This window comes from Moschus berezovskii, chromosome 7 (assembly GCF_049115385.1).
Source record: "Moschus berezovskii isolate FMDL1 chromosome 7, NW_MosBer_1.0, whole genome shotgun sequence".
In the NCBI taxonomy this organism is placed as follows: domain Eukaryota; kingdom Metazoa; phylum Chordata; class Mammalia; order Artiodactyla; family Moschidae; genus Moschus; species Moschus berezovskii.
Window position 1 is genome coordinate 91,839,975 of NC_142466.1, and position 118,815 is coordinate 91,958,789.

A 118,815-nucleotide genomic window follows, 5' to 3' on the forward strand; every position below is an offset into this window, starting at 1 on the left:
TTTGCCAGTCTGACTGGGAGAAAAGTTATCTCAGTGTAGCTGTAATCTGTCGTTCCCTCATTACGTGTGAGGTGGAGCCACTTCTCCTTTTCTGTGATTATCTGTTCCTGACCTTTGCCCAGAGCTGTTGGGTTCTGGATCATTTCACAGTTCCACTCAGCAGCATCCTCATCTGGCCCAAATGATAGTGGCTCATCTGATGGCTGATCAGATCAGCCATCTGAATCTTTAAAAAAATTAAAAAACTAAACCATTTTGCAATAAAACCAAATTTAGGTTGAGTCAAATTAACAGTAAATAAATTGCTTTACATTTGGTAGCTGTTTTTATCATCCTTTTTCTTTCATGCTGCCTCATTGACACATGAACCAGACAGTTATTTAGAATGTGAAAAGTCATAAGACACAAGATTTTGAGAGAAAGCTAACTTGCTCATGGCCTTACAACAGGATTGTTCCATCTCATTAAAATATTCAGTACTGAATTTATAATCCCTAGATTATGGAGTAGTTTTAGATGTACAGACAAGCTGCAAAAATAATATAAGTTCCTATACCCTTCACCCAGCTTGCCACAACATGGGCATCTACAAAACTGGTTCCGTTTGTCAAGAAATTGGCATTGGTAGAATACCATAAACTACTGTTTGTAGTCAGGTTTCACCAGCATCCAATCTGGGGTAACATATTTTATTTACTATATTGGATTTTTAAATTAAAAAAAAATTTAGAGTGGTTTTACTTTCACAGCAATGTTAAGAGGGAAAAGGGATATTCCAATATATTCCAGGCCCCTGAACATATATAGCTTTCTCACTAACAACGTCTCCCACCAGAGTGGTACGTTTGTTACAATAGAGCAATTGTAACAGATTGGCAATTGAAGAGAGAATTCGTTTCTCTTTGTATAAGTTTTTTTTTTTTTTAACAATGTAAGTTTTTATGAAGAAATAAAGCACCTTAATTCTTAATGTTATTAATGTCTTGTCACAAAGGTCCCTCTAGTCAAGGCTATGGTTTTTCCAGTGGTCATGTATGGATGTAAGAGTTGGACTGTGAAGAAAGCTGATCGCCGAAGAATTGATGCTTTTGAACTGTGGTGTTGGAGAAGACTCTTGAGAGTCCCTTGGACTGCAAGGAGATCCAACCAGTCCATTCTAAGGGAGATCAATCCTGGGTGTTCATTGGAAGGACTGATGCTAAAGCTGAAAACTCCAATACTTTGACCACCTCATGCGACGAGTTGACTCACTGGAAAAGACTCTGATGCTGGGAAGGATTGGGGGCTGGAGGAGAAGGGGACGACAGAGCATGAGATGGCTGGATGGCATCACCGACTCGATGGACATGAGTTTGAGTGAACTCCAGGGGTTGGTGATGGACAGGGAGGCCTGGCATGCTGTGATTCATGGGGTCACAAAGAGTCGGACATGACTGAGCGACTGAACTGACTGACTAACAACATAATGAATGAATGTTGGTTTTACTATTTTTCATCTTTCTATATTTATAACAACAGTGAGAGATTTTCAGTGTTCTGACAAAATTTCTAAAGGTGCTGGAACAATGGTACTTTCCCCTGTTGGTCAGAACTACTTTGCAGGTCCTTTTCTTGGTTTTGCACTGCTGTGCAGTAGGAGCTGCCTGCTTCCTGAGTGGTTAGAAAGGATTTCCTGATGCCCGCTCTGGGTCACTGTGATGGCAGGGGATACCCCATCAGGGACGTGGCATTGACTGTGTGCTTCTGATCCCCAAGGACACAGGGGGACTGTGGGGCAGAGGTGAGGGGCACATACAGGGGCCAGTAGCAATGCTGAGAGTAGGGTCTCTGATGGGAGAACAGTGGAGCTGACAGCTCTTGGACCATCCAGAAGAGTGGCTGCCCCGGGTGTATTCCAAGTTGTCTGGTACCAAAGCAGTGATTGCTCAATGCCCATGGTCCAGAATGGACATCTGAGAGCTCACAAGAGTGTCCCAGGAGAGGTTGCTTACACCTACAGTACTGCAGGACAGCAAGAGCTAGTTCAGCTCTGATTAGTAGGCGAGAGGATGGAGCTACTCCCAGCCCTGCCACTTCCTGGTGACAAGGAAACTGGAGCCTCTGTTCTCTACCCTGCTATGGTCAGAGGATTTGAGATCTTTGAGTGCCCACTCAGAATGTGTGTGGGTGGGCTGTGCCTTCCCTTTTCTAGGAGTTGCTTTTCCATTGCTGGCAACCGTGAGTAAAATCTGAATTTGTTCCCGTGGGAAAGTGTCTTAAACATCTTCAGAATCCCATATGGGCTTAGTTATGATCTCAGAGCTCAATGCCACATATAGTTCAGGTGAGAGGTGATTTTTGCCCAGAGCTAGTGTTTTTATTGTCCCCTGTCTGCAGGAAAACTTCAGTGAAGCTTGACCACATGTTTGATTCTGCATGTTCTGGGGCCATCAGATGTCCACAGCCAGTGAAACTTCTGCATGATCAAAGGACCCTGGCAGTTGATCTGATTCTGAGTAGCATTTGGGGTGGGCCAATGGGTGCCAAGTTACCTCACAAATCCAGTCCAGGCGGAGTCGGGCTCAGGTATGTGCTTAGTAAATACCAGCTAGGAAAGAAGGGCCTGCTGGCAGGTGTACCAGCAGACAAGAACCATGAAGGGGCACTGGAGATTGTTTGGGAGATGTGGAGCTGGACAGATAACAGAGAGAAATAGGATGAACTGGAATCTTCTAGGGCTCTTGTTTGGGTCTCTCTCATCTAATCACAGTGACCTTCAGAAAGGGAGGCATTGCTTCACTTTCATCTCCCAGATACTATGCAAATTTCCCCTGTGACCATCCTTCCCACAGAGAAGGAATGATAGGGGACACAGCCCAGCTTAGCTCGTCGACAGTCTGGAGTCCAGTCCCCTCATCTGATGGCTACTGGCCCGACTTCTATGCATTTGCCTGGCAGATGGGGAAGAGCAAACTGGAAGATTTTGAGAACATTTTTTGAGAGGCCAAGCCTGAAGGGAGCATGTCATTCCCATTGCCCAGGGCTGGCAACATGGCCCACCATCCACAGGGGAGGTTGGGAGTAATAAGGTGTGGTCACTTCACTCTCAGTACTGTTCCATCTTCCTCACGCTCAAATAAGTGCAGATAAGACACAACTATATGTGGCCATTTTATGTTCAATAAAAATACTCGTTTTGGATGACCTCTGTGTCCCTTGAGCTGGGACACAACAGGTGTTGTATACACTCCTGTAGTAAACAGTGAATCAGGGAGTTCAGGTTTGAGCAGGAAACTAATGTACAGAGAGACAACAAATATATAGAGAGACTCCATAAACCCTGGATTTTACCACCCAAGGTCTCTTTCTTCACTCTTTCCACTGTTCTTTGTGCAGACCTGTTTGTTGAGGGCACAGCAGTAAGACCAGGAAACAATCACAGGATTGGAGGCACACAAAATGCAACCAACACTCACCTCACAAGTCACTCAGCTTATTGCACACCATCAGGTCACACAACACAGTTTAGTCAAAGTAGGGAGAAAATAGGAAAGGGGGTAACAAACCACTCCAGAAGAAAGTCCCAGAAGGAGGTATCTTAGCATGAGCATCAGTCTCTGGTCCAGCGGTGGATCCCTTGACCATGTGTGAGTGGGAAGTGGCTTTGCTTCTGCAGAGCCTCTGGCAGGGCCATCTGTAACAGCGCTCAGCAGTGTGGAGTTGGGTCCTCCAGCAAAGAGGCATTAAGTCATTTGGATCAGTGGTCTGAGCTTTTAAGAAGTCAGTCAGTAGGTGTAACAGTTACTCCGGGGGTCTTGTCTCTATCAGTCACCCCTTCTGTTCCCAGTCTTTCCTAGCATGCTGCCAAACAAGTGCCTTATCTCTGTTGACACTCTCAATGTATTACACTTAGACGCTCAGAGTCCTATGTTGTATATTTCAAAACAACTAATACGGAAATTCACATTTGCCACTGTGACTGCATCTTGAATTATTTAACGTAGCTTAAATCCTATGAGTTTCACACAAGATGAGTAGGAATCATAATATAGAAGAAGTCAAATAATGAGATCTTCAGGGTCCTCTCTGACCAGTCCCTTATTCCAAGAGACTGTCATATCCTCCTCTGTGTGGGCTTGGGCGCTAAGCAGCAGCCCCACGTCAGGATATGGGCTGGGCTCCATTCACCGTCCCCCAGACCAGTTTCTCTTGGCTGGCTTGGGACTCTCTCCCTTTGGCTCACCTCTTGAGTGAAATGAATGTATATTCCCCTGGTAGAAAGGTCACTGTTTGCCTATTCTCTCCGGGCTTTGATGCCACAAGTTCCCTTTATTTATTTATTTTTTTCACAAGTTCCCTTTAGTGACAGCTTTCAGGGTTCCTCTGCCTTCCTCAGATGGGCTGTCCCTCAGTCTTTGCCAGCTGTCCTGCTAGGTGGGGCTGGGAGTTTCTGGGGCAAAGCAGAGACCATACGGGAGAGCCCTCATGATCAGTGCTGCTTCCTGTGTGGTGAGCAGCTTGGGGAAGGAGTGAGCATCCCCTTTGGAGGATGGATGGGCAGAGGGATGCAGTTTGGGGAACCTGGCCTTCCGCTGAAGAGCCTCTGACTCATGAAGCTATTCAGGGTCATGAAGAGTGAATGGCAGACCCTTCACCATTGTTACCAGGGAACCCTTCAGGGATGAGGACACAGTTTGAACCACGGGGTCATTAATGGAATAATTGGATAGAGAAATAGGACTGTGTGCTGTTAATACCCTGTAGCCATCTCTTCACTTTGGGCTGATGCGCCCTGACCGTAAGTCACCCTTCGTGCATTTCCTGATGACCATTTTATGTCATCGCATAATGGATCTATCTATTGTATAACGAAATGTCCAAAACTGAGTGACGTAAGACAACTCTTACCAACTCAGTTTTGGTGAGTCAGGAATTTTGGTACAGTTTGTCTCTTGCTTGGAGACTTTAGTGAGGTTGTAGTCTTACCCAAAGACTTGACTGGGGCCAGGGGTGCCCTTCTGTGTGATTCCCTACCTCATGGCAAGTTGGTGCTGGCTATTGGCTGAGGGCCCAGCTCCTCCCCACATGGGGCTCTTCTCAGAGCAGCTTGAACACCATCATGACATGGTGGCTGGCTCCCCCAGAGTAAGTACCCCAAGAGAGAAAGGCAGAAGCTGCAATGCGGTGACTGACCTAGCCTCAGAAGTTACCCTTGATATTTCTGCGGTGCCCTATTGACTGCATTTCTGCATCAGCCCTAATCAAAGTGGGCATAGCTGCAGCAGAGTAGGGTCACCAAGATCCCTCTTGGGGCATGGCTGCCGCAAACATGCTTCTTGTTGGAGGGTGTCACCTCCCAGTGGAGAATCTCCCCCCGCCCAACCCAGGATGAGAGGGCACTTTACTCCAGTTGTTCTTTTCAGCATACTCTGCCACCACATGACTCGTGGATCATTACACCTGCTGCTCTGCTGCCAGAGTTCATCTCTGCCTTCTTGGGCCATTTCTGTACAGCAGAGATCTGGGCTTGGGTCTCCAGGTCCTGATGAGGTCCCCTTGCCAGTCTTCTGGCTTAGGGATGTCAACAAGGGGGAGGGCTATGCTGGGCGATGGTGGCAGGCACTGTCCTTGCCAGCCTGGACTGGAAGCACTCAGATGGTTGATCTACCCCAGGCCAGGTTCTCTTTCCTCACAAAACTCCAACCACGCATCCTGTATTATCTCCATTTTATGAGAAGAATTGGGGCTCCAAGGGGCTCAGTGATGTATGGAGGTGACACACCCCATCAGCCAGGATGCGAAACCAGGTACCCCTGAGACTTAGGCCACCCTCTCTTCCATCACCTGCTGACTGAGCTGCTCTGAGTCCACAGTAATGGCTGGGGCCAGGTGGAACTCATCTTAACGTTGGTCTTCAGATTCCTGGAGAAGATGCACTCATGTATTCTGGAGCTGGACCTGGGTCCAAGGTGGTCCTATCCATAGGGCCTGGCACGTGATGGATTTCACTGTAGTGAGTCATGGAGGTGAGCAAGAGCTTATCAGTGTCTTAGTCATAGAATTCTTCAAGTCTTTGGTTGAAAGGAAGAATATCTGGAAGTGACAGTGGGTAGCATCTCTCAGACTACCCCCTCCCAAACAACTGGTAAATATTTAGAAGAATGGAGGGTGGAACAAATCCCCTCTCTAGCTGGTGTGGGCATCCCTTGGGAACCCATGGAGAAACATGGCTGTGTGATCTGCCAAGGGAGGTCAGTATGGACTGGAGAAATTATCTCATTAACTGACCCCTTCAATGATTTCATTCATTATACTCACATGATCCCTGCATGTGAGGTACTGCCTCTGAGGGGGCTCTATGCTGACCCCCATACAACAAGGAAACCAAGGTCCAGAGAAATCTCTTTGCTTTTTAAAAAAAACATATAAGGCTGGATGAAGAATCCATCATTTAAACTGGACCAGAATTTGTGGTCTAAGCCTTGTAGCAATATTGTATCTTCATATATTTACTTTTCACTGTAAAAGTCATGGACCCCTCTCTGTGGGTTCTAGGAAGGGCTGGATCTGGCTGGAGCAGCCAGATCATCAAATATGGGACAGGTTTCCTCAGGAAATTGGGGTGTGTGTGGGGGCGACTGGCTTCACCCCTGGGAGCACCTTGAAACAATCCATTTTCAATTTTCCAACAGTCTATGGCCATTCTCACTGTTCCCACCCAAGAAAATTCAAGAAAGCCTCTGGTGGCACATTGGGCCATTTCTTTGATCTAGGAGCCACAGCCTATATGGTCTGGAGCCAGCCCCACTGCTCAAGCTGAACCCACTGAAGGTCTGAGAGACGGGCCCCTGGAAGTCTGCTTAGAAAAACTGATAGAGGCAGAGGCAGGACGGCTGCAGCCTCCACACCCAGAACCACTTGGGGCACCCAGAGCAGTCTGTTAAACTTTAAACCACCACAGGCCACCTTGCGGCCAGCATCGCCTGGTCCTCGGACAGCATTCCAGCCGGTTGGGGCTGTATTTTTGCATGTAAGGCAGGGGGAGAACCAGTGAGCTTGAGTGTGTGATAGTGCGGAAATGCAAATGCACTGTCGTTTAGTGACCCATATTGCGAAAACCAGCAAAAGGAAGTTGTGTTTTGCTGCTGCCTGAAGTCAGTCCTGGAGAGAAGTGCATGCGCCACAGAAGACAGGTGAGTGGTGCTGGCTCTGGGGTCTTTGCCAGCCCAGAGAGCCTCTGCTAGTCCCGTAAGGGCCACTTTTGGGGTCAGGGAAAGTTCAGAGCTGTAGTCATTTGGGGTCAGATGTCTCTAAGGCAGGAAGCTGCCGTGGTGGCGCTGAGTGGTGTCTTGTGTCCCTTTTGTCTTCCTGTGGTGCCTCTGGCATGATTTGGAACAAGTCGTTGAGCAGTGAGTGAGCGCACTTACCAGCACACTGTTGAGTGTTTTGGGGCAGTTTAGACTCTAGCAAAGATGAACCTGAGAGCAGGGGTCCCTGAATAGACTGAACCTATGGAGGAGGGATAAGTGGTCCCAAACACAGTCCCTAGAGACTGTGGGGTTTCAGAAGATTCCTCTGTAATCTGCATTTTAGGTCCTGACCGGGACTGTCTATGAAGGGCTGCTAGCAGGGAAGGCTGAGCCTGTCAGGGCCTCTTCAGAACCCCACACAGTGCCCAGAGAGTACAGGGTGGTGGCCAGGCTACCCTGGCCTCAGGGAGGGTGATGTGCAGCCATGGGGTACCAGAGGCAGCTGTGTTTGTGCCCGTTGTACTGAGGGGGCATGTTCTAGGGCACAACTGTACCCAGAGCACTTAGCTCCCAGGACCCTCTGGCGTTTGCAGTGTGGCAGTCCCTGTGATTGCAGACCATCAGCCCATTTACAGTTTCTTAGGGTCAGTGACGTGCTGTGGATTCCCCTTGGGAGGTATAAGATGGGTCTGGGGTTTTCATTGGAGGAGGAAAATTGAGTATGTGGCAGCAGGTGGCTGGTATCCTGGTGATGTTCATGGCCCACTGGGAGATTTGGCTTGCAGTCCCTCCAGCAGCTCTGTGACTATGGGCCACTGACTCTACCACCCAACTTTCCCATGTGTGAAGTGGGATCTGAGTGGTGCCAGGCTCCAGAGGTGAGCACAGCCCTGGGAGGCTGGGTGCTCTCAGGGAAGCTCTGCTGTTACTCACATTAGTCCTCAGACAAATCCCACAGTGACTTTGCTCCACCATTCTTTTAGGAGAGGAAACTGAGGGCCACAGGGAAACTGAGGCCCATCACTTGCCCCAGACCATGGACTGTAAGCTGACAAGCTGGGCCCAAACTCAAACCTTTGGAGCCTGAAAACTTGATTGGCAAGTGGCCCTGGGGTTGGGTAGGGCTGGGTGCTGAGGGGAGGAAGTGGTTTATCTTCGGCTGGGTAGTTGCAGGAGGCCAGAGGCCCTGGTTCCGCAACTTGCACTGACGTCTGTTTCCACACAAAACCAGTACCTCCGAATATGCAATGGCCCCTAAAGCTGGACAGGATTGTATGCTCTACACACCCAGAAGCCTAGACTGCAGTAGGTCTGTTGAGGTTAGAGCTGAGATGAGGTGCTGAGCAAGGCCCCAGAGGAAGGGTGAGGCCTTGCTGCCCTGAGCCCCTTGAGAGCCTAGGGTGGGGGTTGTTGCTGCACTCAAACAGTGATCACAAAAGAGTCTCCAGGAGCACGCCAGGATCACGGTCAAGTGCCAGGAGCATTTGCCTTGCTGCATCCTTATCACTTGCTCCAGATGGGCTCTGATGACCCCACTGACAGATGAGGAAACTGGTCCATGGAAAACTGGATGAGCCTGGGAGTAAAAATGTAAACTTGGAGCACTACTGACCATAGCACAGATGCGAAACCCAAACCTGAATGGGGTGTCACTCACCTGCATGACCCTCTGGCTGCCTACAGCTATGAGATCCCTCCTGGCTCCAACCCCCAAATCCTGTCCCCTCCCCCTCTGGGCTCACACCTAGGCACACTGCCAGCTCTTCAGATGGCATGACTCACTCTTGTTTGCTCTGTGCCCTTCCCTCCGTCTGATGCTGTTCCCTCTGTCTGGGACACTGGTTCCTCTGCCTGCGATACTGTTCTCTCTGTTTGAGATTGTTCCCTCTATCTGAGATGCTGTTTCCTCTGTTGGGACACTGTTCCCTCTGTCTGGGTTGCTGTCCCCTGTCTGAACCCCTATGTGTGGTGGTGATGACTGGTTGCCTAGGTTCCCAGTGAAGTGAATGGTAACCAGCTTTGTACATCAGTTCTGGGGGAGGGGTTGGTGGGGGCTACTTGGAGCCCCTTGGTGCCCAGGACACAGAGCTCTTACTGGTGCAGCCATGTGGCTTTGGGGGGTGAATCCACCATCTAGGCCTCCATTTCACTGTAATTACCTGACAGGGTCACTGTGCAGTTAGATGAGATGATGTGTGCTGACAAGTGATGGAAGGTAGGAGATGGGGTTTGACCTTCTGTAATCTTGTTTTACATTTTGCATTTTCAAAAATTTGGACTTGACCAGAGCATAATTTTGTTGGGCTATGTAAAAGTACATATTAGAAGGAAATAAAACTGAGATGCTGATTCAAATTCATCTATTCACTTACTCACTGAGCATGCTTACTGAGACCTGATGTTTGCCAGGTGGCAGACCACGTGAAGGAGGTAAGAGTTCCACCTGGCGGTCTGCAGCCAGTGGGGAGTGGAGTGGGGAGGTGTGCATGAGCCTGGTGGGTAGGAGCTATGGAGGAGGGGGTTCTCTTCTGAGGAAGGCCTATCACAGGGCAGGGAATGAGCGTGGGGAACTGGGCTAGGCTGTTCCTCCAGAGGGAGGGCCTTGCAAAGGCTCCTGAAGTGGTTCAGTGTGGAGGGAGAGGCAGAGTCATATCTGTGTTAGGGTTTTCAGTATCAACTGGAAGCTATTGGAAAGTTCTTATTTTTTTTGATTGTTTGCTTTTTTAAATAAAAATTTTAAACACAATCAAAAGTAGAGAGCAATATTTAGTGAGCCCAGGGTGCCCCATGAGAGAGGTCAGAATGGAACAAGGATCCCCTGTTGCCTCACCCTGAGTGTGGGCCTAGGGATCTTGGGTACTGTGGGGATAAACTCTTTTCCCAAAAAACTGTGTTGCAAAACATTTTAAAAATACAGCAAAGCTCCAATAATTTTGCAGTGCTCACTCCTGAGATTCTACTTGCTTTATCATACATCTAGCTGCCTATGCAAGAAAGGATTTTACTTTTTATTTCCAAGGTTGTGATTTTATTTCTGTAGTTGATTTTGATGTATGGCAACACACAGTGTCTGTAGTATTTATACTTATTCTCCTTCTAGATGAAAGTAAAATAAAAACAGAAACAGAATATGAATCAGAAATAAGCATAAAAAATTTAAAAATAGAAAAAATAGGAAATAAAGAAAAATAGTATATATATATACATAAGCAAAAAGATTAAGTTGAAGCAGTACAGGGACTTCCCTGGCAGTCCAGTGGTTAAGAGTCCACACTTCCACTGCAGGGTGCATGGTTTGGAGCCCGGGTCAGTGAACTAAAAGCCCACATGCCATGCAGCACGGGCCAAGAAGAGAGAAAGAGAAGCATCACAGTGATCTGTTTCCCAGACACACCTGCCTGCATACAGTGCCGCTCTGCACGTGGGCCTTCTAGTCACAGCTCCTTACACTGTACCCAGTGCATTCTTGGACTTGCTTTCCCTGAACTTCTGTCAACCCTGCTCTGGGCACATGTCATCACTACTGGGCTCACTGTGTGATTTCAGCAACTCCTACTGTAGCTGAGCAGGCCCTGTGATGGGGAACCAGGAGCTTCAGGTGATGCTAATGACTGAAGGTCATCAGCCTGGTGAGGCGTCCTGCCCATCTTTGTCTGTTAGGACCACTACAAAGGGATGATACGGCCAGTTGGAGGTAGAGTGTTGTGTGCTGCCTCGGGCTTTAAAAACCTTTGTGGGACTGTTGTTGGGTCCAGTGCTGTTGACCAGTCTCCTTTCCTCCTCGCTCTGCTCGCCCCATCCTGCCTTGAAGTCCCATTGACCCCCACTGAATTTTGAAGCACATGGCACCCCAGTGTCTGTGTCCATCTCTGGGTTCTCAGCACACAGGATGGAGACCACAGACTGTACCAGCCAGAGCCCTTCCTAGGCTGAGGCCCGAAGACAAGTATTGCGCTTCTGGATCCTAACAATGGAGTGCAGGCACCTCTGGGTCATGGAGCAGCTTTGCAGACATGCCGTCGATTGTTGCATCTGGCAGGGCCTGCACAACCAGACCTTTGTCACCGCTGATAGAGCCTTGTAGGTTTCTGCAGCCTTTTCCACCAGCCTGCAACCTGCATGTAGGTGTGTGCAGCATAGCAGTTTCTGGTATTGCCCCATGGTGCTTTCAATACTGTTTGGATTACCTCTTTCATGTAAGCAACCAACCCACTGATCACTGTCGTCTCTCATGATTCTGGGACTGGTGGGGTGCATTCCAGTGGCTCTCATTCAGGGTTTCTCTGGGACTGTAGCCAGTCAGGGCTAGAACTGTTTCAAAGGCTTCCTCTCGGGCTCACACCTCTGATGGCTGCTGATAGCTGTCAGCTGGGGCCCCATGTTCCGGGGCCACTAAGCCATGTCAGTGACAAAGCTGTGGAGATCCCTGCCCACTTGGGGCCTCCAAGGTACCAGGTGACAGGCAGCAAGTGAGTTGATTTTAGTGGGAGCTCCGGCACTGCATCCATAGTGGGAACAACCGGCGTCAGGTGGAACAGAATTGTGGCCCATCTGCAGGACTATCCCTGCCTGTCTCAGGCAGCTGCCAAGCAGTCTGGGGACTCCAGGGCAGGGACCACAGCACTCCTGCTACCCTATCCACTGGCTGCACAATGTACTCGGTAGTGGGGCACATTTAATTTCTCTGTACTTCTCCAGTCTCCACACCTCCCCTGGTCTCAGGTTTGGGGCCTTTGATACTGGCTGGTGGCAGCCTTAGGTGTCAGGGGCCCTGGGCCCTGGCTGAGTTCAGTAGCAGACTCAACTCACCTAGGGTGGGCTCTCTCAGCTCAGAGAGCTCAGGGCTTTGAAGAGAGAGATGAGTGGCTGGAAGAAATGACAAATGCTCCTTGGCTCCTGCATGGTTTTACACCTTTGGTCTTGGGCATGTCAGAATGAGCCTGGAACCCAGTCCAGGGGGTTCAGAGCAGCATGTCTGGTAGACTCAGCTCCTGGGTGCTGATTCCCCTAGGCCACATGGCCAGGATCAGCTTTGGCATCCTTGTCTGAGACATGGAATGTCGCCCACCTTGGTGACTACAACTGAGCAAGCATACAAAAGCACTCAGCACGTCCCCAGGCACATGGAGTGTGTGTGTGTGTAATTGGATGTATGTTTATGTGTATCTGTGTGTGTGCATATATGTGTGCATGTGTGAAGGCATGTGTGTGTTTACATGTGTGTACATGGTTGGCACCCTTGCACATGTATGTCCTCTGCTCTAATCCTCCCTTAGTCCTCCGCTCCTCTGAGCTGTGAGGAGGGGAGGCTGTAATTGGACTGGCCTGCCCTGCACTCACCTTGGCCTTGGAAAGGCAGAAGGGAGACAAGTTGTGGCTGTGGGCTGTATCCTGCAGCTTTCTAAGTCAGATTAGAAGGTGGTCTCAGCTGTTCTGCAACCAGAACCACCCTCCACCAGGTACTCTGCTCCCTGGAGGATATCGTTATTCTGAGCCTTGGGTTTCCCAGTCTGGCCCAGCCTTGATCAGCTGCCCTTGCACTAAAACCCTTGGAAGATAAGATGGTCATGCCTGAAGACCTCCAGAGGAAGGGTACAATTCCTCTCCTTGACGGGGATCCAGGCAAGCCAGGCTGCTGCAGCCTCCCCAGGCTCTGGGCCTGCCACACCCTTTACCACTGTCCTCTGCATAGTTTATTGTCCCTTCTGTAACAAGGAAAATGACACTTTGGTGAATGTTAGCAGCTCACCAAGTCTATGCAACTCAGAGGTATCACCTTCCTTGAAGTACAGTCAGCGTACAATTAACTGCATATATTTAAGATGTACAATTGGATGTTTCAACATACACACACATACACACACACATGTGATGAGCACATCTGTCAACTCTGGAAGGCTTCCTTGGGTTCCATTGTAACCCCCACACCACACCTACCCCTCCTTCCTGGCAACATCCTGGTCTGCTTTCTGGCATCACATGTTAGGGTACCTTTCCTAGATTTCTATGTAAATGGAAAAACAAGTAGGCACCTTTTCCTTTGCTTCTCAGTTGAAATAATTTTTTCTAGATTCATCCTGATTATTGAGAAGTATTCCCTTTTCCCCTCAGTGATCAAAAGGTTTGTGTAGAATTGATACCAACTTTGGTCATTTTTTTCTCAAGTACTTTTCAAGCTCACTCCTTTTTTAACGCTCCACATATGTATTCTGGTTACACACATATTATGCTGCTTATAGTTTTTTCTGCATCTCACAATTCCTTCTCTCTCCTTCATTTTAGATAGCTTCTATAGTCTCTCCAAACTCAGTAATTTTTCTTCTTTAATGTCTAATCTGCCATCAGTCCCTTTCAGTGGGTTTTGATCTCACACCTTGTGGTTTCCATCTTTAGAAACTGGATATGCATCTTTTTTTATTTTCCATGTCTCTGCTGGCCTTTTGAATATAAAGCAGGTACTGCTGCTGCCTTAAAGACCTTGTCTGCCAATTCTAGCATCTATATCAGATATGAGTCAATTTCACTTCATTGACTTTTCCTCCTCACTGTGGGTTGTGTATTCCTGCACTCTAAGTCTGGTAATTTTTGGTTGGATGCCAGACATTGTAAATTTCACCTTACTGGATTCTGAATATGTCTGTGCTTCTATAATTGTCCTGGAGCATTGTTTAGTGATGCTATTAAGTTGCTTGTAATCAGAGGGACTTTCCTGTTAAAATTCGTCAATATCCATTAGATGGGACCTGAGTAGAGCTCACTGTGGGGCTAATGATGCCCCCACACTGAGGCAAGACCCTTCCAGGTTATCTCAGTCCCTGTGGGTACTGGGGTTTTCAATCTGGCTGGTGGAAACAGGCTTATTCCCTGCCTTGAGTGAGCCTGAGTTGATGTTCCCTTTGATCCTCTCAGGTGGTTCTCAAGTCTTGCAGTTTCCCTGCACATGCACTGAGCTACCCTGAGGGCCCTCGTCAGTTCTCTGCTCCCTCTGTGCAGCTCTCTCTAGCGCTCTACCCTGTGACGTCCAGCTGCTTTGGTGTTCCTGGACGCCCAGCTCTGTCTCCTCACTCAGGTGTCGACCTGGGATCCCCTTCTCCAGGCAGGAAGCTGGGGTGACAGAGGGCTCACTGCACATCACGTTTCTATCTTCAGAAGCGCTGCGCTTTGCTGCCTGGTGTAAGGTGTCTCTCAAACTGCTGTTTCGTGTGCTTTATCCATGATTTAGTTGTTTCAGGTGAGAGAGTAGCTCCAATTTATTCAGTCTTGACCAGAAGCAGGAGGCCCTGAGGTGTGATTGCAGCAGGCTCAACCTGGCACCGGATGGCTGCACTAGACATGCCAAAGCTGAGTGTGTGGCCTGAATTCCATCTGGCATATTTTTACTGCTGTGTCATGTCTGATTTCTGGAAACTGGAGATTATCTTCCGTGCTGTGAGAAGAATGCGGCAAAGCATGCATTTTCTGTTTAGAAATATTGATATTCCTCTCCACTAAGTTCTTGAAGAATGTGGCAGTAGCAATACTAAATGTCCACCTTGCACTGGTTTTGGTGTCACTTGACTCGGAAGAAATCTGATTGCGCTGGGAGACAAGAGACTCACAGGGGCTGGATCTTTGCTTGGCTCCCGGGGCCTCACCAGCCCTCAAGGCCATGTGCGTGCAGAGGTGGGTCACACTTCTCTTCTGAGCACCCTCTGCCAGGAGGCCCTTCTGCTGCATGGGTGGCCAAGGGTCAGGCTTCAGGACACCTTTCTGATTGTGTGTCTTGAGGGGAGGGGGACCTGTGCCTCCACTGATGGTTCTTTATTTTGTTTAGTGAGGGAGGAAGGGAATGTGTGAAGAAGCCACTGACAGCAGCAGTGATTGTGACTGTGAGCCCAGGGAGTGCATGTGTCTGGGAGGGCTTGTGGGGACGCCTGCTGGGTCCCCTCAGTCATGATGGGCACTGCCCACTCGAAGGGACCCTTTCTCCCTGAGTCATGGCATGACTGGGGACAAGCTCAATTCTGGCCCCAGTTTTAAGCCGGCCCTAGAAGCTGCTACCTGCCACGGCCATTGCCATACATGCTCCCCTGGGCTGGAGGCCAGGGAATCAGCCGTGCTCCATCTACCCATAGACCTCTACGACCTGCTCAGTGGTCCCCTGCACTGAGTGTTGGCCTGAAGCTGCCCTTCTACCTTCTCCCTGGAGAACTAGGTCTGTCACCCAGGTTGCTCTAACTGCCAGCGGAGGAGGTGGTTGACGTTCTCTTTTCACCTCTTTATTTTTTAGGACCTCCTGAACTGCTCCACTTCAAAACTGCTGGGCAAGAAAAAGACTTTCAGCAAATCCCAGTCTCGTGCACCCCAGTCTCGTGCAGGGCCTGGGCTGGCCAACCCAAAGGACCCAGAAAGCAGCCAGCAGGGAGCCTGGCACCCGCCCTTCACCTCAGTGCCCTTGTGGAGTCTGCCAGCCTCAGGTAACCCACCTGTTGCCCAGGAGTAAGCGACTGCTGTTCCTGGTTCCTGTCCTCCTCTGCAGCTCCACTGTGCGTTCAAGTACAAGATTTGAGGGAATGTCAGTCTCCTGCAGTTTAGTCTCAACTTTCACCCTCTCTGTGCAGGTCTGACACTTGACTGACTGACACTTGAAGGGGCGTTTCCTCCACCAGGTTTTCCAGAAGAGGCACCATGTGAAAGCATGAAACAGCCTCAGTGCGTAAACGTAGCAACAGAAGGAATTTGGGACCAAGATCCAGGCTCCTCAGCTCCTGGGTCTCTGAAAAGTGTCAGGTCACCTGTCAGACAGAATATCTACAGTGATATCGAGGGAGGGTCTTGATGGGGATCCTGCCTCACCTCAGAGCTACCTTGTAGGATACAGTGTCATGGATGCCAAAGCAGGGTGCAGACCAGATCCACTGTGCTCAAGATGGTTATTGCTATTATTTTATGCGTTTATTCTAATTCATTGAGGAGTAGGTAGCTTCATGCTTCAGGATTCATTCCCCCCTCTCCTGTCTTTTTCTTTCACCCTCTCTTTTTTCTTTCCTTTCTTCCTCCTTCCTTCTTTTCTTTCTCTTTTTCTCTCTTTCTTTCTCCCTCTCTCCCTCCCTCCCTCCCTCTCTCTCTTCCTTCTTTCTTTATGAAGAAATTAACTTTTAAAATAAAATGCTTTGTATTTGCCATTGCCCAAAAACCAGCTGAGGCTGACAGGGGTGCTCAAGCGCAGCCCCATGTTGACTTTCTTCAGAGGGCCCTACCTGGGGGCTGGTCCACAGCCCAGCTGGCATTGACTGCGCTCATTTCTCCCTGACAGGAAACCCCCAGCCAGCCCCTCACAGAGATCAGAAAACTTAGCTTTGAGGATGGAGCCAGGAGGGGGGTCCTCAACACCCCCAACCCCCATTGCCACCATGGAGGAGCCAGATGCTGGGCCTAATAACTTCTCCCTGGAGCAACCAAGCACAGACCCAGGGAAGCTCCCAGCGCTCCCTGTTGGGCCTGGAACTCACTACAGGGAGCCTGCCTCTGGGAGCCCTGGCAGCCAGGCCTCTGCTGGGGACATAAGCTCAGTGGGTGAGGCCAGCAGCTCTAAGATCCCTAACCGGGACAGCGGGATAGACAGCCCATCCTGCAGCGTGGTCGGCGAGCACTTCTGTGAGGACAGCAGCGAGGCGGGCCCAGGTACCATCATCAAAGGGCCACATCCGGGGACCACCGTGGGCGGCAAGTCTCCACAGGAGGACGCTGATAGCGATGCAGGCGAGGGCAGCAGTGAGGAGCCAGACCCCGAGAACAGCCCTTCTAAGGTTGACACGGATCCAGCCAAGGTAGGTCACCTTCCTGTACCAGGTGTCAGGGGCTGCAGGGCCCTCCTCTGAGGGTATCTACAGGGCCATCACTTAGCCTGGTGCCAGTAGCAGGGTGCACACTCAAACACCACTCTCAAAGAAGCCCCCGCAATGGGTTGGTGGGCAGGCCCGAGGGCAGGACCACGCAAGCAGGGGTCTCCCCGACACATCAGGCAATGATCTCACTCCTAAGCCTCAGTTCCATGGCCACACAGTGGCCCAGTCTTAATGGAAACAGCACTGCCACCAACTCTGTTCACCAATGCTTGCTGCCGGCCTTGCAGAACCCCCATGAAGAAGGCAGCATGATTACCATGTTGTTTTATGAATGGGAAAACACTAGGGTTGTGCATGGGGTGTACAGAGGCAGGAAGGGAGCCCAGGCATGGGAGTAGAGCCCCATGCAGATGGCCCAGGGAAGCAGGTAGGTTCATGCATTGTGGCTCAGTGTTAGAGAAAGCTCATCTGTGTCCATTTAGGATTTTGGGCTCTGGGCTCTGCACTGGGACTCCTGGGGACATGGGAGTAAAGCTGATAGCCCTGGTTTAGAGGGACCGCATGTGCATGGGAGGAGAACAGAATAAGTAAGCTGTAGGTGACAAGGTCTCAAGAGAAGCACAGGTGGCCTTTGGTTGGAGATGCTATTGACAAACATGGCTGCGTCAAAAGGCAGGTTGGTGGGCCAGTGGCAGCCACAGGCCTATGCTGCTGTAAGCCAAAGTCTCAGCAAGTGGGCTGGGGGCATATTTTAATCTAGGTTTTATTATTATTCAGGAACGGCGAAGCCAACAAATCAAGGAGATGACTTCCGTGTAAAGACAGTTTATTACTCATAGCTCATGAAAAGAGGGGGCACATCATACCAAGGAGAATCAGAGAGAAACTCTCCAGGGTGGGTCAGGAGACAGAGGGGATGGAAACTGTGAGCAAGAATCTTTTTTTAATCACTTAATGATTTTTTTAAAAAAATTGAAGTATAGTTGATATACAAGTACTGTTTAAGTTACGGTAGAGTCTTTATTGTGATTTCTGAAGAGATGGATGGGTGAGACAGAGTAAGCAGGCTTAAGATTGGCCAGTCTGAATAATTTCAGTGGGCTCTGCGTCCAGGGACTGTCCCTGGATACCTCACACCTGGTGGCCAGTCTGAATAATTTCAGTAGGCTCTGCGTCCAGGGACTGTCCCTGGATACCTCACACCTGGTCCGGTGTGATTCAGGAAAGAAGATGGTTGGCTGTGGGCTCTGGATGGGTTGGTTTGCATTTGAAAGACACTTTTTGTCTTGCTGGTGAATCCTTTATATCTCTAGGAATCAGTGTACCCTGGGAGGGACAGTATCTCCAGGGTTAGGAAGGCCCCAAAGCTTTGGTATTAAGATAATATTGGTCTCGTAGAATGAGTTAGACAGTGTTCCTCATTCTTTGAATTTTTTGGAAAAATTTGAGAACAATTGGTGTTAATTTCCCAGTGAAACCATCTGGTCCTGGGCTTTTCTTTGTTGGGAAGTTTCTTTATTGTTTAGTTAACCTCCTTATTTTTTATTGGTCTGTGCATATTTTCTATTTCTTCATGATTCAGTCTTGGTAGGTTGTGTTTCTAAGAATTTATCTATGTCTTCTAGCCTATTCAACTGTTGGCATTTAATTGTCCATCTCTATGATTCCTTGTATTCTGTGGTATCGGTTGTAACATTTCCTCTTTCATTTATTTGATTTCTCTCTTATTTTTTTTGGCTTGTCAATTTTGTTCATCTTTTCAAAAAACAACTCTTAGTTTTGTTGCTTTTTTTTAAAAATGCATTTCTACTCTCTGTTCCATTTATCTCTGTTCTAATCTGTTAGTTCCTTCCTCCTGACTCCTTTGGGTTTAGTGTGTTATTTTTCTAACCTTGAGATACAAAGTTAGGTTGTTGATTTGAACTCTTTCCTCCTTATACATGTATGCATTTACAGTATAAATGCCCCTCTTGGCACTGCTTTTACCACATTCCATAAGTTTTGATATGCTGTGTTTTCATTTTCATTTGTCTCAAGCTATTTTCTAATTTCCTTTATGACTTCTTTGACTGTTGTTTGAGAGTGTACTAATTTCCAGAAATCTGTGGATTTTCCAGGTTTTCCAGTGCTCTTGATTTCTAGTTTCATTCTGGTGTGATTGGAAATGATATTTCATATGATTTCAGTCTTCTTCAATTTGTTAATATTCGTTTTGTGGCCTAACACATGGTCTGATCTTGAGGGTTTCCATGTGCACTGGAGAAGAATGTATGTTCTGCCATTATTAGATAGAGTGCTCTACACATGTCTGTCTGTTCAGTTCAGTTCAGTTCAGTCGCTCAGTCGTGTCCGACTCTTTGTGACCCCATGAATCACAGCACGCCAGGCCCCCCTGTCCATCATTCAGACACTGTTCAAATCCCTTGCTTCTTTATTGACAGTTTGCAAGGCCTATCCAGTATTGAAAGTAGAGTACTGAGGTCTCCTACTGTTGCTGCTGCTGCTAAGTCACTTCAGTCGTGTCCGACTCTGTGTGACCCCATAGACGGAAGCCCACCAGGCTCCCCCGTCCCTGGGATTCTCCAGGCAAGAACACTGGAGTGGGTTGCCATTTCCTTCTCCAATGTGTGAAAGTGAAAAGTGAAAGTGAAGTCGCTCAGTCGTGTCCGACCCTTTGCGACCCCACGGACTGCAGCCTACCAGGCTCCTCCATCCATGGGATTTTCTAGGCAAGAGTACTGGAGTGGCTTGCCATTGCCTTCTCCGGCTCCTACTGTTACTTTGTTATAATCAGCGTCTTTCTTCTAATCTGTTGAAGTTTGCTTCATATATTTAGGTGTTATGAGGTAAAGAACCTGCCTACAATGCAGGAGACCCAGGTTCGATTCCTGGTCTGGGACGATCCCCTGGAGGAGGAAATGGCACCCCCCTCCAGTATTCTTGCCTGGAGAATCCCATGGACAGAGGAGCCTCGTGGGCTACAGTCCATGACATAGCAAGTAAACCACCACCACTGTGAGGTTTGATCCATATTTATAATTTTTATATCTTCTTGGTGAATTGATCCTTTTATCATGAGCAACTGAACTGAACTGAATGTCTTTGTACTGTGTAAGGTTTTTTATTTACAGTCCATTTTGTCTGATGTAAGTAGGCCACTCCGGATCTATTTGTTGACCGTTTCCATGAAACATCTTTTTACACCTTTCACTTACCGCCCATGTAAGCCTTAAGTCTAAAGTGAGTTTCTTCTGTGTGGTCAGTCACTCAGTCATGTTTGACTCTTTGTGACCCCATGGACTGTAGCCTGCCAGGTTCCTCTGTCCATGGAATTTTCCAGGCAAGAATATTGCAGTGGGTTGCCATTTCCTCCTCCGGATCTTCCCAACCCAGGGATCAAACTCTCATCTCCTGCATCTGCTGCTTTGGCAGGTTGACTCTTTATCATTGAGCCACCTTGGAAGCCCGAGTTTCTTGTGGGTAGCATATAACTGAATGCTTTTTTTAAAAAATCTGTTCAACCAATCCATGTCTTTTGATTGGGGAGTTTAAATCATTTACATTTAAAGAAATTATTGATATGGAAGAACTCACTATTGCCTTTTTCATTGTTTTCTATATGTTTTGTACCTTTTTTGTCCCTCTCTTACTGCTTTCCTCTTTTAAGTTTAACTGATTTTTTGTAATAATATGCCTTGATTCCCTTCTCATTGCCCCTTGTATATATTCTATATATTTTTTCTATTGCAATTACATAAAATATCTAAAGTTGTAGCATTGCATTTTAAGCTGGTAAAAACTTACTTCAATGGTAAACAAAAACTCTGCTTTACAGCTGTCCCTACCAGATGATCTATGTGATATCACAAATTATATGCTTATATGTGCAGTATGCCCTTTCACATAGATTTATAATTTTTAAATGTTTGTGTCCTTTTTGTATTATTTTGTACCAAAAATTATGATAGTATAGGTTACTATAGTTGTTCATGCATTTATTTTTATTGAAGAACTTTATATTCTTGTATAACTTCATGTTGCTATCTACCATCTCTTCACAACTTAAAGGACTTCCTTCAGCATTTCTTGTATAGCAAGTCTAGTGATAATGAACTCTTTATCTTTTGCTTATTTGGGAAAGTCTTTATTCTCCATTTTTGAAGAACCACTTTGTTGAATAAGGTATTCTTGGTTGACAGCTGTTTTTTTTCTTCTTCAGCACGTTAAATATAGTATCCCACTGCCCCCCTCGCCACCTTTTTTAATAATAGGCCCCAGTGTGGTTCTTTGGATTTGTTCTAGTTGGAGTTCCATGAGATTCTTGAATTTGTATGTCCATTTCATTTGGGAGACATTTTCAGCCAATAATTCATCAGGTAAACTCTCGGCTCCTTTCACTCTCTTCTGGGACTCCCATAATACATATATGGTCAATCTGATAGTATTCCATAAATTTCTTAGGCTCTCTTTGCTTTTCTTCATTGTTTTTCTTTGTGTTTCTCTGACTTTCAAATGACCTAGATTGCATTTTTTAGTCTAGTTATTGAAATTTTCAGCTCTAGAATTTCTGTTTGGCTCTTTTTTTTATAGTTTCTGTATCTTTAATAATATTTTCATTTAGTTCATGCATCACTTGCCCGATTTCACTTAGTTGTCTATTTGTGTTCCTTTTTTTTTTTTTAGTTCATTGAGCATCTATATGACAGGTATTTAATATTTTTTTATAGGCAGCTCATAGATCTATGCTTCTTTAGGGTTGGTTTCTGGAATTTTATTTTGTTCCTTTAATCACACCATGTTCCCCTATTTCTTTGTAATATTTTGCTGGAATTTGGGCATCTGAAAAACAACCACCTCTCCAGTCTTCACATGCTGGCTTTATGCAGGGAAAAATCTTAGCCAGTCAGGCTAGAAGTTCTAAAACTTAGTAAACTTTGTCTGATCTCTTGCTCCTCTGGCATCTGCCTGCAGGTCATCAGCTCTAACATGCTTCTTGCCTCTCTTTTCAGTGTCTTTCGAACTCTGGCACTGGTCATGATAGCATTCCAAGTCTGGCAAGACAGAAACCATCCCTCAGGCAACTTCCAGATGAGACAGAACACTGGATGTACAGTTCACTCCTTTGTTTTCATCCTGAGGGAGGAGTATCATGGGGAGGGGGAGTTCCTCCCAGTTGTACCATGCTATTTTGCTTGGGGGAGGAACGTAAAAGGGTGTTCCAAACACACCGGTTTTCATTCTCTGCTTGATAGAATCTCTTCTTAGTTTTAAAATGACTTGGAAGCCATAGTTTCTCAGATGTCTTGTGATTTCACAGAGATAGTCTTGTTTCTATATTGTTAACTCCATGTCTATGTAGGAGAAAGAGGGCCTGGAGCTTTCTTCTTTGTAAATTTATTTTCTTGAAGCATAGTTGATTTCCAATGTTACGTTAATCTTTACTGTATAGTAAAATGATTCAGTTATGCATTTATATATATGTATATATATACATTCTTTTTAATATGTTTTCCATTATGGTTTATCACAGGATATTGGATATAGTTCTCTATGCTATACATTAGAACCTTGTTGTTTATCCATTCTATATATAGTAGTTTGCATTTGCTAATCCCAAACTCCCAGTTCATCCCTCCTACACCTCACCCTTCTCCTTGGCAATCACGTCTGTTCACTATATCTGTGAGTCTGTTTTTGTTTCATAGATAAGTTCATTTGCATCATATTTTATATTCCACATATAAGCAATATCCCTGGAGGAGGGCATGGCAACCCACTCCAGTATTCTTGCCTGGAGAATCCTCATGGACAGAGGAGCCTGGTGGGCTACAGTCCATAAGGCTGCAAAGAGTCGGACAAAACTGAGCAACTAAGCATATAAGTGATATCACATGGTCTTTCTCTGTCCAATTTACTTCACTTAGTATGATAATATCTAGTCCATGTTGCTGCAAATGGCTTTATTTCATTCTTTTTAATGGCTGAGTAATATTCCCTTGTATATATGTACCACATCTTCTTTATCCATTTATCTGTTGATGAACATTTAGGTTGTTTCTATGTCTTGGCTATTATAAATAATGCTGCAATAAATACTGCGGTACATGTACCTTTTTTAATTATAGTTTTCTCTGGACATATGCCCAGGAGTGGGATTATAAGATCATATGGCAACTCTATTTTTAGTTTTTTGAGGAATCTCCATATTGGCTGCATCAATTTATATCCCCACCAATAGCGTGGGAGAGTTCCCTTTTCTCCACACTCTCTCTAATATTCTTATCTGTAGACTTTTTAATGACTGATGACCACTCTGACCAGTGTGAGGTGATACCCTCATTATAGATTTGCTTTTCTGTAACAATGAATGATGTTGAGCATCTTTCCATGTGTCTATTGAGAGGGCTTGTAGCTTTCTAATTTGCAATCTTGATGATGTCATTCCACAGTATATTTTGATGTGGCTATTGTAGCTGCTCTGCAGTCAAAGCCCTGGGAGGATAGAGTTTTCTCTTGGCTGCAGAAGATTTGAGGGGATTGGTAAAAGCTATTCTGTCTCCCCCAGAAACCTCCCTGGAAATTCCATCTGTGAGAACTGAGCCTCACATCCCAGTTCCAGCAGCTTCCTCTGATCTTTGGGGGCCTGTGGTCATCCCTGGTATGCAGTGTCAGATGCTGCCTCCCCTAAACTCACCTTCCCTAGGTGAGTTATGACTCTTCTCTTCACAGTGCTCTGAGCCTCAGAAGTTGCTCCACATTGCCCAGGAGTTCCTGCACACGGAGGAGACCTATGTGAAGCGGCTGCACCTATTAGACCAGGTAACCCTCCTGGCTTGGAGCCTGCCTTTGTCTACTTCCAGAGTTTCAATGGGCAGTTTCAGAGGCAAGCTTTCTATCTTAGCATTGGCTAGGCCTTGCAATTGGAATATGACTGACATGAATACTAAAACTTGGACATATTTAAATCTCCTCCAGAAATTTTTGGTTTTTGCTTTCACAACTTGTGGCTCTGGGGCAAAGGTCTTGTCTAGTCACCTTGGGGGGTTTTCTTCATGACAGTTAAATTATCTGAGCATGTAAATGCCCTATGACAGTGGGTGGCACTCTCCCTCTTCATCTGGCAATATGGGGTTTATGAGCACAGGAAGTAAAACTCCAATAGAAACCAGGTTTTGACAGGTGCTGCTACTGTTTGTAGCTCATAAGGCAGAGAAAGGAAATCAGGTCCATCCATTTCCCATGAAAGGCAGATGAAAGAAAGATGGTCTGTCTCAGTCTAGAGGGGACTGTCACTGCCTCACTCCCAATTCTTGGCCATCAGTAAGCTTGCTTTAAGACCATAAGGTTCTTTAAGGCAGTTTGATGAAGCAGAGATTTCATTAAGAAAACATAAGGCAATGGCAGCCTCTCCTGAGCTCCCATGTCTGTCGCAGAAGCATGATTGTAACCATTTGCAGTGACCCACATTTAGTGACCACTGCAAGGGCTTCTCCATGCCTAGGTTTTCTGCACCCGGCTGACAGAAGCAGGGATCCCTTCAGAAGTCACCACAGGCATCTTCTCTAACATCTCCTCCATCTATCGCTTCCATGGGCAGTTCCTCCTGCCTGAGCTTCAGGCGCGGATCACGAATGAGTGGTAAGTGCAACTCAGGGTGCCTGGGAAAGTAGAGGGGCCGACATTTCCCCGGGAGTTTGGTTCCTATGCCTTTGGAGACTGAAGATCATGGTGATCCTGTTGCAGTGTTTTGTTGTATATTTCCTGCCAAGCAGCCTTTAAATCTGGGGTTTGCATGCTCCCAAACCAGGAGCTACCTGGGAAACCTGTCTCCTAGGGTCCTAGGCTCTCTTTTGCAGGGTTCTGGGCCAACCCTGACTGCAGGGTTCTGGGCCAACCCTGACCCCATGGCCTCTCAGTGTCTTAGCTTGTTCATCTGCAAACTGGTGGTGGTGGTTTAGTCGCTAAGTCATGTCCGACTCTTGCGACCCCATGGACTGTAGCCCACCAGGCTCCTCTGTTCATGAGATTTTCCAGGCAAGAATATTGGAGTGGATTGCCATTTCCTTCTCTAGGGGATCTTCCCAACCCAGGAATCGAACCCAGGTCTCTTGCATTGCAGGCAGATTTTTTACCGACTGAGCTATGAAAGAGACTTTAATACCTGCTCAGGGCTTTGTTAGTTGCTCAGTTGTGTCCAACTGTTTGCAAACCCATGATCTGTAGCTGACCAGGCTTCTCCATCCATGGAATTCCCCAGGCAAGAATACTGGAGTGGGTTGCCATTCCCTTCAGGACTTCCCTGATTGCTCAGCTGTAAAGAATTTGCCTGCAATGCAGGAGGCCCGGGATCAATCCCTGGGTTGGGGAAGATCCCCCGGAGAAGGGATTGGCTACCCACTCCAGTATTCTTGCCTCGAGAAATCCATGGACAGAGGAGCCTGGCAGGTTAGAGTCCATAGGGTTGCAAAAGAGTCAGATGTGACTGAGCACACTGAGCAGGTGCTAGTAAATAGAATTATTTGGGCTTCCCTGGTGGCTCAGTCGGTGAAAAATCTACCTGCAATTCAGGAGACTGCAATGCATGAGATGTGGATTTGATTGATAGGTCAGAAAGAGCCCCTGGAGAAGGAACTGGCCAAACACTCCAGTATTCTTATCTGGGAAATCCCATGGACAGAGAAGCCTGGTGGGCTACAGTCCACGGGGTTGCAAGAGTCAGACATGACTTAACAACTAAAACCACCAAACCAGGGCTTTGTGGAATTTAAATGAGATTTGACATCTGCAAACACCAGTGAATAGACCATGCTTACGGGTTTATTTTCCCTCCTAGTACATACTGCACCTCTGCTTTAAAAAATGAGATGTTTTTCTCTCTCATGAGTGTCCCCAGAGGACTGTCCCTCTGCTGCTTCCACTTATTTGTAGCAGAGGGACAGCTCAGCTGCAAGGCCTGTGGTGTCCCCAAGAGTCCATTCTCTAAGCTAGAACCAGGCCAGAGAGAACACAGAGGCCAGGGGCCAGGGGCTTGATTGGAGGGTGTCCCTGTACCTGCAAGGCTCAGCAAGCATCCAGGTCAATTTGTAAATATTTAGAAGGACATGCTCCACTTGCAGAGCAGGTTATACTGTGTACAAGGCCATGAGGTTAAGGCTCAGGGCTGGATTGCCTTTCTGGCTAATGCAGAGCACACCTGCTAGGGGCTTCCCTGGTGGCTCCGAACCCAAAGCATCTTCCTCCAATGCAGGAGACCCGGGTTTGATCCCTGGGTCAGGAAGATCCCCTGGAGAAGGAAATGGTAACCCACTCCAGTATTCTTGCCTGGAGAATCCCATGGATAGAGGAGCCTGGTAGGCTACAGTCCACGGGGTAGCAAAGAGTTGGACATGACTGAGTGACTTCACTTCTTCAAGGCCCTGAAGAGACTGTCAGGACACAGACACTCCTTGTGTGATAATGGTGCAAGAGTCCAGGGGCTTCCCCTCTGCTTTAGAAGGCCCGCTCCTAGTAATGCTGCAGAGGATGACTTTTTGCCTGTGCCTTGTTTTCTTCTTTTGCATTATTTCTTTAGGATAAATCCCCCACAGTTCTAAAGTCTAATATATTTTAGGTTCTTTTAAATTTATTTTTAAATCCCTGTCCAAACCATTCATTATTACACAGTGCTGCTTTCCCATGATATTGCCAGGATTAGACCAGCCTATTGTTCCTAATCATTGCTCACATAGAAGTATAATGGGGTTTTCTTGGTTCTCTTCGATAACTGTGGCTTATCAAGTGGTTCCATCATTACTAACAGCTCCTGGTTTTGAGAAATGGTTCTGTGACTGCACTGTTGAAGTACTTCACATGATCCTCTAGGCAACACACTCTTTTCCATCCCATGTGATATAGGAGAGGAAAGTAAGGCTTAGAGAGGGTGACCAGTTTGCCCATCATCACACAGACTTGGGAGTCAGGCCATTGTCCCTGTGAAGTCCCTGTCCCACCCTGGCCCTTGACTGGAACTATGTGTGTGATGATCTCATTCCCTGGTGAAGGGATGTCAACCCCCGACTTGGAGACATCCTGCAGAAGTTGGCCCCGTTTCTCAAGATGTATGGTGAATATGTTAAGAACTTCGACCGGGCTATGGAGCTGGTGAGCACCTGGACCCAGCGCTCACTGGTATTTAAAGACATTGTCCAAAGCATCCAGGTAAGTGGCTCCATCTCTGCTTCATGGGCACAGTGATGGGTTTGTGTTTCAATATGGAGGAAATCAGTAAAATTGTGGGATGTGCCCAGATGCTCTATTAATGCTTTGATCTTTAAAATAACTCCAAGAGACAAATCATCATTTTCATTTCATGGAAGAGGAAACTGTGGCTCAAAAAGTTTGTGTGATCATGTCATCACAAACTATTATTCAATAGGACCAGGATCCAAATGTCAGTCTCCCTCCAGAGCATCCCTCAGTGGCTGGTGCAAACACTTAGGAAAATGTTGCATCAATCTTTTCTTTCTCTTTTGCTGCAAACAGACTGTTCACAGCTCTGATTGCTGTGGTCTACTGCCCTGTTGGTCTTTTTCTTACTAATTCATGCAGATTTTACACATTAAGAATGTCTGCTGTTAACTGTCAAATGTGTTGCAAATTATTTTTCCCCACTGATGTTTTATTTTTTAACTTTATTTATGATTTTGTTTTCCATACAAAATTTGAGGGTCTTAATTGGCCACATTCACCAATTTTAAATAAAGTAATTCTTTTAAAAATATTTTAAGCATGAGCCACCTGCACCCACATGCATATATGCACTTATGTAACACATGTGCACACACACATGTTCACATAAGCATATGTGCACCTACATTTCTCACTGTACCCTGGAGAGTTAATGGGCACTGAGCCCTCTGTGCTAAGGCTTTGAAGGACAGGTTCAGATTTGGGGTGGCCCCTTAATAACTTTCTGGGTTTTCCTCAGATCCCACTGTAATCAGATCACTCATGATTTCTTAGTATACTCCTGGATCTGCCTGCATCTCTCAGCATCCCCATCCCTCCCCAGAGAGGATATCTCTGCTTCTGAGTGCTTCTTTCTTCCGTTTTACCTGCAACCCCTCCACCCTCACCCGCTCACTAACAGCTGGACCCTCCCAGCTGTCGGCACAGAACAGTCTCCAACGAGGATGTATACAAAAGTGCCAGCACTGGGTCTAGAGCAGGCCTGCCTGGGGTGCAGCTCTTCACTCCATTGTTCAACCTCTCCAAGCCTCAGTTTCCTCTGTGTAAGATGTGGCCTGCTGTCAGTCGATTGTGTGTACTCCAGGCAGCCTTCTGGGGGCTGAGAAAGCTGGAAGTGTGGCGTGTGCCTGGGAGCCACATGCCTGCCCATGGGTGCCCCATACCTCCTCTATCTACCCCACAGAAGCAGGAGATGTGCGGAAACCTGACACTGCAGCACCACATGCTGGAGCCCGTGCAGAGGGTCCCCCGCTATGAGCTGCTGCTCAAGGACTATCTGAAGAGGCTCCCAGAGGACGCCCCAGACTGGAAGGATGCAGAGAGTGAGCTGGCCTGGGTGGTGGGAGTTGGGGCTCCTGCTGAAAACCCACATTGAGAGAGACAAACAAGCAGAAAGATAGAGACAGAGAGGCAGAGACAGAGAGAAGGAAAGAGTTCCAACTGACCCTGAAACGGGAAGCGACTGAGTGTCAGGGGAAAGCTCCCCTGATCCCATTGCAGTGTGAGGAGAGGACGATATTCCTGTGGAGGGAACTGCTAAGTGCTGGCAGAGCTTAGGGCTCATGGAGGACTTTGTGGAGCTCGCGAGGCTGCGCCTGGTGCATGGGCAGCAGCTAGTGGGCAGCATGGGGCAGGATCTGCACAGGGGAATGAGACGCCAGCCTTGGCAGACCCCCAGCAAATGGGACACGTCTACAAGCTTGCACTGCCCCACCCTGGGCCAGTCCTCATGAGCACCCGGTACAGCCATGGGAAAGGACAGGAGCAGGGCAGAGTCTGGCACTCAGCCTCATGGGGTAAAGACCTGTGCAGAGCTACCAGGTGCCCTGTAGCTAGATTCTGTTGTCTTTCTGCAGGGTCCTTGGAGCTCATCTCCACAGCTGCCAACCACTCCAACGCTGCCATTCGGAAAATGGTGAGTGTGGGCATTCCCAGAAGATGCCTGAGGAACCAGCAGTTTAGGGCAGGGCAAGCACAGGGTGGGCCAAGCATCATCAGTAAGCACACTCACCCACCTGCCCCCAGGAAGACAGGGGCTCTGCTGAGAGCTATGCAGGCCTGCCCCTTACTAGCTTGATGAGTGCTAGTTATATAGTACCCTGTGCCTCAGTTTCCCCATCTGTAAAATGAGGTCACTGACAAAACTTGTCTTCTTGGGGATTGTGGGGATAAAATCACTCTACATAAGTGCTCAGAACAAGACCTGGTACATTTCCATGTTAGCTCTCGGTGTTAGCATCACTCATTTGATGGTTCATTCATTCATTCAAGCTCTGTCAGCTGGGGCTGCTATAACAAAGTATTGTAGACTAGACAGCTTAAACAGCAGACATTTACTCTAACCATTCTGGAGGCTGGAAGTCCAAGATCAAGGTGCTGATGGATTTGATCCCTGGCTTGTAGACAGCCACCTTCTCACTGGCAAAAAGAAAGAGCAAGTTCTCTGATGTCTCTCTCATTAGGGCTCTAATCTCATCATGATCCCCTCTCCCACCCCACGACCATGACCTCATCTAAACTTAAACATCTACCAATGGCCCCATCTCCAAATACAGCCTGAAGGTGTCCTCTTGTTGATCTAACACCTCTGAGCAATGGGGTCTACAGATGGGGCAGCCTCCCGGTTCATACCAACACCTTTTGACCCAGCTGGCATTGTTTCATCACAGCCCTTGTTTGGCCTGCACACTGCCTGGACATGGTGTAAGAATTTCTAAGTCCTTACCCAGAATTTTAGATCAGGGCATTTCATAGGAGAATCCAAATTCTTGGCTTTACTGGAAAACTCTGAAAGCCCCAGGGCCATAATTCAACCTGGGATGAGGTGAGGTATCTTCTCAGTGAGCCGGCTCTCCAGGCTGCCACAGTCTCTACCCAGCCCTGGTTCCCTCAGTCCTGGGACCTATTTACTTTCACCTGGGCACTGCTGTTTTTTGAGATGAGAAAGAAAGGGAAATATTTCTCTGACCCCACATCTCTCAACAGGGAGAAACAAGAGATGGGCAGCCTGTTTGGGGGCAGCTCTTGTTATGTGTGATCCATGTCCTATATCCTCCTACCTGACTTTCCCCAGGATTGGGTCTGCTTTGGGGGTACCCACAGCAACCAAAACAGGCAACATTTCACTCTAGATCCTTTTTAATCTAATTTCTCATCTTTTTCTCCTTAATACTAAATCTAATGGAGGAGAAAGAGCTGCTTCATGGGACTCCATGGTCATGAGGTCACATAGAGTCCATGGACCTTTGGAGGGGCCACTGTGGGCCTACATCTCTGAGGGGCATGGGATGGACTCCCGTGACACTAGAACATATTCACCATGTGGCAGTTCTCACTCCAAGTCTGGTGAGGCCTCTGTGACAGTCTGGGGGCTCTTCTCAGGTGCAGGGGACACAGTGTGTGCTCACAGGAGCCTCTTCATGCTTCCACCTGTCTATCTGTAATCTCATCTTGGACTACCACTGCAGCCTCCCCACCTCCAGTCTCCCTGGACTCTGATCCACGTTTCTCTGCTCAGAGCCTTCTATGGGTTGCTTATTTTGTCACTCACTATTCAGAACCCTCCTGACCTGCCATTGCCTCCCAGGCACACACACAAGCTCTCCAACAATGCCATCTGCATGCCTAGCCTCCAGTACACACAAGGCCCTTTGGCCCTGCCTCGTCTGCTCCTCCTTAATCTCTATGCTTGGGTCCCCTTTCTTCTCCCATGCCCATATCTACCACCTGTTTCCATACCAGAGACAGAAGGGCCAACTAAACCAGCCTGCTTCCAGGGCATGCAGGCTTAGACTGGTCAGATCCAAGGGCAGTGGCTGCTGTAGCACGGTGGACCCACTCTTCTTGTTGCTGGGTTAAGGTTCCTGAGGCTCAGCTCTGCCTTTTGCTGCGTTCATTCCTTCATTCCTGGCTTAGGCGCTTCTCAGCCCAGAGCTGGAACAATGAACTGCCTATCCTCTCCCCTCATACTCCAGGGGAGGTGGTTGATCATATGACCACACAACCAGTCTTGAGGCCAGAGGGAGATGACCTGAGGATCGGCAGAGGTCTGGTCTTATCATGGCCCTGGGCCATCTGAGGGTGGAGCAGGAAACTTGGTAAGGCTAAAACACAAGAGGGGCCCAACATATCTCCTCTGACCCAAAGGCCTTCACTGTCTCCCCACAGAAGGCACTGGCATGCAGTGTGGAGGCCGAGAGAGCCAGTCCCAGTTCTCCAGCTGAAGCACCTCCTGCAACTCACTTAATTTCTCTGTGTCTCAGTTTCTCCGTCTATAGGTCGAGGATACTAATGGGATCTGCCTCATAGAATCCGTGCTAGAATTAGGTTAAATACACCATGTGTATTAAATACACTATGTGTAGAACAGGGCAGGGCACATAGCGATGGTGCTAGCTGCTGTTATCATTGAATAGTTATTATTAATATGCGAGGTGAACTTCTATTGTGCCCAACTTGAGTGTCACGCGTGTTTCCCCTCACATCTGGTTGTACACAGGCTCATGGTCCCATTTTGGTTCTGGTCCACACTTGCAGGGCAGGGTTCCACTCATCTCTGGGTCCCCAGCCCTGGCAGGCCTCCAGTCCCTGTGGTTGTGCAGCTGCCTGAGCCCCGTGTCTCTCTTAGGAGAAAATGCACAAGCTTTTGGAGGTGTACGAGAGACTGGGTGGGGAGGAAGACATCGTCAACCCCGCGAACGAGCTGATCAAGGAGGGCCACATCCAGAAGCTGTCGGCCAAGAATGGCACCACCCAGGACCGCCACCTCTTCCTGGTGAGCCCCCATCCAATCACACCAGCCCTACCCACTCCTGCCCAACCCAGCTGCGGAGCCACATCCCTGCCGCGCCTCACCCAGCCTGGATGGAGAGTCCTGACCCACCGGGTCACTCAGCCACACCCTCACCCAGCCCAGACCACTAAGCCACGCCCAGCCGCTAAGCCACACCCTCAGCCCACCCCCTAGCATGCCCTCGCCACGCCCACATTCAGCCCAGCCCCACCCAGCCCTGTCCACCACCGCCAGGGCCACGCCCCACCTCCTCCCTAGGGTGCTCCTCTCTGGGGTCAGACACCCCTCATCGCGTGCCTGCCCGTCCCTATCGCAGTTCAACAGCATGATCCTTTACTGTGTGCCCAAACTGCGGCTTATGGGCCAGAAGTTCAGTGTCCGGGAGAAGATGGACATTTCCGGCCTCCAGGTGGGTGAGCCCCTCCCACGCAATCTGTTCCCCTGGGAAAGCAGAGAGCAAGTGTAGGGACACAGGGCTCTAGCCACTCACTGCTGTGCAACTGGTCATCAGCCTGCTTCTCTGAGCCTTGCTTCTGTCCTGATCTAGGCGTGCAGGAACATCTCTAAGTCCTGGCATCCTGGACTGAGTGGGCAAGATCCTGGCCCCTCCGCTTGGTCTACCTGCCAGCCAGTGTAGGCTTCGTGTTGGCAGGCTGAAGGGCCATGGCAGGACCAGGCTGTCTCCTGTCCCCAGCACTCAGGGCCCCCTTCACAGACTCTAAGGGAAGCTTGAGGTGAATACAGAGGGGGTGCCCATCCTGTCTGTTCTTTGGTCCTTGGTCCTATGCTCCCTCCACTCCTGCACCAGTCTGGAACCCGGATGAGGTCCTGCTGACATCTGTACCCCAAATCCAGACAGCCTGTTGTTCTTGCTGTCCCTCTTCCTTGAGTCCATCTGTGTCTTATGCTGTGGGGCTACTGGAGCTGGAATCAGTGCCCCTTCTGTGGGGGAGTACTTTGAATTAATAGGCACTCCAAAAATGCTAGCTAAATCAAAGTACTTAGTTATTCTGAAAACTAAAGATTTGCTTGTGATACCAAAAAAAAAAAAAAATCCCTTCTGATAGTGGCTTGCCTGTGGGCCACATCCAGCCAAGGGCTGAGGGAAAGAGGGGTCTAGGGCATGAAGAATGGCTCCTTGTTGCGGATGCCCCTGGATCCAAGGTACCTGCCCATGGGGCCTCAGAAACCCCTGCAGAGAAGTGGGGATCCTCCTGGCTCTTCCAAGATTTCCATCCTGTGTGTCAGGAGTGTCTGGGGGTACCTTGGAGGGAAAGGCACTGGCACTGACTTCCTGGGAAACCCCGAGAACAGACACGTTTGGCCAACACCGTTCCAAGAACAGTGGATGAGTGGTCCTAGCCTTGCCTGGGCAGGTCAGTGGTCCACCCTCCCCCATGGACTGACTCATACAGTCGACCGCAGCTACCATGACCCTAAGCTGGACACCTCCTTGCAGACCCTCTGGGTCCCCTCTGCCCCCTTCTCAGGGAAAACCCTCCAAGTCTGAGTGACAGTGTGAGTCCACAGTCCAGGACCTGCTAAGTGACACACTGTTTTTGTTTTGTCCTTGGTTGTGTATCTTTAGGTGCAGGATATTGTCAAGTCAAGTGCAGCCCACACATTCATCATAACTGGAAAGAAAAGGTCCCTGGAGCTACAAACTCGGTAGGATCAGCTGCCTCGGTGTCTGCTGCTGTGTGAATGTGTTTGACCTGAAATTTTAGCAGATGGCTTCCTTTTCTAAACTGGATAACCTTTTGATGTGTTTTTATTTATTCATTTAACTGGCTTATTTGTGGTTTAAAATGTTAACAGTACTAAAGGGAAGTCAGTGAAAATTAGGCCTCTGCCCACCTCCTGTTTCCCACCCCCAGCAGACATTTTTAACCATCTCTGAAGTATCTGGAATTTTTGTCCCCATACATACATACATGTATCTATGTTTTTTAATCACAGATGACCATTTTTTGTCTAGTCTGTTCTGCATCTTGCTTTTTCACTTAATTTATCAGAAATCATCCCATATATGATTATCATTTTCTAAAGCAGGATAATTTTCCAATATGGTCATTGGCTGGTTCCCACTGATGGGCATCTAGGCTCCTCTGGGGTCTTGTTGTTGCAAATGGTGCTGCAAGTAGTGTCCATGAACCAAGCTTTGTACAGATGTGTTGTTATATACATCTGACAGATTCTTGAAGTGGAATTGCTGGCCAAAGGGTAGCACATCCACTTTAAATTTTGGTGGCTATTGTCACACTACCTTGTAAGATGGTGCCAGGCTCTCTCTGACTTGCAGCAGTACATGGGAGAGCCCATCTATGACCCACCCAGGGAGGTGTTGATTTACATCCACTGCAGAGGGCTCTGCATACCAAGCTTAACCACATATAGTCACACCTGACTTCGTCTGGGCACACCTGAACCATCCTGAACCCACATGGCCGTACCTAACTCCACTTGGCCACACTCAACCTGACTGCACTTGGTGATACTAGCCTCATTGTCCCAGAGCCTGTGGGGCCACTCTTCCAAGCCTTGAACTCTACTTCCAGGCAGTTAGCAGCTCAGGCATTTGCTGCAGAGCTGAGAGGAGTCGATGGTTTATAGTCAGTATCTAAGACAAAATTAGGACTTCCCTGGTGGCTCAGATGGTAAAGTGTCTGCCTACACTGTGGGAGACCCGGGTTCGATCCCTGGGTCAGGAAGCTCCCCTGGAGAAGTCAATGGTAACCCACTCCAGTATTCTTGCATGGAAAATCCCATGGATGGAGGAGACTGGCATAGGCTACAGCCCATGGTGTTGCAAAGAGTTCAACAAGACTGAGTGACTTCACTTTCACTTTTAAGACAAAATTAATAAAATACTGTTTTGGCTTTTATAGGACGGAAGAGGAGAAGAAAGAATGGATTCAGGTAAAGCTCCTAAAGTTTTAAAATGACCAAATTCTTGAGCAGCCTAGTCATTTCATTCTGGAGCAAGGGATGGGATGGCCCTGTGGCTCTTCGGGTGGTGCCCACCCATCTGTCCACCTTGAAGTGATGGATTGACCAAGCTTCTAAGTACCTTCAGACTCCACAAAACTTTGAATCCATTCTCTTATCTGGGGCTCCTCCTCAGTAAACAAATAAATGTAAAGGCCTGGAAGTGGGAATGCAGGGAGGTGCCTTCACCCTGGTGAGAATCTCTACTGGCTTGCAGTTTGAAGGCGGGTCCATGTCACCTTTCTCTCCCTGGCTGGCTGGAGCGATGCATTGTGTGGAAAGAGCAGTTTGACTTCCAGGATGGAGTCTGCACTTCCAGCGACAGGCCAGGCAGCATCATGGGGCAGCCAGAGCAGGCTCAGCTCAGAGCTGGCCATGGTGGGGGCATAGGTCAGGAGGGCCAAGGCAGTATGAAGACAAGGCAGTGAGCGGGGTGGGCAGGCCACCACTAGGCCAAATGCTAACCATTAGTGAATTGTGGCTCACAAAATTCATAGAAGAGAAATCTGAGTGAGAAGAAAAAAAGGAAATTCAAACAGATACTAGATGGTAATGCAGTTGCAGGAAATGGAAACACAGCCTCAAATCCATATAAAATGTTCCCAGACAGTGTCTGCTTTTGGCTTTGAGCACTGCATGTGGGGTGGCATTGGAATCCATGGGAATTGGAGTGGGAACCTGGTCAGTCATTGGTCACATCCCTGAGCCTTGTTTCCTCACCTTATAGTGGGGGCTATTGCCGAAATGTGAGGCTGTTGGTCAGGGGAAAAGGCAATGACCATAGGACCCTGTCCTGACCTTCCTGCATTGCTCTCTGAGGGTCCTTGTTCTTTGTGGTTTTGTTTCAGGTCATTCAAGCCACCATTGAGAAGCACAAGCAGAACAGCCAGACTTTCAAGGCCTTCAGTGGCTCCTTCAGCCAGGATGAGAATTCCCCCCTCACTCCAGAACCCCCTGTGAGAGCCAGCACCTATAGGGTGACCTAGTCCCTTTCCACAAGGACTGGTATCTGGGAAGGAAGTTGGTCCCCACACTCTCCTCATGCCCACCTTTGCTGAGCATCCATGTGGGGACCCCTGCAGGTGTGGTCAGCACTCAAAATGGAGGGAGAGAAAGACAGGGCTACATGATCCGCTGTCCTCTCACGGGCTTTAGGGGCTGTGATCGTATCAGCAGGGGTGGCTTCCTCCCAATGGGGAGTTGTTCCCAGGCCTGGGGATCCCCGCCCACGGCCAGATAGGTGGCCCTAGGCCTTGGCCATCCCCTCTGTGTGGGTACAACCAAACATGACTTCATGGTGACAGTCTTCAGAGACATCCCTGATGCCCAGCCCAGACTGGTTCAACAGCTTTGAGTCCCAGACACCAGGCCTGGTTGGTTCTCCCTGTGGCCCATAGGCCACCTCGTTATCCACTTAATATTTGCATTAAATCTCCATTTTGTCTGCTTTCCAGACTATTTTGGAAGAAAACTTTGTGTCATCCCCAGGCAGGATAAGCCCTGTCTCCTAGCTTGAACAGAGGTGACCTGAAAACAGGATCCCCCTGCCCCACCCCATACCCACTATTAAAGTCGATGCGGAGGCAGAGCCTGACCATAGAAGGCAGGGCACTGAGCTCTCCATGGATGCCGGAGGAAGGAGCTAGAACCCAGGGCCACCTCACGTGGTGTGATGTAGCCATCCAAGCCCAATGGGCCTTGAGAAGCTTCATACCTGCCCACCTTCCCCCACCCCCAGCTGGGAAATGATAACTCTCCTGGGACACCTTCAGTCCTCAGTCAGGCCAGGGAGAAACTGATTGTCAAAATCACAGCAAATGCTAGGCCCCGACAGTCTTTCTCCTGACCCTGTGATCAGATGGAAGAAATGGTGGCGTTCCAGCGTTACGTTGGATATCAGCATGTGGTCATGGAACCTCTGCTCATGCCAGCTGTCTCTGTCCCTTCCAGATGATGAGCCCCAGCTCCGAGGTGCCCGCAGTGCCAGCCAACAGTGGAGGGGGAGCTTCAGGGGTAAGTGACCCCCTCAGCTGTTGGCATGGGTGGGAGGTGGAAGTTGGGGTCAGACCTGGGTGACCTGAGGGGTAAGCCTTCCTCCAACTCCATGAGACCTGGGTCCTTACAGTAATGGCCTCTGGGGCCTGTCGGGAGAGGGCTGGGGTAAGCATGCTGGGACTCAAATGTCCATTTTTGGGGTGGGTGGAAGTTACACAGCTAAGATCTTCTGAAGACTTGTGCTCTTTACCATGAATAGAATAGCCCTAGATGAATGTGTATCAAGGTGGTGCCTGGCCCTCAGGATGCTCAATCAGTGTAGGCAAAGATGGTGTGTCCAGGGACAGCCTGTGTCCTTGTTCCCACTGACAGGGCCAGGCCATGGGACTATGCCTGAGTCCCACCCACTCTGTTGGTTGGGAGATTAAGCAGGAGGGCAAATGTCTGTGCCTTGCATGCAGTGAGTATGCAGTACAGGGGAGTGTCATTATTAACCACTGGGCCTAATCGTCATGAAGTCTGATGACAGGTATAACCCTAGACTACCAGGGAGGTGCTGTACCCTGCACCCCGAGAGGGGATCCTCCTGGGCACCCTCGCTCTGCCCTTGTGTGTGCATGCTCAGTCGTGTCCAGCTCTTTGTGACCCTATGGACTGTAGCCCGCCAGGCTTCTCTGTCCCTGGGATTTTCCAGGCAAGAATACTTGAGTGAGTGGCCGTTTCTTTCTCCAGGGGATCTTCCCAACCCAGGGATCGAACTAGCATCTCCAGGCAGATTCTTTACCACTAGCCCTACCTGGCCCTATTCCTCAGTTTTCCAGGCTCAAAAGAATGAGTGGGGGCCTGAGGCCCAGCCTGACACCTAACAGGGTGTTTGCTCCTGGAAAGGAACATGTCCTGTAGGTGGGTCAGTACTGTACCCACATTCTCTCCACCATGCCTGCCTCTGCTTCCCTCCCCCGCTTCTCTTTCTCACACCCTTATCAGGACCATTCCCTTGGGGGCTGGTGCACCCCAGCCAGACAGCAAAGTCTGCCTGAATTTAGCACCAACTTCTACAACTCCTTCTTTTCTGGCTACAAGGGCCACCCTGCTGGTCATTTCCGCCATCCTGGGTTGGTGGTTGTGAAGGACAACTCATTTTAGGAAGCAGAAATGGGCTTGACAGGTGAGAAGACCTAGCCTTTGATTCCAAACTTTGTGGCATGACTGGACTTTTCTGGGACAGCAGCAGAGGGAGGGACAGCTGCCTAACTTGTCATGAGGAGGAAGTGTTCCTGTCTTGACTTAGATTTTTAGTAAGAAAACTAGTGTCCTCCTCCCACAACATCCATGCATTGATAGCATTGAGCCCCTGCTGAGGCCCCAGAACAGATGCACCAGTGTCCCCCCGGCTCTGTTACAAGAGCAGAGGCTTTGCCAGGTCACACATGACCCCTGACCTGACATGTCTTGGATTGCAGGCACTGGGAAAACCTTGAGAAGTTCTTGGGCTTTGAGGGCAAGATGTAGCTTTTCTAGAGCATGATGGGGTTCAGGGACCAATTGAGAGGAAGGAACCCCTTTATTGGAGTGATACTGCTGCCATACAGTATGCTGTGGGGGTCAAAAGCAGCCTGTGCTAATTTGTTTGAACTCAACGTCAGAAAATCTAAAAGCCGCATGGTCAGTCGGGGAGAGATGGTCTTATCACAGCCCTTCAGACTCCCTGAGGGGCTTCCTGCATCATGACCCTGTCTCGCCTGGCCTTCTTTCCGCCCACCCTCCCCGACCATACCCTGGTCCCCTTCACTCAGCCATGTCCCAGGGCCTGTGCACCTGCTGCCCCCTCTGTGCAGAATGCCTCAATTATGTCTGCTCTGCCCCAAGATCTCATCTGTGAGGCCTTCACGGCTGGCCCCAGGATCACTGACAAGTGTTTCCCTCATGAAGCAGCCCATTATCAGCTTTATGAATCACAAAACTATACATGTAAGGCTTGCACTGCGCTACTGGGCTCCTTTCAGGAACGTCTAGGAATGTCATGAAAAGCAATCCGCACATTCAGGCTTTCTCTGTGTAACTGACCAGAGAGAAATGACAGATAGGGCCTCTGCAGTTTTCCAGTTAGCCCCTGGGTTCCTTGGCCAGGGGTCTCTGACAACCTCCGTGCTGGCCCTTTGCATAAAGCATTGCCTCTCCCTGCCTTCACAGGGGAGCTGAGCTGGACCCCATGCAGGGGCCTCTGCTATCTGACCCTTGGCCTGGGGTGGGTTACAAGGCATCAAGAGCCATAAGCAACCCCCATTCTTTGTTGGGCGAGTCCATAGCAGGCCTCAGCCCTGGGATGCAAGGAGAAGTGGAATGGCTGCAGGCTGCATGATTGGGGGTTGGGGGGTGCTGAGGAGGATCCAGTGCCAAGGCAGGGACAGAGAAGCAGGAGGTGTGGCTAGCACACAGAGCATGCAGTGCCCACTGGAGAATCTTCTAGCTGGAAGGACCTGAAGGTCACATGTTTAATGTTTTAACCTGTGAGTGGGTCCTGACATGAGGCCTTGGGCAATTCCTCACCCTCCTCCCTTACCTTCTCCTGGACAGGATGAAGAGAGAGAGAAACTATGTCAGGTGCCTGTTGGCCACTTGGGTGCCCCTCCAGTTGGTCGCCCAACTCCTTTTATAGGTGAAAAGGTAACGGAGAGCCCCTGAGGGTCAGGGCCTCAGCGCAGTCCAGGGGTTTGTCTAGGCCAGGCTGCAGACCTGCTGGGCAGTAACAGCGACACTCAGCCAGTGGATGAGCAGGCCGCTCCTCTTTCTCCCACCTGGGGGCTCAGCCTTCTCAGGGCTCTGCGGCATCTCTGACTCGTAGATGCTTGAGATCACAGTTCAAGTTCAGGCCTCCTTGTCCTAGTCCCTTTACCCACTCCAAGCCAGGCCGGGGCCCCACAATATTCAGACATCCATTAGCCACAGACTCGTAGCTCTGGCCCCGGCACACGTGGCCTGGCCATGGTTTTTCTCATTTGTGTCTCCGGTGAGCACAGATTTTAGTGGACCGAGGGCAACTCAGTGAAGCTCCTGGTATATAAGTCGAGTCCAAGACGTACTCAGTGGATATTTGTGGAAAGCACCCACAAGTGGGTTTTAATTCTGACACTAGAAAGAGTAATCTGTGCTACAACATGCCAGATGTAAGCTTTTGGAGAGGAAATGTAACCTCACTCTTGGTGTGCTGGTTTGATTTCCTGGTGGTGTCCTCAGACACACAGTTTCCACAAGCTGTCTTTCCTAAGAGAAGCTAAACCAGGAAGTTTTGCAAGGGGGCCTTGCAGAATCCAAAGACTTCCCTATTTTGTAAAAGTTACGTCTCTCTTCACAGAAGCACAGAAATGTCAGGGTCCCCGACCCACTGTGACCACATGTGGACCCTTCCACGATGCTGAGGACGGCCCCACCCCTGCCACCCTCTCCTCAGCATGCACAAATTTAGTACAGCCCACCTTCCAGGGCCCTGGGACAGAGCTGCCCACGAGAGGAAGAGGGGTTGGGCCTTACCGGGCAGGGCCTAAGACGTAGGCCAATGTCCACACTCTTCAGGATGGATGATAACTGTGTGGCTCTATCTTCCGGGGCTGGTTGTCAGGACCACTGTTTGGGACCCACTTCTTAACCTGAATTTTCCTCCTGCTTCCCTGCTTTGTACATGAATCTGTTGAAGAGAAAACACTTAGTGAAATAGGCCCTGGCACATACCTCCTCCCAGGCCCACGTTTGCATGTTTGGAGTGCTGCGGGTGGAGTCACTTGGCTGTTACTGGAGACAGCCACGGTTCCACACCTCCCTGGTTAGACTTGGCCCAGCCTTTCCAATGTCTCCACACCCAGAGAGAAAATCTAAGCCTCTCCCTTTTGTTGGCCTATTCTGTATTCTCATCCAAACAGGAAGTATGATTGGCCAAGAAGACCTGTCCCCAACAACACAGGTGGGCTCACCCCAGCCACCTGGTCACCAGCTTTCGGTGTCGGGAGCTGCGTGGGGTAGTGCATAAGTGCCGGGCCACAGTGGCTCATAGTCCTCAGCATGGAGGGAGCTGCTACCCAGCCTGCACCCTGTCTGAGCACTGAGCTGCTGCCTGACACAGGAAGCCAGGAGGGTTGCTCTGCCAAGCCCCAGCCCCACGATGCCCTGCTCTGGGAACTGCCCTCTGTCCCTCTGGCCAGGACAGGGTCCCTGCTGTCCTGGTGACCTTCATAGGCCGAGCTCTTGGCCACACACCCCTGGCCCACTACAGCCTCTCCTCCATCTTGTGGGCCAGCCCTGCCCCTCCAGCCCCCTGCCTACCCCCTGGCCCTCAGGGATACCCCAGAAACCCCTTTGGTCCCCTGGTGTTCTCTGCAATTGTGCAGCGCTATCTTCAGGGTCTGGAGAGCTGAGGTTCTGTGGCACACGTCAGGGCTTGAAGGCAAGCCAGTGGATCCAGCCACCCTACCTCTGACCACTCCTATCCCAAGTGCCCTTGGTGTCCTCACCTGGAAAATGGGAATGACAGGGTCACCATGAAGGTTGGTGCAGGGCTGGGGCTGCTGGGGCTGCTGCAGACCCGTGGATCGCCCCTCCCTTCTCTCCTCTTGGCTGAGCCCCAGCAGTTCTGGAGATGGTCTCCAAGGAAGGAACCCTGAGTGGGGTAGACAAATGTGTCTCAGGGCTACAGTGTGGCTTCAGCCCGTGTCAGATGGCAGGGTGGCCTTGGGTGAGACGCGTGGCTGTGGGGAGCGTCAGTGTTGCTTGTTGGGTCTGTGCCACCCGTTCTCCACCCACAGAGCTCTGAAGTCCTGAGCTGCGTGGAATAAACTCAGAGGGGGACATCTTAAACCTAGTCAGTGTCCATGGGGCCAGGAGTCATGAGATGGAGGAGAAGGGGGGAGGTCTTGGGCAGAATAAGTGTTCCTGTCACCCTCAGAGGCACCAGCTGTCTCAGGGCTCCTAGTACCAGGTGGCCGGAGCTGGCCTCAAAGTGGTGGGGCCCTCAGTGGGGACTATGAGCAGAGGCAGCAGAGCTGGGGAGTATAGGCCTGTATTCAGGCTGCTTAACAAAGTACCACAGACAGTTATTCTCTCACAGTTCTGACGGCTGCAAATCCAGGATCAAGGTGTTGGCAGGGCTGGTTTCTCCTGAGGCCTGTTGACTTAAAGAAAAACATACAACTTAAGAGTTGAATTTAAGTTTTATTCAGGGTCTTACTGAGGACTGTAGCCCAGCAGACAGCTCTGAGAAACTGATTCTAAGTAGGGGGGGTGGGGCCGGGGCAGGGAGGAGCCAGGATATAAATGGATTTTTTTTTGACTAGGACATACATGTAGTCAGGTATCCATCTTAGTAAAAGATGACTGCTAATCATAAAGAACACATATCTCAAGTTAACAGTTTTGGTGTTTTTCTGTGCATGGGAAAATACAAGAATCTGGGGTCTTTGAAATTCTTTCTGAGATGTGCATCTATCTTGGGGCCTGTTTCTCCAACACACAGAATGTCTCCTCTTGTATTTTCATTCTGGCCACACTGTCATTCTGGTGGTTGTGTCTAAACCTTATATAACTGGATGATGAGTGACACTCTGTTCTTTTCTTGTTTACAGGCATCTCTCTTTGGCATATACGTAGCCATCTTTTCCCTGTGTCTTCATGTAGTCTTGCCTCTGAGCGTGTCCATGTCCTAATCTCCTCTTCTTATAAGGACACCAGTTATGTTGGATTAAGGCCCACCCAAGTGACCTCATTTTACTTTAATCACCTCTTTAAAGGCCCTCTCTCCAATTACAGTCACATTGCAAGGTGCTGGGGGTTAGAACTGCAAGCTATGATTTTGAGGGACACAATTCAACACAAGCCCCTCATTTCTGTCTCTTCACCCCCAAATCAGTGCATCTCTTTCTCCTTAAACTTGCAGAGTTTATATTAAACATATTTCTAACTTATTTTGTTCAGATTTTTATTATAGAAGTTTTAGACACACTGAAGTAGAAATAACAGCCAGCAAGCCCCACTGCACGAGTCTGGAGAAACTTCAGCTTTGTGCTTTGTTCCCTACTCCACTTTACAGATGAGGAAACCAGGCTTGGGGAGGAAAAGTGACTCATGCAGGGTCTCACGGCTGATGAAGGGCAGGGCAGGGACCTGGGAGTTATCTCCTAACTTGCACTACTGCTAATCAGATGGGGAAACCTAATCAGACAACAATTCTGAGCCCCCATGCCAGCCTCACTGCATGGTCAGTGCCCACTCCCACCCTCACTCCTGCCTGCCTCCCACTCACCTCCCAAGCCATTGCATCAGATGGGGTTGGGGTCCTAGACACAATTGATGTCACTGTGGCCAGGAGGTAGGTGGCCAGAGCAAACCACACCAGCTCTCAAACTTCTGTTCATAGTGCAGAGGGGACACAGTCTTCGATGGGAGTGTGAGGTCGGGGGGAGGGTGTTGGGGGTGCTGGTCAGTGAGTGACTGATTTGCTTTCTATATGTTTTTTGGTTTTCTTCTTCTTTCACAAGCTGTTCTGGTGAACAATTGAGACAATCCAGATAAGAGAGTCAGATAAGAGTAACTCTACCCCAAACAGCCAATAGGATCATCAGGGTGTGCTTCCTTCCAGTCTTTTTTCATGCATGTACCCTTTTTGGTATAAACATCATATGCTACTGTATGTTATTTTGCTATTTGCTTGTTTCCCTTAGCTATAGAACTCAACGCCTTTAATCTTCCAATATGTCACCTTGACATCTACCTCCCATGCATGATTTATGTACCTGTTCCTTAGTTTTAAACTGCATCAGATTTTTAAAAATTTGTAAATATATGCTTACCATAAAAGGAATAAATACTTTTAAGAAAAAAGCAAAGTGACAGAAGAAAATGAAAACCTCTCTCCCACTGCTGCCTGCCACTCCCAATTCCTCTTGGCTCCAAGGACTTTGATGTGGTTCTTATAAATCTTTTTGAGAAACCTTACACAAACCAGCTTGTTTAGATGTAAAAGAAAACAAAACAAAAGTATTTTATAGTGTGTTCTTTGAGTTGTTCTTTTAACCTCTCTGAACACACACCACATTACGCTTCGTGACTTCCTGTTGTTTCTCTTCTCTTGCTGAAAAGACTTATCAGTGCCCCTCCTTTGCGGGAAATTCAGGCAGCATCCGAGGAGACAGAGGGGAGTCCAGCCCCCTGACCCTACTCCTCCACCCGAGGAGAGCGCCCTCACACGTGTTGGGTGGGCAACTGCAGGCACCGTGCTCTGGGGCCCAATGAAGGATAAAAGCATGGAAGCAAGGGCTGCCTGGCCGGATGCTGGGTGCAGACACCCAGGTCCTTGGCGTCTGGACTTTGGTGCAGAGCAGCCACCATTTCCCCCGGTGTGGGTTCCGGTTGTTATCTCTGCAGACACGGCAGGTTACGTCACTGACCTTTGTGGAGGGCCAAATCATTCCAAGCATAGAGTTCCTAATCTCGTTGGAATTTCACTGTGTGATAGCAGGGCAGCTTGTGGGGAGTGAGGCTGAACAGTGGGCCATGGCCAATGTGGCTCCGGCTTAATTCCCTTCTGCACGTCCAGCTTTCTTGCCCTGCATGTGCGTTGCCTGTGTGTCACACAGCTGCCACTCCACACATGCTGGGAAGCTGACTGCAGCGGTTTGCCTCCAACAGTCTGAGCCCAGGAGAGGGTCCTCTAAGACCAGACGTGACAAGGAGAAGCAGGGCTGCAGCAGCTGTGGTGAGACCTTCAACTCCATCACCAAAAGGAAACACCACTGCAAGCTGTGTGGGGCGGTGAGTACAGATGGGAGGAGGCCAACTGTTGGGACCTCCACGTGCTTCGTTCCTCCCAATCTTATTTCCATGCACACAGATCCCCCGGACTCTCTGAGCAAGAAGGCAGGGCCTGGAGGCCCAACGGGGTCCAGCCTCGGGGTCTCTGCCTGCTGGACGAGGCTCCTGATCCCCCTGGCTCATGGGCAAGCCCGTCCCCTCCACATGATGTCACATCTCTCTTGGTCATTGTGGCCCTTCCAGCCTCCTTCTGGACAGTCTTCTGTCCCTGGGTTGTAGGGTCACAGGTGCCCTTGTCTTTCAGGTCATCTGTGGAAAGTGCTCTGAGTTCAAGGCTGAGAGCGGCAGGCAGAGCCGTGTCTGCAGAGAGTGTTTCCTGACCCAGCCAGTGGCCCACTTGAGCCCCAGCCTTGAGGAGCCCCTGGAGCCCAAGCAGAGCACAGAGGTGGGTGGGCTGAGTTTGGTGAACCTTCCAGACACAAGGCCCCAGAAGCCTTGACAGATGGTGCTCCTAGAGCTGTTGGCTTCCCTGGGACCAGGACTGATGCTCAGTTGGATCCATAGGCCACTGCAGGCAGCTAGCAACTGAATGCCAAATATCTCCTGTGTGCATGTTGGCTTCATAGGATCTAGTCATTGTTGAGAGCTTGGGAATCATTTGCACCCTAGAGTTAGATAGTACATTAGTCAGCTCAGGCTGAATAACGAATACCACAGGCTGGGCAGCTTAAACAACAGAAACTTATTTCATCGTAGTCCTTAAGGCTGGAATTCTGAAATCAAGTGATCAGCAAGCTGGTTTCAATTGAGGTCTCTCCTTGGTTTGTCGATGGACTTATTCTCCTTGTGTCTTCACATGGTCTTCTCTCTATGGGTATCCTAATCTCTACTTATGAGGACACTGGTCATATTGGATTGGAGCCCATACATATAACCTCGTTTTAACTTAATTACCTCCACAGAGGCCTCATCTCCAAACACAGTCTCACTGTGTATGTGTGTGGGTGGGGGGTGGCACTTAGGGCTTCAACATATGGGTTTAAGGGCAAAAAGTTCAGCCCACAGCAGATGGGGACAAATTTCATCTTCACTCATGGTCACTCTCCTTGAAGGCCTGGAGGCCCTGCTGAAGTGAGATGCTGCTCCCACCTTGACCAAGCCATCAGGGCAGCGGGGGCAGTGAGGACACCTGTTCCCTTCTCACCTCTTGTTCTCTGGAGATGGCTGCTGCCCTCCAGGCCCTCCTTGAAGGGCACTGTCCCTATTTGATGAGGTAACAGGAAAGCTGGAAAACAAGAGAATATGGTTTTCCAAAAAAGTGCATTTTTCCACTCTTTCCACATGACATAATCCATGATTCTCAAGGCCAGCTGCATATTGGGGTCTTCTGGGAAGCTATTTATAATGTTCATTTCCCTTCCCAATTTCTAGGGAAGGTTATCCAGGTGGGCCAGGCCTCTGATTGGAGCCCCAGTTAGGGTCTCTGTATGTCTTAGAGGTTAAGTGCGTCGGCGTATTATCTTGACAGAGGAGAGAGGGGTCTCTTGCACAGCTCCCTTGGCCTTCTCATCCATGCATTTTAAATGCTGGGAGACCCGTGTCCCAGGTCCAAGCAGGAACCAGTTTTATCAGGTGTGTCTGAGGGATTTTCCGATGACCTAGGGGTTGTGTCCATGACTGCTCTAAACATGTCAGGAGAGAGAGAAGGGTGTGTGTGATGCATATGTGAATGAATGTGTGTGTGTGTGGTGTGTGAGGTGTGTGTGGGTGTTGGGGGTGGTATGGGTGTGTGTGTGTGAATGTGAGTGTGTGTGTGTGGTGTTGTGTGTGAGGGGTGTGTACAGATAAATCACCAAAAGCCACCACATTCTGGTTTCCTGCTGTTCCAATGTCTCCTGCTATCTTTATTTCGGTCTTTGACCTTTCTTGCGGTCTCACTCCCTAGAGGGTCCACCCCAACCCCAAGTGGCCTTGCAGTGACCCTGGGCAAAGTCAGGTGAGCCTAGGCCTTTGTCCAGTCTGTCTTCCCCTCCTGCCTCTCTCCCCCTAGAGCCTTGGCCCTGATGCTTCCGCAGGACAGTAGCTTTTACAAGTGAGACTCACCTGACTTGTCTCCTGCGTTCCCAGAAGCCAGTCGCTGCAGAGCTCCCACCCAGCCTGCTCTGCGGCCCCCTGCAAGTGTCAGATGGCGGCACAGCATGGAGCAAGGTGTGGGCTGCCATCTCTGAGTTGGACTCCCTGGAGCTGGTGCTGCACCTCCATGGAGGCAGCCAGGTGTGTGCTCTGTCCACTGGGCCGTGCTGGGGGTAGGGGTTCACCCTGCTTCGGCAACTAGAACCTCAGGCCTGTGGCCTCAGGCCCATGCCCGTATAGGCCTGGGCCATGCTGCCTGGGACCAACTTCACTTGGAGGGTGGCTCATGTGACCCTAGGACCTGTTTCCCCGACTGTCCAGAATCACCCTTCTGCTGCCCACTTGTGGGAGGTGGTATTTAGTGACACCAGGACTCCAGAGGCTAGGGTGATGACGCTCCTCTACTTTTCAGCAGGATGGCCAGCTGCTCCATGCCATCCCCCTCTCCGGCTGCCGGGTGAATGTGCTGGACCCTACAGAGAGACTGGATGCCAGGCACGTGTGGGAGCTGCAGCAGGCCCAGCAGTGTTTGTACCTGAGCGCCCCGTCTGCCGAGGTGCAGCAGCAGTGGCTGGAGGCTCTCAGCTCAGCAGCCGATGGGCGTTCATCCCAGGCCAGCCTGGGGACCCAGCAGCCCCAGGCCCCAGCTGCCCCATGAGCTGAGTCTCTGCCATGTCTCCTAACTGTACAGCCGCCACAGCTGGGCCTATGCTCTTCTGAAAGGTGGTGTCAAGGCCACATATAGGCATGAAGAGAACCTGGACCTCTGAGGGGCCAACAGGTCACACAGCACTTGGCTCTGGAGGGTTCCTCCCCGTCAGAGAAGAGAAACATGAGGCCCAGAGAAGGGCAGCCAACTGCCCGGTCATCCAGCATGTCTCTCAAAGACCTGGGCTTCTGCCTGTAGGCCCAGTCATGTGGCCCAGAGTAGGGCGTGGGGTGACTGTCAAGTAAACTCTGAGTGGGCCACGAGCAGTCACTTGTGCCAGAAGACAGAATGAACTCATGGGCGGTGCCCAGGGACACCTGGTGGATGTCTGCAGTCATGCCATCCCTCCCAGTGATTGCCCGCCATCTACACCATCTACATCCATGCGAGCTGAACCATAACTGGCCCCTGGACTCCACCTCTCTTCTCTTTCCTCTCCCAGGGACTGGGCGCAGCATTGTGCTGCCTTGTAGTTTGCCTCTCCATTTGGAGATGCCCAAGGGGACGAGTGGTAGGTTCCTAAATAACCGTGCTGCAAAACTACAGGGGGACCACACAGGCATTGTGTGGGGCCCCGAGATTTGCGCCTGCCTCCCCTGGTGGGTGGTGGACAGTGCTTATCTGCATAAATAAATAAATGCTGGCAGCCAACAGGTGGACACAGCCTTGGGGCAGGGTCTCCGCACAGTGGGCCTGCTGGTGACTGGATGGAGAATGAGGATAACAGGGGCACTGCCAGTAATCGGGGCCTGGACCCCCATAGAGGCCTGCAGGGTGCAAGTCACACTCCTGTGGGTGCCCCAGGATGCAGCGGCATCAGATGGCGAGGCCTCAGACAAGGGGCCATGCCTGGACAATTGTTGTGTCCCTGCTCATGCTAGTGGGGAAGATAGGACTATTTGCCCTTGTAGCAAGTGGAGCCAGACTTAGCTATGGGATCATGGGGTGCTGGGCACTCACAAAGTCGACAGGAACGTCTATTTGGACCAGAGCCCTGAGGGCCTTGGGAGAGAGCTGAGGGACTTAGGGAGTGATGACTTGAGGGGTATCCAGTCCCCTTGGGACCATCTCTCTAACATCCACAAGGTACCGTGCAGGGATGTCTGTCACTGCCTAGTTGTGGGCAGACTTGCAGGGCACCTACCTGGAGGCTGAGAGGGCCATTGTGAGAGCCAGAAATGGATGACTGGTCGTGGGTGAGGTGGGGGTTGGGCTCCGGTGAGGAATGACAGGGCCCAGGTGAGGTGAGTAGAGTCCAGGTGAGGTGGTGGGGCATAGGTAAGGTAGGCAGGGTCGGTGAGGTACAGGGGAGGTAAGAGAGAACACAGGTAGAGACACAGGTGAGGTGGGCAGGGCACAGGTGAGCTTATGCATGAGTCAGCGCCATCCCCTGCATGCCTACCCTGTGATGCCTGGATGCTGCAGCAGCTGTATACCTGGGCCTCAGTCCTGCATCTGTGACAGCCCACCCACCCTGCAGTGGGTGTTCTGACGCTGCTTGATACCAGCAACCTGCCCACTGGGAAGGGGAGGCCAGGCCCTTCCAACTGTGCTCTTATTCAAGGAAACACAGCAAAGTCCTACCCAGGGAGCCAAGGCAGGTGTCAGAGGCAGTGAAGGGACCAGCCAGCCCCTCCCCACTGGTCCTGCCCTTTCTCCCTCGGAGCTCTGCCCTCTCCGTCTCATGCATTGACTGAGGGGGCCTAATGGGGCCCCTTCTCAGGGTCAACTCTGTAATACTACTGTCTTACCTGAACTCCAGGATGTTCCCTCTTGACAGCTGAGGGAACTGAGTCACAGAAAGAATGCCTCCAAGAGTCCCACAGCTCCAGACCAAGTGGACAGCCAGAACTGACCCACTGGACATGGTGCCACTCTGCCAGTCTGAGGGGTCAAGACTGGGCCCCCTACTCAGGGTCCTCACCAAGGGCTGCCACTGTGGGTTCTGCCACTGTGGCCAGTTCCCCAGTGAGCTCTTGGGCACCAGGGCAGGCCTGAGCCCTATCCTCTCCCACCCAACAACTTAGGGGCCCTGGTATGCAGGTATCCACGGTAATTTCAAGAGGGTCCTGTCCTCCTTCAGCACATCGAAAGGCTGGTGAGGTGGCCATTCTGTCCCTAGCAGCTCGGGGTCCACCAGGACATTACATTCCATCACAGTCCATCGGAGAGTGTCCTGGGGCCAACTGCAAGGGTGAAAGCAGGAGGTGTTCCATCGGCTGTGGCTGCAGCAGGACTGGGAAAAATGTCCTTGCTGTCCAGTCTGGACAGTACTGGGCCCTGAGGATGCAGAGGAAAGGAAATTCCTGTTTGGAGTGGCTATTCCCATTGAGACACCAAGAAGAAAACAAGCAGCCATGGAAGAGAGAAGCAGGGTGTGTGGGGGGCAGGAGGTACCTGGAAGCCTCACTCCGGACCAGGACATGCTGGGGGAGGGGTTACAGAGAGGGTGCCTAAGTTGAGGGCAGGGCCGCTAAGGTCTGGAGGAGCCAGGGACACACAGTGAGGAGAAGGAGCCTGGGGGAGACAAGGCCTGGTCATGGGGTCTCCACAGGGCCTTTTTTGGTGATGCTCCAGGAGGCCAGAGCCATGGGGCAGGCTTGGGGGGTCTTAATAGATCCAGTTGGCTGCAATAGGGATGACCAGGGCAAAGATGGTGACAGGGCCAGGTATCTCAACACAGACCCCCATGATGGGCACACCAGCAGTCATGGTGATATAGGGGCGCTTCTGCCAACTGTGTCCACGCAGGCATGAACCTATGTGGCCAGAGCTTCCAGCTTTTCAGGAGATGAAAAAAACTTGAATGTTCTTATGAAACATCCGATAAATGTTAATAACTATTGTAGAGTTTGAAGTCATGGTGTGGGTGGCCAGTGGATGGCTCCAGAAGGCAAGGCTCCAGGGACCCCTCTGGCTAGGGGCATCTGGCCTGCCCTGAGCCCTCTGGATGCCCCAGTAAGGACTGTGAAAAGCAGGCTGCCTGGCTGGAGTCTCCACACCATATGTCCGGGTGACTTTGAGCCTGGGCTTCTTCCCACGCACACATTGCCAACATCTGTCCACCCTCATCTTGTCCCCATAGCCCAGGGCCTGCCCACACCACACTGCCCACCCACAGAGCAGGGAGGTGGATGCACACTGGCTTTCAGCTTGTCCACTGTCCTTCCTTTTCAATCATCTCCTCCTCCGCAAGTCCAGCTCCCAACCCTGCAGGACAGGAGGCCATCCCCCTGTCCTAAAGAGTGCCAGTTAGGGCAGGAAAGGGTCACAGGAGTCAAAGGCCTGAGCTAAGAGTCTTCTGTGCCTCCAGGGGCTGCTGCCTGCTCAGTGTGGGGAACACACATCCCCACTCAGGCCATGGGGTATGTTGGCTGTGTCCCTCATAGTTGTGGGAAGGAGAAAGGAGCCACCATACACAAGGGCCTGCTGCAGCCAGGCACCCAGCCCAGCCATTTGCTGAAAAGAATTATAACTCAGGGAGTGTCTTAGTAGTAATGAAACCAAAGACCCAGAGAGGGAAATACACTTGCCCAAGGTCACACAGTGAATCAGGGACCCAGCTGGGTCACTCAGTCACTCTCTGTCCATTTCTTCATGCAGCAAGCAGGGACGGCATACCTGTGTGCTGGGCACTAGGGTGCCAGCCACTCAGATTTCTGGGACTCAGGGGTTGAATAATGCCCTGTAGCCTCTGACCCTGCCACATTTCCAGCCTCATTTTCTCCTGCCCTCTCTTGCTCCCCTGCTGCTTCATCCTGAGCTCAGATTACCAGGCTCCAGTCACTGGGTCTTCAGAACATACTAGTCTCCCTCTCATCTCAGGAAATTTGCACATGCTGTTCATCTGCCTGGGGGTTCTTCCTTCATGACTTTGCAAGAGTCTGCTCCATGAACCTCAGCAGAGCCCTTGCCCTAATATCTCTACTTTTTGTTTGGGTATTTGCCTTCTTGTTTAATCTCTGCCTCCTCATCTAGAACAGAAGCCCCGAGGGCAGAATGGAGCACCTACGATAGCACCTGGCACAGAGTAAGTTCTCAGTTAATATCTGCCAACAGCATTAGTGAAAGTTCAGGGATTTTGCTCTTGCCACACAGCCCCAGAGCACTTTGGGTCTGGAATCCTCTTTTAACAGATCTTCCCTAGTGACTCAGATGGTAAAGCGTCTGCCTACAATACAGGAGACCTGGGTTTGATCCCTGGGTCGGGAAGATCCCCTGGAGAAGGAAATGGCAACCCACTCCAGTACTCTTGACTGGAAAATCCCATGGACAGAGGAGCCTGGTAGGTTACAGTCCATGGGGTCACAAAGAGTCAGACACGACTGAGCGGCTTCACTTCACTCACTTTAACAGATCAGGAAACAGAGCCAATGGCTGCCTGGGATCATAAAGGCCCAGTGGCTCTCCTGCCTGCTCTGAGGTCCCCAGGTATCCGGGACATAGCCAGTTTCTCCTCAGACATCTGGTCCCACTGCAGAGAATAGCACATGAGACCCAGAGAGCTGCCACGCCCCCAGAAAATCAGCAGAGGGGCATTGGGACCCAAATGGGTCTGACTCACACCTATGCCCATCCCTCACTACCCTCCCAGGGGACAGAGAACCCCTATACAAATGGAGATGGGAGGATAAGCCCCTGAATCCCTTGCTGACACTCCCAGGCCTTGGGGGGTTCTAATCCTCATCCCCTAGATGCTCACAGGGCCTTCCCACCTCCTGGGGTCTGACAGGGCCCTGGAATCCAAGCCCTTCTGAGCACCTGGTCCAGGTGCTGGGCATCCAGGAAGGAGGGTGGGCTCACCTCCTCAAGAGCTGCTGCAATGTGTCTGTAGACGAGATCTCTCTGAACAATCTTTCTGGGAGCCCAGCTGGCAACTGAGAGTGGCTGTTCTGTGGATCCCCATTGCCCATTCCTATTAGTCACCTCCCCTTCCTTGTGGGGTTCCCAGGGGGCCACGGATGGTCCCAGAGGACTTCAGGTGGTCACAGGGGTTTCAGGTGGTCCTGAGGGGCTCCAGCTGTTTCTGAGGGCCCAAGATGGGTCTCTAGTTTGTCTCAGGGGACCCCAGGTGGTCCTCAGGGACTCCAGATGGTCCCTGTGAGCCTAGAAAGGGAAGGTGTGCAGGAGAAGGCCTCCATCTGGGCCCCCTATACCACAGGCTCACTGACCAGCTCTCCAGCTCCCTCTGCCGGAGTTGGTCCAAGCTGGCCATGTGACCCAAGACAGTCTCCCTTTGAGGGTGGAGGGGGACCATCCTGGAATGAGATGGGAGGGCCTCCCAGGGAGCCCAGACTAGGATAGGAGAAAAGAGGGGAAGAAACCCATTTCTGACTTCACCTGAAGCAGGAGCAAGAGAATAAATTTCATTTAGCGTCCTATTTCTTCTACGGCCCAGCCCCACCCAACAGCAGCCACAGACAGGGACTAGCCTGCATCCTCCAAAATGTCCTGCCTTGACTCTCTATTCCCAACAGAATCCAGGCTGGCAGTATCCCTGAGAGGGACAAAACCCTCCCTTTCCTGCCAGGGCCAGGCCTGCCCCTGGGGGCCTGGTCATCAGCACTCTAGTTCTGCCTGCTGAAAATACACATGCCACATCTCATGACTCTATCTTCATCTTGGAGTGCCACTTCCCTGTGCTCGATCCAAACTCAGAGAGCAAATTATAGCCCCCAAGGGGCACAGGAAAACTGACACCAGAGCAGCCCATCTCCAAAGAAAAATACTGGAGTAATTCCCAAAGCATCCCCACTTCCCAGAGGCAGGGCGTGGCCATTCTCTGTGTGTGGTCCTAAGCCCAGAGCCCTCCAGCATTCCCTCCTTCCTCCCAAAACCTCAGAGGAAGGGGCCATTATCTTCACTCCATTCACAGAGGGGACACTGCAGCTCAGCACTGACAGTCATGTCCTAAGTGGGTTCTCAGTAGCTCACAGAAGAGGGGGACATGTCTTAGGTGGGTCCCCACTGGCTCCCAGCCAGGGGCCTGTGTCTTACGTAACTTTCTCTCAGTTTCTCTCCTGCTACACAGATCGAATGCAAGTTTATTTGGGAGGCAACCCAGGAAGAATAGTAAGGGAATGGAGAGTGAGGCAGGAAAGGGAAGAAAGCCAACACAAGTTGCCTTCCTGGGTTGAAGAGTGTCCTCCATCCTAAATACATGTTCACCTGAAGCCTCAGAATATGATTTTACCTGCAAGTATATTTTTCACAGACGAAGTCAGTTAAAATGAGGATCGAGTGGATCCTAAACCCACTGGCTGGTGTCCTTATAAGAAGAGGATAGGACATACAAGGAAGGTCTTGTGATGATGGAGGCAGAGACTGGCATGTCACAACTATGAGCCAAGGAACAGCAAAGTTCACCCGGAGTAACCAGCAGTTCACTCTGGTGTGTGTGGCAGAGAAGGATCCTTTCCTGGAGCTTCCAGAGTGTACATGCCCCTGACAATATCTTGATTTCAGACTGCTGGCCTCCAGAACTTTGAAAGGATAAATTTCTGTTGTTTTAAGCTACTAAATTTGTATAACAACTCTAGCAAACTAATACAGATTTTGTACCAGGAAGGGGGATGCTGCTATAACAGATACCTAAAACTGCAGCTGCGGAATTGGGTAATGTGCAGATGCTGGAAGAGTTTTGAGGCACATGATAGAAAATGCCTAGATTTCCTTGAAGAGATTGTTGGTAGAGATATGGACAACAAAGGTGATTCTGGTGAGACCGAGGTCAGAAAGAAGTGAGGACTCTTGGGCATATACCTGAAGAAAATCATAATTCAAAAAGATACACACACCTCAATGTTTATTACAGCACTGTCTACAAGAGCAAAAACATGGAAGCACTCGAAATGTCCATTGACAGATACATGGATAGAGGAGACACGACAGCAGCAACATGGACAGACCTAGAGATCTTACACTAAGTGAAATAAGCCAGACAGAAAAAGACAAGCATCATGATGTTGCTTATATGTGGAATCAAAAAGCAAACAAAAAACACACGAACCCATATACAAAACAGAAATAGATCTGTTTATTTATAGAAAACAAATTTATGGTTACCAAAGGGGAAAATGGGAGCGAGGAATACATTAGGAGTTTGGGATTAACATATACACACTATATATAAAACACATAACTGACAAGGACCTACTGTATAGAACAGAGAGCTATACTCAATATTTTGCAGTAACCTATAAGGGCACATGATCTGAAAAATATATCTATGTATGTATAACTGGACCACTTTTCTGTACAGGTATACAACATTGTAAATTTTTACTTTAATTAAAAAAAAAACACCTCCAAAAAGGAAAAGAAAAGAAAGAAGTGAGGAGAATGTAGAGAAAGTTTCTACTGTCTCAGAGAATACATGTATGGTCATGAACATAATTTTGATATAAGTATGAACCTGAGAGGTGCTTCCAGTGAGATACCAGATGGAAATGAAGAACTGGTTATTGAAAACTGGAGGAAAGGCCATAAAGTAGCAGAAAATTGTCTGACTTATGTTCTAATGTTGAGTAGAAAGTAGAAATTGCAAAGAATGAACTTGATTATTTAGCTGAGGAAACTTACAAGTAAAATGTGGATGATATGGGCTGGTTTCTCCTTGCTATTTATAGTAAAATCTGAGAAGAAAGAAAGAAATTGGGGAAGGAATTGATAAGCAAAAAGGAATCAGCACTTGATGATTTGGGAAGTCCTCAGACAGTAAAGAATCTACCTGTAATATGAGAGACCCAGTTTGATCCCTGGGTTGAGAAGATCCCCTGGAGAAGGAAATGGCTACCCACTCCAGTATTCTTGCCTGGAGAATCCCATGGACAGAGGAGCCTCGCGGGATACAGTCCATGGGGTTGCAGAAAGTCAGACACAACTGAGCGACTTTCAATTCAATTCACTTCAGATTGTTAAATTTAGGAAATTCACTGTTCAGAAAGTGTGGTTTAAAGAGAGCACCAAAGGTGTGGGAAAACCTTCTGCTGAAGAGATTAGGTACATGACTTGCAGGTCTACTCCACCATCTCAGTGGAATGAAGAAACAGAGATGGGGTTATTCAGGAAAGATCTGTGGAGCCTCTTATTTGATGGTGTGGCTCCCTGTGAATTACACAGAAGACCAACAAGGTTTTCGAGACTGTTACATCAGTTACATCTGACAGTCTAGATTGAGAGGCCCAGGGATGGAATGGAATGAAGAATGGCTTGGAGGGCAGAGCCATGAAGGCAGAGGCAGAGAAAAGAGAAGGTGGGGCTACAGCTGCTGCCAAAGCCACAGAAAGCAGGGTCACCATCATGCACCCAGAGCATCAAGCCACAGTGGGTTATTTACAGGCCTTGAAATCTACTGGAACTTGCACATCTAGGCTTCCAACTTGCACTGGACCAGTGGCTCCTTTGTTCCTTTCTTTTTCTCCCTCTAGGACTGATTTAAGACTTTGGGAGATGTTGGGATGGGGTGCATGTATTTTGTACATGGGGGACCAAAGTGACTTTTGAGGGGGTCAGAAGGCAGATGATGATGGGTTAAATAGTGTCCTCCACTAAAATTCATGTCCACTTGGAATGTCAGAATGTGACATTATTTGGAAGTAAGGTCTTTGCAGATGTTAAGATGAGGTCTATCCAATCACTGGTGTCCTTATAAAAAGAGAGAAAGAACACACAGAGACGTGATGGTGGGGGCAGAGACTGCAGTGGTCCACCTACAAGTCAAGGCACACCAAGGATTCATCTGTTGTTTGAAGCTTCCTGATTTGTGGTACTTCCTTGTAGTGGCCCCAGGACATTGATACACAGAGATTATTAGCAAGCAACTGAGGTCTGGAGCAACTGAAGCTTGGCTGCAGGGGAAGCCGGTGTGCCAGTCACCCCATTCCTCCCAGCAGAGACGCCAGGACAACGCTGGGGTTTTTAGATCTCCCACAGTGAGATGATATGAAGTGCTTGCAATGGGAATGTGTGAGCCATCTCAGTACAATGGTGTTAGGGAGGACCTGAGTAGGGTTTAGGCTCACGTGAGGCAATTTTGAGGAGGGTTCAAGGAAGCAGAGCTGGATTGGATGCTGTTAGGAAGTGGGACTTGTTCTATGCTTGAGTATCAATAAATTTAATTGAAAAGTGTGAGGAAAGAAAAAAAAAAAGAAAAGTGTAAGGAATGAAGGGAAGCAAAAGTTGCGGCTGGTAACAAAGCTGCGGTCACTTAAATCACCAGGATGGGGACGGTTAGTTATGTCTCTATCCTGGTGATATATGGTGTTGTCTGTCTCACAGAGTGACCTGGTCTGATATTGATGTTCTGTGACAGTTTCTGTTCATCAGGACAGCCCCAGCCTTCTCATAGTGCAGAACCATCACCTCAGAGCTAACTGCCTATGGGGCTGGGGGCTGGGAGCACACTGCACCATGCAGGGCCACAAGGAAGCACCATTGTAGCTCAGGAAGCAGAGGGAGAGGGGGACCTGTGGTGAGAACCTTTACCATGGTTTCCACAGGAAGGAATGAGTGAGCAGGCTTTACTTCTGGGCCCTGGGAACCCAAGAGATCACAGAGGCTGGCAGCCTGGGGCACAGAGTCAGGTAGGAGCAGGTATTTAACGACTGGATTGAATAAAATAGGGAGTAAAGGAAGAGCTGGGTAGGGACCTTTTAACTAATCACACTGTGAGTCCGGTTTTGAGAGGTGGTGGCCACCAGCAAGGCAAGGCAGGACCTGTGCACCCCCCAGTCCTCTGAAGGCTGAAGGAGCACGTTCCCCACCGAGGATCACTGTGTTCTGTCCACACGTTGTCTCTGCACAGGGGACAGAGATACAAAGTGAGCACAGAGATACAAAGACGTTTAGCCCGTGCACTACCCTCGGGGATCTTGGCCTTCACCAGATGGGCTGGCCTCAGCCTCCCCTGGCCCTAATTAAGCCTCTCAGAGGAGCTGAAAACAAGGTGGTTTCCAGGAGGATTGGGACCACGGGGGTACACAGGACAGGGGAGAAACGTGTATAGCAATATGCATGAGCTTGGACCCACCTGGGCTGAGCTGGGCCTCGACGGGAAGGAAAACTCGAGGGCACCATCACTGGGACTCCACAAGTGGGTATGTGAGAGATGGCCTTGTCTCTGGTTATGGTCTCTGCCCGCCTGCCCTCAGATAGCATCTTTACAGCCCAAGGCCAGATGAATAAAGTGTCCATTCCCCTGAACAGTTCAGAAAATGTGGACAAATCAAAAACATAGACATTACTCATATTTCCTATCAGCACTTAACACCATGTCCTCCAGCCCTCCTGTGTTTGCATCTGCTTGTGTATGTTTTATCAGAACTCAGATTATACCTACACTTAGGGTCTGAATTTGATCCTAGTTCTCTAATATGGAGTGGCCTGCTAGTGTGCAGGTGCCCATCAGATACTCAAGAGAAGTCTGGCCTAGTGCTTGTGCTCCCATGGTGGCCCTCAGATTTGCTGAAGGTGAGGTCTGTCCCCTCTCCTTGAACCTGAGTTCCAAGGCTGCTTGATAAACAGAATACAATGGAAGTGACGTTCCAGGCTAAGGCCTGGATAAACAGGCAGTTTCCACTCCCTGTCCTCAGGAATGCTTGCTCCTAGAAGACAGCACCATGTCCTAAGGAAGCTCAAGCAGCCCTGTGGAGAGGTGATGATGCCCTGGGATGAGCCCTCTCTAGTGGAGTCTCACTGTGGAGCAGAGCCAAGGTGCTGAGCCCTGCCTGGACTGCAGATTTATGAGCAGAAATGACTGTTGCTGTTATAAACAGTATCTGTGGTTATGCAGTCACAGGTTCCCAGAACCCTGGTCCATCGAGTGACTCCACCTGACACAGCTCTTTGTCTCATGGTCCAGCCCACCTCTGGGATGAGGTGTTGGGATGCTGAAAGAGTTGCTCCGTTGCTCCAGGATCCTTAGCCTCAAGGGCTTCCCTCAGAACTTTGAAACTGAGGGAAGAGAGCAGCTGTCTCTTCTGGGTTGATATCGGGTTTCTATTCCTTGAAGATGACTAATGCGCCTACTCAGCAAATGTGTGACTCACAGGCCTGAGCCTCAGCTTCTCACTTGTAAAATGGGGACAGCAAAGCGCTCATGATGGTTACTGGAAAAGCGCAGCTGTCAGCACAGGGAGTCAGGAGGTGAGTAGGTACGCAGCCTGCAGGGCTCAGACAGCCCCTCCCTGCTCTCTGCTGTCCCAACCTTCCTACTGGCCCTGACTATGGGGCTCGCATGCCGAGCACACTTGGACTTGCAATGTACATCTCGTCCTTCCTTTGGCCCTGGACTGAGGAGTCTTAACATGCCCATCTCAGGGAAACTGAGAGGCAGAGAGAGCCAGAATGTCAGGCCCCAGAGGCTGGGCCTTGGGGGTGAGTGGTGTTGCTATGGACAGATCCTTCCCCCAGGCCTCAGATTTCCCATCTGTGAAATGGGAGCCCTCCAAGCACCTGTTCCATGCAGGTCTCTCCAATCTGTTCATTTGGATGGCCTTGGCCAGCCTTCCAAACCTTGTGAAAGACCACTCACTAGGAGGCCCAGGAAGTGCCTTCCCACAAGGTGTGTGCCAGGCCACAAGCCTGGACCTCAGTGCCCCTGAGCCACAGCTTCAGCAGATGTGGCTTGGGAGAGGTGGGGAGGGGACAGGAGCCCAGAGACAGGGCAGAGCTTACCCAAAGTCTACCAGCAGGGTGCAGAAGGAGTCAAAATGCCCTGTGAGGGGCTGGTGAGGGCCAAAGGGTCACAGGGTCTGTGTTAGGCTGGGGGGGGGGGCGGGGGCGGGGGCAGGCAGGGAGCATGGGGAGGAAGGCTCTCATACCTCTCCCGTGACTGGGGACTCAGGCTCCCGCCATGCTGGCTGTGCAGGTATATGACCTCAAAGAAGCTTAACTGGCTCAAAACCACCAACCCTCTGGATTACCCTGGACTCACCAACGCACATTTTACCCCAGGCTTACCTAGGAAAAACTTCTGTCTGTGAAAACATACCCCTTCCCCCTGGCAGAGCACATCCAAACCCTATGAGTGAGCCCTCAGACCACAGTAATGAGGCATCATTCGAGCGGGCCGCAGGTGGTCAGCTTCCCCATCTGTAAATGAGGGGCCAGTCCATATCTTTTCTGACAGGTAGAATTCAGAACTGTCCAATGAATGTGTGTAATCATTTACATGTATTCCACCTTTAAAATCTTTATTAGTTTCCTGTTTTCTGAAGAGAGAATAGATTCATGCCTATTGCAAAAAATTCAGACAACACAGAGAAGCCTCAAGAGGCAGGAGAAAATGAACCACAGTCTGGCCACCCAGACATGAAGGAGGAGCCCCGGAAGCAGCCCATCAGGCTTTGTCCCTGCTGGGCACTCTGGTCCTGGCTCCCAAGCAGGCCTGGCATTCAGGAGGGGCTTGTCCTCTCTGTTCTGTGACTCCATCATCTGCTTTTGCCCCGCTGGGAAAGCACACAGCCCACAGGCCTGCTTCCTCCCAGCTGCCTTGCTACATGTCTCCAAGCCATTACTGTGAACCTGTGGATGGTGGCTCAGATGTCACTGGGGGTGACTCACCTTTCTTCTGAAAGTCAAGGAATGTCTCACTTGTGCAGACTCAGGGCCAGGGAAGACAACCCAGTAGTCAGAGCCTGGACCCTGGTAGGGAGTGGGCTCTGGGCAGGCGTTCCCTAGAGAAGAGGACCAGCTCTGGCCTGCCTTTGGAGCAACTAGAGGACTAGTGTGTGTGGAAGATGACAAACAGCCTGGCAGAAAATATTTTGGGGAGAATTCTTCTCTCCCCAGATACCCAGCTCCTTGGAGCTACAAGTTTAGATTACTTTTTAAAATAATTGCTCTTAATTTAAAAACATAATTTTTTACAAAAGAGGCAAAGCCCATGAGTACTTAGTCACTTTGCTCATTCGGGTCTGACTCTCTGTGGCGCCATGGACTGTACCCCGCCAGGCTCCTCTGTTCATGGGATTTTCCAGGCAAGAATACTGGAGTGGGTTGCCAATTCCTACTTCAGGGGATCTTCCTGACCCAGGGATAGAACCTGCATCTCTCATGTCTCCTGCATTGGCAGGCGGGTTCTTTACCATGAGTGCCACCTGGGTAGCCCTTAAGCCCATGAGACCACCCAAGGCAGCTGGGAGGAAGCAGGCCCTGACCCTTACTTTGGGATGGAATTTTCTAGCCTTGGTCCGTTATGAGAAGTTTTTAAGATAAAAATTTTATTTTTAAACTGAGAGAAAAAATGAAGAATATTTAAAGAAAAACAAAAAGCATTTTACATTTCCAAAGTTATACAATTTGTGGGAAACAAACGCACACAAAATGACCACCCCCTGGGGTACTGTGGTCTATGGATGCTGTGTCAGGAGAATCAGGTTAAGGTAGGCTCTCTGGGACAGGCAATACTCCAGCTGTCTTGAGGGAAGAGGAGATGCCCAGATGAGATCTTCAGCATCCCCTCAAAATCTCTGGTAGCATGTGTGTATGCCCATTTTACAGAGCAGAATATTCCAGAACCCTCCCCTTTCACCAGTCTCCCTGGTTCCTTCCTGCCAGTTCATTTATTCAACAAATGTTTGTCTGGGCATACTCTGTGCTCCCAGATGCCAGTGAAGATGGGGAAGAGGTAATGGGGTGGGGGCTGGATCCCCAAACGCAGAGAGGCCAAGGCTTGGGTCAGCTTCTTAAGAGCCTCTGCTGGCTTCTTCTTGCCTCTTTGCCAGCTGCCCACATGCTGCCTTCAGCAGGGGAGCCATATGTCTTATCTGCTTCATAGAACTTGGGGTCATGAAGCACGGAACAGCTTTGTCTGGGAAGGGCATCAGGGAGGGCTCCCTTAAGGAGGTGGCCAAGGCCTGAGGACACCAGCCTGGCATAGTACAGGCATTGCTCCCCGTCTGGGTCAGGTCTTGGAGAGGTGGGGGGAAGGTAGGGTTGGCCCAGCTTTCAGACGATGGTCCATCCCTGATCATGTCACAGTCTCCCTTCCCTTGGGAGGGTGGCAGGATCTTTTCCATCCCTTAGATGAGACTTTTAAGGCTCAGGCATTGGGTGCCTGTCAGAACCATATCCCTGAAATGAGTGGGGCAGGAGACGAGGTGGCAGCCCAAGCTGTCTGAGTCTGTGCTGAGCTACTGCCTCAGTTTCCTTCCCTACCCATGGTAGGTATTGCTGATGTTCCAGGAGCATGCCATCCCAAGAAGCCCCAGAACAGGTGGATGGGGTCTAGACTGAGTTCATATTGGCCGAGAACCCACTGTCTCCCACTGCTCCTGAAGATGTCTTTGACACAAGTGGGTATTCTGAGGCATAACACAATGTACGATTTCTTGTACAGAAGTCTCAGGCCATTCCCAGTTCCCTAACAGGACAAATGGAGGTCAGCACCACATGCTTGAATACCCAGAACATGTAAGTGTGCCACAGATGGCCAAGAAAACATGTTGTCTCACTCCTGACATGTTATAGGCTGTTATGGGCTGCACTATGTCCTCGTCAAAATTCAAGTGATTGAGACTTAACCCTGAGTACCTCAGAACATGACCTTATTTTGAAATACGGTCTTTATAGAAGCAATCAAGTTAAAACAAGATCATTAGGGTGGCCCTATTCCAATAGAACTGGCACCCCTATATAAAGGGGAAATTTGGACACAGAGACAGGCATGCACAAAGGGACAGAACAGCTGTGTAAAAACTGGAATGATGCTGCCACAGCCAAGGAATTATCTGAAGAGAAGTGTGGGAGAGGCGTGGAAAAGACCACTTCTAGTGCCTTCACGGGGAGCACAGCCCTGCCAGCACCTTCAACTCAGACTTCTGGCTTCCAGAACCCTGAGATTACACTCTTCTGGAGTCCTAAGGTACCCAGTCACTGGTACCTTGTTATAGCAGCCCCAGGAAGCATATACATTCTAAATAACTGGGCCAGTGTGTGGTAGTGTAGGCAGCCCGCAGGCAGCTCCTACCAGCTCTATCCTGTGATTTCAAGGGCCACACCAGACCTCCCCTCTCAACCCTGCTAATGCATCTTCAGACAGCTGTCCTGGGTACAGTGTTGTGCACAAATGATCAGAGCCAATGAGAAGGCCACAAGACCCCAGAGGTGGGCATGGGGCCATCTGTAGGGAATTCTAGGGTCCCATGCCCCTGAGGGCTTCCCTTTGGGGCTCAAGGGAAGACATGACTTGTGATTCAGCTGGTAAAGAATCTGCCTGCAATGTGGGAGACCTGGGGTTGATCCCTGGGGTGGGAAGGTCCCCTGGAGAAGGGAAAGGTTATGCACTCCAATATTCTGGCCTGGAGAATACCACAGACTGTATAGTCCATGGGCTTGCAAAGAGTCGGACATGACTGAGCCACTGTCATGTCCCTGAGTGTGGTCAGGAGAGGGCAGATCAGAGTGGGCCCTGAGGACGCCCCTGGATTCTCAAAGTGGCAGATGGGATGTACATGCTTGGTTCATATCAAGGCAAATGAAGAAAGTCATTATGTGTGACCCACAAGTCTGAAGTGGGAATTAGATATTATGGGGAGAAACAACTCTGACTGAGGAAAGAGGAGGGCCCTTATGTATTACACTGAACATGAGTCTCTACCAGACTGAGAAAGCAAAGGCGGGGAGGGGCTGGCCTGCTGGGACCCTGCCCTACTGTTCCACAAGACACCAACCTCTTTGCTGCTGCCTGCCAGGCACTCCAGAGCCAGTTCTGTCCACCTGGGCCGTCTCAGAGACTTCCAGCAGTGACCACACTGAACTTCTGGTTGTACCTCAAGCTTCCAAAGAATTAAGATCGTAAGGCCTTTGCATCAACTGTTCTATCACTGACTGTCTTATGGTGGTTCTCTGGATTTATCTTGGTATTTACTCCTAGTCTAATGGTGGATCCCTGGGTCTGTCTTGGTTTGCACTCCTGGTCTAGCGGTGGATCCTGGGTCTGTTTTGTTCTCCATTGCTTAGTTCAGTGTTGGGTCCTGGATCTATCTGGGTCTAATGGAGGTCCCTGTGTCTACCTGGGTCTCCATTCCTAGTCAAACAGAGCATTCCTGGATATGTCTTCGCCTGCACTCCTAATCTAATGGTGGATCCCTGTATTTGTGGGTCCCTGTATTTGCCTGGTGTCTGTATTTGTCACTACTTAGTAATGGAGGATTCCGAGGTCTAAAGGTAGACCCTGGGATCTACCATGGTCTCCACTACCTAGCCTAATGGAAGATTCCTGTGTCTATCATCATCTGTACTACTACCCTAATGTCGGATCCATGTGTCTATCTCCTTCTCCACTACCTATTTAAGGGTGTGCTTAGTCACTCCAGTCACGTCCAACTCTTTGTGAGCCCACGGACTGCAGGCACTAGACTCCTCTGTCCATGGGGATTCTCCATGGAAGAATACTGTAGTGTGTTGCCATGCCCTCCTACGGGGGATCTTTCCAACCCAGGGATCGAACCCAGGTCTTCCGCATTGCAGGCAGATTCTATACCAGAGCCACCTGGGAAGCCCAAGAATACTGGCGTAGGTAACTTATCTCTTCTCCAGGGGATCTTTCCGACCCAGGAATCGAACCGGGGTCTTCGGCACTGCAGGTGGATTCTTTACCAGCTGAGCAACCAGGGAAGCCCTATTTTAAGGGCAGATCCCTGGATTTACCTTGGTCTGCACTCCTAGTCTAAAGGATGGATCTATATGTCTATCTTGGTCACCACTACGTAGTCCAATGTTGGATAAACTTAGTGATCCACCATTAAACTAGGAGTGCGGACCAAGACAGACCCAGAATCTTCCACACACCTTCCCCCAGCCCTACAGGACTGGTCACCAGGGAAGACCCCGCTGTGGACTCGATAATCTTAGAGCTTCCTCAGCATTTCCTGGGCCTGGGCGGGGTACTGCGCCTGGGCTGGGCGGGGTCCTAGAGAGAGGAAGGGGCGGGCCGCCGCGCTGAACCTAGCCAGGGGCCCCCTCTAAGGGGGCTGGGTAGGAGGAGTCAGGAGAGGGCAGGACCCCCCCCCCCACCAGTGTGGCGTGTGAGCCTAGGGCCAGACCCTGGAGGTCTGACTCCTGCCCCCACGACAACATCGACACCCACCACAGAGGGCCTGAGCCAGTGACACAGATGGGGTCCACGTGTGCTACTCACCGAGAACACCTGGTCTGGGGAGGACCCTGGTGGTCGGAGCGGCAGGGCCTGAGAGCAACGCCCGCGCCGGGCCCTGGAGCGAGACTTTCCGCTCAGCTACGTCCGCCCCCTCGGGGCCGAGGCTCCTGCGGGGCCGGCCCCGCCCTCTGCCCCGCGAGGGCGCGTCCCGGCCGCCCCGCCCACGCCGGCCCCTGCGCGGCAGTCCGGCCGAGCGCCGCCGAGGGCGCGGGAATGCGCGGGGCGGCGGCGACCCTCCGCCGCAGGGCGAGGCCCGGGGGGCGCAAGCGGGACGTCATGCCCACCCCCGGGAACGGCACAGGTAAGGGCAGAGGCTGCGGGCCTCGGGTAGGGTTCTGCGCCCAATCCACAGACGGGGAATGTGAGGGGCTGCGTGCACAGCCCTGGGCGGGAGCGGGAGGCGGTGGGCTGCACTCTGCCGCTGGGAGGTGCACAGCCGGCGGTTAACGCCGCCCGGCCCTCTCCGCCGCCCAGCGGGCGCCCCAGCGGAGCTGACGCCCGGCAGCGAGTGCCCAGAAGCTAGGCGGCTGCGTTTAGCCGCGCGCCAGCACAGGTGCGCGCCCTTTCCCAATGGGGGCGCCTCGGGGTGATGAGGCGGATGGCTGCGCGACGGTCCTGGGGAAACCGAAACCGGCCTTACCTCGGGGAGATGCTCGGGTTCCTCGGCCAGCTCCTCAGCCCCACTTTACAGATGGGGAAACTGAGCTTGAGAGAGGAGAACGACAGTCGGGCCTGGTGCGTGGCTCCGGGGTCTCCGGAAGGCTGACTGTTATCTTAAATGTTTGATTTCTGGATTGTTCTGTAGGAGATTCGTCTGTCTGCCCGCCTTCGGTGTGGGGAAAGCGTCCGAAGCCCCGGGTTCGAATGTCCGCTTTACGCCATGAATGCGTCTGAAATTTAATCCTTTTAGAAACACAGATAAACCGAGACGTTGAGGCCCAGATGTTCCTGGAGGCTCACTTGAGGGCACACTGTTCGCTCCCCCTTAAGCCTGAGGGTCTCAGCACACCTGTGCCCCAGGCCAGGAGCTGAATTGTACGGGTGGAAGCTGGGCCTGGAGGAGCAGCCTGGCACAGGACACACCCCATTGGGCATGCAGCCAGTCAAGCTTAAAACAGTGACACCTGCCACCTTGGGAGGAATGACGGCTCTGTCTCAGATGGGAAAACAGGCCCAGGGAAGTCAGTCTCAGAGCAGAGGCGTGCGGCTTGGTGGTGTGAAAGCTAAGACCTGAGACCTGCCCCTGGCCTGGTGGGGTGGGTTTTTCTTTAACTCCCTCTGGCAGCCTGATGCCCCGTCCCGAATTTAGTGTTTCAGTGTGTGTTAAGAGAGGATAATGTGTGTGCGGGTTGTGCAGCACTGCCTGGGGAGGTGAGTGTCCACGGTGAGGCAGAGGGACTTGCCCAAGATCAGCCAAGGAGAGCGAGGGGGAGACTCTGGCTACATACAAAAGACTGTTCTCAGAGAACTGTTATGGGAGAAAGGGGTTCTCAGAGTCCAGTTCTTGCCCTCTATCTAGCCTGCCAGGCCTGGCCCCAGCCCTGCTACCCTGGGAGTCCCAGCCTGTGAATCTTTCCCAGGAATTTAGGGTTGGAGCCCCCCAGCTTGGGGTACACCTGGTCTTACTATCTGTGTGCCTCAGTTTCTCCATATGCCAAGTGGTGGGCCTTGTATACCTGCCCAGGCTTGTGAAAACCAGGGAGGGCCCAATGCACCCACCCTCACCATGGTTCCGCCCCAGGGTATCACTGTTGTCTAGACTCCTCCACTGCTCCACAGCCCCAATATCTTGGGCTGTGAAATGGGCACCCACCTCTCCTTGTGGGGCAGTAAACGATGGATATGGGGGTCTTTAGAGACAGTTTGGCACTGTCTAAAACACAGGAATGGGATGGGTGTTTTTCCTGCAATCTGTAAAATGGGTACATTATTCTGCTCTTCCTAGAGGAGGTATGCAAATCCAACCAGACAGACACAGAGTCCTAGGATTCTCCTCATCTCCCAGGCACAGCAGGGAGAGGCAGACAGGGGGAGGCTGAATCGGAACAAGGCCTTAAATCTTTGTTGAATGGCTGACTGGGAGGCTACCCTCCCACTGCCCTTAGGCCCCTGGCCCTGTTCCCAGGGCAGCTCCAGCACTCCTTGGTGGAAGAGATTGTCCAGGAACATGGCCCTGCAAGAGGAATAACTCGGGGTTTCAGTGGCCAGAGATGATCCCATACCCCTGAGAGGGGGCAGCTGAAAGACTGCAGGGGTGGATGAGGACGGGCTCTGTGGGTGTCCTCTTGGCTTCACTCCTGCAGGCCAGCCCCACAGCCAGCCTGGGCCCATTTCACCAAATGACCAAAACCTGGAGGGAGTGGGTGGGTGTTGGTCTCTAAACAGGGCCTATGTGCCCCTGAGGCCTGGCTCTGGTCTCCCACCAGGGTACAGACAGAGCTGCTGGATGAAAGAGGCTCTCTGGAGCCTCAGTGTTCTCCCCTGAGAGATTCAGAGTGGAGGGGATGAGGGCACAGGTGTTACGCTCTTACTGGGTTGGAATTAACCTGGTCATGTTTCTGGAGGAGGGTGTACATTTCTCATGTGTGAGCTGACCTGTTGTCAGCGGACTGTCTGGGAGACCCAGGTCTGGACTGTAGCCAAGGACCAGAACTGCAGTAGTTCTGAACCCTGTGCTTGCCTCAGGACACACAGCCAGGGCGTGGGCCTCCTGCACGTGGCTGTCCCCACTGCTGGGGTCTTGTGGGTGGGAGTGAGGGGTGGTTGACTCTCCATAGAGTACCTGTGCACCTGTACCCCTCACCCATTTTGATTTCTCTTTGAGAAATCCCTCCTGTGGGTTCCTCTTTCCACTTGAGGATACTGAGACTCAGAACAAGGAAGTGATTTTCCAGGCCCACAGTGACCCAGACCCACAGTTGGCTAGTCCAGGAGCCTGCTTCCCTCATCTCCCCATTGTTCCTGTTGTCCGCAGCCATGGCCAGCATAAAAGGTTAACTTATTTACCTCCCAGAGGATGAGGTCAGGGTTTGAGGGCTGTGTTGGCTCTAGGAAGGAGAATGGGAGGGATGGTCCTGTGGTCCAAGGTTCCAGATAAAAGATTAACAAGCAAGGATTGTTCTTACCCCCACTGACCAGGCAGGCTGGGGCAGGCATGGCCTGTAAGGACAGGGTGTTCAGGCCAGGCCATACACCCACTGTGTGTTAGAGGGTGGGAGAGAGCAGTGCCTGGCACTGGGAAGTGAGTTGGGGGAGTTGGATGCACACCTGATGGACGGATCTGCTTCTCCACTGTCCAGTGAGTTTATAAGGTTTGCTTTTGTTTTGTGTTTTGCCTGCATCAAATCCATTCCTTTTTTTTTTTTCTGTTGTTTTTCCTCTCCTTTGAGATTTATTTGTACATATTGAAAAAAAGATGAGTTCATAAAGGGTGCAGAGAAAAAAACTGCACCAAAGATTGAGGGGTGCAGGGGTCCAGCCAGAGGATGATTGGGGGAATGCAGCATCCAGTGTGTGAGTCAGGCTTCAAGTGGGCAGGGCCAGGCCCCAGGGCTGAGTGGGGCTGGAAGGGAAGGACAGCTGGGAGTTGGGTGGGGTGGAGACCAGGCCTAGGAAGGGTATACAGGGCCAGCTGGGTGTCGGTGAGGATTTTCAGCAGGGGATGGAGGAAGTGGGATTTGCCTCTTAAACACCATGTGTAGGGAGGGACTGTTGGGGGCCCAGCTAGAGCGTCTGGGGGTCTCCAGGCTCTGGAGGGTGTAGTGAGGAATGTGAGAAGAGGCTGGGTTTGCAGTGGTTAGGGGATGTCTCTGGAATGTCTCTGGAGCCAGCTGGTGGTTTCTTGGAATATCCTTAGAAGATGGGTAGACTGAAGCCCTTATTGTCCCCTGATGCTTTGCCACCTTCCTGCCCCATCTGGCCTATGTGTCACAAGTTGGGTAGAAAGGTCTGGTGGGGGGGCACTGCCAGTGTGTACATGGGGTCTTCACCAGGTCTGTGGACCTCAGTTTCCTCATCTGGAAAATGGGCCCAGCCCAAAGTGTTTGTCAACCTTCCAGGCCCAGAGAAGGGATGCAGGACATCCTGTTGGAGTAAGGGGATGGCAGATAAAGGTGTCTTGGCAGAGTGTTGTGGTCTTGGGGAAGACTTGGGTCTGGTCTGGGGGTAGCAGGTGCAGGTATCCTGGATACTGTGGACTTAGGAGGGGGAGAGGAGCGAAGTATTAAACCTCCTCCTAGGGGCATTCCTGAGCTCCCAGGCACAGGTTTAAAGTCTCCACCAGGTGGTCCCACTCTCTTCCTATCACTGAAGACCAGGTCACCCTATTTTGCAGGTTGGGAAACTGAATCTGACCAAGTCTAGGACCTAAGCCTAGAGGTGGTGGAGCAGGGTCAGACCTGGTGGAGAAGGGCTGGGGCTGAGAGGGTGGTCCTAGCAGACCAGGCCCACTTGGCTTCTCTGCCTTCACCTCTCTGCATGATTGGGCTCTCAGATTATTGGAGTTGAGCTTCTTGCCTCCCAGGTAGGGAAAGGTTCCATGATGTACTCACTGCAGGGAGGGGCCTTGGGCAAGGCTCATCTTCGCCCTGCTCTTTCTTATCAGTTATTTCCTCAGACCTTTCATTTTCATTTTTAAAAGAGAACCTGTTCGAACAATACACTTGTGCTTGGAGCCCCCTGCCTCTGATGGGCGTGAGACACCTGTATTGGCTGGCCAGAACTGCAGAGTGTGAAGCCACAGCTCTGGGGAGAGAGGCCATGTCTCCTTTTAAAGCCCCCATTCTGAGTCTCTCAGTGACCCTCCTGCCCCCAGCCGCACATGGTAATGGGCAGTGGCATTTTCACTGGGCCTGGGATCCAAATTCTCTTGGACCTTTCCCTTGAGTCTTCAGTTTGATGCACACCCTGGAGGCATCCACACATCAGGCCTGTTCCCTTTCTGTGGCATCACCCCTCACCCTCCCACCTTGGTGTGATTCCAGGAGGCAGGACAGGCTCTGGGCCTCTTGTGGGGAGGGCTTATTTCTGTCACTGAAGCTATGTGAGCTCCTTGGGTGATGAAACAGCGGCAGTGCTTGTCTCAGGATTGGCATGTCACCATAGCGGAACCCAGCAGCTGTACAGGATGTGGCTGTTGACAGCCGGGCCCTTTCCCCACGACAGTAGTGGTTTCCTTGCTGGGTTGGGGCTGCATGTCATCTCAGTCAGCCCTGGCCCCGGCCCACTGCAGCATTTACGGGTAAGTTGAGGACCGAATTGGTAACCTGGTCACCCCGCAGGTTAAGTGTGGTTTATACCCAAATGTGTGTGTCTGTAGAACTAGCTTCCTGCCTCAGTGTCTGAAACTTTTTCTTCTGTCTGTGACTCCCCATGCCAGGGCCATCTAAGCTGGTAGTGCAGGATGTGGACTGGGCTCTGGGTAGGGATATGGGCAGCCACCCCCTGGGGGATAGGAGGCAGTCAGATAAATTCAACAGGGATGCCTAAGGCTTTCTCCCCACATTAAAATTTTTTTAAACATACCACAGAGGAAATAATTTATATCCACACATCCCCCAGCTCTATCCTACCCTTAACTTTTCACCAGGCCTACTTCATCTCATCTCTTGCCATCTCTTTGTCCCTCCCTCAAAGCATCTAATTTTTTTGATAAAGTTCTAGTTGCATCTTTAAAGGATAAACACAGGTTTATCCCTTCCTCCTTTTATTCACCAGGTGCTGGGAAGACAAGTGTGCACAAAGCTCCTACCCCTGCTGATCGCTTCCAAAGGGTCCTCCCTTCTCCGAGGGCCTCATGGGGCTGGGGAGAAAGAGGGTGCTTAGCCACAGAAGAATGGAGAAGTGGCAGCTCTAAATTGGGGACTGGGAAGTGTTGGTTTCCGGTGACCCTGGGGAAGGGGCCATGTGGCTGGCCTGTGGCTGCCCTGCTATGTCTGCCCAGTTCCAAAACCCCAGTCCACTTCCCTGGCTGGAAGGACAACACATGTCCAAGTCCACAGATCCTGAAAAAGAAAAGAGATTTCTCCTGGAGGAGTGCTGATCACAACTTTCAGATGTTAGGTTGTGTGTTCACTCATTTGTACATTCCTTTGTTCATTCATTTCTACTTTGGCACCTGTGGAAACACAGTGTGATGATTAACTAAGGGCCTGTACTCTGGAATCAAGAGTACTGCTGTACTACTCTGTGCAATACTGAGTACTCTGTAGTACTGAATCTCTGTACTACTGAGTACTGGGTGACCCATGGCCAGTGAGATGGCCTGACTGCTCGAAGTCAGTGCTATGTCCTCCTTGCCCTGCCTGCCTGGGATCCCAGCTCAGGCTCCTTACCCCTTCCTGCCTTCAAGCTCCTGCCTGTCCCCTGCTGCAGGGGAGGACTGCGTCTTAGGTCTTCCGTGCTGTGTCCTCTGCCCCACCCCTTTTCCCACACCCTCACTAACCTGGTGGGCTGGGTTTTTTGAACTAGACCAAGCCAAAAGTAATAACTTAGGTTTCAAATTCACACTTCTTTAATTGAGATAAATATTTCCCCTGAATTTTTCTAACAGGCTTTATTGAGGTATTATTCAGTTCAGTTCAGTTCAGTTGCTCAGTCGTGTCCAACTCTTTGCAACCCCATGAATCACAGCACACCAGGCCTCCCTGTCCATCACCAACTCCCGGAGTTCACTCAAACTCACCTCCATCGAGTCGGTGGTGCCATCCAGCCATCTCATTCTCTGTCGTCCCCTTCTCCTCCTGCCCCCAACCTTTCCCAGCATCAGAGTCTTTTCCAGTGAGTCAACTCTTCGCATGAGGTGGCCAAAGTATTGGAGTTTCAACTTTATCATCAGTCCTTCCAGTGAACACCCAGGACTGATCTCTTTTAGAATGGACTGGTTGGATGTCCTTGCAGTCCAAGGGACTCTCAAGAGTCTTCTCCAACACCACAGTTCAAAAGCATCAATTCTTTGGCGATCAGCTTTCTTCACAGTCCAATTCTCACATCCATACATGACCACTGGATAGACCATAGCCTTGACTAGATGGACCTTTGTTGGCAAAGTAATGTCTCTGTTTTTTAATATGCTGTCTAGGTTGGTCATAACTTTCCTTCCAAGGAGTAAGCGTCTTTTAATTTCATGGCTGCAATCAGCATCCGCAGTGATTTTGCAGCCCCAAAAAATGAAGTCTGACACTGTCTCCACTGTTTCCCCATCTGTTTCCCATGAAGTGATGGGATCAGATGCCATGATCTTAGTTTTCTGAATGTTTAGCTTCAAGCCAACTTTTTCACTCTCCTCTTTCACTTTCATCAAGAGGCTTTTTAGTTCCTCTTCACTTTCTGCCATAAGGGTGGTGTCATCTGCATATCTGAGGTTATTGAAATTTCTCCCGGCAATCTTGATTCCAGCTTGTGCTTCTGCTTTGTGATAAAATTTGAACTAAGGAAGTATGAATCCTCCAGCTTTGTTCTCCTTTTTCAAGAGTGTCTGTTTGTGCTATTCTAGGTCTTTTTGCCTTTCCTTGTGAATTGTAGGATCAGTTTGTCAGTTTCTGTGAAGGTAGCAGCTAGGACTCTGATAAGGGTTAAGCTGTAAAGTGAGCAGAGGAGCATTGCCATCTTAAACCATACTGTCTTCTGACCCCCTAGTTTGTCATGTATTTCTATTTTTTTAGATCTTCTTTAATTTCTCTAAACATGTTTTGTAATTTTTAGTTTCAGTTTTACCCTTCTTTTGTTAAGTTTTGTTCCTGAGTAGTTTATTCTTTTTGATGCTCTTGTAAATGGAATTGTTTTCTTAATTGCGTTTTTAGTTTGCTCATTGCCACTGTACTGAAATACAATGGATTTTTGTGTGTTGATCTTGTATACTGTAATCTTGATTTATTAGTTCCTGTAGATTTTTTTAGTAGATTCCTAGGGATTTTCTAGATATAGGATCATGCCATCTAATAGAGAAGCTTTGCTTCTTCCTTCCTAATGTGGATGCTGTTTAATTTTCTTAATTGCTCTGCTCACTAGTTTGGGACCATTTCCATTTTTTTTTTCTAACGTAACCATTTTTTCTGTTGTGACTTTTGTCTTGTATAAGTGCTGTTTATGTAAGAAATATCCTCTGTTACATGTATATTGCAAATACCTGTACTCCTTCGTTCTGCTGTTGATTAGGAATCTTAAGCTGTGTGTCAATCCTGTCTGTGGGTTCTCTATCTGTGGGTGTTGGGCGGGTCAGCCACCTCTCCAAGCTTGGTTGCTCGTGTTAAAATGATATAATGACTGTTGTCCTCTGCAGATAGTTGAGTGCCATATGAGGGCAGGAATTGGGGTCCTTCTTGACCAGATGTCTCTATCAGACCTGAATTGCTATTGTTAGTGTGACACCATTGGTGGACATCTCAGACAGGGAAGCCCAAATCCTCCCAGACATGTGGTTTACATGACAGCCATGGCCTAGCACACTTCCGCCCTAGCACCCCAGCATGTCATCCAGCCTTGCTGTGCTCCAGTTTCCCCATCTGTGAGGTGGAGATGGGTGGTCTTCTCGTATGGCTGAAATACAGTGAACCATCCTTAGGTGCCCAGTGTTGTTTGTGCTGTTCCAATGGTCAGTCCCCACTCCCACAAGGACCCCCCAGGCACAGACTCCTCCCTCCAGCCTTTTAGCCTGATGAGCCACCCGCCAGGTTCTTGGTAGGGTGGGACTAGGGGCTGGACTCAGTGCAGCTTGGCCAACCTCACCCAAATGATGTCTTTCAGGCTGCCCCACACCAAGGATCTTGGGTAGCCTTGGCCTCCTTGAGGGCAGAATGCAGGACTGAGGCTGAAGCCTAGCTCTGTCATTGCCCTGTTAACACCCTCACCCTAAATGGGGCAGGGCCAGCAGGTTCATGCAAGGGGCGGCCTGACCTTCTTGAACCTCAGTTTCCCCTCTGGACAGGGCTGGTTGTGTGCAGACATGTGAGCTGCTATCACGAGGTATATGAGTGCCTTTGTATGACCCTCCTGAGTGACAGCCATGGCCCTTTGGGCAGTCGCAGGCATGCTCTGTCCCCACAACCTGTATGACACAGTGTCCCATGTGTTACACAGTGGGCCCCCTGTGGGGCTGCTTGCAGGTGGGTGTGGATTTTGGAGGACTCTCCAGCCTACTACATATGTCCTGGGTATGTATTTTGAAACCAGAACTTACAGAGTTTGCTGGTGAATTGGTTGTGGACTGAGGAAAGGAAGTCCAGGTAGGTTCTAAATGTGAGGGCTAGAGCAAGTAAAGGATAGAGGAACTGGCGGCTAACATCATAGTAAGAATGGGGGGCCAAGTGATGAGCAGGTTGGCCAGGGCAGGAGCTTGGCTGGGCGTGGCAGGCTGAGTGGGCTTTAGGACATCTATGCCTGGTGCCCAGGGCACGATCCTAGCTGGAGACAACCCATGGGGGTCAGGTGCAGGGTTGCCTTAGGTTGGTGTGGAATAACGGGGTCCTCAGCCTGGGCAGTGCTAACCCCTGTCCCAGTCCCCACCCTTGCCCCCACCTAGCAAGAGAGTTGAACATGGATGCTGCCTCTGGTCAGTGTTGCCACAGACACACAGGCCGGACAACCAGCTCAACCAGTCTCCCTTTTGTCTGAGGCTAATCACTTTATACACCAGAAGTACAATCAGAAAGTTCCAGAAAAGCAGAAGGAAGAGCCTCTTGCACTCGGGCATGAGGAGGCATGCTCCAGAACATCGGTAGCTGCTTCATTCCATATTCTTGAAGGCTAGAAAGAACGCACACATCCATCTGTCAGCCGGAAAAGGGAAGCACACAGGGCATCCATACAGTGGGGCTCTGCTCCACCATAAATATGGACAGCTTGCCAACACACGCAGCACGACACCTCTCGTGCTGAGCAAGGGAAGCCAGACGCAGAGGACACCTGATGTGTCTATCACACGTGTATCTTGAGAGGGTAGGCCCAGAGCCTCCTTGTGTGGTTCAGAATCTCTGCCCTACAGCATAGGAGCTGTGTTACTTCAGGAAATGGTTAAAGCACTCTGTGCCTCAGTTTGCTCCCCTGTCAAATGGGAGGTGTTTTGTGGATTGATGAGTTCATACATGTAAAGCATTTAGAACCGCACACAGTAAATTCTGTATATGTCCTTATATAAGGACATCATTGTTACACTTTAGAATATCATTGCTGGCATTCATGTCAGATATACTCTGATTAACTGCACTGATGCCCACAGCTGGAGATGTGGGTGTAGACAAATATCTTGTTATAGAAATCCTGGCAGCGGATCATAAATACTTACTTTGGCTAAATTCTCAGATTTATATACAACCATAAAGCTCTTAATACACTTTGCCAAACTCTGTCCAGAAAGATTTGGGTCTGCACCCCCATCAGCAAGTCAGAGAGGAGTTGTTCCCAGGCCCTTGCTAAGTTCACATGTGGTTTTTTTTGTTTGTTTGTTTTTACGTTTTGCAAGTGGAGGAATGAAAGATTAGCTCTCATTTGAAGTAGTGTTTCTTCAGTTACTAAGGGCTTCCCAGGTGGTGCTAGTGTTAAAGAACCAGCCAGTGCAGGAGATACAAGAGACTTGGGTTCGATCCCTGGGTCAGGAAGCTGCCCTGGAGAAGGGCATGGCAACCCACTCCAGTATTCTTGCCTGGAGGATCCCGTGGACAAAGAAGCCTAGCGGGCTACAGTCCATAGGGTCACAAAGAGTCGGACGCGACTGAAGCGACTTAGCATTCAGTTACTATGAAGGCAAGCATTTTCTCATCTGTTGGCTGCTTGTTTCTTATAAGTAGCTGTTCACACATCAGTTCATTCTGTTTTACTTGGACGTTCAGCTTTTACTGATGTGTTAAGATCTCTTTATAAATTACGGGTGTTGAACTTTTGTGCTGCGTTTTCCAAATATCTTTCCCTAATTTTTTCATCTGAGTTTGCTTTTCAGTTATTGTTGCTGTTCAGTTGCTAAGTCACGTCCAATGCTTTGTGACCCCGTGGACTGCAGCACGTTAGGTTCCCCTGTCCTTCCCCGAGAGTTTGCTCAAATTCTTGTCTATTGAATCAGTGATGGTATCTAACCATTTGCTCCTCTGCCACCTCCTTCTCCGTTTGCCTTCAATATTTCCCAGCATCAGAGTCTTTGCCAACGAGTTGACTCTTTGCATCAGGTGGCCAAAGTATTGGAGCTTCAGCAGTAGTCCTTCTGATGAATATTCAGGGTTGATTTCCTTTAGGACTGAAGGTTTGATCTCCTTGCAATCCAAAGGACTCTCAAGAGTCTTCTCCAGCACCACAATGGAAGCATCAATTCTTCAGTGATCAGCTATGCAATATGGTTCTTTACAGCATTGGACTTTACTTTCACCACCAGACGCATCCACAGTTGAGCGTCATTTCTGCTTTGGCCCAGCCTCTTCATTCTTTCTGGAGTTTTTAGTAATTGCCTTCCGCTTTTCCCCAGTAGCATATTGGATGCCTTCTAGCCTTGGGGGCTCATCTTCTGGTGTCATACCTTTTTGCCTTTTCATACTGTTCTTGGGGTTCTTGCAGCAAGAATACTGGAGTGGTTTGCCATTTCCTCCTCCAGTGAACCACTTTTGTCAGAACTCTTCACTATGACCTGTCTGTCTTAGGTAGCCCTGCACAGTCTAGCTCACAGCTTCATTGAGTTATGCAAGCCCCTTCTCCATGACAGGGTTGTGATCCATGAAGGGGTTTTCAGTTATTCAGTTCAATTCAGTTCAGTTGCTCAGTTGTGTCCAACTCTCTGCGACTTCATGAATCACAGCACGCCAGGCTTCCCTGTCCATCACCAACTCCCGGAGTTCACTCAAATTCATGTCCATCGAGTTGGTGATGCCATCCAGCCATCTCATTCTCTGTTGTCCCCTTCTCCTCCCGCCCCCAATCCTTCCCAGCATCAGAGTCTTTTCCAGTGGCCAAAGTATTGGAGTTTCAGCTTTAGCATCAGTCCAGGATTGATCTCCTTTAGAATGGACTGGTTGGATCTCCTTGCAGTCCAAGGGACTCTCAAGAGTCTTCTCCAACACCACAGTTCAAAAGCAGAAATAGATGTTTTTCTGGAACTCTCTTGCTTTCTCCATGATCCAGCAGATATTGGCAATTTGATCTCTGGTGCCTCTGCCTTTTCTAAAACCGGCTTGAACATCTGGGAGTTCACGGTTCACCTATTGCTGAAGCCTGGCTTGGAGAATTTTGAGCATGACTTTACTAGCGTGTGAGATGAGCGCAATTGTGCAGTAGTTTTAGCATTCTTTGGCATTCCCTTTCTTTGGGATTGGAATGAAGACTGACCTTTTCCGGTCCTGTAGGGAATAACAAAAGTTTGTGTTTTTACTTTTCATGAAATCGTATCTGTCAATCTCTCTCCTTCCTTTTTTTCCCCCTTGATTCTGCCTTTTGAGCTGCACTTGGATAATAGTTGTCCTTTTGCTTTTATTGTCTTGTAGATGTGTGTTTCTTTTATCAACACCATGGTCTTCAGCACCCCTAGATTTGACTTAATGTAGGGATTACACTTTGATCACGTGGCTGCCACTGTCCCTTGTCTGGGTGACTGTGTGAGCTTCTCCAGAGCACACATGGTCGTTGGGTCATGTGAGGTCTCCTGCCAAGCCCCTGCCCCCAAGGGGGGGGTCTCACGTTGTCTCCCTTCTCTTCTCTCCTAGGCATGTGTGTGCAAGTGCAGCAGCCCCTGCAGGGCACCTACCAAGTACTTCGTGGGGACGGCACTTCTGTGGGGACTGTCATCGTGTTCCACTGCCCCTCAGGCCACCAGATGGTGGGGTCTGGCCTCCTCACCTGTGCCTGGAAGGGGAACATCGCTGAGTGGTCTTCAGGGACCCCCATGTGCAAGAGTGAGGCCCATTCTGCCTGAGCTGCCCCCAACTCAGCAGTGCCCCCTGGGAGGAGTGCTGATTTTGTCACATGGGTGGCATGGGTGTCCACAGAGAAGGTTCCATGGGTGTCTGTGTAAGGTCCTGTTCCCAGGGCTGGTGGTCCTTTGGGGCTCCATGTCTGCAGTGTAGACTCAAGTTCTAGTAGCTGCTTCAGATTCTAGCACTGCCACTGACTTGGCCTGTCATCTCCAAGAGGTGACTCATGCATCTGAGCTAGCACTTTATCTGTTAAGCAGAAAACTGCATTCATTCATGTTTTATTTCATGCACAGATGCAGCAAACCTTAGTAGGATATTCCATGTGCCAAGAATTATAGGACTGGGGAATGGGATTGCCTGGCCGTGGGGCTCAGTCTGGAGGAGGAGACGGTTTTTTGTATTTGCTATACAGGGTGTTGAAGGATAAGACCTAGCACAGCATTTTCCAAAGTGAGGCTACATATTTTTGTTAATGTGTATTGTGCATTTCCTGGTAGCTCAGACGGTAAAGCGTCTGCCTACAATGCGGGAGACCTGGGTTCGATCCCTGGGTCAGAAAGATCCCCTGGAGAAGGAAATGTCAACCCACTCCAGTATTCTTGCCTGGAAAATCCCATGGACTGAGGAGCCTGGTAGGCTACAGTCCATGGGGTCGCAAAGAGTCGGACACGACTAAGCGACTTCACTTTCACTATAGTCAATATAATTCAGAAAAGACTGGGTTAACAGGCAGCCGGACTTCTCAGAGCCTTTGAAATACTCATCTGGTGGTTGAATTGCTGAGAAAGAGAGTGTCTCTTAGAATTAGACTCCAACAAGAGATAGAAACCCAAGATAATGAGGGTTACCAAAGTAATGGGAGGTTATGAGAGGTTTTTCGTGCCTCTGGTCCTCAGGATGGGCAGTCCTAGGCTTGTATAGTGCCCCATGGTGGGTATCCAGGCCCTTTCCATGCTGTGGCTCCGTTGGGCATGACCTCAACTGCATGATCCATGTAGTTGTTACAGGATTAGTTGCAGGGCAAGAAAGGCTCTTAGGAATTGTCCCACACCCCTGCCCCACTGTTTGCCACTGGCCGGAATGTGGTCATGTGAAGGGAAGCTATGAAATGTAGTCTTCAGTTGGGACGGCCAGTGTCCAGTTAGGGCAGAGGGACTAGGAAACGGAGAGTGTGATCTATATCTACTCCATGGGAAAATATGCAGTGTTGTTCAAATTAGGATTCTGGGCTTCAATTTTGAGAGCATCCTTTAGAACCTGATAGAACTAGTACTTGGCACATGGCTAGTTCTTTGGCACATAGCTGATAATGTGCCAAAGGCCCTTTGACCCCAAACACTGAAAGTGAAGTCGCTCAGTCGTGTCCGACTCTTTGTGACCCCATGGACTGTAGCTTACCAGGCTCCTCGGTCCATGGGATTTTCCAGGCAAGAATACTGGAGTGGGTTGCCATTTCCTTCTCCAGAGGATCTTCCCAACCCAGGGATCGAACCTGGGTCTCCCACGTTGTAGGTAGATGCTTTACCATCTGAGCCACCACTGGTATTTTCCTTTTTTCCACACCTTCCTAGAAAGTGACCTAAGAAGGCACATAGGCGCCCAGAGGGTTTTGCCAGCTTGAGGCATTGTGAAAATAGATCATGTATTGTCTGCTGTTCTCTGGTCTCAGGAATCCAGTCTACAGGGGATGGAGCCAAAGAGACCATCACTGAACTCCCTGTCAGAGCTTCCCCCAGTAGGCCACCAAAAACTCCTACACACTCACCAAAACCATGCTCAAATACCCGCTTCATGGGGGCAGTCTTACCTGGTAGCCCAACCCCTACAACAGTTTTCACAGACCTTCACCTCATCTGTCAGTACCTCCCTGGCTTCCCCATGGAACAGGGCTCCCTGAGGGCAGGCCGGGCCCAAGAGCTGGTCTTGTCTCCCTCACAGCTGTGCCCCTCTACGAAACCTTTGGCTTCAAGGTGGCCGTGATCGCCTCAGTCATCAGCTGCGCCATCATCATGCTCATGTCCATGGCCTTCCTCACCTGCTGCTTCGTGAAGTGTGTGAAGAGGAGTGAGCAGCGGCGATCTGACAGGTAGAGTGACCTGACACTGCTGCGGGACACCTGCTAGTCACTTCGGGACCCCTAGGGGTGTCAGGGAGTGGGGCTGCTGGGATCTTGGCATCTTGCTGTTCACAGAGCATCTAGGCTGTGGAGGGCACATGGCTCACTTGTTTGGTCTTTTGTAAGGTGACAGGTACACGTGGGATTTTCTCATTCTGCAGACTGCACAGCCCCAGTGTATGCTCTGCTGTGTGTGGACATGCAGGGCTGACCACACGATGGTTAACTAGGGCCTGCAGGTGGAGTCTGGCTCACCTCTACTCTTCTTCACAGAAATTTATCCTGTTTTTTTAGTGTGTGGGGGGGGTATTTTTTTTTTAAACAGTGGTAAAATATTTACAACATAATAAAAGTTACCATGTGAACTGTCTTTCAGTGCACAATTTGGGGGCATTAGTTATATTCACAGTGTTGTGCCAACATTGGCTTGATTCATCACAAGAACTTTCCACCACCTGTCTTTGTAAGTCGTTTTTCTGGCACTTACTCATCATCTATGACTGCCTTCTCCCTACAGCAGCAGAACTGTACAACCCTAAAATACTCACTCTTGGCCTTGCCGAGGCTTACAGGTAGTGTCCTGGACACACTCGCACCTGAATGTCTTTCCCCCATCTCTCCCCAGGGCAAACCAACTGTGGCTCCAGCTGAGAAGTGAGGATTTGGAGACGGTACAGGCTCCCTACCTCGGCCTTAAGGGCCTCAACAGTGACAGCAGCATCAGTGGCGTGTCCAGGATCCAACCTGTCCAAGTGCACGACAATCACAGCTTCACCACGTGGGCATGGGCAGGGCAAGGAGGGTGGTGGGGCAGTGATAAGGGCAGGGGGGTGCCTGGCGTGGCCAGAGAAGCTGGACACCAAGGGCACTCACAGGCCACACATGCTGTGAGTCCAGGCCCACCAAGGCTCCAACTCCCATCTGTAAGACAGGCTGATGGTCCTTCTGCAACCTGTGCCTGACCCTGTACCCTAGTACCTGGAGCTGCCCTCCACTCCATGTCTTTATCTTGTCACCCCTTACCCAGAGAAGGAAGCTTCTGGCAATGAGTACTACCCTTACCAGGACCCACAGTGCCCTGTCAGTTTGCTCCGTCCTCCCGTCTCTCTCCCTGCTCCTGTCTCTCCGTTCCTGTCTCTCCTTGTCCCTCTTTCAAAACACACACACACACTTTTTATGAACCAGTACAAGGACATTTTTTACATACTTTTTTTGACTCAGGGAGTCTAATCATGGCTGAACGTGGACTGCAGATCGAACATCTCCCAGTGTTGTTGCCAGCGTTGAGTGAGCACCCGCTGTGCCAGGGCTTCCCGGTCTCCGGGCTGCTTGAATCGGGCAGGATATTTGTCTTCGGTGGTGTTCCCCTCGGCCCACTCAAGGCCAGTGGTCTCCTGCAGACTCTCTATTCTGGACTGCCTTGGCGTTCCTGCATGACTCACTTGGGCAGCCTTTCTGGTGCAGGTGCCCCATGGGTAGTGCTGGTGTGAATCATGGATGTAGGCTGGGCTATCGCCCTGCAGGCATGAGGTCTGGGCCCTCTTGGCTGAGATGAGCCCGTTGTCAAGTGACAAAGACAGGATTCTGCTAAGGGTCACTCTGCTGCCCCCGTGACCCCTGACCTGTAGCCTTAGCATCCAGGGATGATCCAGCCAGAATCAGTTTTGGCCCTGGGGGTTACAGAATAATGATTTTAATTCCACTGTGATTCTGTTACTCCCTCTATGACAGTCACATGAAGATGGATTTTGTCTTATCCTTCCTTTCCTTTTCATTTTGTTTTGTTGTTTTTGTATCACTCTGAACTCATAGGTATTCTTTTCTTAAACTTTAAAAAAAATTTTTTATTTATGGCTGTGCTGGGTCTTCGTTGCTGCGTGGGACCTTTCTCTAGTTGTCGCAAGTGGGGGCTACTCTTTGCTGCAGTATGCAGGCTTCTCTTTGTGATGGCTTCTCTTATGGTGGAGCGTGGGCTCTCGGCTTGCTGGCTTCAGTAGTTGCAGCACCTCCTCTCTCGCACAGGATGTTCCGGCCCATCGAGTGCTTTCTCTGCCCCGCCCTGGCATCACAAGGTCAGTTTCTGCTCATTTCCTCAGTCCGTCCCCACAGGAAGCGCCCAGGGAGCCAGTTGCTTGTGCCCAGCCTGATGCCTGTCTGTGTGACAACTGCTCATGCCTTGTTTTCCAGCCTTGTACAGTGAGGATTATGGTGGGCCTCACTTCTTGGCCCTGTTGAGGTGATACGAGTGAGTGGGCTCAGCTGGACCCAGAGTACAGTTTCAGTGAGTGCCAGCCGTTGTTGTTAATTCTGCTCTTGTCCCTGGTACGCACGTGAGGAACCTGAGGTGCTGGAGGTGGTGGCCTGTGCAGGAGTAGCAAGGGCCTGTCTGATCCCACGTCCACACTCAAAGTGCTGGGGCTGGCTGACTCCTGGAGTGGTAAGGCCTCTGGGAAGGAATTGACTTCTTACCGCCTTCTCTTGAACTTCGGACACACGTTAGGCCTACATCGTGGTGGCTATGGCAGGAATGCCACCTTGCACCCTTTCCACCTGACCTGACACATTGTGTTGCCAGGATGGTCTGAGGCCCCTAGAGCTTCACTCCAAATACTTCAAGTGCTGTGCTCAGGTTTAGGTAAATACCTGTACTTAGAGCTGTTTTTCTGAGATGACATTTTGGGACGATCCTAGGAACAGATTGTTTAGGTCAAATAAGTCTGAATATTTTTATTACCAAATTCTTTCTCCAAGAACCGAGCACCAGTTGAGCGATTTTTACAGCTAACCATTGCCAAATGTTAACGATTTGTTTTCCATCACTTCCTTAGCAAGTGTGAGTTACATCGGTGGTTTTCATCAGCATTTATTTGATAAACATTGAGAAAGAGCATTTTCTCCTGCCTTTGCTTACCAGTCGGATTGCAGGTTTTAGTCATTTTTGGTTTGCTCTGCTGAATTGCCTGATGTTTTTCTCATCAATACTGGAAGCTCCATGTACATTGTAGAAGAGATCCTTACCCATCAGCCAGCTTCAAGTACTTTCCTTTTTATTTTAGTTATTTTCAGATTATGTATAGGATATATTGGTAGTGCGTATCCTTTTCATATAGTCATATTTCCTTGGCAGGTTTTGGAGCTTCTCCATTGCCCCCTGCCCTGTGACACCCTCTCCCCATTATAGACCTGTGACACACTGTCTGGTATCTCAGTTGGGAAGAGCCCCAATGGAATAGGGTAAGGAATTGCTCCTTTTCAGGATGTACCATCCTAGGCAAGGCCCAGATGCCCCAGTTCTCCCACTGATTGGTGGTGAAATCGTCTTTAGTAAGGTGAGGTATGCCCCTTGACCTTACTTTTCTTTCATAAATGCCTCCCAGCACTCACATTGTGCCAGGCACTGTTCTAAGCTTTTCCAAATGTTACTTGTTCTAACCATAGGAGTAGGAACTATTTTTTTTATCCCATTTTGAGAAACTTGTCCAGAATAACACAACTGCTAAGCATGAAGCTAGGTTTAAAGTCATCTCCAAAGCCTAGCTCCAAAGTCAGTGGACTTGCTTACTAAGCTGATATTCCTTTCTGCTAATTAATTAATTTATTCACTCACATATTCATTGAACCAAGAGATAACATAATTCCTACTACTTCCTAGAACTTTCTTGAGGACTAGATGTGGGTGGGAACAGTAATCTGGGAAAGCTTCCTGGGAGAAATGTTGCCTGAGGTGAATAGATTGGGAGAGCCTGAGTGGGAGAGAAGGAAAGAGAGAGCATCTTAAGGGGAAGAAGTAGCCAGGCAGCCTCAGGAAGCAGAATCCAGTATAAGTGGGTAGGAGCAGGACCAGGTGGACAAAGGTGGGGGCCAGGGTTAGCTCAGCTTGGAAAATGGGTGGGTTTGTGGCTGGGGGGCCAGAGGAGGCCACAAGGGAACTGAAGATACAGAAGGTAGGAGATCTGGCCACAGAGTGCCAGAGGAGAGCCTGGCAGGAGCAAGGGTGTCCTCCAGAATGTTCCTGGGGCCCCAGTGTCCCTGCTTTGCCTATGGCATGCTGTTTCCACTAGTTTGCACTCGCTCTGAATAAGCTTCCTTCCTCTAGAAAGCCCCAGGAAGGTGGGTGTGCTGCTCCTTGAGTCATCCCTCTTGTATGAAGAAGGGACTTGAGGCTCAGGGAGAGGCACCTATGGAGGGGCCTCCTTGGGTGCAAGGCAAGAGAAAACAGGGGCCCTCACCGTGGGGCAGCAATCTATCCCAGACCCATTGCAGACCAGGGCCCGGGTGCCCAGCATGGGGGCAAAGTTGGAGTTAAATGAAGTCCTCACTCTTCCCCTAAGCTCACACTTCCTCTTTCTGCAGAGACCTTGGCGAGGGTACCAGAGAGCTGGCCAGCATGGCTCGAGGCATGGACAAGGACTTCTGGACCGCTAGTGGCCCCACCAACTCACCCCACGCCCAGGTGATGGTGCATACAGCAAACCCAGGGCAGATCCTGCCTCCCTCCAGGCCAACTGTGATGCTCAGACAGCCTGCAGCCTATGTCCCAGGGTGACCAGAGCGGAGGCCAGAGCCTGCCCTCCACAGTGGGAAGGCCAGGACGACCCTACCAGCTGACACCTGCATCTCAGCATGCGTCCAGCTCAAGATTGGTCAGTGAAATCAGCTTCCGGGCTTAGAGATCCCTCAGGGCATTGAGTTGGGGACCCTTTCGGGGGTGACCTGTCCCAGGGGAGCCCAGCCACAGTTGTTTTTATAGAGAGGGCTCCTTGAAACCACCACTGAGGTTCACAAAACCAGCTGCAGCCTCCCTCTAGTGAGGCCCCTTTGAAGAGACTGGAGGACATTTTAGGCACGTCTAGTTTTGCATAGCAGAGTGGAGGAGATGGCAGCAGACTCCTCAACAGTTACAGCTGGCTGCCTTGTACCTACAAGCAGAGACCCAGCTGGGATGCTGCATCTATTATCTGTAAAGTTGTAGTAAGGGGTATGAAATAAACAATTATTTGAAAAACAATAAAGGTAAGAATTACTGTCTCAGTTTTCAGTCCCTGTGTAACAGAGCCCCAAGTGTAGCAGCATAAAACTGTAGTTTCTCGTTATTACAGCTTGGGATTCCAGGACTGCTGGGCTCTGCTGGCCAGTGCTCACAGTGGCTCCTCCCATGTGCTTGTGGTCAGCTGGGTTGCTGCCAGGTGTCAGCAGAGACCCATGAAGTGGTGCCCACCTCGAGTGGCCAGGCCTCCTCACATCATGGCAGCTGGTTTCCACAGTGAGAGTCCCAAGTGCAAACCTCACCTTTCAGGGCCTCCGAAATCATCCTTGGTCACTACTTCTGTGTTTCCTTCAATGAGGGGAGGTACTTGGACTCCACTTCTGTCCTGGACCAGTTGAAATCTGACTTCCAGCCTTCTGAGATTTGGGGTGTGATCTGTCTGGCCATTGAGGAACCTCACTGGTGTTTGCTCTCTGAACTTTCCTGCTTCCTGGAGGCCCTGCATCACGCTTAGGCTGTAAGGAGAAGAGCCTGACGAAGAAGAGCTGGTGGTCCTGACAGAGCCTGTGCTACCCTGAAGCCACGTTTGTCATGGTTTCCGTCACTAACAAATACATCTTGACACAAGTTACACGGGGCAGTCCATCTGTCCTGATTCATGTGGAAAGCCTCCAGCAGGGGGTACTTGGGTGGTTCCACATTTTCAGCTGCTGCATTGGTGCCAACATCCTTTATGGTCTGGGATGCTATTCCATCAAGTGGGTTCCAATGAGGAATTCTGAGGCCAGAAGGTGTGTGTGGTTCTCCAGTGAGGGGAAGGTCATACCGGGGGCACTGGGGGGCAAGCCCAAACCCAGCCCTCAACCAGATAGTGCAGCATTCATGCTGTGGGGCCCCTGGTAGACTCAAGCCCTCTCCAGCTTTTCTGGGAGGGGCAAATAGTCACCCTCGGCTGTATGCCTCCAAGAGTCCTGTGGGCTTAACTTTGTGGGGCCAGGCAGGGGTGGAAGGTCTACCTTGATCTTGCAGAGTGTGATGTCAGGGAACATGGATGCTGTCTGAAACCACAGGCCCCTCATGGGGTGCTTCAGCAGCTCTGTGCAAGGCTCCTAGTTTGGTCACAAATGCTAACTCCACCAGGCCCTCTCCATGTCCTTATCAGAGTGAGGTGGTGAGAAGCTGCCATGAGGGTTTGAGGAAGTGCCTTCAACAGGAAGTGAGTGCTTTGTCCCCGGTGACTGGACCCTGGGCTACTGGAGCAGAGGACAGGAGGGATGGGGTGAAGTGGAGCCAGGAAGATGGCGCCACCCTGCTCCAGCTCCCAACAGCTGAGAGTTACAGGAATAGGTGTCCAGGTGGCCTCAGGGTACTGCAGGGGTGGGAAGGAAGCTTCACGGTGCCCAGCTGGAGAGATGCTGGCTGGACATCAGAGTCATTGCTCAGGAGAGCTAGAGGGGCATGAGGCCTTTGTGGTGCAGCACGCTGGGCCCTGACCCGTCTACACCATGGCCAGGAGTCTCAGGTGGATTGGGAGACAAGCTTGCCAAGGAGCATGAAGAGAGCAACATTGTTTCACAGGCGTTTTAGAGCAGAGGGCTTCACTCAGCACCAGAGGAGAAGCGGAAGGGGGAGCCAGCCCCAAATCTCCCCTAAAACCAATTCCAACTTTTACTGGGAAGAAAGAGGAATGAACACCTTTTCTTGCTTACCAGGCTTACCCCCCATGGACAGGCCTTAGTACCTGCTGTCCCCTCTGCCTGCAACATTGCCCTTACAGGCCACATGGCCCACTGCCACACTTACCTTCTTGGCTCAAGAAACATTAGCCACTTTTTATATCAGGATGTGCCTAGAAAATCCCATGGATGGAGGAGCCTGGTGGGCTGCAGTCCGTGGGGTCGCTAAGGGTCAGACACGACTGAGCGACTTCACTTTCACTTTTCACTTTCACTTTTCACTTTCACGCATTGGAGAAGGAGATGGCAACCCACTCCAGTGTTCTTGCCTGGAGAATCCCAGGGATGGGGGACCCTGGTGGGCTTCTGTCTATGGGGTCACACAGAGTCGGACACGACTGAAGTGACGCAGCAGCAGCAGCATATCAGGATGGGTGAGACTATGCAGCTGAAACGGACAGCCCCTGATTCAGTCAGCTGGGGCAGCTCTAAGGAATACCACAGAATGGGCAGTTTAAACAGTAGAGATTTATATCACATGGTCGGGGGCGAGAACTAAGTGCTGGCTGATTTGTTTTCTGTTGAGGGCTCTTAGTGGCTTACAGCTGGCCCCCTTCTTGCTATGTCCTCACGTAGCCTTGGAGTGTGTCCAGAGAGAGGGAGAGAGTACTTTCTGATGTCTCTTCTTAGGACACTCGGCCTACGGGGTCAGAACCACACCGTTAAGTCCCTGTTTTACCCTAAGTGCCTCCTTAAAGGCCCACCTCTGATACATAGCCACAGTGGGAATTAGGGCTTCAGTATATAGATTGAAGGGAAAAAACACTTAGTTCATAACAACCCCCTAAGTCTCAGGGGCTCAAACAACATCATTTACTCCTTGTTCAGATTGTGTGCCCAGTTCAATCAGCAGGGGCTGTGCTCAGTGGAGTTGTAGGGCCCTCACCTAGTGGAGCAGCCCCTTTCCGACTTTCACCTCTACAATCTCCAGAAACGAGAAGGGATGCTAGAGCCTCTTTCCCCAGCAGTGGAGGGGACACACCTCACTTCTGTGTAGGACACGTCAACCAGACTGGCCTCAGGGGCCAGCAGGGTGACTCTCCTGCGTGTGCAGAAGGAGAGGGAACAGGTACAGACAAAAGTCCCACCAGGGCTACCATGTCATCCTGCATCAGCTCTTTAACATTTGGTGCCAACAAGATCCATGGTTTTCAGTTGCTGTGACAGGTACTTTATCAGAGAAACACCAGCCAGCCCTAAATACTGGAGCAGTACCGTTCTTGTCATCAGAACTAGCTGTGAAGAATCAGGCTATGATGACCCAAGGGAGACTTCATTTCCCATCAGTTGGGGCAAAGCAGTTTGGGAAAAAAAACCAAACTGTGCCTCATGTTGATTCCTCAACAATTTGGTTAGCTGTGTGTCACGTTTATGCACTGCTGGATAGTGAGTCATCCCCAAGCTCAGTGGCTGTAAACCGCAGCCACCAAGTTGTCATCTCTCTTAGTGCTGTGGGTTCTTGCAGGCGTGCCTCCCCGACGGCTGCAGTTAGCAGAGTCCAGGGCTGAGATCTCCTAAAGGTGTTTCAGTCACACAGTTTAGTTGACACTAGTTGTTTGGGACCTCAGCTGGGACTCGGTAGAAACACCACACATGGCCTGAGTATTATTTAGGGGTGGGGGCTGGGATTCAAGGGTAGGTGTCCCAGAAGTGGGAAGTGGGGGCTGTTGGTTTCCTCCAGCCTGGGCCCAGACTATTGCCAAGCAGTCCTGAGGCAGGAGATTGGTGGGCTCCAGGATAGGTATTTATAACTGGCCTCCTATTCACACCTCCTGGGGTGAGAAGATGAGTTCCGGGTAGGATATTCATAACCAGCCCCCTGTTTACATTTGCTAAAGCAGGAGACAAATGGGCTCCAGGACGACATATTTATGACTAGATTCCTGCCTATAATTTGAGATCTATACTTCGATATAAAAACCAGCACAGGAATAGAGTAAATAGCCAGACACTGGGCATTTTTATGGCAGGGACAGTGGGACTAAACCCTCTTAAAAGATCAGGACATCATATATTTCCCATCCTTGGGGCACGGGAGACATTTCACATGCAGAAAGTCTCCTTGGGGTCAAAAGGAAGGGCATCACCCCATAATATGTGATGCTAATACGTGGATCACGTAGACTGCTGGGTGGAACCCATCTTGGAAAGAAAGTTGCACATACATCTTGGGGAGGGTCCTAGGATTGGTCAGGTGTGGAAAAAGAAGCCAGATAACTGGTTAAAGGTAAACAAAACCCTGGAAGAACTGTCCTATATAAATGACTTAACCATCTCTTTTCTGTGCTCCTCCTCACTAGGAGGAATGCCCACACACTTTCTCTCTGGGTGTGTGTCTCTGCCTTGCTTCTGTTTTAACTAAACAGTTTCTCTACGTGCTCTCCAACTTGTTGTGCTATGTCTCTAAATAAACTTTTTATCTGCATTTACAATTCTTGCTTCAGTGAGAAACGCAGTTTTCACTGGGGGCAAAGATCCAGGGGAAAATAGTTTCTAGCCTCTAGCCCTTGCTGGTCTGGTGGCTAGGATTCCTGATTTCCATCCGGACTCAGTTCAGTTCAGTCACTCAGTCGTGTTCGACTCTTTGTCACCCCATGAACCACAGCATGCCAGGCCTCCCTGTCCATCACCAACTCCCGGAGTCCATCCAAACCCATGTCCATTGTGTCGGTGATCCCATCAACCATCTCATCCTCTGCCATCCCCTTCTCCTGTCCTCAATCTTTCCCAGCGTCAGGGTCTTTTCAAATGAGTCAGCTCTTTGCATCAGGTCCCAAAGTATTGGAGTTTCAGCTTCAACGTCAGTTCCATCAATGAACACCCAGGACTGATCTCCTTTAGGATGGACTGGTTGGATGTCCTTGCAGTCCAAGGGACTCTCAAGAGTCTTCACCAACACCACAGTTCAAAAGCATCACTTCATCTCAAATCAATGGGGGGAGAATGAAAACAGTAGCAAATTTTATTTTCTTGGTCTCCAAAATTACTGTGGATGGTGACTGCAGTCATGAAATTAAAAGATGCTTGCTCCCTGGAAGAAGAGCTATGACAAACCTAGACAGCACATTAAAAAGCAGAGATATCACTTTGCTGACAAAGGTCCATATTGGTGGTTTAGTTGCTAAGTCATGTCCAACTCTTGCAACCCCATGGACTGTACCCTGCCAGGCTCCTCTGTCCATGGGATTTTCCAGGCAAGAATATTGGAGTGGCTTACTATTTTGTTCTCCAGGGATCTTCCCTACCCAGGGATTGAACTCGGGTCTCCTGCACTGCAGGCAGATTCTTTATCCACTGAGCTACCAAAGCTATAGTTTTTCTAGTAGTCCTGTTAGAGTTGGACCATAAACAAGGTTGAGTGTTGAAGAATCGATGCTTTTGAACTGTGGTGCTGGAGATGTCTTTTGAGAGTCCCTAGGACAGCAAGGCGGAGAAGGCAATGGCAAGCCACTCCAGTACTCTTGCCTAGAAAATCCCATGGATGGAGGAGCCTGGTAGGCTGCAGTCCGTGGGGTCGCTAAGGGTCGGACACGACTGAGCGACTTCACTTTCACTTTTCACTTTCACACATTGGAGAAGGAAATGGCAACCCACTCCAGTGTTCTTGCCTGGAGAATCCCAGGGACAGGGGAGCCTGGTGGGCTTCCGTCTATGGGGTCACACAGTCGGACACGACTGAAGTGACTTAGCAGCAGCAGCAGGACAGCAAGGAGATCAAATCAGTCAATCTGAAAGGAAATCAACCCTGAATATTCATTGTAAGGACTGATGCTGAAGCTTCAATACTTTGGCCACCCGATGTGACAAGCTGACTCATTGGAAAAGACCCCGATGTTGGGAAAGATTGAAGGCAGGAGGAGAAGGGGACAGCAGAGGATGAGAGGATTGGGTGGCATCACTGACTCAATGGACATGAATTTGAACAAATTCTGGGAGACGGTGAAGGACAGAGAAGCCTGGCGTGCTGCAGTCCATAGGGTCTCCAAGAGTTGGATAGTACTTAGCGACTCAACAACAACAGTTACAGTGTTGGTTCCCTTGGCAACCAACCTCCATCCTTCAGTGACCTAGGAGCTTTCCAGAAGTTACCTAAATATAACAACATAAAATATAAAAATATAATAAAAAGGTTTCTCTTACTGAAACCAAGCAGGACCCTGCGGGGCTCCTGGCCATATAAGTCTTTCTGTATCCCTCATTTCTTGTTTATGAGAAAACAGGCTTCTTCATCCTCCATGACCTTCCATACTTTCCAAAGGGCAGATTCAAAGAATTGCTAATCAGGGAAGGGAGGGATTGTGGAGACAAGGGAGGACCAGTCAAGAACCAATGATCCTGGTTCCCCTCAATGGATATACACAATATGCTTGAGCTGCTTTGCAGATACTGAAACCCCCACCAAGCAGGAGAAGTTAACTCTATACTGCCCACAAGCACATAGACTTGTGGTTAAACTGGTTAGAATCAGGTTAATAATGCTGACTTCCAATTGCGTCACTACCAACCAATCAGAAGAATGTCCGTGAACTGATCCTGCCCTCCTCTTTGAACCATTACTGTAAGACTCTCTGTCCCCTCCAGGTTGAGGCACAGTTTTGAGGGCATTAGCTTGCTGTGGCCCGTTTTGCCTGGCAAAGTAATAAAGCTATTCTTTTCTACTTCACCCAAAACTCTGTTTCTGATATTCAATTCAGTACCAGGATATAGAAGCTGAATTTTGGCTACCTAACCACTTGGGAAATTTCAAAGGTTTTTAGAAACTCTGTGCGGGGAACCAGGATGGAAATCAAATATATATTTCTCATTATAAATTGCAATATCACTCTTAGCATAATGTCTTTAAGGTTCATCTATGCTGTAGCATGTGTTAGAATCTCCTTTTTAAGGCTGGATAGTACTCCCATCTTAGGTGTATGCCATATTTGCTTATCTATTTATCCCTCAAAGGACACTTGGGTTGCTTTCACCTTTTGGCTACAGTGAATGATGCTGCTTTGAACAGCGTTCAAAGTGTGCAAACATCTCTTTGAGACTTCTTTCAATACTTTTTTGTGTTGTTAAGTCACTAAGGCATGTCCGACTCTTTGGAACCCCATGAACTGCAGTGTGCCAGTCTTCCCTGTCCTTCGCCATCTCCCAGAGTTTTCTCAAACTCGTGTCTATTGAGTCAGTAGCCATCTCATCCACTATCACCCCCTTCTCCTCCTTCAATCTTTCCGATCATCAGGGTCTTTTCCAATGAGTTGGCTTTTGTTTGTGCAGGGGGTTATTTTTAAAACTTATAAATCAGAGCAGATCTCCATTCTCCCCAACCTAGCTCATAACTCTCATACTGTCAGCTCTCAGCTACCTGGCTGCCTGACCCTATGTGATTTGCCTGTCACCACCTGACCTTCCCCTTCTGCTCAGGTGAGGCTTGGCAGGGTGGCTCTGTCTCTGGATCTCTCTCTCTTTTTCTTTCTTTTTTTAAAAAAATATTTATTTCACTGGGCTAGGTCTTAGTTACAGCACATGGGGTCTTCCGTCTTTGTTGTGGCATTCAAACTTTTAGTTGTGGCACGTGGGATCTAGTTCCCTGACCAGGGATCAAACCTGGGTCCCCAGCATTGGGAGCATGGAGTCAAGACATTGAACCACCAGGGAAGTCCTTCTGGATCTCTCTTGAGGCTGCAGTCAGATGTCAGCCAGGCCTTCACCTAAAGTCTTAACCGGAGCCAGGGAGTTCTTCATGGTGAGGCAGGAGATAGATGGGCTCCAGGTTAGACATTTACAACTGGCCTCCTGTTTGCATTTCATGGGGCACGACGAGGTGGGCTTCAGGCTGTGTATGTGAAACTGTTAGCATTTCCTGAGATAAGAGATAGATGGGCTCCGGTTAAGACATTAACAATCAGCCTCCTGTTGCCCCTCCAAAATGGAAGTAACAACATAAACAGGGTAAATAGCCAGTCTTTATCTCTTGTATAAACCCTTTAAGGTAATAGCCATAGCAAGGACAAAGAGGGCAAAATCCTGTTTGAGATCTCTGCTCCCCCTTTCTGGGACAAGGGAGACACTACACATGCACAGAAAGGCTCCTTGGGGGTCAAAAGTCAGGGGATAAGGCCAGACCATAATGAGTCTTGCTCCTTCCAGAAGCCTTCACTTCGAGATCCATCTTGGCTTAGAGGTGTGTGCTCACCCAGGGAGGGTCCCAGCGTAGGTCAGGTAATTGACCTGAAGGAAGATAAAAACCTGGAAGAACTGACCTATATAAATGACAGCTGCCTCTTTACTGTGCTCCTCCTCACTAGGGAGGAGACCCGCACCCTTTCTCTCTGGGTGTGCATCTCTGCTTTGCTTCTATCTTAACTAAACAAACTGTTTCTCTGTGTGCTCTCCCACTTGTTTTGCTATGTTTCAAATAATTAACTTTGTACCTACACTTACAGTTTTTGCCTCTGTGATAAAAGTATTTTTTTTCACCAGGCTCAAAGATCCTGGGAAAAATATCTTCTAGCTTATAGCCCTTGCTGGTCTGATGGCTAGGATTCCGGGTTTTCATTCAGGCTGCTGCTGCTAAGTCGCTTCAGTCGTGTCCAACTCTGTGCGACCCCATAGATGACAGCCCACCAGGCTCCTCTGTCCATGGGATTTTCCAGGCAAGAGTACTGGAGTGGGTTGCCATTGCCTTCTCCTTCATTCAGGCTACCTGGGTTCAATTCCCAGGCAGGGAATTAAGATCTTGCTTCACACGACCACTCACTGCTGCCTTGCTGAGATCAATGGCAAGCTGATGATGGCTGTTGTCTGGTGGCCCAACTCCTCAGCACACTCCTCAGCACCGCTTGCTCATCCTCATGACATGGCAGCTGTCTCCCCCAGAGAGAGTGATCCAAGAGAGAAACGCAGAAACCACAATCCCCTTTATGATCCAAGCCCCAGAAGTCATCATCACTTCTGCCATGTTTCACCAGTCATAAATTTTGGCCTGATTTGCTGTGGAGGAGACAGCACAGGAATGTGACCTGGGATGGTGCAAGCAGCTCTTTCGCCCCATTTCCATTTGTTCATCCCTGTTTTCCTCAGACCTTAACCATAAACATGAGATCGCTAGACATTTAAGCTAGTTCCTGATTTTTGCTTTACTGGATGTACACAATGTTTTGCCTAACTTGTTGATTCCTTTCCTTAATTAAAAGGAGTAAGAGTGAAGAATTAAATATTAATACTTAAAGAATGACTGACTCTCTACCTTATCTTGCCCTTGGTACATTTGCAGGCAGACCACGGGCAAGAAAATATCCAATAGCAGGGGGACCATGTGAGCAAGACAGCGTCCAAATGAAGACCAGAAATCAACAGATCTGCACTCAGTGGAAATATGACAAAGAATCTGATTTCCGACATTAATGATTAACTGAGATCGTTTCCCCTTTTTCCCTTTTGTCACGGCTCAGATTGTCACGGCTAAGCAGAATCTTTGGAGTTGGTCTCCAGACAAGAGTTCCCTTCCTCCCCAGATTGTCAGTTTTTCTGAATAAAATATCTTTCCTTTCTACTGATTCTTGCTCCTCAATTATTGACTTTTGAGCAGTAAGCAGGTGATCTTGAGTTCAGCAGCAATATGAGGGGCCAATTTGGAGGCTGACAAGCTCCCCAGGCAGCCTCTGTCTAGCCTCTTGCTCTTCACAACACTCAGCACCCGCACTCAGATGTGTTTTGTTGCTATTGGTGGAAGCTCCATGTGAGCAAGGCTCCTCTGCTCTCCCAAAAATAGTATACCTCTTTCTTAGACTTATCACAGGTGTTTGCTGCTGCTGCTGCTGCTGCTAAGTCACTTCAGTCGTGTCCGACTCTGTGTGACCCCATAGACGGAAGCCCACCAGGCTCCCCCGTCCCTGGGATTCTCCAGGCAAGAACACTGGAGTGGGTTGCCATTTCCTTCTCCAATGTGTGAAAGTGGAAAGTGAAAAGGGAAAGTGAAGTCGCTCAGTCGTGTCCGACCCTTAGCAACCCCACGGACTGCAGCCTACCAGGCTCCTCCATCCATGGGATTTTCTAAGCAATAGTACTGGAGTGGCTTGCCATTGCCTTCTCCGATCACAGGTGTTTAGGAGACATTTATTAATAAATTGGAGAAGGCAATGGCACCCCACTCCAGCACTCTTGCCTGGAAAATCCCATGGATCGAGGAGCCTGGTGGGCTGCAATCCATGGGGTCGCTAAGAGCTGAACACAACTGAGCGACTTTCACTTTTCCCTTTCATGCATTGGAGAAGGAAATGGCAACCCATTCCAGTGTTCTTGCCTGGAGAATCCCAGGGACGGGGGAGCCTGGTGAGCTTCCGTCTGTGGGGTCGCACAGAGTTGGACACGACTGAAGCAACTTAGCAGCAGCAGCATTAATAAAGAAATGAGTAAATGAATGAATTGTGGCCTTTGGCCATATGTGAATGTGGAGGAGAGTGTCCTTGCTCCTCCACAGTGGTCAGGCCCTTCATCACCCACCGTACTCCTTCGCATGGTCAGCTCTAGCCAGGCAGGCTGCCCCTCAGTCCATGGCACACTTCATTCCTCTTGCCTCAACCTGTGCTTGACTCTTTTTTCAACTCATCTTTTTAGGCTCTAAGTGCATTTACAGAGCACCTGCTGTATGTCTGGCACTGTGACCAAGGTAGATGTGGCCCTGTCCTTGGGAACTGACATTCTAGTTGGGAGATGGGTAGCAGAAAGTGCCTGGGAGGCAGAATGGGGAGCCTATGGTGGTGCGCTGTGGTGAAGTGTTCCATGACCTGGCCCACAGAAGGTCTGATCAGGAACTTGAATTTGTGCCAGTTGTATGCGTGGAACACAGTGTTATTATGAATGAAATTGAGCAGCTCCTTAGGTGTTTCCTGTTTCTCTGATGATAGGAGTATTGACCTCTAGGGTTGATTTCTAGGAGTTCTTTATTAATTAGGGAGATGAGCCTTCTGTGAGGCGAGCGGCCAATATTTCCCCATTTCTAGTCTGTTTTTTTTTTGACTTTGTAGACATGTTGGAGGGAAAGGCAGCCCTGAGGAGATCAGGGGAGTGGCAAGTGCAGACACCATGTGGGGTGAACTCTTCCTGCCTGATTTAAACTTGTATTTACTTTCTGATCAGATAAAGCATACCAGGATTACAAAATTCTAAGACAGAAGAAGTCAGAAGTGAAAGCCATGGGGACTGGGGTTGAGGGGCAGGGTCAGTGCATCCTGGACATTTAGGGACAGCTGGGGAGCAATGTCAGTTTGCACCAGTAAGTCCACACAGGGTGATCTGTTTCCGTCTGCATATAAGACCCCCCAGTGTTCAGCAGATGGAGGAAGGTCCCCAGGAATCCTGCCCTCCCACCTTCGATGGCCCAACCTCCTACCCAAGTGCTCACTTTTTCTTGGCTTGTTTCTACATTCTCTTTATTACTCTGACAGTTCACACTACATACAGCTATAATTTGTCATTATTCTATATCATACTGTTCTTCATCAATTTACCTTTTTTAGGAGAGGGTCATCAGAGGTTCTACTATATATATCACAGTAACATCTAGCAAAACTTACATATTAAGCAATGGAAGTTAACATTGGTTGAATGCCTTAACAATGACCAAATCTGTTTTTTTCCCATGGAAATGCTATCTTGTTTATTTGATTAAACAAAAATAAAATAAGCTCCAAGTGCTCACTTTTGATTTATATCATGCAGCCTCTCAGTGGGGGCAATGGGCAAGGAGGGAGACACTGCACCTGACCTCCGACTGGGCAGGGAAGTGCCCAGGGTCCACCGTTTGAGGGTCCACCTGCCACTCACAGGGTGGGGATCTGCTGCCCTTGCTTGCCTGGAGCACAAATCCCAAGGGGCACAGGATCCATCTGCCAGGAAGTGGAGCCCCTGTAGCAAATCCTGCAATTGGGAGACCCTATCCTTGTTGTACAGGGGCAAGATCCAGAAATCTGCTGCTCTTGATCTCGGAGGGAAAGCAGTGACCAGTCCTGAAGAGACAGACATCTTAGCTCCTTGTCCAGGGTTTGAACCTGGCTAACCTGGGTGAAAACCAGGAACCCGAGCAGTTTGACCACCAGGGGCTAGAGACTAGAAGCAAAGTGGCCCTGGTTCTTTCCCCTGTTTGAAAGCAAGCATGTTTCAAGGAGGCAAAAACTAAAAAATACATGCAAAGTATATTATTAGAGACACAGTACAATGTATGGGAGAGCACACAGGAAAACAGTTTAAGTCAGAAGCAGGGCAGAGATACACGAACCCAAAGAGAAAAGGTATGAGTGTTCTCTTGGTGAGTCAGAAACTAGGCAGAGAGAGAGGGTATGGGTATCCTGAAAGAGGAAGAGTGCAGTAAAGAGGTGATGTAAATCACTTACATAGGACAGTCCTTCCGGGTCTTTGTGCATGTGTGCTCAGCCGCTTCAGTCGTGTCCAACTCTGCAATCTCATGGACTGCAGCCTGCCAGGCTCCTCTGTCCATGAGATTCTACAGGCAAGAATGCTGGAGTGGGTTGCCATTTCCTTCTTCAAGGGATCTTCCCAACCCAGGGACCGAACCCATGCCTTCTATGTCTCCTGCATTGGCAGGTGAGTTCTTTACCACTAGCACTACCTGGGAATGTTAATCACTTATATAGGACAATCCTACCTTTGGCCAATTATCTTGTTCCTTTCTTCACACCTAACTGGGACTTGGATCCTCCCCAAGATGCTTGTGCAACTTTTTTCTAAGCTGGATCCCACTGCAGAGGCGATGTGTGTCCACACTTATAATGGGGTGGAGCCCCTCCCTTTTCAACTCCCAAGAACCCTTCCTGCACATGTGCAGAAAAGTCTTCCTTGACCTCAGGAGAGGGCACTTTATCTCTCTACTTCAGCAGAGCTCAGCTTTCGCCACTAGTTTTATCCTTGGAATGTCTGGGTGAGAACAAAGCTTGAATTTTACTTCACTTGACAAGTACCAGGTGTCCAGCCCAGAGGCCCATCTATCACCTACCTCATTCTGAGCCTCAGTTTCTGCATCTGTCCCTTGGTGGCAGTGGCATAGAATGCTGGCCACCCAGGAAGGAGTCGGGTCTGGGAGCCCCCCTTCCCCAGTGTGTCCCCCGTCCATCTAGACCCCAGGCTTATGGCACTGACATTACTTCTGAAACTGAGCAGCGTCCTGTGAGGCTCCCGGGTCCACAGGGAGCCTTTTGGTCTGCCATTTCTTGTAGGCAAGACTCCAGCTCATCTGAGTTCCAAAGGGCAGATCTGAACAGTTGCTAATCAGGGAGGAGCACTTGAGACAAGATTAAAGGGACCAGAGGAGCTCATCAAGATTAGGAGGCCAGACCCCCTGAGATCCTGCCCACACCCTAATCTTGTCAGCAACTTAACCCTTTGAAACTTCGAAGAAGAAAGAATGCATGACTGTTACTGCCTTGATCCTACTACTATCATGTATCTCTGCCTGACTATAAGAGCTCTCCCTATCCTCCAGGGACGGTGGCACAGTTCTTGAGACAATAACCTACTGTGTTCCCTCTTTGCAAAGAAATAAAGCCACTCTTTCTTTCTCCTCCATAACTCTGTCTCCGTATTTCTGTTCAGCATGGGTACACAGAGAGTCAAGATTTTTACATCTCTCTTAGAAAGGAACTGAGAGAAGTAAATGCTAGAAGCCATTGACTTTTGAAAAACACACAGGACTTCCCTGGTGGTCCAGAGATTAAGAATCTGCCTGCCAATGTAGGGGACATGGGTTCCATCCCTGGTCCAAGAAGATTCCACATGCCAAGGGGCAACTGAGTCCATGCTCCACAACTATTGAGCCTGTGCTCTAGAGCCCAAGAGCTGCAAATTCTGAGCCCGCGTGCCACAACTACTGAAGCCTGCAAGCCCTAGAACCAGTGCTCTGGCACCAGAGAAGCCACTGCAATGAGAAGCCTGTATACCACAACTGTAGAGGAGCCCCTGCTCACCATCACTAGAGAAAGCCCTGCGCAGCCCAAAATAAATAAATAAAAACATACAGTCTTAAAGTTGCCAGTTATGCTTTATTCAGACACTTTAGTGAAGACTATAGACTCTCAGCTCCGAGAAATTGTTCTGTGAATGAATAATATTGCCTGCCATATCAGTAAACATAAAAAGATGCTGTAGCCATCAGTCATTACCACTGACCCGTATGGGTATGATGAGAACTGGGAACTCAGGATGCAGACAAATAGGCTGCCCCTCCCCCAAGCCCTCAGCAACTGCAGCCACTCCCATCAATACAGGGCTCAGCATGGGAAAGAAAAGGATCATGGCCATAGATAGCTAAGGTGTATATAAAAGGGATGATTTCATTGAACCCAAACTCTTGCATCTTCCCATATAAAGAAAAGCGATAAATTCATCAACTTGAGATACCTGGTTTTCTTTATTAAACAGTAAACTTTTGATGTTTCAACTATCTGGTCTTCCTTGCAAAACTTCTATATATCCTGGCTCTTCCCTTACCTCTTTGGAGAAGTCCTTCAGAGCTATCTGAGAGGCTACCTCCCAGTAATGAAGTCCTTAGAAAAAGTTTGGCAGATAAAACAGAGCTCAGTTTTCAGTTGACTGTTTCAAAGTTAAGAAGGAACCAGGATACACAGGAATTTTTCTAAAAGAAAAGAAACCCACAAAGAAACTAAAAAACCCATGCAGTTGAACATCTAAAGATAATTAATTACAAAAACAGACAGTTCAAGTTAATGATCTTAGTGCTTTACTATCTTTGGGAAGATGCAAGAACGTGGGTTCATTGAAATTATTCCTTGCGTACACATCTCAACTATCTGAGGCCAGTATCTTGTTTTTCTCCATCCTGAATTCCCCTCAAAGCGAGTGGTACAGAGGCAAATGGCTTAATAGTGGGTATCATTTACCTTTACTGGGATGGCAGGCAACATTTTTTGTCTGCAGAGTCATGACCCAGCAAGAATGATGCAGAGTAATGCGGGGGTCAGGCCAGTTCCACTCGTGGGCAGGATGCCGCCTCCCTCTGGGAGGACAGCGCCCTAGGACCTGGAGCAGGCCTGGACTTCCTCTATCACCCCGAGGTCATGTTACACAATCTTCCTGTCCAAGGTAGGTGCTGTCCCCCACAGCTTAGGATAGGCCCCGCCTGGACTGCAAGGAGATCCAACCAGTCAATCCTAAAGGAAATCAGTCCTGAATATTCATTGGAAGGACTGATGCTGAAGCTGAAACTCCAGTACTCTGACCACCTGATGCGAAGAACTGACTCACTAGAAAAGACCCTGATGCTGGGAAAGATTGAAGGCCAGAAGAGAAGGGGCCGACAGAGGATGAGATGGTTGGATGGCATCAATGACTTGATGGACATGAGTTCGAGTAAGCTCTGGGAGTCGGTGATGGACAGGGAAGCCTGGCGTGTTGCAGTCCATGGGGACACGACTGAGCGACTGAACTGAACCGAACCACTCCAGTAAGCATCCTCCAGTTCCCTCATGGGAGAGGGGAACGCGGTGTTGGGGGAGGGGCTGCGGCGCGGAAAGCAGAAGCACCGCTGACTGTGCTGCGAAGAGCTCAACCACGTCTATAGTCTCGCCGGCCCACCAGGCCAAGACCCGGCTGGACCAGAGCATGCCCAAGGTGGAGCCAGGACTGGGAGGAGCGCGTGGGCTACAAACGAAGCTGAGCCAGAGTTGGGGTGGGGCTCGAGTGAGGGGAGGGGCTCAGGACTGCGCAGCGACGTAGCCAGCGCCGAGGGGGCGGAGCTAGAATGGTGGTGTTTGGCGTCAGGATACGGAGGTGATTTAGCCCAGGGCAGCGGGGGCGGAGCTGAGTGAGGGGCGGAGCTGAGGGCACCTCCTGTGGGCGGGAGAGAGGCTCAAGGCTTTCGGAGGCCCGGTAACTAATGAGGACCGAGCGAGGGGCGGGGTTCAGGGCTGTGGTCGCGACCTGGTTAACGTCGGCAAGGGTGGGGCTCAGTGAGGGCAGGGTTTAGAGCCCTGGCGTTGACAAAGACTAGGCCCTGGATTCCCGGAAGGGCGGACCCAGCGCGGGGCGGGGCTAAGGGCTCAGCGCGGGGCGGGGCTAAGGGCTCAGCGGCGTCCGTAGCCAGCGCGTTCGGAAGCTGGGCTGCAGGGAAGGCTGGGGGTTTTAGACCCCGCGGCAGCGCCGCCGACGCCATGGGCGGGGCCTAGCGGGAAGGGGCGGGCTCAGTGAGGGCGGGGTTAGAGCTTAGCCGAGAGGATCCCAGGGGCGGGGCCCACCGGGAAAAAGCGGGCCGGAGCCGGAGGCGGTCACCCGGGCCCACGGGCAACGCGGGGACAGCCACACGGGCTGACAGCGGCAGGGGGACGGGTCGGGTCGGCCGAATGCACGGCGTGCCGCCGCCATGACAGGTGAGCGCGGTCCGGGGTCGTGCCTGCCATGCGGGGACAGGCACGCGGCCACGGTGGCGCGTAGGGTCCGAGTGTCCCGATACCACTCCTCGCTGCGACGGCGAGTGACCTTGCCCGTGACTGCGTGCCCTGTCGACAGGACGACGGCAGAGCGGCGCGCGGCCCAGGGCTGGGTTCTTTGGGGGCGAGGCCAGGCCGGGTCCGGGAGGGTGCTTGGGGGCGGGGGCCATGGACAAGCTCTGGAGAGTTCTGGTGGGCAAAGCCACGTCATGCCCTGGAGGCTTCTGAGCGTTAGAGGCCGAGCCTTGGCGTGTTCTGTGCTGTGAGGCCAGGTCAAGCCATGGAACGTTCTAGTGGGCGGGGACCAGGTCTTGGGTGACTCCAGGAGGGCAGGGGCCGACATTTGTCTGCAGGTGGGGAGCTGCTGGGGTGAGGATCTGTGGCCTGGCACTGGGAGGTGAAAGTAAAATTGGTGGTAAGGAATACTCTCTGGGGTTCTACTGTGCTTCTATCAGGAGATATAGAGACTCCTGATAGAAGGCTGTGTCTTCTATTAGGAGTCCCCTGAGGAGTCTGCCCAACAGGTGTTGCCTTCCTGGGCAGTGTGTGGTACCTGTGGGACTCTGGTATCTCCCAGGCTGCACCCCTTGTCCAGGGACAGGCCCGAGGGAATCTTGCACACAGACTCTGTCTCCCAAGGCTTTGTGCCTCATCTGGACTGCCCCAGCCCCTCCAGCTTTTTTTTTTTTCCCCCAGAATGCAGTCCCCAGCCCAGCCATCCTCCAAGGGCCTCTCTGGAATGGGGACCCACCAACTACCTTTCTGATCCTGAGCAGAGTGACCCTGCTCTGTGGACCTTTCCTTGTAGGAGAAGCTCCATGAGAGTAACAGGCTGGTGAGAGTCCATGACAGTGTAATCAGGGAGTTTGGTGGCTTCTAGAAGCATACCTTATTTTCAGGGAATGCTTCTGAGGTAAAAGACACCTAGGGTGACCCACAGGGTCTGGGAGCCCCTCAAGTCCCTGTTCTCTCCCTAGCTGTCACTGGAGTCCCAGCCTAAGTCCCACATACAAGTAAGACTTCATGGGCAGGAACCTGGTGATTTCCAGGACACCAGTGTACCAGCCTAAGCCAGAAGAGACCCCAGGTACTACTCACTCCCCTGTTGTCTCTCTGAACTGTTTTTATCTGTGGCTGCTATTTCTGAGTAAAGTTGATCCTCTGACCTAGGGTTTCAAATGTGACAGTTTTAAATATGTGGATTTTTTTCGATGCATACATACTATTGCCTGACCTGAGGTTAGCTGAATTCTCAGATGCAAAATTATGGATACGAAGGACTGACTGTAAAGTAATGTTTGGATTTTTGACTCCTCAGGGTCTGTCCCCCAACCCCCTCAGGGTTCAAAGGTCTACTGTACCTACTGTGCATCTGGCCCTGCATCAGGTGCTTGCTACTCAGGCCTGCTGTATGGGGAAATACGGAATATCTCTGTGTGTGAATGAGGAAACAAAGACTGAGCTTGGGCAGGTGCCCTAGACTGCTGGGGCAGTCAGTGGCAGAGCCAGGACTAGACCTTCCCCAGGCCCACCAGTCCCCATTCTCCCTACTGTCTCTGTGTCCTGGGCCTCTAGAGAGACCCCATCTCTCAGAGCCCTTCATTTTGGGGATGGGGAACTAGGGCCCAGAGAGTACAGGCCTGGGAGGGCCAAATGAACAGGCCTGCAAGGCTGTAGGTCCCAAGTTCCTGGCTTACTGTCTCCATGCACCAATAGCAACCTGTCTTGTTCTGGGGCCTTTACGAAGGGTCGCAGAGTGAGCGTGTGGAGCCTGATGCATCTGTGCAGGGCACACACTGACCAAGTATCACTGTAGCAATTAGTGTTGCTGCAGAACCAGCCCCTTCTTTGTGGTGTGCTGGGGAGTGGGCCGTCGCAGCTCCATGCCTGAGGCCAGGTTGGACACTGGGACAGGAGGGGATTCTGGGAGATTCAGTTTGGGAGGGGAGGTTGAGGCCCAAGCATCTGGACTTTGATGGGGGTGGTGGTGGGTGGGGAACTCAGGAAAGTCTCTTGAGGGGAGGACAGTGAGTGTGAGTTAGCCAGGTGGAAACCATAGGGAGAGGTGTTCTTGTCCTTGGGAGTCTGAGGCAGAATGCTGCAGTTGGGCACTGCTGTGCAGGGTTGGCTCAGGGGCTGGGAGACCTGGTGAGGGCAAGCGAGGCCAGCTCCCACAGGGCCTCCAGTGCCAGGTCAGGCTAACAGGTTGGCCAGCCTAACCATGCTTGTGGTGCCCGTAGGGCAAGATGATGGGGGAGGGGGACTTCCATGGTCACACAGTGGATAAGAATCCACCTGTCGATGCAGGGGACACAGGTTTGATCTTTGATCTGGGGAGATTCAACGTGCCACGGAGCTTCTAAGCCCGTGTACCACAACTACTGAGCCTGTGTTCTGGAGCCCACGAGCCTCAGCTACCGAGCCCATGTGCCGCAGCTGCTGAAGTCCACCTGCCCTAGAGCCTGTGTTCTGCAACAAGAGAAGCCACTACAGTGAAGCGTAGCCCCTGCTTGCCACAACTAAAGAAAGCCTGCATGTAGCAGTGAAGACCCAGTGCAGCCGAAGAAAAAAGCGACGATGGGGGAGGTTGGGCTTAGCAAAGGTTGCTGGCGAAGGTCTGGTGAGTTTTTATGCCAGAGCATTCCTCTTCCTCCTTCCTGTAAAACCTATCTGGGACTGTCACTTGGGACCAAACTGGTTTCCTTTCTTGTGCTTTGTCATGCCTGTGAATGGCCACCAGGGTGTGGTTTGTGTGCACAGCCACAGGAAGCACAGGGCACGGCAGAGCCCAGAGCTGTGGTCCCCAGGCTATGCCGTTATGCCAAGTGACTCACAGCTCCAGTCAGTGGAGGCCCCCCTGGCTAGCAGCCTGCAGGGTGGGAGGAGCCACTGCAGAAGTGCTGGTCACTGTCCACTGACAGCCCTTGCCCTGAGCCTTGGACCTATGTCCATCCGTTCCCAAACTCTTCAGTGAGTGCTTAGTGTGTGCCAGCCCTATGCACAGGTGCACACCCTGGCAGCACTGGGCAAGACAATCCATGGCTTGGTCAAAAGCAGACATGATGCAGCTAAATTGCATCATTAATTAGTAGATGGATCAAAGAGGCAGAAATGGGCCCCAGCGCTGTGCCTGGGTCCTGAACTCAATCCATAACTCTCCAGCTGATTGAGGTCTTAAACAGGTACCTTATCTACCTATTGTGCTTCAGTTTCTCCTTCTGAAAATGAGGGTAGTGGTCATGCTTGTGTAGCAGAGCTGATGTGAGAATGATGATGCATAGAGCTCTCAGAATGCCCAAGCATGGGTCCCAGTCCATGAACTATGGTCAGTATTATATCAGAGAGGCTACAGGTGATGAAGCCAGGTGGTCAGGAGGGTCCTGCCACGTGCTGGTGACAGGTGTCTCTGCATCCCTGTCCATGGCTTCTTTACCACGTTGGAGCTGCTGACAACTCTGTCTTCAAAATATACTTTCAGAGACTGGGAGAATCAAAAGTTAGAAATTCTTATTCTAGGGGGAATAGACCATCCAGGAGGAGGTAGCATCAGGAGAGAGATGAGAAGGTAAACGATCTATTGAGTTGGGCCCATGGAAGAAATCAGGAGGAGGCCCCACTTGTTCCAACTCAATGACCCTATTTTTTAAAAAATCAACTTTATTGAGTTAGTGTTTACTTATAAATACACTCATTTTTAGTGAAGAATTCTCTTAAGTTTTGACAAACGTATATACTCATGGAACGACTAGCCCAGGCCAAGTCAACATGGAGCGTTTCTGTCACTCCAGAAAGTCCTTCATGCTCCTTTCCAGTGAACACCACCCAGTCCAAGAATTCGTCGCCTTTCTGTGACTGTCCTTTTCGTCTTTAAAATTCAACAATGGAGGGTTTCCCTGGTTGCTTAGTGGTGAAGAATCTGCCTGTCGATGCAGGAGACATGGGGTTTTATCCCAGATCTGGGAAGATCCCACAAACTGCAGAGCAGCTCAGCCCTTGTGCCACAACTATTGAGCCTGTGCTCTAGAGCCTGGGAGCTGCAACAGCTGAGCCCCGTGCACCCTAAAGCCCATGCTCTGCAACAGGAGAAGCCATTGCAATGAGAAACCTGGGTACTGCAACTCGAGAGTCGCCCCTGCTCACCACAACTGGAGGAAAGCCCTCACAGCAATGAAGACCTAGCACAGCTAAAAATAAAATAGATAAAATTTTAAAAGAAAAGGAAAATTCAACAATGGGATTTCCAAATAGTATTTCTTATTAATTACTAGAATTTATTTTGGAGCATTTTTAGTTTATAGACAATCGAGCAGATAGCACAGAGGGCTCCCCCAACCACGTTTCCTCTGTTATTAATATCTTGCATTTGTATGGTTGTTATCTTAATAAGCCAATAGTGATATAGTATTAGTAATTTCAGTTGTTTCTAACTAATGTCCATATTAATATAATGGTTCATTCCTTGTCTGTACACTGTATGAGTTTTGACAAATTCACGATGTCTGGTACCACAATTATAGTATCATACAAGAAGTTTTACTGGCTTAAACATCTTCTCTGCTCCATCCATTTATCCCTCCCTCTTCCATAACCCTTGGCAACCATTGATCTTTTTACTGTCTCCATTGTTTTGCATTTTCTAAAATATAGACTTGGAATCATATAGTATATAGCCTTTTCAGATTGGCTTCTTTAACCTTTAACAAAATGCATTTGTTTCCTCAATGTCTTTTTGTAACTTCGTAGGTCTTTTTATCACTGGGTTATATTTCATTGTAATTTATTAAACTGAACCACAGTTTAGTATATTATCCACTTACCTTTATATGTATTTTGTCATTCAGTCGCTAAGTTGTGGCCGACTGTTTGCAAGCTTGCTCAGGCTCCTCTGTCCTCACCTATCCTGGAGTTTGCTCAGATTCATGTCCATTTATATGTATATGTATGGTCAAAAACAGAACATAAAATTTACCATTTTAACCATTTCATTGGGATTAAATATGAGCGACTTCACTTTCACTTTTCACTTTCACACATTGGAGAAGGAAATGGCAACCCACTCCAGTGTTCTTGCCTGGAGAATCCCAGGGACAGGGGAGCCTGGTGGGCTTCCGTCTGTGGGGTCACACAGAGTCGGACACGACTGAAGTGACTTAGCAGCAGCAGCAGCAGCTGTGAAACTATGCATTTCAAGAACTTTTTCATCATCCCAAAGAGAAACTGTACTCATTAAACAAAAACTCCCCTTTCACCCCTACCTGCAGCTCCTGTTAATCACTATGGTACTTTCTTTGTCTTTAGAATTTGCTTATTTTAGATAGTTCATATAGTGGGATAATACATTTGTCCTTTTGTATAGGCTTAACTGGTGGCTCAAATGGTAGAGTCTGCCTGCAATGCAAGACACCCGGGTTTGATCCCTGGGTCAGGAAGATCCCCTGGAGAAGGAAATGGCAACCCACTCTGGTACTCTTGCCTGAAAAATCCCATGGATGGAGGAGCCTTGTGGGTTACAGTCCATGGGGTCACAAAGAGTCGGACACAACTGAGCAACTAACATAACACTTCACTTCATTTGTCCTTTTGTGCCTAATTTATTTCATTTAGCATATTGTTTTCATGGTTCATCCATGTTTTTGAACCCACGTATCAGAATTCTGTTCCTTCTTATGGTTGTATAGTATTCCATCGCATATTTTGTCTATCTGTTCATCTGTCTGTGAACACTTGGGTTGTTTTTACCTTTTGGCTTTTGTGAATAAATGCTACTCTGAACTTGACGCGCACATATCTGTTTGAGTCTCTGCTTTGAATTCTTTTGAGGGTATACCCAGGAATGGGATTGCAGATGTATTTAACTTTTTGAGGACCAGCCATACTGTTTTCCATAGTAGCTGCACCATTTTACCTGCCCACCAGGGGTGCGTGAGAGTTCCAGTTTCTCCTCATCCTCATATTCATATTCCCTCTCTCCATATATTTATTTTACCCTAATGAGTATGAAATGGTATCTTATTGTATTTTGACTTGCTTTTTGCTAATGACTAGTGATGTTGAGCATCTTTTCATGTACTTAGCAGTCATTTGTCCACCTTTGGAGAAATACCTGTTCAAGTATTTTGCTCATCATTGTGTTGGTTATTTTGTAGGATTTTTTTGTTGTTGAGTTGTAGGAGTTCTTTTTATATTTTCTCTCTTTCTATATATATTAACCCCTAATCAGATATATGCTTTGCAAATATTTTCTCCCATTCTATGGATTGTCTTTTCACTTTTTTTTTTTTTTACTCAAAATAGGGTTAATTTCTGGACTTCCTAGTCTATTACATTGGTCTATATGTCAGTACCACAGTTTTCATTCCTGTAGCTTTGTAGTAAATTTTGAAATGAGGAAGTGTGAATCATCCACTTTGTTCTTTTTTCAGGATTGTTTTGGCTGTACAAGTCCCTTGAGATCCCATATGAATTTTAGGATGAAAAAAAGACAAAAAAAGATTTATTGCAGTTTGGATAGGGGTTCCGTTGAATTCCTGGATCACTTTGGGTAATATTGTCATCTTCACGATATTAAGTCTTCCAGCCGATGGACATGGAATGTCTTTCCATTTATTTGTATCTTTTAGCATTTCTTTGAGTAGTGTTTTGTAGATCAGTGTACAAGTCTTCCATCTCCTTGGTTAAATTTATTTCTAAGTGTTTTATTCCTTTTTTAAATTTTAAGAGTTCAGCTTTTTATTGAACGTGTCACTGAAGAGGTTTAGTCAAAAAGACCAAAGGCCATGTCATCATTAGACTTTTCAGATTCTTATTTCTTTGCCTCTGCTTTCTTCTCAGCTAGGGCAGCAGTGGTGAAGAGGATTGGACCTACTGCTGGTGCAGTGCCAGCTGCTAGGGACAGATCCACCAGCCCCCCATGTGGCAGATGAGGCTCCCAATGTTGACACTGGCCAAAGTCTTTGCAAACAAGCCTGGCCAGAAAGGGTCAATATTTATACAGGCTGCTTTAAGGAGGGCACTGATTTTGTTGTTGTTGGCTGCACTGGGTCTTCATGGCTGCATGCGGGCTTTCTCAATATGTTGTTGTTCAGTTGCTAAGTCATGTCCAACTCTTTTCGACCTCATGGACTGTAGCATGCCAAGCTCCCCTGTCCTCCATTCTCTCCCAGAGTTTGCTCAAATTCATATGCATTGAGTCAATGATGCTATCTAACCATCTCATCCTCTGCCAGCCCCTTCTCCTTTGCCTTCAGTCTTCCCCAGCATCAGTACCTTTTCCAATGAGTCAGCTCTTTGCGTCAGGTGGGCAAAGTATTGGAGCTTCAGCATCGGTCCTTCCAGTGAACTTTCAGGGCTTATTTCCTTTAAGATTGACTGGTTTGATCTCCTTGCAGTCCAAGGAATTTTCAAGAGTCTTCTCCAGTACCAAATTCGAAAGCATCAGATCAATACTTAGCCTTCTTTATGGTCTAGTTTTCACATCCATACATGACTACTGGAAAAACCATAGCTTTAACTAGGTGGACCTTTGTTGGCAAATGATGTCTCTGCTTTTTAATATGCTGTCTAGGTTTCTCATAGCTTTTCTTCCAGGGAGCAAGGATTTTTAAATTTCATGGCTACAGTCACCATCCACAGTGATTTTAGAGCCCAAGAAAATTAAATCTGTCATGGCTCCCACTTTTTCCCCTTCTGTTTGCTGTGAAGTGATGGGACTGGATGCCATGGTCTTAGTTTTTTGAATGTTGAGTTTCAAGCCAGCTTTTTCACTCTCCTCTTTCACCCTCATCAGGAGGCTCTTTAGTTCCTCTTCACTGTCTGCCCCTCGAGTGGTGTTATCTTCATATCTGAGGTTGTTGATATCTCTCCCAGCGATCTTGGTTCCAGCTTGTGATGCATCCAGCGCAGCATTTCACATGATGTCCTCTTCATTCACGTTAAGCAAGCGTTAAATAAACAGTGTTTCCGTTAAACAAGGGGGCAGCATACAGCCTGTCGCAGTCCTTTCCCAGTTGTGAACCAGTCAGTTTTCCTGTCCTGTTTTAATTGTTGCTTTTTGACCCACATACAGGTTTCTCAGGAGACGGGTAAAGTGGTCTGATATTCCCATTTCTTTTAAGAACTTTCCATAGTGTGTTGTGATCCACACAGTCAAGGGCTTTAGCATAGTCAGTGAAGCAGAAGTAGATGTTTTTCTGGAATTCCCTTGCCTTCTCTGTGAGCCAGTGAATGTTGACAATTTGATCTCTGATTCCTCTGGTTTTTTCTAAACCCAGCTTGTACATCTGGAAGTTCTCATTTCACATAGTGCTGAAGCCTAGCTTCAAGGATTTTGAGCATAACCATGCTGGCATGTGAAATGAGAGCAACAGTAGAGTAGATTACAGGTTCTTTGGCCTTGCTCTTCTTTCAGATTGAATTGAAAACTGACCTTTTCCAGTACCATGGTCACTGCTGAGTTTTCCAAATTTGCTGACATATTGAATGCAACACTTTAAAATCCTTTAGGATTTGAAATAACTCAGCTGGACTTCTGTCACCTCCACTAGCTTTGTTTGTAGTAATGCTTTTTTTTTTTTCTTTTACATTGTTTCCTCTGACAGGTTATAAGACAGACATCCAGTTTGCCTGAATTTTAAAAGGTTATTTCCTTTGCCCCACTTGAATGACCAATGAAGACATAAGTCCAGTTGGCAGAGTGAAAGGGGGTGTTTAGTAATGCTTCTTAAGGCCCACTTGACTTCACAATCCAGAATGTCTGGCTCTAGATGAGTGACCATGCCATCATGATTATCTGGGTCATTAAAGCCTTTTTTGTATAGTTCTTCTGTGTATTCTTGCCATTTCTTCTTAATCTCTTCTGCTTCTGTTAGGTCCTTATACCGTTTCTGTCCCTTATCGTGTCCATCTTTGCGTGAAATGCTCCCGTGATATCTCCAGTTTTCTTGAAGAAATCTCTAGTCTTCCCATTCTGTTTGTTTTCCTCTGTCACTTTGCACGTTCCTTTAAGAAGACCTTCGTATCTGTCCTTGCTGCTCTCTGGAACCCTGCACTCACTCGGGTACATCTTTCCCTTTCTCCCTTGCATTTCGCTTCTCTTCTTTCCTCAGCTATTTGTAAGGTCTCCTCAGACAACCACTTTGCCTTCTTGCGTTTCTTTTCTCGATGCGTATTTCTCAACACTTTTATTTTTGACACTTTTGGTAACCAAATGTGTGTGGGGGGGTTTCCTCTGTCAAGCAGTTTTCCAGTTCTTTGGTGGACACCAACTGGGTGTCCTATAAATTTAACTCAATTCTTACACCATCTGTCTGGAGAGTGTCAGATCCCATAGGTTCACTTTAGGCTCAGTCCCACAAGATTGCCCCCACTTGAAATGCCAGCCCCCAGTCCAGGCTGCCACCTGTGCTTCTAACTGACTGGCTATAAATCAGAGTTCCCCTGAATGTCATTTGCTAGAGCAGTTCACAGAACTCAGGAAAACACTTACTATTCACGGTTTGTTACAAAGGATATTTCAAGGATACAAGTGAGCATCCAGGTGGAAGAGATGCATAGGGCAAAATATGTGAGAAGGGGCATGGAGCCTCCATGCTCCTCCCAGGCACCTCCATGCATTTGGTAACTGGGAGGTGCTCCAAACCCCGCTTTGGTGGGAGGGAAGGTTATGGAGGCTTCCTTAGGTAGGCATGACCTTCCCTGGTGGCTCAGCTGGTAAAGAATCTGCCTGCAATGCGGGAGATCTGGGTTCGATCCCTGGGTTGGGAAGATCCCCTGGAGAAGGGAAAGGCTATCCAGTCCAATATCCTGGCCTGGAGAATTCCATGGACTGCACAGTCCATGGGGTTGCAAAGAGTAGGACACGACTGGGTGAATATATATTTCTTACTGTAAATCACAGTATCACAAATCTGTCAGTCTGTGTCTTTTGATTAGAGAGTTTAATCCATTTACATTTAATTACTGAGAAGGGACAGCTTTTCTACCTTTTTGCTGTTTGTTTTCTGTATGTCTTTTAGCTTTTTTGTCCTTCATTTCTTCCATTACTTCATTTTGTGTTGATTTTCTGTAGTAACACATTTTGATGTTCTTTTGTATATATTCCATGGACATTTTCTTTGTGGTTACCATGGGGGTTATGTTTAATATTGTAAAGTTACAGCTGTCTAATTTGAATGGATACCAGCTTAACTTCAGTTCCATACAGAAACTCCTCCTATGCAGCTCTGCCTGCCCGCGCACCAACCCCCCACCCCTGGGTCCACCAGGAAACAGGACAAGCTACCTCACATAGGTAAGGTGGTGCACTTGTTCAGGTAGCCAGGGCTGCAGGGACTTGGGACCCTTCCTCAGATTCTTTGCCATCTGCCCACCAACTTCTCCCCATCCACTCCCTGCCTTTAAAAGCTTGTCATTCTAAGGGACATTCTTAATGGGAAAGATAGTGTAATAGTGATGTTTTAATGATGATTCTGAAAGAAAAAAACAAAAGGAAAAGCATTTTCCAGCCTCCTGGGTAGCAGGCATATTGGTCTGCTGTTTGTGGCAGCTTCCCAAGGCCTTGCAGATACTATCTGGTTCCCATGCCAGCTAAAAGTGGCCAAGCCACTCTAAACCCTGTCCCGTCTGTGTGTCTCCTGTCCCCATGACAACAGTGGCTGTAGGAGCTTTGGAGTTGGGCCTTCTCTGTGCTTCTGTGTCCTTCCTCAGGCCTGGCTATTTCCAGAGAGCACTGGGGGACCCCGCAGACAGCAGACTCTTCACCCTTCTGAGTGTTTTTGTGATAAGCTCTCAGGCATGAAGAGAGGAGGAGCCAGAGGCTCTGCTCTGCTTTTGAGCACTCTGTACCTGTATCACTGTACCCACCCACCGCACTGTTTTGCAAGAGGACTGGCATGACATGGGGGAATTCTGGGCTGTGCATGAGTTGGGATGTCAGCAGTTGTCCAGAGGCTTACAGCTGGTAGACCTCTTGGTGGGCATGGGACCTTACTGTGAGGAGTCCCTGCCATGGCTGTGTCATGGTGTGTGGGACTCGATACCCGCTCCTTGGGCTGTGCTGGCTCATGTCCTTCTGGGTTCTCTGCTTCTGTTTCAGAGCAAACCTACTGTGATCGCCTAGTCCAGGACACTCCTTTCCTCACCAGCCTCGGACGCCTAAGTGAGCAGCAGGTGGACAGGATTATCCTCCAGCTAAACCGCTACTATCCCCAGATTCTCAGCAACAAGGACGCAGAAAAGGTGCCAAGGAACCTGAGGCTGCTCTCCCATCCCTTCCTCTCTGGGCTGGGAGAAGCGGGGGGCAGGACAGCTTGGAGGTGAAAACCTATCTCCTTGGGGTGACCTTGGGCCTAGAACATCAGCTTTTTGAGCTTTAGTCTCTTTAGATGTCATCAGAACTTTTAGCCGCTTTCAGAAATGCTGGAGGATCACAGGAGATGTGTGATAACATGAGACAGAGCTGGGAGGGGGAACAGGGGAGTACCAGGGTGGGAGGGGAGCAGGGATTCCAGACTCACTGTACCAAGTCCTGCAGAACTCTTCACTCAGCATCTTCCAGAAGTTCAAAATGGGCAATCGTTTTGGGTGTGATCTGGCCCGTCCTGTTCGGGGACACTGGATGAGAGTGGGTGGTCCTTGTGCACCCCACCCACTTCTCTGGCTCCCTTGTGGCACTGGGGGTGGGTGCCAGAGACTAGCTGGGGCTCTGGGGCACATGACCTGCCTCCCAGCTGGATGACAGAGTGAGCCCTTCTCCTCTTGGGGCCACGTACAGGGCTCTCTAGAGGGTTGAGGCCTCTCCAGGGGACAGATGATATTGATCCTCGACAGAGCTAGAATCCACCCACACCCTGCTACTGGCTTAGATGCTTGTTGTGTTATAAAAGTAGTCCAGTAAGTTAAAAAGTAGGGGTCAGAAAAGTCTAATATGCAATCACTATTTTAAAAAATTTTGAAAAGCTTCAGATGTTTACATGAGAAAAAGGAAACTCCTCCACACATACCCCACCATGGTTCCTTTCCTCATAGGTACCCATGGTTTCTGCTGCACACCTGCCTTTGCTTTGCAGTTTCTGTACTTTTGTGGTTCAACTCTAGTTTCTTGTAGAATGGTCCGCCACCACCAGGTGGCAGCACCAGGCCATAGCCTCCATGTTCTGGGGGTCAGTGCAAGTACCCTGTCCATTGACCTTTACAATCACATATTTTTCAGTCAGCCATATCGAAAAAGCCACCTTTTTTTTCTCCTTAACCCTTGATGTATTTTTTAAAACTTGAATCACATTCCTGTAGAATATGAACTACTAGAAGTTATCATTTATTCCATTATCTTGAAGGTTCCCTATAATGATCGTACCATGTGGGTTTATTATTTCCTTTTTTACATGTGGGAAAACCAAGTTAGCAAGCCGCTAAGTTTCCACACTTGGAATAATGTCACCACCATATTTCTTGGTGACCTGTCTAGGCTCCAGTGGGAGTGCAAGGATTAGTGGCCATGTAGCACAGTCCTGGACACTGCATGGGGAGTCTTTGCAATTACTACCTCCCCATGGGTGTTCCAGCCACTAAGGTGGCATCACAGCCATTGAGAAGGCTGGGGCTGGGGGGTAAATCCAGAGTCCTCCAGCCTGATCTCGTTCCTCCTCCAGTTCCGGAACCCCAAGGTGTCTCTGCGAGTGCGTCTCTGCGACCTCTTGGGCCACCTGCAGCGGAGCGGTGAGCGGGATTGCCAGGAGTTCTACCGGGCCCTGTACATCCACGCCCAGCCCCTGCACAGCTGCTTGCCTAGCCGGCACGCCCTGCGTAAGTGCGTGTCCCAGCCCCCTGACCTTGGCATCTCCTTGCCCAGCCCTTCACCAGAGACAGCCCTCTGGTTGTGTCTTGTGTGACCCTAGAGAGCGTAGAGAGAGTATTTCCAACAACACAGATGTCTCTGTCCCCAAGGCTCCCTGTCTCGTCTCTCCACGCCACTGTGTGTGTCTGTCTCCCTTTTTCTTGTGCTGTTTCTTACACGAAAGTGTCTTGTGCGTGTAGTTCTGCCCTTTCCTCTATAATCTAATGAACCTGGGAATCCTTACCCTTCTGATCAGAACTGGCTCACAGCTGTAGGCTATACCAGCCTCGAGTGAACTGCCTCCCACGACAGAGGTTGTATCTACTTTCACCCAGGTGGATCCTCACGGTGTGGGTGTACAACAGTCTCTGGCACAGGTGGCTGGTCCAGGACAATGTGTTTTGGTTTAGAAGTGCCAGCCCATGGCCCAGCAGACTTGAAAGGGATCCTCTGAGCTGCCAGGATGGGTACAGGGAAGGCCCAGGTAGGGACGGCAGCTCAGTCTTGAAGCCTCTGCACCCAGGTCCCCAGGGGGAGTGGCTACTGTTCCTACAATCCTCACATGAAAGGCTGGAGGCCGTGAGGGAAGAGGTGGCTCACCTCCGGCCACTCAGCTGGACCAGGGGCCCCAAGGACAGGCTGGCAGGCCTGGGCCCTGAGCTGCGGCATGGAACGGTCCTGTCACCCCAGCTGTCAGGACCATACAGCCCTGCCTGGAGTCAGGGACCTTCCAGGGTGCCCTCAGGGTTATCACGGAGCTGGTTGATTGGGGAGCCCCGGGGGGTCTGGGGAAAGAGAGCGCCCTCCCCTCACTCAGCATCAGCAGACTCTGGACAAGCAGGTGTTTGCACTGTTGGGTGCCTTGTGGTTGCCAGGGAACAGTGAAATCTCCATCCCATGGTCCTCAAGTTCCCAAGAAGTGGACAAAAGGAGAAGACCCCAAACTGTGCAGGGGTCCTTCCCTGGTGCTGACTGCCCTGCCGCCACCACCCCAGACACAGCCTGGAGGGCTCAGCACCTTCACAACCCAAGGGGCCTGGGTGGTCTGCAGGGAGGGGCCTTGGCGGCCCCCTTGGTTTCTCGATGGCAGGCGGGCGACCACCTTACTGCAGCTCCCCCATGACTAACCACGCCCTGTGATTTTGTTTCCAGAGAACTCAGATTGCACAGAGCTAGACTCGGGCACCGCAAGCCGTGAGCTCAGTGACAGGGGTAACCACCTCCCACATCCCTTTTCTCTGTCCCTTGACCCAGGGCTCCACCTCTGTCTCGGGGGCTTCTCATTCCAAGTTGGGTTCCGTTCCTGGCTGCCCATTGGACAGACCCCCTTAGGGTGCTCGCTAGGGGTATCCCTGCCTGGCTGACCCCAGCACAGGGTGTGAGCCTGTCCTCAAGCCTCCAGACCCCTCCCTACCCTTCAGGGCTCGGGGAGCTGCTCACGTGTATTTCTCCCCAGGACCTGTGGCCTTCCTGACCTGCCTCGGCCTGGCCGCAGGACTGGCGCTTCTCATCTACTGCTGCCCTCCAGGTGGGTGCTGCCTGGCCGGGCCCCCGCCAGCCCTCTCCACATCCTGGGGCTGAGCCCTGCCAGATGGATGGTGGCCCACACCCAAGGCCCCTACTTGTGACCCAGTGTGGCATGCCTGCCGTCGCCTTCCTGCCATGCTGACCTTGTCCAGGTCCTGGGTGGGAGCAGTGCATGGGGACCCCACATCACTCAGGTGTGGGCTGGTAATGCTGCGAGGATGAGAGGAGGTACCTTCTTGAGGAGTTCTGAGACTCCCTTGTCTTCCAGACCCCAAGGTGCTTCCAGGGACCCGGCGTGTCCTGGGCTTCTCCCCTGTCATCATTGACAGGCACGTCAGCCGCTTCCTGCTGGCCTTTCTCACAGATGACTTGGGGGGCCTCTGACTGACCCCAGCCCTGCCCGCCTGCGTGTTTGCTCTCCAGGGGCTGGCTTCTTTCCTAAGTGTTTATTTCTTGCTATTTATAATTTCTGTAATAAGCACTTTACTTTCTTTGTACAGAGATGTTCAACAATATTAAATGTTTGAGTCTCATCCCTTCTCTCAGGAGTATTTTCTAAATGATTCCAATTTAAGACATGACAGCGTCTCTAGCTAAGGTTGATCCTGTGGGTTCTTCATTTCCTGAGTCCAACCCAAGACCCAGGTCCTGCTCAGGCTGCCTTCTCAGACTCCTTTGGGCCTGGGTCTCACCCCTCCATGTGGACTACCCACCCCAAATGTCCCTGGCTGTCCCCCAGTGCCCACTTCCAGATATAACCCTGCCACGTGTCCTGTTCCCTCCTTCTGTGGCCTCCTTCCACTGCTTCTCTCCAGAACTCCCTCCCTTGAACCCTTCTTGCCATCCCTTACCTGGAGCACTGTTGGTCCCCATATCTGCCCCCGCCCATCTCCTCTCTGTCCCAGGCCTCAGCCCCAGGTCTGGAGGATGGACAGGCAAGCCCTCTGCACTGCTCTGTTACCCTTCCTCGGCTCACAGGGCCACCAGGGCCAAAGACAGAGCACCAAGCCCTCTTGGATGTGTACACTCACCCTTCTGTGTCCACAGAGACATTTCCATGACAAGATCTTGAGCCTGGGGCCAGGAGGTGAGACAGATGTGTACACGCTCCCTGGCTGAGGGGACAGGCCCTTGTCCCCAAGGCAGTTACAGGGCTCGTCTCAGAACAAGGGGCTTGTGTGTGGCCAAACCCCAGGCCATTAGTGGAGGGCCATGGAGGGGCACCGGCCAAATGCCTTGTGATGCTCTAGTGCTTGCATGTGTTACTTTGACTCCTCCCAGCAGCCCTGGAAGTGGGGGCTGCTGCCCTTGCTTTCCTGATGAAGCTGAGACTGAAGGGAGAGGTCACTGAGCCAAGAAAGGAGGACCCGGCACGTGAGGGGCTCGACCACCATCCTCATTCCCTTCCTATGGCACGTCCCAGGGAGATACCCCCATCAGCCCTCTTGTCTCTGTCTAGTCACCAGAGCCAACACCCAGTTCCTGGGCCCTGTGAGGCTCCTCAGACCCCACTATCCGGGAGATGGAGCCCCTCCCTCCTGGGGAAGCAATGACCTTGGCTTATGGGTCAGGGACACATATATGGTCAGAGTCTATAAGCGAACAGAAAGTCTTATCCCTGATCCCAGGTGGAGAGGAGGTTGAGAAAGAAAAAAAGAGCCCACAGAACCCTCCGGGACTTAAGAGATGAAAAGTGTAATTTGCCATTTGAAGTCTTGGGCTCTGGCTCCTCATGCCCTCCCCTAACGGCCTGGGGGAGCCCCTTGTTGGCCCCACACAGCCCCTTGTTCGCAGAGCCGAGCCCTGTAACTGCTTGGGGAGAAGGGCCTGTCTCCTCAGCCAGGGAGCTTGTACCCATCTGTCTTACCTCCTGGCCTCAGGCTTAGGATCTTATCATAGAAACGTCCCTGTGGACACAGAAGGGTGAGTGTTCACATCCAGGAGAACTTGGCGCTCTGTCTTTGGCCCTGGGGGCCCCATGAGCCGAGTCCCCACTGCTGGGCCATGGGTGCCCACTGCCCTCCTCCAGGCTATGGCTGCATGGCCCCTGTCCTCTGGGGAGCTCTGTCACCACCCTTGTTACCAGTGAGGGAGCTGAAGCTCAGCGCCCCGGACCACACAGCACCCAAGAGTGCCGTCCCCACGTGCGCGCGCACACATGCACACAGATGTGAGAAGTGTGCACTGTGCTCAGATACACGTGCACGAGGCATGGGCTGCCGGCGCCTGGCCCCTGATGGATTCCTCTCCCCGTTGCCACCCTCTGTCATCTCCTCCCCGCCCAGCCTTTTTCTGGGGCAACAGAAGTATGTCAACCCGAGAATCATCATGTGCTTGCATTTTCCGTAGAGGGTTTCCAGAGGTACCGCTGGCTGACACCAGGAGTGATGCTGCCATTGGGCAGGCCCTCAGGAGGGGTTCCACTCCCGGGTCTCTCAGTCTCTCAAAGTATGTGGGAGGGAAACAAGATGGGAAGCAGAGGGATTAGCTTCATGACGTGGTCTCTGGCCCTCATTCAGTCAGCCTGTGGGTTCATTCACTCATTTGTATGCCCAGTCATTAAAGTGAGGGCCCGGGCATGGGAGAGCCAGGCAGAGGAGCCCTCCTGCCCACCCTGAAGCCCAGGACAGCACGGCTCACCACTAGCTCTTCCATCTCTGCCCTGCCGGTCCTGGGGGTGGGGCGGTGTCTCCAGACTCTGAGCCTTAGTTGACCCATCTACTCAAAGAGACAGGACCCCTCCTTGAGCATGGATATCCTGCGCTGGATAGCACTGCTCCAAGTGCTGTTTCCTGGAAATGACTTCATGAAGTTACCGCTGAAGTTGTGCTAAAGGTGCAGCTAGTGCGTGTTTCTCTGGAATGGACCCTCATTGGGTGAAATGAGCACCCTGAGCCATGTGAGCTGAACAGAGCCCTCAAAGGCTGGAACCACATGAAGGTTCCTCTTGATCTTGACCTGAAGGTTCCTCATTCAGGGTCTAGGGTGAGCAATGCTGAACATATCCACTCCCCTCCCTCCTCAGAGCTGTAAACATGCACTGCACTCCAGGTCTCTTGCAGACAGTGCCCTGGGTAAACTGCTCTTACTGCTGCAGAGAGTGATTGGAGGCCACCTTACTGGCTAGCCATACAGACCAAGGAACTAGTTTCTGGACTTCGAGCTCAGCAGGTAGGAGGTCGGCAGAACCCTAAGGCCAGCACAGCACGTCCTGTCCAGTCTGCAGCCCTCCAATCCACTAAGCAGGTAAGATCCTGATTCCCAGGGGAAGTTGCTTCCTGGGCAGATGCCCAGGCATTACTGATGTCTGTCCTGCTCTCTGACAGACGTGCTTGGGTAAAAGTGACACATGCCCAGTGAAAGTGACAGAACTAGGTAAAGGGCACCACTGGGTAAAGGCGCCAGATGCCTGACTGTAGGTGATAGAGACA

General features: G+C 50.0%; 3 protein-coding genes, 1 long non-coding RNA gene and 1 other non-coding gene across 21 annotated transcripts; 3 read left to right on the top strand and 2 right to left on the bottom strand.

Moving 5' to 3' along the window:
• The first annotated feature begins 7,024 nt into the window (after nucleotides 1-7,024).
• Nucleotides 7,025-48,360, top strand: FGD3 (FYVE, RhoGEF and PH domain containing 3). Of its 3 annotated transcripts, none has more exons than XM_055427475.2 (18): nucleotides 7,026-7,172; nucleotides 15,499-15,685; nucleotides 16,525-17,038; nucleotides 23,786-23,875; nucleotides 24,558-24,694; nucleotides 27,097-27,253; nucleotides 28,467-28,605; nucleotides 29,140-29,198; nucleotides 31,911-32,057; nucleotides 32,392-32,484; nucleotides 33,664-33,743; nucleotides 34,964-34,994; nucleotides 35,912-36,019; nucleotides 37,014-37,076; nucleotides 44,733-44,855; nucleotides 45,160-45,300; nucleotides 46,983-47,129; nucleotides 47,401-48,360. In XM_055427475.2, exons 3-18 carry the CDS (start codon nucleotides 16,574-16,576, stop codon nucleotides 47,644-47,646), a joined length of 2,226 nt encoding a protein of 741 aa, XP_055283450.2. In that variant the 5' UTR covers nucleotides 7,026-7,172; nucleotides 15,499-15,685; nucleotides 16,525-16,573; the 3' UTR covers nucleotides 47,647-48,360. The 3 variants fall into 3 exon arrangements, with proteins under 3 accessions (XP_088694258.1, XP_055283450.2, XP_088694257.1); XM_088838131.1 differs by having other exon boundaries at nucleotides 47,404-48,360; XM_088838132.1 differs by lacking the exon at nucleotides 47,401-48,360 and having other exon boundaries at nucleotides 7,025-7,172; nucleotides 46,906-47,040.
• A 5,300-nt stretch (nucleotides 48,361-53,660) lies between these two features.
• Nucleotides 53,661-64,961, bottom strand: LOC129557006 (uncharacterized). Of its 2 annotated transcripts, XR_016037878.1 has the most exons (4): nucleotides 64,841-64,958; nucleotides 63,372-63,476; nucleotides 57,728-57,895; nucleotides 53,661-57,494 (listed from the first exon to the last, which is right to left on the bottom strand). It is a non-coding gene; the product is annotated as an uncharacterized LOC129557006 (long non-coding RNA). The 2 variants fall into 2 exon arrangements; XR_008686144.2 differs by lacking the exon at nucleotides 63,372-63,476 and having other exon boundaries at nucleotides 53,663-57,494; nucleotides 64,841-64,961.
• SUSD3 (sushi domain containing 3) lies at nucleotides 64,775-94,095 on the top strand. 6 transcript variants are annotated; one of them, XM_088838135.1, is made up of 7 exons: nucleotides 64,775-65,159; nucleotides 77,533-77,721; nucleotides 79,681-79,828; nucleotides 80,484-80,636; nucleotides 81,881-81,930; nucleotides 82,046-82,139; nucleotides 84,212-84,337. In XM_088838135.1, the coding sequence occupies exons 1-6, from the start codon at nucleotides 64,817-64,819 to the stop codon at nucleotides 82,096-82,098; spliced, it is 936 nt and encodes a 311-aa protein (XP_088694261.1). In that variant the 5' UTR covers nucleotides 64,775-64,816; the 3' UTR covers nucleotides 82,099-82,139; nucleotides 84,212-84,337. The 6 variants fall into 6 exon arrangements, 5 of the variants coding, with proteins under 5 accessions (XP_088694261.1, XP_088694259.1, XP_088694260.1 ...); XM_088838133.1 differs by lacking the exon at nucleotides 82,046-82,139 and having other exon boundaries at nucleotides 64,778-65,159; nucleotides 84,212-84,870; XM_088838134.1 differs by lacking the exons at nucleotides 81,881-81,930; nucleotides 82,046-82,139 and adding an exon at nucleotides 82,986-83,092 and having other exon boundaries at nucleotides 64,778-65,159; nucleotides 84,212-84,349.
• A 6,298-nt stretch (nucleotides 94,096-100,393) lies between these two features.
• Nucleotides 100,394-115,924, top strand: CARD19 (caspase recruitment domain family member 19). 9 transcript variants are annotated; one of them, XM_088838138.1, is made up of 8 exons: nucleotides 100,394-100,468; nucleotides 103,333-103,645; nucleotides 111,227-111,313; nucleotides 112,118-112,337; nucleotides 113,673-113,830; nucleotides 115,010-115,069; nucleotides 115,314-115,385; nucleotides 115,653-115,924. In XM_088838138.1, exons 2-8 carry the CDS (start codon nucleotides 103,603-103,605, stop codon nucleotides 115,766-115,768), a joined length of 756 nt encoding a protein of 251 aa, XP_088694264.1. In that variant the 5' UTR covers nucleotides 100,394-100,468; nucleotides 103,333-103,602; the 3' UTR covers nucleotides 115,769-115,924. The 9 variants fall into 9 exon arrangements, with proteins under 9 accessions (XP_088694264.1, XP_088694266.1, XP_088694263.1 ...); XM_088838137.1 differs by lacking the exon at nucleotides 100,394-100,468 and adding an exon at nucleotides 100,678-100,965; XM_088838139.1 differs by lacking the exon at nucleotides 100,394-100,468 and adding an exon at nucleotides 100,682-100,965 and having other exon boundaries at nucleotides 111,217-111,313.
• Nucleotides 109,605-109,731, bottom strand: LOC148777405 (small nucleolar RNA SNORA27). The gene has a single exon (XR_016037944.1). It is a non-coding gene; the product is annotated as a small nucleolar RNA SNORA27 (small nucleolar RNA).
• Nucleotides 115,925-118,815: the final 2,891 nt, after the last annotated feature.

Bases quoted from the DNA above. Each gene is read 5' to 3' on its own strand.
- FGD3 (XM_055427475.2), top strand. From the start codon at position 16,574: ATGGAGCCAGGAGGGGGGTCCTCAACACCCCCAACCCCCATTGCCACC. The intron at 33,744-34,963 runs GTAGGATCAGCT...TGGCTTTTATAG, and splicing joins TCCCTGGAGCTACAAACTCG to GACGGAAGAGGAGAAGAAAG. The intron at 45,301-46,982 runs GTGGGTGGGCTG...CTGCGTTCCCAG, and splicing joins AGCCCAAGCAGAGCACAGAG to AAGCCAGTCGCTGCAGAGCT.
- SUSD3 (XM_055427478.2), top strand. From the start codon at position 64,817: ATGGGGTCCACGTGTGCTACTCACCGAGAACACCTGGTCTGGGGAGGA. The intron at 65,160-77,532 runs GTAAGGGCAGAG...CTTCTCTCCTAG, and splicing joins CACCCCCGGGAACGGCACAG to GCATGTGTGTGCAAGTGCAG. The intron at 80,637-84,211 runs GTGGGCATGGGC...CTCTTTCTGCAG, and splicing joins GACAATCACAGCTTCACCAC to AGACCTTGGCGAGGGTACCA.
- CARD19 (XM_088838138.1), top strand. From the start codon at position 103,603: ATGGGGGAGGTTGGGCTTAGCAAAGGTTGCTGGCGAAGGTCTG. The intron at 113,831-115,009 runs GTGCGTGTCCCA...TTTTGTTTCCAG, and splicing joins AGCCGGCACGCCCTGCGTAA to AGAACTCAGATTGCACAGAG. The intron at 115,386-115,652 runs GTGGGTGCTGCC...CTTGTCTTCCAG, and splicing joins CATCTACTGCTGCCCTCCAG to ACCCCAAGGTGCTTCCAGGG.